This window comes from Ahaetulla prasina, chromosome 4, assembly GCF_028640845.1.
Source record: "Ahaetulla prasina isolate Xishuangbanna chromosome 4, ASM2864084v1, whole genome shotgun sequence".
Lineage (NCBI taxonomy): Eukaryota > Metazoa > Chordata > Lepidosauria > Squamata > Colubridae > Ahaetulla > Ahaetulla prasina.
Genome location: NC_080542.1, coordinates 20,933,834 through 21,078,012, shown reverse-complemented (window position 1 = coordinate 21,078,012; position 144,179 = coordinate 20,933,834). Strand labels below are relative to the sequence as shown.

The following is a 144,179-nucleotide window of genomic DNA, read 5'->3' as shown; positions in this document are numbered from 1 at the left end:
TCAAACTGTGCGTGCATGCGCAGTACACACCAAATTCACGCTGCATGCGCATGCGGAGTGCGTCCCAAACACTTGCTGCACATGCATGCGGAGTGCGTGCCAAACATGCACTTCACACGGAAAAAGGAGGCTTAAAAGTTAATAGAACAGCGGGGGGATGGGACAGCTGTGCCGCACAATTTAGATTCGCTGGATTTTCTGCTTTCTAGTGAATATAAATCGCACGGCACAGCTGATCATTGGAAATACTGGTTGGGACAAAGCGGTAGCTTTTTTTTACTACTGGTTCACTGGAACCGATAGCTTTTATCACCACTGGTTCACCTGAACCACTGCAAACTGGTAGCATTTCACCCCTGGCTTAACTTCTGATCATGTGACCATTGGAAAGTCATAAGTGAAAAAACAGTTTGTAAATCACTTTATTCAATGCCGTTGTAATTTTGATTGATCCCTAAATGAAAGGTTGTAAGTCAAAGTGTACCTCTACCACTTCTTATGTTTTCTAACAGTCCTCTGAAATTCTTTGTAACGTTCCTTCCTGATTTCTTTGCCTTATTTTGTTGGGTGTCTCTTGTCTTCTTCACAATTTTCACCATTTCTCTTATCCCCTTGGCAATTCCCACAATTTGCTTTGTTGTTTCTTGGTCTTCAGCAGTCTGCAACATCACATTCATCTGCAGGAATATTGCAGCTCCTCTGGTTCTCTGTGAATGATGCTTGGGATTTCAAATGGTCTCCTTGAAAATGGTGGGCATATGCTCAAGATCAAATCATAGAAATTGATTCCTTTTGTCTTCCATTTTAGCTTCCTGTGAAACTTGCACATCCATCAAAATCATGACCAGTTCCTCAATCAGGCTCTGGCCACAACTTTGCTATTGTAACTTTGACTTCCATCTTATAACAATCATATGGGTAATTTGATTTTTGTGCGCTCTGCCTGATGACATCTGTGCCTGTAGGCATCATTTTGGTTGACTCCAACCACATGCTATACATCATGCTTGTGTGTTCCGTGATTTCTAATCGAACTTGACCATCACGTTTGTCATCAGCCTTCTGCGTCAGAGGATGAGCGCGGACAGCTGTCCTATTAAAGGACTGTCTGCTAAAGGAGTCTAATTGATATTATTGGTCATTAATTGCAATGTACTGCAAAGTACTGTCTTTGCTATATCCTTCCTGTCTTTGGAAGTAATACTGTAATTCCTTCTTCGTTGTTCATGCCCAAAGGAGCACATAGCATGATCTTCTAAGAGGGTCCAACTCCAATCCATTTAAATTCACTAATGACATGCTCAAAATAAAGAAAATTCATTCCATCTTTCATTGGGCTAAGCTTTCCTGTGCCTACTGATTTATTTATTACATTTATATGTTGCCCATTTCACCTTAGGTGATTTTGGATGGTTTACAATCACTCGTTAAAAATGCTCACATAAAACATTAAAACAACAAAGTGAGAAATTTATCTAGTAAATTACGCAATTAAAATTGACCAAGAGGGAAAGGAAGGGAGCAGAATGTGCAGGGGGAAGAGATGGGGTCTTATCATTAGACTCCTCCACTGTTGCACACTTCCACTGGGGCACCAGGCCAATTGGCAGAGAAGGCGAATCGGGTGGGTGCAGATCTCACCTTTGGAGGATATGATATTCCAGGGGGCGGGAGTCATGGCAGAAAAGGCTCTTCTTCTGGGCCCTGCTAGCCAGAATTCCTTGACCATTGGGGTCCACAGCAGTTTCCTTCTGCTGGCACATGTTTGTACTCCTTATGGGTGTTGTGGCACAGTGATTAGAATGCAGTATTGCAGACTAACTCACTGCCCACTGCCAGGAATTTGATTCTGATCAGGCTCAAGGTTGACTCAGCCTTCTTTTCTTCCAGGGTCAGTAAACAAGAACCCAGATTGTTGGGGGCAATATGATGACTCTGTAAACTGCTCAGAGACAGCTTTAAAGCACTATGAAGTGGTATATAAGTTTAAGTGCTATTGTTCTTATGTTCCATGTTCTCACTGTAGTTTTGTCTTTGCAATTTTGGATTTTGTTTTCCTCCATGGCAACCCCAGCAATTAGACATCCCAAAGGCTTTAATCTAGCTGTGTCATAAACAACATTACAACTGCAAAAAATCCTCAGCTCTGTCTCTGTAACATTCTGAGTGCCATCCGCCCAAGAGACCCATCATCCAGCATAATATCAATCACTAACTATAGTCTAAACATGTAGTTTTATTGGTAAAAATGGTTTATTACTGACTTCCTGCATGCAGTATGAAATGATTCCCTACCATTCTCTCCAAAGTTATTATTTGCATCACTGATCTCCCAATAGAATAGAATAGAATAGAATAGAATAGAATAGAGCAGAATAAAGTAGAACAGAACAGAACAGAATAGAGTAGAGCAGAGTAAAGTAGAATAGAATAGAATAGAATAGAAAAGAAAATTCTTTATTTGCTAAGTGTGATTGGATACACAAGTAATTTGTTTCCAGTGCATAAGCTCTCAATGTACATACAAACAACAAAGTAATATAATCATAAGATACCAATAGGAGTAGGTAATAGGAATGATGAGAAGGATAACACTCACCCCTAGATAAAAGACAGTATTGTGAGAAATAGGTGTCCAGAAGAGTGATGGCCCAAGGGAAAAAGCTGTCTTTGTGCCTGAATATTTTGTCATCCAATGCCCTATAACAGCATCCTGAGGAGAGGAGTTGTAACAGCTTATATCCATGATATGAGACGTCTTTTGCTACAATATAGATGTTTGTCTGCTTTAATTAAGTATCTGAGATGACCTTCACACCTTGTGTAACCCTAGTGGAAGTAAACGTATTCCCAGAATTCTTTACTCTTCCCTTCCAGGAAACCTCCCCCCACCACCACATTCACTACCACATGATGGGGCAGCATAGCAGAGGGTGCTGATGGAGGAGGGGAAATTAAGCAATGGTTCTAAGCAAGGAAATAGATACCAAATCTAAAAAACAATATGGAAGTGCAATCAAGCATCCCCATCAGAGCATCTCAGGTTATGCAGAGTATTTCAAATGGAGGCAAGTATGATTGATGGCTTTCTTTGAAGGATCTATGACAGGGGTGTCAAATTCAATTTCATTGAGGGCTGCATCAGGGTTGTGTTTGACCTTGGGGGCCCGGTGGACGTGTTGAGAATGGGCATGTCCAGATTGACGTCACTCATGTCAGGGGTGCCTGTGGTGGCCTGAGCACTCTGCCAGCGAAAACAGGTTCCTGAGATCCATTTTCAGCTGCAAAGGCCTCCTGCAACCCTCTGCCAGTAAAAATGGAGCTCCAGATGCCCTTATGAGCTCCATTTTCACTGGCAGAGGCACCGCGGACTAGTCCTTCACTGTTTCCAGGCCAACCCCACGGTCCGGATCTAAGCACCCCGTGGTCCGGATCTGGCCCCCCGGGCCTTGAGTTTGACACTCCTGGTCTATGACAATTTGCAACCGCCAAGTTGCCACAGTCAACTCAGCATGGTCAATTCACCATGCTCAACTTGCCACAGCCAACTTGCCATGGTCAACTCACTACGCCCATTCGCTGCAGCCAACTCGCCATGGTCACCTTGCCACAGCCAACTCACCACGACCAATTTGCTGCATCCAACTCATCACAGGACAACTCGCCATGGCCAACTTGCCATGAGGCAACTCCCTGCAGGACAAGAATTACACTAATATCAAAGAAATGGTGGGATAGAATAATCAATGCTATTGATTGTTTCCTGATTGCTTACGTGTAGCCTATGACTATCATGAAGTGTTGTATCATTAAGTGTTAAATTTGTACCCTATGACTATCATTAAGTGTTGTAAGTGTTGTACCTTGATGAAGGTACCTTTTCTTTTATGTACACTGAGAGCGCATGCACCAAGACAAATTCCTTGTATGTCTAATCACACTTGGCCAATAAAAAATGCTATTCTATTCTATTAAAGAACGCATGCAAAAAGAGGGACAAAATGAAACGTGAATGACAAAAATTAAAATAATTTTTATTTATTTTAAATAATTAAATCAAATTGTTAAATTGTTCTGTGGTGAGTCGTCCCACAGCGAGTTGGCCGTGGTGAGTTGGGTGCAGGGAGTTGGCCATGGAGAATTGTCCCATTCCATTCCTTAAAACCTTTGTCAGCAGAAAACTTCAAAAAAGCAAACAAAACCCACACCACATTGGATATGCTGGATTCACTTAACCATGTGGTTTGCATAAGGACCATGTGGTTCACTTTACCACCATCATAAACATGGTTATAAAATCAGGTCCAGTCACATAGTACCTCAATATATGGCTACAATGACTTAAAACTGAAATTCTGAGCTCCGCTGTGGTCATAAACCGAGGAATACTAGTAACACAAGTCCAAACTTTTGAAAACTGGATCAATGGATTGGATAGTTATGCCTGATGTCAATGGAGATTCTCAGTCATCCAGGCCATGGTTGTCCCAAAGGTGTTTTTTCAAGAGGCAACTGGAGTTTCTGTTTTTTCTTTGAAGACATTTCGCTTCTCATCCAAGAAGCTTCTTCACCTCTGACTGGGTGGTGGGAAATGGAAGGATTTATACTTCTTGCAGACAGTTGGTTATTTGCATTCTTGTAGAGAATCATTGAGGCCACTTAGAGGTTTATCTGTGTCCTCGGGGTCACCTGAATAGTGCAAATGGTTCCTCTAGTCTGCAATTTTTTTTGGGAAATCCATTCATTCACACTATTCAATGGGTGTTCATCCAAATGTTCATCTAGACTTTTAGCCATGAACACCCATTGAATGGTGTGGGAATATGAATGGATTTCCAAAAAAATTGCAGACTACAGAAACCATTTGCATTACTCAGGTGACCCTGAAGATACAGATAAACCTCCAAGTGGCCTCAATGACTCTCTAAAAAGACTCTTTAAAAAGGATGCAAATAACCAGCTGTCTGCAAGGAATATAAATCCATTCCCCACCATCCAATCAGAGCTGAAGAAGCTTCTTGGATGAGAAGCAAAACATCTTCAAAGAAAAAACAAGGAAGTCCAGGTGCCTCCTGAAAGAGCACCTTTGGGATTTGGTTCTAAGATATTACATTTGAGGGGATAATAAACCAAATATTAAGCTGTTAATAGCTTTTGAATATAGCTTTTAAAAATAAGCTTTTTAACAAAAATGTTAAAAAGTTATATTTATGTGGCTACTTACCAAGCACATGTAAATTATAATAAAGTAACCAAAATATCTTTACAATCCTCAAGGCATGTCACAACTTTTGAGCACCCCTGATGTTTGAAAATTGAAAGTTAAAAAAATGTGACATGCCTTAGCAGTGCACATTTATTCAGCATACGTCACCAAAAAATTATGAAGGAGGAGAGGTGACAGTCTAATGCAGGGGTCTCCAACCTTGGCAACTTTAAGACTTGTGGACTTCAACTCCTAGAATCCCTCAGCCAGCAAAGCTGAGACCCCTGGTCTAATGAATGAAAAGGGCAGGAATGAATCAAAGTGACATTCAGATATCCTTCATGCATAAAAAGAGGCTAAAGGATAAACTTTATCACCTGAAAGCAAGCCAGTCAATTTGGATATTGGAATTTGTATATTATTTATTTATTTATTTATTTATTTATTTATTTATTTATTTATTTATTTATTTATTTATTTATTTATTTATTTATTTATTTATTTATTTTGTCACAACAATATATATAAGTGTCATACAAAAAATTTATATAGTATATAAACATATATATGAGTAAATATTAGGAGGTATAAGCATATTTATATATAGGAAGAAGAAAAGAAAAACAATAGGACAGGAATGGTAGGCATGTTTGTGCGCTTATGCACACCCCTTATGGTCCTCTTAGGAATGGGGTGAGGTCAATAGTAGAAAGTTTTTGGTTAAAGCTTTTAGGATTATGGGAAGAGACCACAGAGTCAGGTAAAGTGTTCCAAGCACTGATGATTCTGTTACAGAAGTCATATTTTCTGCAATCTAGATTAAAGCGGTTAACATTAAGTTTAAATCTATTGGTTGCTCTTGTATTATTGCAATTAAAGCTGAAGTAGTCTTTAACAGGAAGGACATTACAGTAGATGATTCTATGAATTAAACTTAGGTCTTGTCGATGGCGACAGAGTTCCAAGTTTTCTAAGCCTAGGATTTCAAGTCTGGTGGGATAAGGTATTTTGTTGTTTTCAGAGGAATGGAGAACTCTTCTTGTAAAATATTTCTGGACACTTTCAATTGTATTGAGTCAGAGATGTGGTGAGGGTTCCAAACAGGCGAGCTGTATTCTAGAATTGGTCTAGCAAACGTTTTATATGCTCTGGTTAGTAGTATATATATATAATAATATATAGTAGTTATATATCCAACTCTTGCCTCCTTAGAAACGAGTAATAGCAAAGTCTATTTGGAAATGTATCTCTGGAAAATGACTGCGATTTCATTAAATATTGGTTATTTGGGCATGCCCTATAATTATGATCATGAACTGAATTTGTTTTAACCTGTAGTACTTCTACTGTACTACATCTACTTCAGTGTAGTACAGTAGTACTTCTATTTCTACCGCAATGTAAGGTGTTTTTTTTATTTATTTGCATTTATATCCTGCCCTTCTCCGAAGATTCAGGGCGGCTTACACTATGTTAGCAATAGTCTTCATTCTATTTGTATATTTATATACAAAGTCAACTTATTGCCCCCAACAATCTGGGTCCTCATTTTACCTACCTTATAAAGGATGGAAGGCTGAGTCAACCTTGGGCCTGGTGGGACTAGAATCTGCAATAATTGCAGGCAGCTGCTGTTAATAACAGACTGCATTAGCAGTCTGAGCCACAGAGGTAATCTACAAAATCAACTGTAACCATTACAACTAATTCTACATGGGACAAACATCCTGTCAATTAAAAACCAGGATCCACAAACACCAACTGGCAGTCAATCGCCACGATCCCAAATCCTTAATCTCTACCCACACTGACACTAAACACCACCAGTTTGTTTGGAGCAGAACAAAAATCACCGGCCACGCTACCACCTGCCATGCTCGTGAGTTCATTGAAGCCTGGCACTCCAAAAGCAATTCCATCAACAGACACATCAATGTACAACCAGCCTACGAAACCCTCAGAATCCAAATCAACCGCACAGTAAACCAGAGACAGTACCGATCCTCAACCATCCCAGCAAACTCACCTCCCACCAGCAGTTCACCTCCCAATAACCCTCATGTAACCTCCTTATCTCAAGACCCATCACAAGACTCACCGATAATTTACAGCTGACCCATCCCAAGACCCTCACTTGACACACCTGAAGCTTTCATAAACAGTAGAACACAAATACTGACATCCCCTAAACCAGGAGTCTCCAACCTTGGCAACTTTAAGACTTGTGGACTTCAACTCCCAGAATTCCTCAACCAGCAAAGTTGAAGTCCACAAGTCTTAAAGTTGCCAAGGATGGAGACCTCTGTCCTAAACTCTGCAGAAGATGTTACTTAGCCTGATAACGAAACATTCAGAAACTAACCCACAAGCTTCTACATTCGAGCTACAGATATTCGCCACTATTGCAAAACATCTACTGTATATTTCTGTAAAAACATATCAGCATTTAAAAAAAATTATTTAACACACATTTGCGGTATTTTTAAGGCTCCAGGAAATTTCTGAGCTTTAAAAACTGTGCAACATTCAATTGCTTGTCCAGATTGGACAAAAGACCATATAGAAATCATTTTTAATATTGAATAGGGGCCTGAAAAATCCACATGGGCTTTTGTAGGAGTAGAGCAAACCAGTGAGGAGCGACATTGTGGGCATCACTACGTTATTGTGCTATTTGTGGAACTTAAGTAATTTGCACCATGTCATCACCACACACAATGACATCACGATGCCAATGACATCACAAAAGGCAATGACATCTTATCAATAGGGGTTGTACTAGATCACGGGTGTCCAACTTGCTGTGTCACATTGCTGTCACATGAACTATTGCGATGTGTTCCCCCTTTGCGGAGCTGGGGTGGGCGTGGCCTGCACGTGACATCCAGTTTGACCTCCCTGTATTAGATGCCTATTTTTTGCAGTATAATCACTTTTCACACAGGACCTTTATAATAGGTGAAGATCCCTCCATCTTTCCCTGCTGCTTCTGAAAACATATTTTCCATCTCGTATCATGCTCACCTGAATAGGAAGGGTTCCAAAGTAGCTGGGGAGAGAGGGCGGGAGGGAGAGAGAGAGAGAGTAATTTAATCTTCCCTCCCTGGGGCACAGCGACCCCTGCTGGGCTTTACCTACACTACTAGTGAGACTGCCAGAGAGTCAAGTTATGAAACGGCAGATCTAATAAACAAACCTGAGTGAATTACCCAGAATTTGGTAAAAGTGAGGGAGTGGGGGGGGGGGTTTGGATAACAATACACAAATCCATTACTTATCACTATGGGGGCATTTATTTATTTATTTATTTATTTATTTATTGTTTAAATTTATATACCGCCCTATCTCCCAAAGGACTCAGGGCGGTTTACAGGCATTTAAAAAACAGGTAAATACAATCTAAAAACAGTTAAAAAACTTATTCTAAAAGCCTAAATTAAAAATATGAAAATAAAACCCAATTTAAAAAACCATAAATTAAAATCTAGCTCAGTCCTGCGCAATTAAATAAGTATGTTTTAAGCTCGCGGCGGAAGGTCCGAAGGTCCGGAAGCTGACGAAGTCCTGGGGGTAGTTCGTTCCAGAGGTGGGAGCCCCACAGAGAAGGCCCTTCCTGGGCGCCGCCAGACGACATTGCCTCGCTGACGGCACCCTGAGGAGTCCCTCTATGAGAGCGCACGGTCGGTGAGAGGTATTCGGTAGCAGTAGGCGGTCCCAGATAACCCAGCCCTATGCCATGGAGCGCTTTAAAGGTGGTCACCAAAACCTTGAAGCGCACCCGGAAGGCCACAGGTAGCCAGTGCAGTCTGCGCAGGATGGGTGTTATGCGGGAGCCACGAGGGGCTCCCTCTATCACCCGCGCAGCCGCATTCTGGACTAACTGTAGCCTCCGGATGCCCTTCAAGGGGAGCCCCATGTAGAAAGCATTGCAGTAATCCAGGCGAGACATCACGAGTGCGTGGTGACCGTGCATAGGGCATCTCGGTCCAGAAAGGCGCAACTGGCGCACCAGGCAAACCTGGTAGAACGCTCTCCTGGAGCGGCCGTCAAATGATCTTCTAGAGACAGCCGCTCATCCAGGAGGACGCCTGTTGCGCACCCTCTCCATCGGGGCCAATGACTCGCCACGATGGTCAGCCGCGGATTTAGCTGACTGTACCGGGATGCCGGCATCCACAGCCACTCTGTCTTGGAGGATTGAGCTTGAGCCTGTTTCTCCCCATCCAGACCCATACGGCCTCCAGACACCGGGACAGCACTTGATGGCCGTTGGGGTGGTCCGGTGTGGAAAAGTACAGCTGGGTGTCATCCGCATACAGCTGGTACCTCACCGAAACCACTGATGATCTCACCCAGCGGCTTCATATAGATGTTGAACAGAAGGCGAGAGGATCGACCCCGCGGCACCCACAAGTGAGGCGCCCGGGCCGACCTCTGCCCCTGTCAACACCGACTGTGACGGTCGGAGAGATAGGAGGAGAACCACCGATGAGCGGTGCCTCCCTCCCAATCCTCCAACCGGCGCAGCAGGATACCATGGTCGATGGTATCGAAAGCTGCTGAGAGGTCTAATAGGACCAGGGCAGAGGAACAACCTCATCCCTGGCCCTCCAGAGATCATCCACCAACGCGACCAAAGCCGTCTCCGTGCTGTAACCGGCCGAAACCGGACTGGAACGGGTCTAGATAGACGGTTTCATCCAGGTGTAAGGAAACTGATATGCCACCATACTCTCTACAACCTTCGCGCGGCGGGTTGGAGACCGGACGGTAATTACCTAAAACAGCCGGGTCCAGGGAAGGCTTCTTAAGGAGGGGCCTCACCACCACCTCTTTCAAGGCGGCCGGAAAGACACCCTCCACCAAAGAAGCGGTCGTAATCGCCTGGAGCCAGCCTCGTGTCACCTCCTGGGTGGCCAGCACCAGCCAGGAGGGGCACGGGTCCAGTAAACACGTGGTGGCATTCAACCTACCCAACAACCTGTCCATGTCCTCGGGAGCCACAGGGTCAAACTCATCCCAGACAATGTCACCAAGACCACCCTCGGGCGCCTCACCTGAGTCACCGCAATTTTGGTCCAACCCATCCCGAAGCTGAACGATTTTATCGTATAGATAACCGTTAAACTCCTCAGCACGTCCCTGCAGCGGGTCATCTCGCTCCCCCTGGTGAAGGAGGGAACAAGTCACCCGAAACAGGGCGGCTGGGCGGTTATCTGCCGACGCAATGAGGGAGGAGGCGTAGCAACGCCTCGCTTCCCTCAATGCCACTAGGTAAGTCCTAGTATAGGACTTCACTAGTGTCCGATCAGCCTCTGACTTGAAGATTGCCACGTGTATTAAAATGTATTTCTATTAAGATGAAAATAGATGAAATCAACAATGGTAATCTGTTGAAATGACATAAAGATCATTCAGTGATATTGTTTCTATAACACAGGTAGTCCTCCAGTTATGACCATTCATTCAACAACCATTTGGAGTTATGGCAGCACTGAAAGAAGGGTTTTACAACCGCTCTTCAAAGTTCAATAAGATTCTTGGATAAGTGATTTTGGGTAATGAAGGAAAAGACTTGGGAAGCACTGCTCTTTGACAGGGGTCTCCAACCTTGGTCCCTTTAAGACTTGTGGACTTCAATTCCCAGAGTTCCTCAGCCAGCTTTCCACAAAGAGACCAAGGTTGGAGACCCCTGCTCTATGATATTCCTTCAAGATCTGGAGTCCTTATTGCAACTATAAAAAGGGCTTTTTAGGCCTGAGCACATACTGTTTGATTATCTCACCATCTCAGAAAGACGGAGAGCTGCTTTTATACGTCATCAGCAGATTCTGCATTGATATTCTTGCATACTCTGAAAGTCCTTCGGGGAATTAAAATCAAAACTTTGTGGAACTGATTTTTCCTCCAAAGCACCAGAGGGCAGGACAAGAAGTAATAGATGGAAGCTTGTCAATGAGAGATACAACCTAGAAGTATGGAGAAATTTTCTGACAGGGAGAGCAATTAATTGATAAAATAGCTTGCCTCCTGGAATTGTAGGTGCTCCATCACTGGAGGTTCAGTAGAGGGTTGGACTAGAAGGCCTCTGAGGTCCCTTCCAGTCTTATGATTCTATATTCTATGTTCTACTCAATGTCAGACTTTCAAAGTACAATAGGGAAGGAAACAAATTCACAAGGGCTACTGAAACTCTATTTATTATACTCTGCAACAATAGACTTTGTTTCTTCCCTTTCTTACACCAAAGAGAACAAAGGTGAGTAAATTAGAGCTTCTCTTTCATTTCTTCCTCTTTTTTCAGGACTAAGCTGGTATTTATGTATCCGCTGTTGCACGTTTTCTTCAAGGTTATCTCCGTGCTCCTCAATGAATTCTATTCTAAAGAACTCATGATTGTATTATCTTCTCTGTGAAAGCTTGACCTGTGGGATCATCTCACGCCTTCAGACCTCTTATATTAGGCAGCCCAGTATAAGCACACAGCAAACGATGGACAACTCAATCCCACACTTTCATGAATGGACACCTCCAAAAGTGCAGACAATCTCTCTCAGAAATAACAACAGATGTGTTAAGATCTGCATGGAATGAAAATAAAAATTTAGCTCGGGGGGGGGGGGGGAAACCCTCCTATTTTCTTCTTTCTGTGGTCTTTGACAAAAAGATCCCATACCATCCTGAACTTCTTTTACAGTCTTAACCATGATATAGCTAATTTTTATCCAGGGCTTAGAGCTCAAAGTATTGTTAGAGACCCTGCACAGCCATTTTACAGTCCGTTTCTGTTGCTCCCCTCTGGGAAGAGGCTTCGAAGTATTTCTAAAAGGACTACCAGATTCTGTAACGGCTTCATTACATTTCGTAAACTCGCAAGATTCGTCTCTCTCACTGTGTACATGTATACATCCAAACTAGACTGTGTTGTTTCGCCATGTCACATAACATATGTGGGTATACGCATAATTTTGTATTTATTTATTTTGTCATGTTTATGTGGTGTATATTGGAGGTGTGACCCTTTGAGAGTTGAATGCAATGAAATTTCATTTTAAAGTATGCTGATTCGTGTGCATTTAAAGTACCAATAAAGTTAGTCTAAGGTTCTGCAATACCATCTACTGTAGAATCCAGTAGTTATGGTCATATAGTTCAACTTTGTCTGGATGAAGATTATATGCCAACAATTTTGGTGTCAACTCTTAATGAACCGCTAGGGAACCGCAAGGAAAAGCAAAACAACATAAGATGAAGAAAATAACACAGAAGTAGAACAATTTAAGGAGAAATGAATTGTGCAGAAAGAATGTAGGACATGAGACTAATAAGACCACTCGATATAAGCTCTTCAGGAGAAGCCAATCTTCTCCAATTTGAGACTGTAATTTCATAATTTCCAGCCATTGCCCTGCTGGCTATGAATTTAGAAATGTTTTTCTGAGGCCCTAAATGTAATTTATTTATTTAAGTTTATTTATAGTTGCAATACATTTTTTAATTCTTTTAAGACCTTCACAATCAGCATTCATTTTATTTTCCCTCCTGCAGATACTAACCCATTTTTAAAAATTATTTGCAAAACTACAGAGGAGAAAATAAGATGAACACTAAAGAATTTTTTATTTAAAGAACAAACAAAAAAAATATCTACAAATGTACCTACAGTATATATGAAAAGAAAAAAATCTCTGAGAATATAAAACTGGTTATTATTTTCATTCACTTATTTTCTTGACGGAAGGACAACAACAAAAAAATCAGATTTTTGTTGTTCTTCCTTCAAGAAAATAAGTGAATGAAAATAATAACCAGTTTTATATTCTCAGAGATTTTTTTCTTTTCATATATAAAATCTTTTCATATATAAAATATAAAAATCTGATTTTTTTTGCCATCTATTGGTTTTCTGAATGTTTGCTGTTCAAGTCCACAGCATTAATCCAATATAGCTATTCATGCCCAGCATGTTAATTTCTCAAAATTCTCCTCAGATTTAGATAAAAGAAGGAAAGGGTTGTTTCGCTCCCAAGAGGCATTCTGCAGAGCATAGGGCCAACTCATTAATAGGCTAGATCAGGGAAAACAAGCTAAAATTAAATCCAAACATAATTTGGTTGATATGGAGAAAGCTGGATTCTGGAGCTGAGGTGAGGCCTGCTTTGAGTGGGGTTGCACATCCACCAGTAGTTTTACACTTGACCCTCAGCTCATATTGACCTTGCAGGTTACAGTCAGAATAACAGAATAACAGAACACAGGTTGTCCTCAGTTCATTTAGTGACAAAGTTACAATGTTCAAAGTTAAAATGGCACTGAAAAATGTGACCTATGACCGTTTTTCACAGTTACAACCTTTACAGTATCCCTATAATCGTATGATTAAAATTCAGATGCTTGACAACTGGTTCATATTTACGACCATTGCTCAGTGGTGAAATCTTAATTTTTTTACTACTGGTTCTGTGGATGTGCTTTGGTTGGTGTGGTGTGGCTTGGTGGGTGTGGCAGGAGAAGGTTACTGCAAAATCCCCATTCCCTCCCCACTCCTGGGGGAAGGATATTGCAAAATCTCCATTTCCATCTCACTCTGGGGCCGGCCAGAGGTGGTTTTTGCCGGTTCTCCGAACTGCTCAAGATTTCCACTATCGGTTCTCTAGAACCTGTCAGAACCTGCTGGATTTCACCCCCGCCATTGCTGTGCCCCAGGGTCATGCGATCCCCTTTTGTGACCTACTGACAAGCAAAGTCAATGGGGAAACCAGATTAACAACTGCACTTAACAACTGTGTTACTAACTTAACAAATGCAGTGATTAACAACTGTGGCAATAAAAGTCATAAAATGGGGCAAATGTGTCACTTAACAACATAAATTTTGGGCTCCACTGTGGTCATTGAGGACTATTGACAGGACTACTGTTGTGGCCTGCAAGCCGCCAGCTCTGCTCGGATGATGGGTAGGTTGGGGAGGACCTTGGGCCAGTGCTGGAGTCTGGGGAAGGCTCTGATGGATGATCTGTGTTGGACGCAGAGATAGAGCCAGGCCCATCCGACATTTCCCAGCCACTGGAGAGGCAGCTGCCTTTGGAGGCTGATATGAATGAGGAGGAAGAACAGCTGGGGCCTCTTCCAGATGCACGTATGCACAAAGCAGTTAGAAGAGATGAGCCATGGAGGACAAGCAGTTGACATGGGAGACAAAGCACAAGTGAACGCTGAATGGCCCTCTCTGGCTGGGGAATAAATAGATGGAAAGGGGAGTGGTTGCTGTAGAAGACAACCGTTCATATTTCTGAAGATTTTGCTTATTGTGTTTTGTGCCACAAAGACTGCTTGCCAGAACTTAATTTGCAGCCTTTCGGATGGGAGCTCACGCAATAATCGCAAGGAAATGATAAGATCTGTATTGCAGTTAACTCCTTGAAGGACTATCGCCTGGAATTTTCGGTGGGTGAATGCAATTAATTCACAAGAGGTAAATAAAGAGGGTTTTTTCATGACAAGGAGTCTGTTTCTTGTTTCTGCTAAGGCTGGGTCAGAGCAACTACCTGTAACAGAATTGACAGGATCCTTGGAGGTCTTCTAGTCCAACCTCCAACTCAGGAAGGAAACCCAATACCATTTCAGACAAATGGTCCAATCTCTTCTTAAAAACCTCCAGTGTTGGAGCACCTACAACTTCTAGAGGCAAGTCATTCCACTGATCAATTGTTCTAAATGTCAGGAAATTTCTCCTTAGTTCTAGGTTGCTTCTCTCCTGGATTAGATTCTATTCATTGCTTCTTGTCATGTCTTCAGGTGCTTTGGAGAATAGGTTGACTCCCTCTTCTTTGTGGCAAACCCCAAGCTATTGGAACATTGCTATCATGTCCTTCTTTTCACTAGACTAAACATACCCAATTCCTACAATGGTTCTTCATATGTTTTAGCCTCCAGTCTCCTAATCATCATTGGCGCTCTTCTCTCCACTCTATATTTTTTTATCTTGTGATAACCAGAACTGGATGCAATAAATTGAATGCATTATAAAGTGGTACATGTAAGGAAACTTCAGTTGGTCCATCAATTCCTTGGTAAGGCCACACTTGGAATACTGCATTCAGTTTTGGTTGCCACAATGTAAAAAAGATGTTGAGACTCGAGTCTAGAAAGAGTGCAGAGAAGAGGAACAAAGATGATTAGGGGACTGGAGGCTAAAACATATGAAGAACGATTGTAGGAACTTGGTATGTCTAGTTTAATGAAAGGAAGAACTAGGGGAGACATGATAGAAATGTTCCAATATCTCAGGGGCTGCCACAAAGAAGAGGGAGTCGGACTGTTCTCCAAAGCACCTGAGGGTAGAACAAGAAGCAATGGGTGGAAACTAATCAAGGAGAGAAGCAACTTAGAACTAAGGAGAAATTTTCTGACAGAACAATCAATAAATGGAACAACTTGCCTGCAGAAGTTGTGAATGCTCCAACACTGGAAATTTTTAAGAAAATGTTGGATAACCATTTGTCTGAAATGGTGTAGCGTTTCCTGCCTGGGCAGGGGGTTGGACTAGAAGACCTCCAAGGTCCCTTCCAACTCTTTTATTATGTTAAGATTCAACCCTTCTTAAGCTAGTTGGGTTTAGCAATTGCTATAACTGTTATCCACCTTTGATTACATCCCATCTTGACTAGTACAACATGGTTTACTGGGCCAGGGTGTGATGGGATAACTGGGCAAGTGTTTTTGAAAAGCGTCCGGAAGTCTATTTCTTTCTTTCTTTCTTTCTTTCTTTCTTTCTTTCTTTCTTTCTTTCTTTCTTTCTTTCTTTCTTTCTTTCTTTCTTTCTTTGTCACAACATCATAATGGGGTGAGGTCAATAGTAGAAAGTTTTTGGTTAAAGCTTTTAGGATTATGGGAAGAGACAACAGAGTCAGGTAAAGTATTCCAAGCACTGATGATTCTGTTACAGAAGTCGTATTTTCTGCAATCTAGATTAAAGCGGTTAACATTAAGTTTAAATCTGTTGGTTGCTCTTATATTATTGCAATTAAAGCTGAAGCAGTCTTTAATAGGAAGGACATTACAATAGATGATTCTATGAGTTAAACTTAGGTCTTGTTGAAGGCGACGAGTTCCAAGTTTTCTAAGCCTAGGATTTCAAGTCTGGTGGGATAAGGTATTTTGTTGTTTTCAGAGGAATGGAGAACTCTTCTTGTAAAATATTTCTGGACACGTTCAATTGTATTGATGTCAGAGATGTGGTGAGGATTCCAAACAGGTGAGCTGTATTCTAGAATTGGTCTAGCAAATGTTTTATATGCTCTGGTTAGTAGTGTAGTGTTTTTGGAAAAGAAGCTATGCAAGATTAGGTTTACAATCAAATAGTTTACAATCAAATAGTTTACAATCAAACAGGCTGCTAATTGATGCAAGGATCGGGAATCATACGATGCTTGTACTGAAAAGTCTTTACTGGTTCCCAACTGTTTATCAGACAAAAGTGCTTAAAGCTATAAGTGACTTAGGCAAGGGGTGGGGAACTATGTCTCTTTTATGACCTGTGAACCTTAACTCCCAGAATTCCTGAGCCAGCAATCACCCCATTTGTTTTATTGTTTCTTTTAGGACTGCCCCATTTGTTTAATGACCGCCACATAAAAAGATCATTAAATCAGTTCAGTCAGGTGACTGACCTGTTTTACAACCATCACAACTTACAACCATTATAGGTAGGCTTCATTAAAGTCATATGTCGAGGACTAACTACGTGGTCCTAACTCTAAATCACTGTTTCTCTGCCTTGGCAATTTTAAGATGGGTGAACTTCAACTCCCAGAATTCCCCAGCCAGAATGGCTAACTGGAGAATTCTGGGAATTATTAAGTTCACCCATCTTAATATTGCCAAGGTTCAGAAACACAGCTCTAAATGTTTCAGAGCTAAAACTTCAGTGAACATGAAGTGAAGTGTTTTGCAGCGAGGGATTTGGCTCAAAAAGTGAAATTAATGTTTAATTCAACCATGCCAGCGGCAACACTGGATGCTCAGTTCTGAAAGTAAGCTGAGCTCTTCATCAATAGGAAAAGTAATTTGCCTTCTAAGTAATTCTGAGGCTATTTTTCTTTCTCTTCTAAAATGAGAAAAAATGGCATCATCTGTAAACATTTAGGTCCATCTTATAATAAAGACAAAGGGTGGAAATGTTTAACTATTAGAAAGCAAAAGGAACTGCTGAAATGATTTAAATATATTATAGAAATAATTTGAAGCTTCTTAGTGCCGTTCAAATAAGCTCATGGAGAAAAGTAAAATAGCAAATGTGATATTTTTTCCTCTTCATGCTGAGGGAAAGGAATCAGGCAGAACCGGCTCAAAACCTTCTGTTTCAAATTTAAATACAATTACAATTAAATTAAATCTATACAATTAATTTCCTGGAGACCTAATTATTTGCTCTTTTGTCATGCTAAGAATTTCAGTTGGATAATAACTTTCTCCAGTGCTTAAGGTAATAAACATCAAGATTTTTCAGACTGACTGGGGAACTCAAGCCAACCATTGCTGTTCATAGAAATTCATCCCCAGAGTCCGGTACTGAGAGAGTTGTTGAGTGGCAGGGCACTTTGTCAGAGATTGACCTAATTTGTGGTAATTTGTCCTATACCCAGCTGCCTTGCACTATATTTAGAGTCAGTAATTTAGAGCCTAGCCTAACTTTTATTTCCTTATTAATTTTTCTTTAAGGGTGATGAGAAAAATCCAGGCTTGATCTGTCTAGTGAATTTACGGATGAGGAAAGGAGGAAACTCTACGTAATGCAATTATTTTGATATTCTAAGTTGCTTTTCTGAAGCAAACATATTGGGGGCCCTTTATCCATATTCGGTTGACTTCCTCCCTCCCCACCTCCTCAGGAAACATAGCAGTCTGTGAAGCAAGTGGATGCATTAAATGATGTCATACCACTTAAGTAGCGTTAAGTTCTACTGGGATGGGCAGCTATAACACAATGACTGCAGCTTTTCCACATACAGCAGGGGTGTCAAACTTGATTTCATTGACGGCCACATCAGGGCTGTGTTTGACCTCGGTGGGCCAGGGTGGGCGTGACTGGTATGGGCATAGCTAACTCGACATCACCCATTTTGGGGCGGCTGTGGTTGCCCAAGTGCTCTGCCAGCGAAAACAGGCTCCCGAGCTCCATTTTTGGCTGCGACGGCCTCCTGCAATCCTCTGCCAGTGAAAACAGAGCTCGGGAGGGCCACCAGCTGTTTTTGCTGGCAGAAGGTTGCAGGAGGCTATCACAGCCAATAATGGAGCTCAGGAGCCCGTTTTTGCTGGGAGAGGCACCGTGGGCTGGTCCTTTGCTGTTTTTCCATGGCGGCCCTGTGGGTCAGTTCTAAGCGCCTTGAGTTTGATACCCCTGACAGACAGGAAAAGATCTTGACTTAAAACAATTCATTTAATGACCATTTGAAGTTTCAATGGTCCTAAATAAGTGACTTATGATAGTTTTTCACACTTACAACTATTGCAGCATCTCCATGGTCACATGATCAAAATTCAGATGCTAGGCAACTGACTCATATTTTCCATGGTTGCAGTCTCCCGGGGTCATGTGATCCCCTTTTGTGACCTTCTGACCAGCAAAGTCAATGGTGAAACCAGATTCACTTAATGATCATGTTACTAATTTCCCAGCTAAAGTGATTCTCTTAACAGCTAGGCTGGCAAGGAAAGTCGTAAAATGGGACAAAACTCACTTAACGAATGTTTAGCAACATAAATTTTGGGCTCAACTGCAATCATAGCTTGAAGACTACCTGTACTTTCTGCTAATTAGCCTTTCTGGTAATTAACCAACAACCCAGTCCCATAATATTTCTTGTAAATTTGCCTTCCTGCTATACAGGTGGTCTTCAACTTATTACCACAATTGAGCCCAAAATTTAAGTTGCTAAGCAAAGCAGTTTTTACTTGAGTTTTATCCCATTTTATGACTTTTTTTTACCATTGTAAGCGAATCACTGGAGTTGTTAAGTGAATTGTGCAGTCATTAAGCAAATCTGTCTTCCCCCATTGATTTTGCTTATTGGATGCTGCCTGGGAAGTCACAAATGGAGATCACACGATCCAGTGATAGAGCAACAGGCACAAATACTGTACATGCCAGTTGCTAAGTGCCCGAATTTTGATCACATGACTTGAAGTTGATACAATGGTCGTAAGTGTGAAAATCAGTCATAAGTCAGTTTCTGTGGTGCCCCAGTAAATTTGAATGACCACTAAATGAACGATTGTAAGTTGAATGCCAAGTCTTTTGGGGCCATTACTGCTGACTAATTTTAAAAATGCAGAGCTGAACCAAGGGCTCAATTCACTTCTGACCCTGCAGAATTGAAATATCCAGAAGTTGTGACTGATTTGTGTCTTCCCTATTGTTGGAATGTTTATTGTAGCCCTACCTGGAATCCTCAAGTTGGGTCAGACTACAGGTAGTTTAGTTACCATTCAAAATTACAGTGGCACTGAAAAAAAAGACTTGCAGTGGATCTTCATACTTATAACCATTGTACAACCATTGTAACATCCCCAAAACCATGTGATCAAAATTATGGTACTCTAGGAAGTCGGCACCCCCCCTCCCCCCGAAAGAAGGCTTTCCTAGGATCAAATCATTCACTTCTCTCCACTACCAGAAAAACACTCCAGGCAGTCCCTCCAAAAGTTAAGATTTATGAATGAGATACTTTTTGGATCTATTGAGAAAACTGGAGCATTCCATTAGGAACCATTTATAGAAATCCTGGCCAGCCTATTCACACAAAAAAACAACACCTTCAGCCCAGCTCCCACAGAAGGCTGGAGCTGATGAGATTAAGGATTTATATCCCCCCATCCAAATTTTAAGGACAGGACATGACCTTTAGGACATAATAGGATTTACCCACCACCATTAGGATAGCAAAAGACACAAGGCTTACTACATCGCACAACCCCCTGGAGTATCTCAAACACAAAACCCCAGAAACCTATAAAGATCCATCCACTCATTCAGCCATTTTGTCAGCCACCCAAGAAATATTGTTAAATTTCTGGTATCCTAATAATCACAGACCTTCTTTCCAACCAGCCAGCCTCCATTTTATTTCTAGCGTCTTTCTCCCAGGTTGGAACCAGACCAGATTTTTCTTCCCACAGTGCTTAACTGACAGGCTTTTACAATAGCCTGTCCCAGGGTCATGTGATCACCATTTGTGATATTCCTAGCCAGCTTCTGACAAGCAAAGTCAATGGGGGAAGCCAGATTTGCTTCACATTTGCATGATTGATTTAACAACTGGAGTGGTTCCGATCGAATAAAGGGAATTAGAGTTAAACATCAAGATTATAGATTAAGAGCTTTTGCAGATGACCTGGTTGTTACTGTATCTCAACCAATATACTCAGTAACTGGTTTAAAAGATATAATTGGTCAGTATGGTAAAGTATCTGGATTTAAGGTGAATCAGCAAAAGACAAAGATGATAACTAAAAATATGAATATACAACAAAAAGAAGAGTTAGAAAGAACTTCAGGTTTTGAAATCGTTAAAAAGGTTAAATATTTAGGAATATATATTACAGCTTCAAATGTTAAATTATACAAAAATAATTATGAGGTATTGTGGCAGAAGGTATGGAAAGAAATGGAGAGTTGGAAGAAGTTACAACTATCTTTGCTGGGGAGAATAGCGGCTATAAAATGAATGTTTTGCCCAGGTTTTTGTTTTGTTTCAAATGATACGGTGTTTAAGAATGATATTAAATTACAGGAATGGCAAAAGGGATTAGTAAATTTGTATGGATGGGCAAAAACCAAGAATAAAATTAAAAGTAATGCAGGATATAAGGGAAGGGGGGTTTTAAAATGCCTAATTTAAAATTGTATTATGAAGCAGTTGTTTTATCATTAATTACTGATTGGATTAATTTAACTGAGGAAAGAGTTCTGAATATAGAAGGTTATGGTTTGTTATATGGGTGGCATGCCTATTTATTATATGATAAGAAAGTTGATAAAATATTTAAAAATAATATAATTAGAAATGCATTATTGAGGGTTTGGAGGAAATATCAATACAAATTAGATGGAAAGATTCCAATATGGGCAAACCCGAGACACATGATAGAAAATATAAATATATATCAAAAGATGGAGGTAGTTACTTATAAAGAACTTCTTTGTATGGAAAAGGGGGAGTTACAATTAAAATCTAGAGAAAAGATGGGGGAAGAAGGGAAAAATTATACATGGTTCCAATATGGACAACTACAAGCTAGATGGAAATTAGATCAAAAAATAGGTGTTAAGCAAATTGAGGATAATTTGTTAAAACAAATGAGAGATCAAGGTCAACAGCATATTAAGAGGTTGTATAATGTATTAGTAGAAATAGATTCAGAGACTGATTTGGTTAAGGATTGTATGATTAAGTGGGCACAAAATTTTCAGCAACCAATAATGTTGGAAACTTGGGAAAGAATTTGGGTGAGGAATGTTAAATTTACACAAGCGCAAAATATGAGAGAAAATTTTTATAAGATGTTTTATAGATGGCATTTAGACCCCAAAAAATTGTCATGTATGTATCCTAATGTACAGGCTAAATGCTGGAGATGTGATTGTGAAGATGCTACTTATTATCATATATGGTGGACTTGCAAAAAAGTTAAAGCATTTTGGATTAAAGTATGGTGGATCATGCAGAATATTTTGAAAAAGAAGATTAAGTTTACCCCGCAGTTCTTTTTACTAGGAATAATTATGGATTGTACAGCTATAGAGACTAAATTGATTCTGAACTTAATAACAGCCGCAAGACTTTTGATTGCTCAATATTGGAAGAAAGAAGAATTACCTACAATTGAAGAATGGACTCTTAAAGTATCAAATCTGGCAGAAATGGCAAAAATTTCTGCTTACTTGAAAGACTATACACAAGAAAAATATATTTTAGAATGGAAAATGTGGATTGATTATATTCAAAATAAGTATCAGATAAAAAAATATCAAATAGCATATGAGTAAATTTAGGAAATAATTTGTATTAGATATATTTTTGAAGGAGAGGGGAATTGAGAGTGTGAATAAGCGTGGAGAGACTAGAGATTATAATTTAGGAATTATTTTAGATTATGATTGTTAGTTTTGATACCCTGCATTTTGTTCTGGGAAGTCGGGGTGGGGGGTGGGGGGTAAAGGGGAAGGGAATTGGGGGGTTGAGGTTAGTGATGGAGTGATGGTTAATGTACAGGGATTATTGAAGATGTATAAATATAATTAATGTAGGGTCGGGTCTGACCAGTTGCCATTTTAGAACGGTGGGGAGGGAAAAAAGAGAGAGTAGGAGGTAGGAAAGAGGAGAAGAGGAAGGAAGAGGGGTAGAAGAGGGAGAAGAGTGTAGGGTGGAGGGAGGAGAGGAGGTAGATAAGAGAAGGAGAGGAAGGTTTGGAAAGTAAAAGAAGGTAGAAGAGGGAAGAAGGTTAAAAAGGGGGGTGGTGACTGGGCAGGCCCGACTAATTGTATATAACTGTACATTGGATGAATTATTTGATAAGATTGTAAAAATAAAACTTTTTTATAAAAAAAAAAAAAAAACAACTGGAGTGATTCACTTAATAAATTGGATGTTACTCATTTACCAACTGTCTTGCTTTGCCATGGAAATTCTGGTCCTAATTGTGGTCATAAGTCAAGGACTATCTGTACACTGATTTTAAGCAACTAGAAAATGTCAGATTGGAGAAGAATGATGTGCTATTTGCTGCTTATTTCTAGATCAGCCCCATGATATTGTTACATGTAAAAGACAAGCTTACTGTGGGTTTTTTCCTCAACCTGGCACTCAGGGGATGGTGAATAAAGAACAGGAAAATATTCCTATTAGCAGAAGCTCTTGACTCAGATTTCCTGCCTGGAGTCTCTGCTTTCAACTTTATTGACAAACCCCTCTCAATCCTTCCAGTCAGCCCTGCAAAAGATTTGATTTTCCCAGGTTATGTAAGCATTCTTTATCACAAAAAATACTCTATTTAGTTGCCGGCTAGTGAAACCAATCTTCTCCTTCAATTTTCCTGCTTGTACAAAATGTGCAGAGTGCATCATTACTTTTGCACAGGGATTTCAGCTGCTAGGAGGTTAACATCTCGATAGCCACAGGATGGAATCCAGCAGTCTTTAAAGAAAGAAAAAATTAATTCAGTCTACAAAGATTATGATTATTAATATTTGTAGACCAAATTAATTAAATATCAAAATCATATATTTTATAGTTTAATTTTTAAAGTTGCATGGTTTCAAGTTAGAATCTTTCCAATTCAAGGGATTGTTCTATTGCAACCAACACCAGGTAGTCCTTGACTTACGATGATAATTGAGTCCAACATTTATGTTGTTAAGTGAGACATTTGTTAAGTCAGTTTTGCTCCATTTTATGACCTTACTTGCCACAGTTGTTATGTAAATCACTGCAGTTGTTAAGTTAGTAACATGGCTATTAAGTGAAACTGACTTTCCCATTGACTATGCTTGTCAGAGGGACGCGGTGGCTCAGTGGCTAAGACACTGAGCTTGTTGATCAAAAAGTCGGCAGTTTAGCGGTTCGAATCCCTAGTGCCGCATAATGGGGTGAGCTCCCGTTACTTGTTCCAGCTTCTACCAACCTAGCAGTTCGAAAGCACCTAAGAAATACAAGTAGAAAAATAGGGACCACCTTTGGTGGGAAGGTAACAGCATTCCGTGTGCCTTTAGCATTTAGTCATGCCAGCCACATGACCACAGAGATGTCTTCGGACAGCGCTGGCTCTTTGGCTTTGAAATGGAGATGAGCACCGCCCCCTAGAGTCGGGAACGATTAGCACATATGTGCGAGGGTAACCTTTACCTTTACCTTTACTTATGCTTATCAGAAGGTTGCAAAAGGAGACCACAAGATCTTGGGTCACAGCAACGCTCATAAATATGATCCACTTGCCAAGCATCTGAATTTTCATTACATGACCAAGGGGATGCTGCAATGGTCATGGGAGTGAAAAATGGTCATAAGTCACTTTTTTCAATGCTGTTGTAACTTTGAACAGTCACTAAATGAATTGCTGTAAGCCAAGGACTACCTTTAATATTTTCTGCTCAAAAGTATTTTTGAAATTATTTACCAGAAACAATTAGCCAAAATAATGATTAATGGGGAATTGACAGATTTGATTCAAATCCAAAAAAGGCACAAGACAAGGCTGTCCGCTGTCACCTTTACTGTTTGTCTTAACACTGGAAGTTTTAAATAAAAAGATAAGAGAGGATAAAGAAATAAAAGGCATGGAAATTCAAAAAGAAGAGTATAAACCAGTGGTGGGATTCAGCCAGTTCGCACCACTTCAGGAGAACCGGTTGTTAACTTTCTGAGCAGTTTGGCAAACTGGTTGTTGGAAGAAATCATTAGGGCAGAGAACCGGTTGTTAAATTACCTGAATCCCATCACTGGTATAAACTACAAGCCTTAGCTGATGACTTAGTGTTTTATCATGGAGGATATATTAGATTCTATAATCAGGTTGATAGATAAGATAGGAGAACATGGTAAAGTGGCAGGACTGAAAATAAATAAAGAAAAAATGAAGATTTTAACAAAAAATATGTTAACAAAACAAAAAATTGAATTGGCAGAACCTTGGAGATGCAGATTGCAAACAAGGTTAAATACCTTGGAATATATTTGACAGCAAGATGTAGTACACTTAAAGAGAATAACTATAATAAATTAAAACAACAAATTATATTTGATTTGGCAAGATGGGAGAATTTGCAATTATCATTGATTGGAAGAATTTCAACAATTAAGATGAACATATTGCCCAGAATATTAAATCTGTTTCAGACTATTCCAATTAAGTTGGGTAAAGGTTATTTTGAAGAATTGAATAAGATAATATTGAAATACATTTGGCAGGGCAGGAAAGCAAGGATAAAATTAAAATTGTTGCAAGATGTAAGGTTAAGAGATGGTTTTGGTCTGCCAAACTGGGAGTTATACTATCAAGCTGCAAGCTTAATGTGGATAAAAGAATGGATAAACTTAGGAAAAACTAGAATTCTTACATTGGAAGGTCATGATTTACTATTGGGTTGCATGCAGAAAACGAAAATACAAGGGTACTTTAGAAGACACTTTATAAGAGAGACTTTATTATTAAATTATGAAAGAATCAAGAAAGATCACTATCTAAAAATTCCACTTTGGGTATCAACGATTGAGGCATTCTCATATTCATTAATATTTAGAAAGGAACAAATTGTTAGATATAATGAATTGTTGAATGAAAAGGATGAATTAAAAACAATTCAGGATCTGGAAACACAAGGTACAAAATTGAATTGGTTCTCATATTTGCAAATACGTTCTAGATTTGACAAAGACGCTAAAATAGAAGGTTTCTATAATAATCTGACCTACCTAGATAAAATTTTAACAGATACGGATGACAATTTAATTAGAAAGTTATATAGCTATTTATTAGAGATTAAATTAGAAGAACAAGTGAAAGAGACTATGATTGCTTGGGGGAAAATTTTGGGGCATGGTATTGACTAAGAAATATGGCAGAAACTGTGGACACAAAATTATAAGATTATAATGTCTAATGCATATAAAGAAAATTTGAATAAGATGTTTTACAGGTGGCACTTACCCCCGGCAAGAACAGCCAGGATGTTCAAGAATAAATCCGGAAAATGTTGGAAATGTCAACAGATATCTGGATCCTACTATCATATGTGGTGGACTTGCGTGGAAGCTAAAAGATGTTGGACTAAAATATACAAATGGTTGGAGAAAATGATAAAGAAACATACAGACTTTAAACCAGAAGTCTTTTTATTGGGAATTATACCTGAAACCTACAGTAGAGAACTGAGATATTTGATTGTGAATGTAATTACAGCAGCTAGAATTGTATTTGCAAGGAATTGGAAAAATGAGAAATTGCCATTGCAGGATGAAATTATAAAGAAAATTATGGACTGTGCAGAAATGAGTAAATTGATGTTTGAAATTAGAGAACAGGAAGATAAACAATTTTATAAAGTATGGGACTTATTTTATCAATGGTTAGAAGGGAAATTATGATAAAGAAATGTGTAGTCTTTAACAGGTTAAAAATTATTAACAATATAATTCTTTTAAAATGATGGATAAAATAGGATAATAAGATAAAATATTGTTCCAGAAGGATTATTAGAGACTGATTAATCAAAATATTTGATTACAATTTGATGATAAAATGGAGGAATAAATAAATTAATGATAGTTAATTCTTGTTTACACAAAAATGTAATATACACACACCGACACATTGTATTTGGAATTTGAATGGATGATGTTTTTATGTTTGGAATGTTTTTTTTTTAAAAAAACTTTTTATCAAAAAAAAGTATTTTTGAAATTTTTTTTTAAAAAAATATGTTGATAATTTCAATTTTTAAAAAAATTCAGAGAGGCACTCTTTTCATGGGCTACTGTTGATTGTTGGTGCCAAAAATCTTCTAACCTGGAAAGTGTGGATAAGCACTGTTCAGTTTAACAGACTTTTTGTTAAGTTCGGGAAGTAACGAGGCTGGAGACCAAGGTAGTGACAACAGCTCTTTAATATAGGGTGAACCCAGCAAGCTGTCTGGGGAAAAACCTCTCCTTATATACTGTTCAACCGGCGGCCTCAACCAATCAGCAACGTGCTTGTTTCCCGCCAAAACATTTAAAGATACATAACACTCCTCCCCTCCCAGAAAACACTTTACCTATTATTTACATATTATTTACATGTTATTTTTCGACGTAGTCACGCAAATAACCTGGGCGTCTCCTGATTCTTTCGGACCTGCGCGGTTCAGTCCTTGGGAGTGGGTTGAGCTGGTCGGAGGGGCTTTTTTCTCCTCCCAGCTCTTTCTCTAGGCCATCCGGCCCTGGATTATTTTCCGGCTCTTTTGCTAGGCCATCCGGCCTTGGATTACTTGCAGAGTCGTCCCTGCTGTTTCCAAGGGGAACCTGATGGCGTCGCTGGACCTCCGGGAACTCAGCTAAGTCTTGCGCCTCTCCCGGGTTAGGGTCAGCTGTGGGTCCAAATAATGTGTGGTCAGGGTCTGTTTCGTTGAGCTCGGATTGCTCGGTTATTCTCTTTCTGATTTGATCTATGTGGCGCCTCCATACTCGGTTGTCTTTTAACTCAACTAAGTATGACTTTGGACCGGTTGTTTTCACGATTTGCCCTGCTAGCCAACTTGGGCCGTCCCCATAGTTGCGGGCCCATACTGGGTCGCCTATGCCCATTTCTCTCGTTTTTTCCAGTTCCCCCTTGTAACCCTCTGGTGTGTAATGGGGATTTAAACGGTCGAGTGGGCACCGGAGCTTCCGTCCCATCAATAATTCGGCTGGGCTTCTGCCTGTAGCAGTGCTGGGGGTTCTATGCTGAACGGCCAGAAAGAAATCTATCTTTGTTTGCCAGTCGCCTGGCTTGAGTCTGGACAATGCCTCTTTAGCGCTCCGGACGGAACGCTCTGCAAGGCCATTCGACGCAGGGTGGAAAGGCGCAGAGAGGGCATGTCGGATGCCCTCATCTGCCAAGTATTCCTCAAACTGCTGCCGTGAATTGCGGGCTGATAACGGATACTAGCGTGTCGGGCAACCCGTGGGTTGCAAATAGATGCCGCAGGGCTGCGATTACTGCCTCGGCTGTCATGGATCTCATGAGAATGATCTCCAACCATTTAGAGAAAGCGTCGACTACCACTAGGAAGGTTTGGCCGTGGAAAGGGCCAGCAAAATCAATGTGGATTCTCGACCAGGGCCCTTGGGGTTTTTCCCATTCCTGACTGGGGCCGTTGGGGTAGAGGTCTGACTCTTGGCAAGGCTGGCATTTTCCTACCCTCTCAGCAATTTCTGAGTCCATTAGTGGCCACCACATAGCTTCTTGCTAGCCCTTCATCCTTACGATCCCTGGGTGACCTCGTGGAGGAGGTCCAATACCTTTCCTCAATTTCTCCGGGATCACCACTCGATCGCCCCACAGCAGGCACCCCCCTTGAGCCGAGAGTTCCCCACGTTTTTTTACAAATTCCTTAAAACGCTCGCCCGGCGCAGCGGGCCACCCTCTTTGTACCCAACCGAGTACAGTCCTCAAAGTAATGTCCCGGTATGATGCCCGAGCCACCTCCTTAGATGTGACTGGGCCAGAGTCCAAAGAGTCAATTAGCAGGATGGGCGTCCCCGGAGTGGGGTCTTCGATCGCCCCTGGTAGTGGGCATCTGCTTAAAGCGTCCGCATGCCCCACTTCTTTTCCCGGTCGATGCTGCAGCTTGTAGGAATAAGCGGCTAAGAAGATAGTCCATCGGGTCAATCGTGGCGAAAGTGCCACAGGCGTTGGGCGGTCACCAGCCAGTATCCCTAACAGCGGTCTATGGTCAGTAACAATTTCAAAGTCTCTCCCGAAAACGTATTCGTGAAACTTTTTTACCCCTGACACAATTGCTAGCGCTTCCTTATCCAACTGGCTATAGTTCCTCTCTGTTGAGGACATCGTTCTGGAGTAGAAGGCTATAGGGGCTTCTGTGCCGTTTGGGAGTCTGTGGCTGAGCACAGCCCCCACCCCGTAAGGGGAGGCATCGCAAACCAGTAATAATGGCAATGAGCTATGATACTGTATCAGTAGGCTATCGCTCGAGAGTAGGTTTTTTACTGCTTCGAAAGCCCTAGCTTCCGACTTTCCCCAAGACCAAACAGTATTCTTTCCCAAGAGCTTATGTAGCGGCTCAGCAACGGTCGCTTTGTTTTTTAAAAAGACCGCGTAAAAATTCACTAGCCCCAGGAATGCCTGTAGCTCTGTTTTGTTTTTGGGCGCTGGAGCCTTTCTGATTGCCTTGACCTTGCTCTCAGTGGGGTGAATTCCTTTCTTGTCTATTCGGTAGCCCAAGAACTCGACGGATTCTACCCCTATCTGGCATTTGTTCTCTTTAACCTTTAGTCCGGCTGACCGGAAAATGCCCAGAACTTTTCTCAAGCGCTCCCCCAATTCCTCTAAATTTTCGGCTGATATCAATACATCATCGAAGTAGGGGACTACCCCTGGGAGCCCTTGCAGAAGTCGTTCCATTAAATTTTGGAACAGCCCCGGTGCCACACTCACTCCAAATTGTAATCGGGTACACTTGAAAGCACCTCTGTGAGTTACAATCGTTTGGGCTTCGGCTGTGTTGGCGTCTACGGGCAGCTGTTGATAGGCTTGAGCCAAGTCTAACTTTGCAAAGACTTGCCCTTGCCCCAACGAGTGCAGCAAGTGTTGCACCACGGGAACCGGGTAAGCGCTTTTCTGTAAGGCTTTGTTTAACGTCGCCTTGTAGTCAGCGCAGATTCTAACTGACCCGTCTGGTTTTACTGGGGTGACGATTGGTGTCTCCCACTTTGCGTGATCGACTGGCACCAGAATTCCCTGATTTATGAGCTTATCTATCTCCTTGTCAATTTTAGGTTTAAGGGCAAAAGGGACTCTCCTTGCCTTTAACCTAATGGGGGCTACCTGGGGGTCTACGTTGAAGGAAATAGGGGTCCCCTTGTATTTGCCCAGGCAGTCCTTGAAGACATCTTCGAACTCGTTCATGAGTATGTCTTTTAGGTTACAGTCACTTCTGTAGATGCCAGTCACTCCCATGCCCAATGCACGGAACCAGTCTAGTCCCAACAAACTAGGCAGGGTCCCTTCGACGATCGTGATGGGCAGGGTCTTCTTGTGTGGTCCGTACTCGACTCGGACAGAGGTGGTCCCTCGAACAGGGATGCGATTCCCTTGGTAGTCGTGGACTCGTAGCCGTTGTGTTTGCAGGTGGCGCTTTGCGACTGATGGCAACGCCGCCAAAGTGTCCCAGGACATGATGGTGATCGCTGACCCGGTGTCCACTTCTAGTCGGCACGGCACTCCTTCTATTTTGGCTTGGTGAAGATCTTCTTCTCCACCGGGTTGTGGCGCGGCCTATGATCACCGTTGTTTGATTCGAGTTCGCGCCTTTTTTGTTTGAGCCAATCACGGGTCGCCTTGCCGATCCCGCGCTCTGATTGGCCGATTTGAATTTTCGGCGGGAAGGTTGGGGAGCTCGACAGACTTGAGCTAGGTGCCCTTCTTCTCGCACCGACATGTAGCGCCTTGAACTTGCAGTTTTGGCGCTGGTGTTGACCTCCGCAACTTCCGCATTCGTCCGGTCTTCTTTGCCGCATTTCGGTTCGACAAACCCTTCCTCATCCTCACTGTCGGATTCGGTCTGGATCTCTTCTTGGTGCACCGGGTTGATTTTGTGCTCGCCTTCGGTGTGAGTGGCTGTTGCAGGGTCTCCGCCGCTTGGGTGGACATTTCATGTGCTCTGGCTTCGTCCAGGGCGTTTGCCAGCGTTAGATTGCTTTTCGATAGCAGTCGCCTCCGCAAACGCATGTCTCTGACCCCATGGATGAGTTGCTCCGGCAGCGCCTCGTCTAGGTCTCGGTACCCACAGTCTTTGGAGGCTTTCCATGAGGCGGCCATGTAGTCGCCGATGGTTTCGCCCTCTCGCTGTCGGCGCTCTCCAAATTCAAAACGCCGCACGTATTTGGACGGCGTTGGCGCGAAATGGTTTTTTAGCAGTGTTTGCAGAGTTTGCCACGATACTGATTGTACCGGCGTTGGCTCTGCCAGGGCTTCCGCGATGTCGATGACCTCGGGACCGCAGTGGCTCAAGAAGTATGCCCTTTTGCGGTTGTCTGGAACTCCTTGCAGTTCATTTGCTTCTAGGAAGCTTTCGAAACGGGTCATGTACGTTCCCCATTTCTCTCTGGCTGGGTCAAACGGCGCGGGCGGAGTGTAACTGGCCATCTCCGCGTTTCTGCCCTGGGTTTGCTGGGTTCGGTTCTTCCGTGCTTCAGCTCGGTTCTGGTGCTCCTTAGCCTCGAAATCCCACCTTCGTCGCCAGTGTTAAGTTCGGGAAGTAACGAGGCTGGAGACCAAGGTAGTGACAACAGCTCTTTAATATAGGGTGAACCCAGCAAGCTGTCTGGGGAAAAACCTCTCCTTATATACTGTTCAACCGGCGGCCTCAACCAATCAGCAACGTGCTTGTTTCCCGCCAAAACATTTAAAGATACATAACACTTTTGTTAATAGGAGATGTTAGATTCGGGCAATAACGAGGCAGGAGACCAGGATAGTGACAACAGCTCTTTACTATATGGTGAACCCAGCGACTCGGGCTGGGAAAACCCTCTCTTTAAATACAGTTTAGCCGGAGGCTTCAACCAATCAGCAACGTGCTTTTTTCCCGCCAAAACATTTAAAGATACATTACACTCCTTCCCTCCCAGAAAACACTTTACCATTATTTACATGAAATTTACATATTATTTTTCGACGTAATCACGCAAGTAGACTGGGCGTCTCCTGACTCTTTCGGACCTGCGCAATTCATTCTCTGGGAGTGAGTCGAGCTGACCGGAGGGACTGTCTGTTCCTCTCAGCTCCTCCTCTAGGCCATCCGGCCCTGGATTATTTGCAGAGTCGTCCCTGCTGTTTTTTGACGGAACCTGTTGGCGTCGCTGGACCTCCTAGGAGTCAGATAAGTCCCGCGTTTGCCCCGGGTTTGAGTCAGCTGTGGATTCAAACATTGTATAGTCAGGGCCTGTTTCGTCTAATTCGGGTTGTTCGGTTATGCGTTTTCTTATTTGGTCTATGTGGCGCTTCCATACCCGGCCATCCTTTATCTCCACTAAGTATGATTTGGGACCTGTTATTTCTAGGATTTTTCCTGCTAACCAGGTCGGGCCTTCGCTATAGTTGTGTGCCCACACTAGGTCGCCTATTTCCATCCCTCTTGTTTTACCGAGTGCCCCCTTGTAACCGTTTGGTGTGTAGTTCGGGTTTAAACGGTCTAGTGGGCACCTGAGCTTCCGACCCATTAATAACTCTGCTGGGCTTCTGCCAGTTGTGACACAGGGGGTTCTGTGTTGGACGGCCAGGAAGGTATCGATTTTTGTTTGCCAGTCGCCTGGCCTGATCCTTGACAATGCCTCTTTTGCGCTCCGAACGGAACGTTCTGCAAGGCCATTCGTCGCAGGGTGGAAAGGCGCCGAGAGGACATGCCGGATGCCCTCTTCTGCCAAGTACCCCTCAAACTGGGTTGCCGTGAATTGCGGGCCGTTATCGGAGACTAACGTGTCGGGCAACCCATGGGTTACAAATAGGTGCCGTAGGACTGAGATCACAGCCTCGGCTGTCATGGATCTCATGAGAATGATTTCCAGCCATTTGGAGTAGGCATCAACTACCACCAGAAAGGTTTGGCCGTGGAAGGGGCCGGCAAAATCGATGTGGATCCTCGACCAGGGCCCTTGGGGTCTCTCCCATTCCCGAATCGGGGCCGTTGGGGGTAGCGGTCTGGACTCCTGGCAGGCCTGGCATTTCCCTACCCTCTCAGCAATTTCTGAGTCCATTAAGGGCCACCACACATAGCTTCTCGCTAGACCCTTCATCCTCACTATCCCTGGGTGACCTTCGTGAAGGAGATCCAACACCCTTGTTTTCAATCTCTCTGGGATCACTACTCGATCCCCCCATAGCAGGCACCCCCCTTGAGCCGAAAGTTCCCCCCGTTTTTTTACAAACTCTTTAAAACGCTCGCCCGGCGCAGCGGGCCACCCTCTTTGTACCCAACCAAGTACAGTTCGTATTGTAATGTCCTTATACGAAGCCCGAGCCACCTCTTTGGATGTGACTGGGCCAGAGTCCAAAGAGTCAATTAGCAGAACTGGTATCCCTGGAGTGGGGTCTTCAATAGTCTCTGGTAACGGGCATCTGCTCAGTGCGTCTGCGTGCCCTAATTCCTTTCCTGGCCGGTGTAGCAATTTGTAAGAATACGCTGCCAGGAAGATAGTCCATTGGGTCAGTCTTGGCGAAAGTGCCACGGGCGTTGGGCGGTCGCCTGCCAGCAGACCTAGCAAGGGTCTATGGTCCGTGATGATTTCAAAATCACGACCGAATACATACTCATGGAATTTCTTTACCCCTGCGACTATAGCCAAGGCTTCCTTATCAAGCTGGCTATAATTCCTTTCAGTTGATGACATGGTTCGGGAGTAGTATGCAATAGGGGCTTCTGTGCCATTAGGCAACCTGTGGCTGAGTACAGCCCCCACCCCATAGGGAGATGCATCGCAGCTTAACACTAGTGGCAGCGTGCCATTGTATTGGATAAGAAGGCTATCACTTGTTAGGAGATTCTTTACCCCTTCGAATGCTCTAGCTTCCGCCTTTCCCCAGGACCATGCAGCCGTCTTAGCTAACAATTTGTGCAGCGGCTCTGCTACTGTTGCCTTATTCCTTAAGAATACTGCGTAGAAGTTGACCAGACCCAAGAATGCCTGTAACTCCGTTTTGTTCTTTGGAACCGGGGCCTTCCTGATGGCCCGTACCTTGCTCTCAGTGGGGTGAATCCCTTCCCTGTCTATCCGGTAGCCCAGGAATTCCACAGACTCAACCCCGATCTGGCATTTGTTTAGTTTAACCGTGAGACCGGCAGACCGGAAAATGCCCAAAACTTTTCGCAGCCTCGCCCCTAATTCCTCTAGGTTTTCAGCGGATACCAGTACATCGTCAAAGTATGGTACCACCCCTGGTAGGCCCTGCAATAGCCGCTCCATCAGGTTCTGAAATAACCCTGGAGCCACACTAACCCCAAACTGTAGTCGGGTACACTTGAACGCCCCTCTGTGAGTCACAATTGTCTGCGCTTCGGCTGTGCTGCTGTCTACGGGCAGCTGTTGATATGCTTGGGCCAGGTCTAGCTTGGCAAAAACTTGCCCTTGCCCCATTGAGTGCAGTAAGTGCTGTACCACCGGAACGGGGTAAGCACTCTTTTGCAACGCTTTGTTAAGCGTTGCCTTGTAGTCAGCGCAAATCCGGACCGATCCGTCCGGTTTGACTGGTGTGACTATAGGGGTCTCCCACTTAGCATGGTCAACTGGCACTAGAATTCCCTGGTTTACTAGTTTGTCCAGTTCCCGGTCAATCCTGGGCTTTAGGGCGAACGGGACCCTTCTAGCCTTTAGGCGGATAGGGGCAACTTGGGGATCTAAGTTAAAGGATATAGGGGTCCCCTTGTACTTGCCCAGGCAGTCTTTGAAAACGTCCCCAAACTCCTTCATGAGTGCGTCTTTGAGGTCGACTTCGTTTCTGAAGATTCCGGTGAGACGACTTCCGGTGTCCAGTGGCAACGGTCGTCTGGAGGCGCTTCTCCTGCCTCCAGTGCCCGAATCCGGCCGCCGCCGAGGCCCCTAGGGGCCAGGTGTTCCGAAAAGGACACCTGCCGCACGGACGGCTCGCCAGGGGTCTCCCAGCCGACATACAGGACTGGGGGGACCGATGCTGGCGCGTCCTAGGCTCGGCGGGGTTCGGAGGCCACAGGCCACGGCCATTACTTTGGTCGTCGCCTGGGCCGCTGTGCCCGGTGACACCGGGGCTTTGGATTTATAACTGCAGCAGCCTGGTGGTGAACAGGGAACGGAGAAGAATTGAGGAATGGAGAAGGGAAGGGGATATCGGTAAACGCGAGTGGAGTGCTCCGGAGTGCGGGGGGGTTTTTCTCCCCTGCGGCTGGAAGGAGCACGAGTCATTCTGGAGAGAGGAGAACTTAAAATAAGAAGATTACCGGTTTTGTGGAGCTCTGGAGAGAAGAGGTGATGGAGAAATTTAGGAGGGAGGTTTGAGGCCCCTCCTCTGGGGAACAATGGTGCCGTCCAGCTTCCGCCTTCACTATGAGAATCTTGATGACATCACTTCCCTTCGGCCTCCTGGTTGACTAACTGTACTCTGGACTCGTTGCTCCTGTGAGTGCCCCCTGGTGGATCCGGAGGAAATTACAAGGATACTGTGCTTGCCTGAGGATTTTGAAATTTTTTTTTTAAATGGCAAAAGGTCAGAGACCAACTGCTGGAGAGATGGAGAGAATTCTGGAAAAGTTATCCAATATGGACACGAAACTGGATGATTTGCAAAGAGGCCAACGGAAATAAGAGCAGAAATTGTGACTATCCAAAAGGATTTAAAGGATACTCAACAAGTCTCAGCAGAAAACAAGCAGAAAGTGGAAGGTCTGAGGGTGAGATGCGGCAGTGCAGAAAAGAGAGGAGACGACAGGCAATGCTGTGCTTGGACTACAGATGGATAAAATGTCTTATTTCCTTAGGTTTCAAAATTTGGAAGAAGTGGACCAAGAAGATTTGAGAGATGTTGTGACTAAATTGTTGGGAGAATTTCTTGGGAGAGGTGTTGACTTTATGAATTGGGATGTGGATCGAGTTTATAGAGTTAATTCACAATATGCACGCACGCATGCAGTTCCCAGAGAGGTTCATGTCAAATTTGTGAGAAGAGAGACGAGAGATGAAATTCTTAGAAAACATAGGAGTGGGGCACTGACTTATAGGGGCAGGGAGATAGCCATTCTGAGGCAGATTCCCAGACAGGTACGTGAAATGAGAAAGAAATATTACTTTTTGTCAAGCAAATTGTACCAGAAGGGAGTAGGCTTCAGATGGCTGATGCCAGAGGGATTGATGATTTTCCGGGAGGCAATTACCAAACAAATTAGTACAATTGCGGAGGCTGCGGCCTACGTGGAGGAACACAAAGCCCTCCTGGAATTAGATGACCCAGGAATTGAAGAAGGGGAGGTTATAGACCATGGGGCGGAGGCGGCTGGCGCTGTTGCGGCCCTGGAGGTGGGTCAGGCTGGACCCAGAGTTCTGAGATCCAAAACTAGGAAGTGACAAAGATATTTGGTATTGTGTTGGTTTTCCTTATTCTCTTCTGTATGATATTCTGTTTATTCTTGACCCTTCTTTATTGCGTATGTAAGATTTGTAAACTTAGCTACTTCGTGTCACCTGCTTGCCATATGGCTGTTGTATGTGTTTAAAATTTGAGCAAAATTCTTATCTTGTATAAGAAAAATGAAAATTTACCATACCTGATATGTATTTGTATAAACCTTTTTTGACCAATAAAAACTTTTTTGAAAAAAAAAAAAAAAAAAAAAAAAGATTCCGGTCACTCCCATGCCCAACGCTCGGAACCAGTCCAGTCCTAACAAGCTTGGCAGGGTCCCATCGACGATGGTGATGGGCAGAGTTTTCTTGTAGTGTCCATACTCGACGTGGACGGACGTTACCCCTCGAACAGGGATGCGATTCCCCTGGTAGTCCTGTACTTTTAGTCTTTGTGGTTGCAGCTTGCGCTTTGCGATGGCGGGTAAGGCTCTCACGAGGTTGTCCCAGGACATGATCGTGATAGATGAGCCGGTGTCCACCTCCAATCGGCACGACACCCCCTCAATCTTTGCTTTTGTGAAGATTTTCTTTTCTATGCGTGTTGATGCGTGACCCACTCTCACGACAGTTTGATTCAATTTCGCGCCTTTTTTAAACTGACCATTCGCGGGCCGCTTCGTCGTTCCCGCGCTCTATTGGCCGGTTTGAATTTTTGGCGGGAAGGTTGGGTAGCTCGACAGACCTGTGCTAGGTGCCCCTTCCTTTCACATCGCCGACAGGTTGCATCTTTAAATCTGCATTGCTGTCGTTGGTGTTGCCCTCCGCAACTCGCGCAGTCACCCCGGTCGTCTTTCTCCGGCCTCCTGGTGTGGAAGACTCCTTCCTCGTCCTCCCCCTCCGATTCGGCCTGGACCTCTTCATTGTGGACCAGGGTTGATTTCGCACCAGCCGTTGGTGTGACCTGCTTTTGTAAGGTTTCCGCTGCTTGGGTGGACATCTCGTGAGCCCTGGCTTCGTCCAGGGCATTTGTCAGCGTTAGGTTGCTTTTAGCCAGCAGCCGCCTCCGCAAACGGATGTCCCTGACCCCGCGGATGAGTTGCTCCAGCAATGCCTCGTCCAAGTCTCGATACTCGCAGTGTTTTGAGGCTTTTCTTAGGGCGGCCATGTATGCACTGATGGACTCGCCTTCTTGCTGTCTGCGCTCCCCGAATTCAAACCGTTGCACATACTTGGATGGCATCGGTGCAAAATGTGCTTTCAGCAGAGTCTGTAGAGTTTGCCACGGTACCGACTGTACCGGCGTTGGCTCAGCCAGGGATTCTGCGGTGTCGAAAACTTCTGGACCGCAGTGGCTCAGGAAATAGGCTCGTTTCCTGTTGTCGGAAACTCCTTGAAGTTCGTTTGCTTCGAGGAAACACTCGAAGCGAGCCATGTATGACCCCCATTTCTCCTTAGCTGGGTCGTATGGCGCTGGCGGTCTGTAGCCGGACATCGCTGCTTTCCGCCCTTGTTTGCTGGGTTCGCGTCTTCCTGGTGAGTTCAGCTCTTTTCCTGGCGCTCTTAGCCTCGAGATCCCACCTTCGTCGCCAGTGTTAGATTCGGGCAATAACGAGGCAGGAGACCAGGATAGTGACAACAGCTCTTTACTATATGGTGAACCCAGCGACTCGGGCTGGGAAAACCCTCTCTTTAAATACAGTTTAGCCGGAGGCTTCAACCAATCAGCAACGTGCTTTTTTCCCGCCAAAACATTTAAAGATACATTACAGGAGACATGCCTCCCTGCCCATCTGTCTGTTAAAATAAAGTTTTGCTGCACTATTCACATCCATTCCCAGTAAAGATGTAATATTGCGGTTACTCCCCACCAGATTCACTCTCAAGAAATTTCCCATTTTTTGAGGGGTTTTTTTTTTGCAGGATAGGTGAACAACCTTCCTAGAAAAGTTCTGGATTGCAACTATCTGATGTTTAATTGTCAAGACTGTGCATGGAGAACATGTGAAGTCCAGAGGCATTCTTGCAAAGAGAGAACATTGCTCGCAGGGGCTGTTTGTTTCACACCATGAAAGCTTCCAATTTGTTGATTGATGTTGGTATCAAAGGAATCAATTTAAAAAAGCAGGAGGGCAGGAATTCAAGGTGGGCATCAAAATATTATACTACATTTTCTCTCTCTTGGTAACCTGCTGAAGCAAAAAACGTCTACCTTAACATCTAATTAACCCTGTCCTGGTAGGAATTTCTCCTATCAAAAGTTGGCACCATTAAGCAATAAAAAAGAGATTGAAGAGCAGTCAGATATCTGATTTCCATTTTGCAGGCATGGAGGTGCAGTTTTATGGCCCTCTGATTTACTTTTGGGAGAAGCCAAAGTTGTTTCCTCCTCCTCCTCCTCCTCCTCTTCCTCCGTCTCCTCCTCCTCCTCCCCCTTCTCTTCTTCTCCTTCTTCTTCCCAAAATGGAATGGATAGTGAATAGTAGTACCAGAATTTGCTTTCCATTAGAAATTCAGGATAGTTCCTGCCTTTGGGGATCAGCTATTCGAAAGAACCAGCACTCACAGACTAATGCTTGGTAGGGCAGTCATGAAAGTCTTGGAAATGACATTCAGATGCTGTGTTGGGTCTACAGCTGTAGACCAGTGGTGAACTCCAATTTTTTTAACTACCTGTTCTATGGGCGTGGCTTGGTGGGCATGGCAGGGGAAGTATACTGCAAAATCCCCATTCCCACCCCACTCCTAGGGGAAAGATATTGCAAAATCTCCATTCCCACCCCACTCTGGGACCAGCCGGAGGTGGTATTTGCTGATTCTCCAAACTGCTCAAAATTTCTGCTACCGGTTCTCCAGAACCTGTCAGAACCTGCTGGATTTCACCCCCACTGTAGACTCACTTTGGTTAGTGGTTAAGGAACCAGGGTAGAAACCAGAAGATAAGTTCTAGTCTCGCCTTTGGCATGAAAGCCAGCTGGGTGACCTTGAGCCAATCACCAGGAGACTGTGAGATCTGTGAATCTTGCTTTAGGTATGAAAGCTGATGGGTTACTTTGGGTCAGTCATTACAGGATTGTTGTGGGAGAAATAGGAGGGGGAAGGAGTATTAGACGTTCACTGTTTTGAGTTATATAATAAAGGTGGGATGCAAAAAATAAATAAAAATGTTATAAATAAAAATAAATAAAGACCAGAATCATTCAGGCAATACTTTTCCCCATGCCTCTCTACAGAAGTGAAAATTGAGCTTTAGAGAAGCAAGATAGATACAGTATGGAAGAGCGATAGGGGTGCTTTTGAAATTTGGTGCTGGAGAAGATTCTTGACAGTGCCACAAATGGTTAAGGAAATGAACAAACAGATCATTGAACAAATCAACCCCAAGTTCTCACTCAAAGAACAAATGACTAGGCTCAAATTACCATGCTGTATTTTGGAGATATTATGCAAAGACCTAATTCTCTGGAGAAGCCCGTCATGCTGGGAGCGTTGGATGGAAAGAGAAGGTTTTAGTGGCCTGCAGTAAATTATATGGGCTGTTATAGTGGTGATTGGAACCCTGTTGGAAGATATACAGATCTGCATTCTGGAGAATATCTATGTGAACACTAAAAGTCAACACTGAATTGATGGTTTATAATAAAGTCAAAGCTTTCATTGTCTCTTCTTGCTGAGCTGAGACATACATAAGGGAAGAAGGATTTTCTGCTTCTCCTGCTGTTTTAAAATGTCTCATATGACTAACTGTCAGGGCTGTGGTTTCAAGCAGAGAACTTGGATCAGGTCCTCCTGGGTCATGGAAGTCACTTAATGATGTTGGGCTAGCTTCTGTTTTTTTCACATAGCTTAGCTCATCAAATTGCTCTCAAAATAAAAGAGCTAAAAGTGATATGGAGGATAAGGAGGCGTAGAAATAAATGCTTAGGTGCTCAGACAGAAAAAAAAAATCAAGGCTGTTAATTGATAGAAAAAGAAGTGATAGTCCAGACCAGGAGTGTCCAACCTGGGCAACCTTAAGATCAATGGATTTCAACTCCAGGAATTCCCCAGCCAACATGGTTGGCTGGTGAATTCTGAGAGTTGAAGTCCATTGGTATTAAGGTTGCTGACATTGGATACCATGATCTAGACACAAACTAGCTTAAATGAAGGTACAACCAAGGGAAGGGAAGAAGAATGTACATATTCTGGTTTGGTTTTGTGCAACCAAACATTCCCATCTATAGATATAGATCTGATTCTAGTCTAATGTACATTGCAATTAGGGCTCCACAACAAGGCCCAATGCGGGTGTCATAACACTGATGGGTCAACTATCACCAGATGTTCCTGGAGCCACCCATTAGAGATAAATAGTAAAAACTGAAAATATTTATTTTGAAAGTGGTCAGCACCTCACAAAATGACCCTTATCGCATGACATTTCCACATTGTCAATTTCTCTTGTGATTTCAGACAAAAATACCAAAATCTTGGGAGGCCTTCAACTATTGCAGAAAATGACACAATGGTGCCTAGCAACTGATGTTACCAATTCTAAATAGCTCACTTGGTCTTCCATATACAGAGACGATGCTTGGAATTTGTAATGCAAGAGATTGTTTGCAACCCTACAGGAGCTTCCATATGGATCTTCACCTCATTCTTTCTTCTGGCTGTAACCCAAAAACGCTTTGCTAACCATTTTTAAAGGCCATACTCTCACACAATTGCCTTTATCTCATTCTTGGCTAACCACTAAGAGGATCTAAATGTATCTTCTATTGTTCCTATGTTACAGAAGTGTTTGCTGACCATGTGCAACTCTTCATTGGTGATATAAGTGATAACAAATTTGGGGTGGGTGGGTTTGCCAAGTTTTCACTTATTTATTTAACTCCTGGCTTCATTATTTGTATAAATAAATCAAGGCAGTGAACATATCCAATACAGCTTCCTTCTCCTATTTTCCCCACAACAACAACTCTTGTGAGGTGGGTTGGGCTGAGAGTCACTGGCCCTAAGTCACCCAGTCAGTGTTTTATGCCCAAAGTGGGACTGGAACTCAGAGTCACCTTGTGAATGTCTAATGAAAAGCAAAATCTTGTACTAATATTCAGTATCTGTTCCCTTTTGGCTATTCACCCCATCCTAAAAAACAAACCCAAGGAAAGCCAACAAATTTGGCTCTTCCTAAAGGGCCATCAAATTTACATTTCCAAGCCCTGCAAAATGGAAAACAGATATCTGACTACTTTCCAATCTGCCTAATGTGGGACTAGAACTCACTCTCTCCTGGTGATTGGACCAAAGTCATCCATCCGATTTATATGCCTGAGGTGGAACTAGAACTTACTGTCTCCTGGCCTCTAGCCTAGCTTGGTGCCTTAGGCTTGATTTAGACTTCTGCATCACTGCATGTCAGGGAAATTGTGTGTCAGTTGTTTGGGGATGGTTGCATAGCTGTTGCAATTATACTTCTGTGAATGTTAACGTTCTGGCAGGGGGATTCTCAAAGAACAAAGCACACAAAATGTAGAAGATACAAACCAATGAACATGCAGGACATGCATCTCACACAATGCATAGTTGAGATTTGGAAGATGTGTGGATCGGCCCATCTCCAACCACCTGCAATCTACACTTACCCATTAATCCTTTGGCAGGATAAATATGCACTGAAGCCTATGCACAGCTGTGGATAAAGGCTCCTACTGAGAGTGCTGCAGATGTGTCCTCTTCTATCCACTGGCTGGCCACTGCCCTAAATTGGCCATTTGATCTGGGCTGCTGGAGTGCCTAGACACTTGCCTTCTGTAAGGCCATCTTCCTTCATAATACATGACCTGTCCTTTGCAAAATGCTGCATCAGCATTTATGTAGGCTTCTTCTTAAACATATGAGGAACTGTTGCAGGGATTGGGTATGTCTAGTTTAATGAAAAGAAGGACTAGGGGAGACATGATAGCAGTGTTCCAATATCTCAGGGGCTTCCACAAAGAAGAGGTCGGTCAACCTATTCTCCAAAACAAGGGTCTCCAACCTTGCCAACTTTAAGATTTGTGGACTTCAACTCCCAGAGTTCCTCAGCCAGCTTTGCTGACTCTGACTCTGGGAGTTGAAGTCCACAAGTCTTAAAGTTTCCAAGGTTGGAGACCCCTGCTCCAAAACAGGGGTCTGAAGGTAGGACAAGAAGTAATGTAGGGAAATTAATCAGGAGAGAAACAATCTAGAACCAGGGAGAAATTTCCTGACTATTAGAACAATTAATCAGTGGAACAACTTACCTCCAGAAGTTGTGGGTTATCCAACACTGGAGGTTTTTAAGAAGAGATTAGAGAACCATTTGTCTGAAATGGTATGCTGTAGGCTTTGCTGTTTGAGCAGGGGGTTAGGCTAGAAGACCTCCAAGGTTCCTTCCAACTCTGTTATTCTATTCTGTTCTAAGAGTGAATGGATCTACTGGCTGGTGATCCTGTGGGATGGGAGAATCCACCACTTGCAGACCTTAACAGCACTATTTGCTAGTCTTATGTTTCAGACTAATCTCTGTTCACATGAGCCATGCATTTTATGCATGTAAAGAAAAAGGGAAGAGGCTTCATCCAGAAAGCTATGGACATCCTTTCAACTTTTTTGACGGTCCCTCGTACCAGGGGTGTTATAACCGGTTCTGTGGGCGTGGCTTGGTGGGAGGGTAATGTGACTGGGTGGGCGTGGCCAACTTTTTTTTTTTAACTTTTAAAAGCGTTTTTTCTACAACCTCTTTGGCCAAAGAGGTTGTTAAAAAATGCTTTTAAAAGGCTCTGATGATCCCAGCTGAGCCAAGCTATCATCAGAAGCTTTTTTTTTACTTTTAAAAGCATCTTTTTGGCCAAAGAAAAAATGCTTTTAAAAGTAAAAAAACAACAACCTCTGATGATCGTGCGGCTCAGCTGGGCATGGGGGGGTGGGCAAGGATTTTTGCTACTGGTTCTCTGAATCACCCGCCGCCATCGCTACTGGATTGGGCGATAAGGTCCGAACCAGGAGCATTTCACCCCTGCTCCAAATTCTTCATTCCATGCAGAATCATTTTTTTTAAAAAAGGGTGGGTTTGTACATCACACCAATGCAGAACATGATATTTTGGTTTTGGCTCATGTACAGGTAGTCCTCGACTTACAACTATTAATTTAGTAACCATTTGAAATTACAGCGGCACTGAAAAGGTGACTTATAATTGGTCCTCGCACTTTCGACTGTCATATCATCCCAACACATGATAAAAATTTGGGCAATTGGCAACTGGAACCTATAATAATTCCAGGGCCATATGATCACCATCTGTGACATTCCCAGCTGGCTACCGGCAAGCAAAGTCAACAGGAAAAAGTAGATTTCCTTAACAACCATGTGATTTGTTGAACAACTATATGATTCACTTAACAACCAAGGGGAAAAAAGATCATAAGATTGAACTTGACTTAACAACCACCCTGCTTAGCAATGCAAATTCTGGCGTGGTCATAAGTCAAGCACTACCTATATGTCAACACAACCATTGTTGCTTAGTCAAAAAAATCGGCTGAAGTAAGCCAAGGCTTGGGTGCAGTGCATAAACTCATTCATCTTCTCACTAGTTTTAGAAAAACAGCATCATTTTTATCCTTAAGACCTCCAAAGCAAAGTCTAGGCCAGATCAGATGGTGGTAGCTTTTCTTTCCCTTCCTTTTCATGATAAAAGAAGGGTGGGAAATATGTCGGAATAAAAAGTTGTTTGGGTTTAGAATGGTTTATTGGTTTAGTATGTATCCGTAGAGAGAGCGAGAGCAGGGGAGCAACAGGGCAGAGGAGGCTAGTAGCCTTGGATGCTGAAGGAACTTACTACACTGATCTCACTGATAGCAGAAAAGGCTTTCTGCTGCCTTCTACTCTACTCTTTCTTTGTCCTCTTGTTCCTGGACCTCCTCTTTACAGAGGCTGCAACCACCAGAATATTTATCCCAGTGGAATCCAATGGCGTTAATTACAGAACTGGAACGGCCACTGATGTAACGCAGAACGGTGTTTGGGAAGAGCGGTGCCCCACTGAAACTGATTCCATCATCCCTGCCGAAAGAAAAGTAGCGCCCCTCGTCAGTGACGAAGACCACTTTGTTAAGATAACGGTTGTATTTCCCAGATACTTGGATGATGGACTCCCTTGGGTACAGGAAGATTTCCTCCAGATCTCCTGAAGTGCCACCGACGTAGTTACTCCACTCCTTTCCATAACGGACCTGAAGTCTGGAATAAATAAATAGGATCTTGGTTCTCTTGGACCAGTTTCAATCTGTGTAGTATGAGTTTCCAGATTAGAATCATATTATTACTGATAAAAAGGCACCTTAGTTTTCTTAATATATTTTCTCTGAGAAGAACAATGAGGAAAAACAGGGAGGTTAAAAATTGAGGATACCTTGGTAATAACTCCTCTTAAAATTCTGTGAATAATGTGAAGACAACTGCACAATGAAGCTTTTGTTTGGACTTAATTACACCTACACTGATTAAAGAGTGAACTGGCTTAATGATGACTAAACCTACACTGGGAACAGTGTTTATTTCCAAGAAGTGTAGAAATTATCCCTGCACTGTTAGAAACCTTTCTCTGAAAGTGTGTTTGCTCACAAATTAAACCACACAGGTTATTCATTTCATCTGGCACTGTACATCAAAGTCTGGCTGAGTAATCCTAGAGTTACTCTGCCATGTGAAAAAACATGGATTGGAAGAACAGCCACTAACAATTCAAAATGAAACCACAAAATAATCTAGATGTGTGTTTTTCAAGCTTGGCAACTTGAAGACGAGTGAACTTCAATTCTCAAAATTCTGGGAGTTAAAGTCCACGCATCTTCAGGTTGTCAAGCTTGAGAAACACTCATCTACACCTTAGTAACTTTGGGATAAAGTTAGATCAAATCTAACATAAGGAATAATAATAATGGCTTGGAAGTTGGGACTATTTGAAGGACTCTCTTTTCCCAGTCAGATTTATCCAACCCATCAGAGCAGGGAAGTATGGAATGCTTCAGGTCTCCTCCCCTAAGGAGATCCCTCAAGCAAGACCAAGAAGAAAGGCCTTCTTCATGGTGGCTCTAACAATGTGGAACATCATCCCTGTGAGGACAAGATCAACTCACACTTTACCATTCTTTCAGTAGGCCCTGAAGTCAAGGTTTTGCCAACAGACCCGGGCCCCCCAAATTGGGATGGAGTCTATCAGTGTCTTATTTGATTGTGGTCATCTGTGGGTGGGGGTAGGAGCTTTTTATTATTTTTATATTGGCCTTTTATCTTTGAAAGCTCCTCGGAATCACTGAGACTGAGTTGGATAGCCATATAGATTTTCTTAAATAACCAAGACTGAGTATCCCACTTCAAAGTTGAATTTGATAACAGAGTAATTCAGTTTCAGATCCAGCACCAAGTTCTCAGAACCAAAGTTTTAATATGACATAGCCTGTTATCTTTCTGGACTCACCAATAATCAACAAGCAAAAAAAAAAGGATATTAATATAGTAACTGTGGAAGGAAAAAGAAGAAAAGGATAACCAGCAGCAAGGTAGATCACTCAATTACAGCCAAGATGGGTCCACTGTTGGAAGACCTGAACAATGGATTAGGGACAGAACATCATGAAGAAAACCTACTTATGGCGTTGCTAGGTATCACACCAATGTAATGGCACATAATCAAGTCAAGTAATCGACAGGCAATATTTTCATAATCAAGGTTTAATCACTATTCTGCTATGTACAAAATTGATTCCAGGGCTATTAACATGGACATCCAAAAATTGGAATACTGACAAATGCAATTTTTAACAATTGTCCATGCAACTGATTCAGAAAATTTCTAAAGCCTGAAAAGGAGTCACAATCAAACTGAAGGAAAACAAAAGTTACCCTAAAACTCTTCTCTCTTCTATATGAACAGAGAAGATCTGTAGAAAGCATAACATAACATAACAACAGAGTTGGAAGGGACCTTGGAGGCCTTCTAGTCCAACCCCCTGCCCAGGCAGGAAACCCTACACCATCTCAGTCACATGGTTATCCAACATTTTCTTAAAAAATTCCAGTATTGGAGCATTCACAACTTCTGCAGGCAAGTCATTCCACTTATTAATTGTTCTAACTGTCAGGAAATTTCTCCTTAGTTCTAAGTTGCTTCTTTCTTTGATCAGTTTCCACCCATTGCTTCTTGTTCTACCCTCAGGTGCTTTGGAGAACAGCCCGACTCCCTCTTCTTTGTGGCAACCCCTGAGATATTGGAACACAGCTATCATGTCTCCCCTAGTCCATTCTTTCATTAAACTAGACACACCCAGTTCCTGCAACCGTTCTTCATATGTTTTAGCCTCCAGTCCCCTAATCATCTTTGTTGCTCTTCTCTGCACTCTTTCTAGAGTCTCAACATCTTTTTTACATCGTGGCGACCAAAACTGGATGCAATATTCCAAGTGTGGCCTTACCAAGGCATTATAAAGTGGTACTAACACTTCACGTGATCTTGATTCTATCCCTCTGTTTATACAGCCCAGAACTGTGTTGGCTTTTTTAACAGCTGCTGCACACTGCTGGCTCATATCTAAATGGTTATCCACTAGGACTCCAAGATCCCTCTCACAGGTACTACTATTGAGCAAGGTACCACATATACGGTACTGGTGCATTTCGTTTTTTTGGCCTAAATGTAGAACCTTACTTTTTTCACTGTTGAATTTCATTTTGTTAGATAGCGCCCAATGTTCAAGTCTGTCAAGATCTTTCTGTAACTTGAGCCTATCTTCTGGAGTGTTGGCTATTCCTGCCAGCTTGGTGTCATCTGCAAATTTGATGAGTTCCCCATCTATCCCCTCGTCCAAGTCATTGATGAAGATGTTGAAGAGTACTGGGCCTAAAACAGAGCCTTGGGGTACTCCACTGCATACTTCCCTCCATGTGGATGTAATTCCGTTGAGGACTACACGTTGAGTGCGGTTGGTCAGCCAGTTACGAATCCATCTGGTGGTGGTGCTGTCTAACCCACATTTTTCTACTTTATCTAGTAGTAGGTTATGGTCTACTTTATCAAATGCTTTACTGAAGTCCAAGTAAATTATATCGACAGCATTCCTCTGGTCTACTAATTTTGTCATTTTGTCAAAGAATGCGATAAGATTAGTCTGGCATGATCTGTTTTTGACAAACCCATGTTGGCTTTTGGTTATTACTTTGTTTGCTTCTAGGTATTCGGTGATTCGTTGCTTGATTATCTTTTCCAGAATCTTCCCCGGTAAGCAAATATCCTTATGTTGACATTTGTTTGTGCACACATCCTATATGCAATGGTGTAACTGAAACCCTTCCTCTTTTTATATGTGTTGTGTATACAGCACATGTAAAAAGGGGTGGGACTCTGGTCACATTCTGTCATTCCTGTCATCTTAACCTCTTTGACCCCTTTCTTGAGCTATCCCTACATATACAGTACACTTTAGATTTTATAGACTGATTGTTTAATTATTTTTATAGTTTTGGAAATGTAAGCTTCTCAGTGTCATTGATTGAGGTACTGTTGAAATGGAATAAGTCAAGAAATAGACTTCTGTTTATAGTTATGTTGGATGTTTGGATTGCAAAATGCTTTTTGTTGTTTTAATTGTTTTATTAATTCTGGAATTGTTAAGTCAACCAGAATCACTGAGATGGGCAGCTATAGAAATTAAATAAACAAATCTGATCTGCTTCCCCACAAAATTGTGTTGACACAATAACTTTTAATTTCCATCAACCCAAGCACATCTTCCTTTCTCGGCATACATAATCCTGAACTACAGCCCTCTCAGCCATTCATGTACTTACCCCACAATGTAATTACGGCTAACCCGGATCCTTAAAGCTGTCATGGCCCCCTCAAGTTGGTTCCCAGAATGAGAAAAGCGGCTTCCACCTTTGCCCCCATACTCGCCAGAAAAGGAGGAAGTCCGCGGATACTCTGAAATAAGATGGAGGGGAGGAGAAAGGGTTGAGCTGTGGTAGGGCAGTGGTAATAGACCCACTCATTGTGGAACAGCCTTTCCTTGAATTTACCTGCATGGAGGGTGATGCTACATGACAGGAGGAAGATGATGATGAAACAAGGCTTCCTAGAAAGACAGTTGTGCATAAAATCAATAAATTACATTATTTTTATTATTACAGGTGGTCCTCAACTTAGAGCCATTCATTTAGTGGTTCATCAAATAGCACTAGCACTTAAGACTTATATACCGCTTCACAATGCTTTTACAGCCCTCTTTAAGTTGTTTACGGAGTCAGCACATTGGCCCCAACAATCTGGGTCCTCATTTTACTGATATGGGAAGGATGGAAGGCTGAGTTAACTTTGAGCCAGTCAGGATCTAACTCCTGGCAGTGGGCAGAATTAGCTTACAATGCTGCATTCTTTTGTTTTTAAGTTTTTTTATTCTGAACACATTAAAACACAAGAGAAACATACAACATTTATATACATATCACTGTTTCTTATCAGCTATTTCTTACTATTTATACATATTTTAATTCTGTCTTATTTTACTTTTATATTATCTATCTTCCTTTATTTCATCTACATTTTACCCTGTTGTTCAATTTTCTTATCTTTCCTATTTTCCAACCATTCATACCATATACACCAGACCATCCTCTTTTACTTTGATTTCTTTTGTGAGTTTATCCATCTCTGCACATTCTAGGATTTTCTTAATTATATCTTCTTCTGTTGGTGAGTTCTCCTTCTTTCAATTTTGCACGTAAGCTATATGTGCTGCTGTTAATATGTGTAGTATTAAGTACTGTGTATCATTTGTATAGTTTTCTGTTGGGATCCCTAATAAGAATTGTTCTGGCTCTCCCTTTATTGATTCCTGTATTATCTCCTCTAACCACTTTTTGATTTTAGCCCAGAATTGTTTTGCTACCAGACAGGTCCACCAGAGATGATAGTATGTGCCATAGTTACTCTTACATTTCCAACACTTTGGTGAGTTACTAGGGAACATCTTTGCTATTCTAGCTGGCGGAAGATGCCATTTGTGAAACATTTTCATCTGGTTTTCCTTGTATTCTGTCGATATTGTCAATTTCATGTTTGTTCTCCACATTCTAACCAATGCGCCCTCACAGCTTAAAGTTATAGCAGCACTGAATAAAGTCCTCGCACTTACAACCCTCACAGCATCCCCGTGGTCACGTAATCAAAATCTGGAATCTTGGCAACCGACATTTATTTATCACATGGTCACATAATCACCATTTGCAACCTTCCCAGGAAAGTCAGTAGGGGAAGCCAGATTTGCTTAATGACCATGTGATTCTCTTTACAACTTCATTGATTCATTTAGCTGTGGCAAAAAAGCATAAATTGGGTGTGACTCACTTAACTGCCTTGCTTAGCAGTGGAAATTCTGGTCCCGGTTGTAGTCGTAAGTCAAGGATGACCTGTATATTGTGAAACTGCCCTTCTTCCCATAGTAGCAGCCATACTTCCGATCTGCTCGTTGTATTTCTTACAATACCTCCATGGGGTGACCCAATGTTAAAAATTGGATACAGAAGCCTTAATATTCCTCATGCCCCAATTTTCGCAGAGGAACGGAGCTTAATGGCAGGGCCTTGAAATCCAATTCTAACATTGTCTCTGCAAATCCCAGATTGACCTTCTCTTTCCAAAAGGCTGCTGTTATAAAGAACTCTAAAGCCACTGGGTTATAAAAAGCGTGACTCCTTAAGGGTCACCTGCATCAGCACAACTTTCAAGATTTAGGAAGTTTCTCCCCTATTAAATATTTTATTAAATTTAGAAACCATCCAGCTCCCTCTACCATCGAAGTAACCCTTAGAAACTTAGACTAGGGACAGTGTATAAACTTTTCACCTAGATTGGTAAAAAGACATTGTCGATTTCCTTTTGTTATATTAAGTAGGAAAAAAACCTAACCCTTGTCCCATTTCTTACTTACATTGTGGCCAACCCAGTCCCAGGTTTGGAGATCTTTGGCTATCTCCTGCAAAGTCCCCTAAGGGGACCTTCAAACTGTTTTATACTGTTTCCAAGGTATGAATCATCTTATCTTGGGAACATGCCTGCTGGTTCAATATCATATTTTTTTATGGATTTCTTGGGTTGACATTTTCCTGGAAGTCACCCAAGGAAACCACTCTCTCTCTTTCCTGGCTGCCTGATCTGGTGGCCCCTTCTAGGATAAGGATGTCCTTGTGACCAACTTTGATAAGGATTTTCCAGCTGAAGGGCTTATGAACTGGTTTGATGGAAGCAATGCTTTGAAATTGCATATAAATTATTAATAAACTGAGAAGACCCGCAGATTACCCGAGGAGGTCCCTATTGGACCTGAACGGGTGACTTAGCTGGTCTTCTTTGATCAAATGTTTCATATATATATTTAAAACTTTCGTGAATTTTTTAAAACGAGAAAGAGTAAGAGAAACAAAAATAAACAGTTTAATTCAGAATTTATTCAGGGAAGGTCTGGAAGAAAGATAAAATGACGGATACCTTACAAATTAGAGGTAAGAGAATACTCTAGAGCAGTGATGGCGAACCTTTAAGAGACTGAGTGCCCAAACTGCAGGTCTCTTATCTCATCTGCGCGCACATGCGCACGCGCACAGCAGCGACCCAAAGACCAGCTGGCCGGTGGGAGGCAGGGCATCACAACACCGGCAGCTCTGCAGGAGGCGAGATCTTTTTCTTTTGCGAGTTTCTTTTACAAGCAACGGTGAGAAATGCCACGGAGAAACACAGTGCAGCTGAGCTGAGGCGACAGCACACATGCCCACAGAGAAGGTTCTGAGTGCCACCTCTGGCAGGCGTGCCATAGGTTCACCACCACTGCTCTAGAGCAATGTTTTGCAAACTTAGCAATTTCAGCTCCCAGAATTCATTGCTGGCTGGGCAATTCTAGAACTTGAGGTCCACCTATCTTAAAGTTGCTAAGGTTAAGAGGCACTGCTCTAGAGCACAAAAAACCACTCCACAGAAACTTTTCCATACAAAGATTGCACTCTACCAATCTACACACATGAAGCCAAAATCCTAGAAATTCCCCCCGCCCCCCTACACACATGAAGCCAGATTCCCCCTAATGTAGCAATTCTCCTATCCTTAGTGGTGAAGGCAGTATCTGACTGGTCTTGATCTTTTTGTATGTCAGATGCTGTCAAGGGACAGGGCAAAATAAACTCAGGTGCTGGCCATTTTGTAGGCAGGTTGTCCTGTCGTATCTTTTTTGGATATCACAGTAATACCACTACTTTGTCATGGGTTCTTTTAAGCATTCTCAAGTTACCGGGCTCCAAAACATCAGGTTACTAGCTAATGCATACACAAAGACTAGTACTCATTGGTCTCTCTTCTACTCTTTCCTTTTTCTGTTGTTCTTGTTCTTGTTGTTAGTTGCGAAATCGTGTTCGACCCATCGCAACCCCATGGACAACTTTCCTCCAGGTCTTCCTGTCCTCTAACATCCCCCCCCGGAGACCATGTAGGCTCACACTGACTGCTTCATAGTGATTCCATCCAGCCACCTCATTCTCTGTCGTCCCCTTCTTCTTTTGCCCTCAATCTTTCCCAGCATTAGGCTCTTCTCCAGTGAGTCCTTCTTTCTCATTAGGTGGCCAAAGTATTTCAGTTTCATCTTCAGGATCTGGCCTTCTAGAGAGCAGTCAGGGTTGATCTCCTCTAGGACTGATTTGTTTGTTCGCCTTGCAGTCCAAGGGACTCGCAGGAGTCTTCTCCAGCACCAGAGTTCAAAGGCCTCAATTCTTTGGCACTCAGCCTTCCTTATGGTCCAACTTTCACAGCCATACATTGCAACTGGGAAAACCACAGCCTTGACTATATGCATTTATACTATCCAGGGTGAAATGCTCCCGGTTCAGACCAGATCAGCCGATCCGGTAGCGATGGCAGCCGGTGATTCAGAGAACTGGTAGCAAACTGTCCCCCTTGTCCATGCTCACCCAATCACCTGGTCGTCCCCTTGCCTACTTTTTTCTGGCTTGTTCACTTTTCCTGCCCAAATGGTAGGAATAGGTTGTAAAAAATGCTTTTAAAAGTAAAAAAAAAAAAAAAAAGGCTCTGACGATCACAGCTGAGTCACACAATCATCAGAACCTATTTTTAACTTTTAAAAGCGTTTTATAGGCTGAATAGGTTGTAAAAAATGCTTTTAAAAGGTAAAAAAAAAGATCGCGCACCACAGCTGATCATCCCCCCCACGCGCTGTTCTACTTATCCCATGCCTCCTTTTGGCGTGCACTGCGCACACGCCCCTCGCATTTGGTGCATAGTGCGCATGCGCAGCCACTGAACCGGTAGTAAACCAGTTCAGATTTCACCACTGATATTATCAGCATTTGACTATACACTATTCCTATTTCTACTATACCTTTATTCTTCCAACCAGTATTCCTTATAAACCCTACTACTGGAGAAGAGTATCTTTTACTTCCACAGATCAACACACCTCTTCCCCTGCCCTTCCCCCCAGTTGCCTCTCTGTTCAGCTTTTATAGCCAACAGTGACTATGCTGGTTAGGGTTTTGGACAGGTAAGGACAGGTGTTGGCCACTTTGTAGGCAACCTGTCATCTCAAATATGCAAACTTTTGAATCTAGTTTGGAAGTTAAGGGGCAGTCCGTGAATATACACACACCGAAAGACCTGGGCACAGCATTCTGCACCTGCCGAATAAATACATCACAGTACTCTGAATATAAGGTCACCAACAGATTATGTCCAGGAAAAGTCACAGCTGACATGACAAGTGATGATGATAACAGGTGCTACTGGCCTCCAATGGTACGGATGAGATTGTGACCTTCTCCTGTTCAAGCATTGGTGGTGGTTTTCTGAAAGAACAGTTAGAACTCCTGCTCCCAATTTTCATACCTGAGAACTATCCATCCACATGGTATTAGTGGGATATCCAAAAAAGATGGCAGGATGGATTGTCTACAAAATGGCCAGCACCTGTGCTTCTTTTGCCCTGTTAACAACCACTCAACAATACCACCACAGTTGCCGGACATTACAGGTAGTCCTTGACTTACAACAGTTCATGTAGTGACCATTCAAAGTTACAACGGCACTGAAAAAAGTGACGCGTGGCCATTTTTCACACATATGACCGTTGCAACATCCCCATGGTCATGTGATTTACAGTCGGATGCTTGACAACTGACTCACATTTACGACGTGTGCAGTGTCCCGGAGTCATGTGATCCCCTTTTGCGACCTACTAACAAGCAAGGTCAATGGGGAAAACCAGATTCACTTAACAACTGTGGTACTAATTTAAAAACTGCAGTGATTCACTTAACAAATGTGGCTTGAAAAATTTGCCCCATTTTACAACAAAAGACGTTGTGAAATGGGACAAACTCACTTAACAAATTTCTCACTTAACACCATAAATTTGGGGCTCAATTGTGGTCGTAAGTCAAGGACTACCTGTAGTTCAAAACATAAAAGCAGTCCTCAACTTACAACCACAATTGGGATCAGAATTTCTGCTGCTAAGCAAGGCAGTTTTTAAGTGAGTTGCCCCTGATTTTATGAACATTTTTTTGCCACAGTTATTAAGCAAATTGCTGCAGTTGTTAAGTGAACCATGTGGTCATTAATTTTATTTATTTATTTTATTTATTTGTCAAACACAACAATATATATAAGTATAAGCATGAAATAGCCATACAAATTGGATACAACCAAAGGGAACATTAGGACAGGAACGGAGTCTGGCTTCCTCCATTCTTTTGCTTGTCAGAAGAACTCTGGGACGGTTGCAAATGGCAATCACATCACCTGGGGATGCTAAAACCATTGTGACTACATGCCAATTGCCCAGTGCCCCAATTCCGATCACCTGACGGTAAAGATGCTGTGATGGTCGTAAGTGTAAGGACCACTCGTAAGTCATTATTTCCCCCAATGCTGTTGCAACTTTCCTCACTAAACAAATGGCTGCAAGATGAAGACCACCTTGTAGAACTTTTCCTATATTAAATGTTTACTGAAAAGTAAAACTGAGTGTCATCAGTGCATTGATACCGAATGGATTCAAAACATCTGACGACTAACTCAGTAGCTTCATAAAGATGCTAAATAGCTTTTGGACCAAAACTAATAACTTGTGGCTCCAGGTAGCACGGCTGTCATTCACAGTGAAGAGGAATGATTACTCCAGTGCTACTCCTTGAACATAACCTTAAGTGCCCAGCCTCTAAATCACGGGTGTCAAACTTGCAGTGTCACATTGTCATCGTGTGATAAATCATGACATTTTCCTCCTTTGGGGAGCTGGGGTGGGCATGGCTTGCGTGTGACGCATCTGGTCCGCGGGCTGCCAGTTTTATACACCTGCTTAAACCATGGAGTTCATTCAGGAGAATAGGGTTATTGATCTCATCAAAGGCTGCTGAAGTATCAAACAGGATCAGCTGAGTCAATACTCTCTTTTAGTCCTAGAAGGAGATTTCCAAGCAGAGCCACCCTGGTTAATTCAGTCCCAAACTCAGTTCTAGTTGGCTTTTAAATGTCCTCCAAGAACATCTGGGGCTGTACAAAAAGCATCTGTTCAAGCACTTTGCTCAAATGATGGGAGATGGACCCTGAGCCAGGAAAGGTTCTTTAGAAATGGGTGGACTGCAGGTAGTCCATGACTTATGACCATGGGGACCAGAATTTCCACTGCTAAGGAAGGAGGTTGTTGTATGACTCACACCTGATTTTATGAACTTTTCTATCACAATTGCTAAACAAAGCACTACAAATGTTATATGAATCACATGGCTGTTGAATGTATTTGTGAATTCCCCCGTTGACTTTGCTCGTCAGAAGTTGGCTGGGAAGGCTGCAAATCTGGGATGCACAATGGCCAATAAATACATGCCAGTGGTCAGATTTTGATCAAGTGACCAATGGGATACCGCAATGGTCAGATGAGGCTTGTTAAGTCACTTTTTCAGTACTGTTGCAACTTTGAGTGGTCACTAAACAAATGGCTGTAAGCCAAGGACTAGCTGTATTGTCTTCTTTAAAGCTAGCAGCATCCTTCCATCGTGCAAAAGGCTGCTTGGTTTCTCTCCCAAATGACTAAGTCAATTTCTTCTGCTTAACTCAAATAAAAGAGGATTTGCAGATGTTAAGAAAACACGTGGTAGACTTTACAGCTATTATGCATCTTGTTTATGTCTCCAGGATTCAAAGATTTGAAAACTACCCCAAACAAATTAGACCAAATGGCACACTGGAGTCCTCCATATGTATCATATCAAAATGCTGCTTTTAATATAAACTAGAGTGAGCCTGTACAGCATTTCGGTATGATTTATACCTCTACATTTGCAATGACGCATATAGATGAATATATGCAAAGTTAATGCAGATCAGCATCCTTTCTTGTCCTTCTTTAGTGATGGATTTCCTCCGTTATGGAGATGTATAAACAGAACTGATGAAGATGGAAGATAAAGTGAAGATGAACTTCATGTAAATATTCACTACAAAGTTTAAGCCCTGGTGGATTCAATGAAACAGAAGGTGGATTTCTCGTTTTAGCAAAACGAACTGTTAACGTCTGCTATGACAGAACAGGCTGTACGATTTCTCACCAGAGACGGTAAGAAAGTTGTGGCTTCTACAGGTATAGTCCTCGACTAAAGACCACAATCGAGCCCAACATTCCTGTTGTTAAGATAGACATTTATTGAGTTTTGTCCCATTTTACGACTGTTCTTGCCACAGTTGTTAAGTGAATCACTGCAATTAGTAAGTTGGTAACCCAGTTGTTAAGTGAATCTGGCTTCCCCATTGACTTTGCTTGTCAGAAGGTTGCAAAAGGTGATCACATGACCCCACAGACACTGCAACCATTGTAAGTATGGCTTTTTTTTAAATTAAAATTTTATTAGTTTTTAATATGGCATACAAAGAGAATACAAAAGTAAATAATAGGGAAGTTAGGGGAGGGAAAAGGGAAGTCAAAAGTGGGAGAAAGCAAGGGGGGGGAAAATGGGCATCGACTTCCGACTCCCTTTGATGCAGTGAAATAAGGCATTAACATCAGACCTCAACTTTTTACTTTTACATAATGAGCCATTTCTATAACAACAAACCTATCTAATTGGCAAAACCCAAAATCAGTTTTCTTTTTTTCCCACTTCAAGCACAAAGTCCAGAAGCGGTTTTCAGGAAGGTATTTGTAGTTTTTTCTTCTTTAATCAGAATTTAGCCATCTCTACTAACTCCATCAGTCTTTGCAGCCATTCATCCATTGTGGGGATTGAGGCGACCTTCCTTTTCTGTGCATAAAGTGGTCATAAGTCACTTTGTCCAGTGCCATTGTAACTTTGAACGGTCACTAAATGAAACATTGTAAGTCGAGGACTACTTGTATACATCACTCTGTATTAACACTGCTATGGTCAGAATAGCCCACTCAGTCCATAGAAATCAGGTACCTTTCCCCATTTTGAGCTGGTGTGGTGGCTCACTGGTTAAGACACTGGGCTTATAGGGTGGAGAGCTGGCAGCAGAGATTCAACACCCGACTGCCACATGACGGGGTGAGCTCCCGCTCTTGCCCAGCTCCTGCCAACAGGAGTTTGGAAGCATGTGAGTAGATAAATAGGTACCACTTTGGTGGGAAGATAACATAAAATCGCTCAGATCCGGGATGGGTTGGACACGGATTGGGTAGATCCGGACGGGATGATGCGGGCACGTCTTGAGAACATTGTTTGGGCTGAGTTTGATCCTGTGACTCCCGATGACATGGACAGGATACTGGGGAGGTTGAATGCCACCACATGTTTATTGGACCCGTGTCCCTCCTGGTTAGTACTGGCTACCCAGGAGGTTACACGAGGCTGGCTCCAGGGAATTATCAGCACTTCTCTGAGGGAGGGAGTCTTCCCAGCCTCCTTGAAAGAGGTGGTGGTGAGGCCCTTCCTTAAGAAGCCTTCCCTGGACCCAGCTATTTTAGCTAATTATCGTCCAGTCTCCAACCTTCGCTTTCTGAGAGTGTGGTGGCTTGGCAACTCCCCCAGTACCTGGAGGAAACTGTTTATCTAGACCCGTGCCAGTCTGGCTTCAGGCCTGGGTACAGCACAGAGACGGCTTTGGTCGCGTTGGTTGATGATCTCTGGAGGGCACGGGACAGAGGTTGTTCCTCTGTTCTTGTCCTGTTAGATTTATCAGCGGCGTTCGATTACATCGACCATGGTATCCTGCTGCGGCGGTTGGAGGGCTTGGGGGTGGGAGGTACCATTTTACGGTGGTTCTCCTCCCACCCCGAACCACCCCAATGAAGCCGTTGATGTGATGACTCAGTGTCTTGAGGCCGTTCGGGTCTGGATGGGGATGAACAGGCTCCGACTCAACCCATCCAAGACGGAGTGGCTGTGGATGCCGGTGTCCCGGCACAGTCAGCTTACTCCATCGCTGACTGTGGGGGGCGAATGGTTAGCTCCCAGGGAATCGGTGCGCAATTTAGGCGTTCTCCTGGATGTACGGCTGTCTTTAGAAGACCATCTGACAGCCGTCGCCAGGGGAGCTTTTCATCAGGTTCGCCTGATTTGCCAATTGCGCTCTTTCCTGGACCGGGACGCGTTATGCACAGTCACTCATGCCCTCGTCACTTCCCGTCTGGATTACTGCAATGCTCTCTACATGGGGCTCCCCTTGAGGAGCACCTAGAGGCTCCAACTGGTGCAGAATGCGGCCACGCAGGGGATTGAGGGAGCTCCTCGTAGCTCCCATGTAACACCTCTCCTGCGTAGGCTGCATTGGTTGCCAGTGGTCTTCCGGGTGCGCTTCAAGGTGTTGGTTATCACCTTTAAAGCGCTCCATGGCATTGGACCGGGATATTTACGGGACTACCTGCTGCCGACAGTTACCTCCCATTGTCCGATACGTCCAGTGCGCGCCCACAGGGAGGGTCTTCTTAGGATGCCGTCGGCTAGTCAATGTCGGCTGGCGGCCCCCAGGGGAAGGGCATTCTCTGTGGGGGCCCCAGCTTTATGGAATGAGCTGCCGGTGGGACTCCGTCTCCTCCCTGATCTCCGGACCTTTAAGCGCGAGCTCAAGACTTTCTTTTTTCACCAAGCGGGGCTGGCCTGATTGATTTTAGTATGGGGACTTTAGTGGGTTTTTTATAGGGTTTTACCTAGGTTTTAGTTTTGATAAATTTTAGCTAATATTTTAATGTTACAGCGATTGAATCAAATTTTTAAATTTGATAGTGTATTTTAAATTTTTGGGGATTCTTGTCATTTTATTGGCTGTACACCGCCCTGAGTCTTCGGAGAAGGGCGGTATAAAAATATGAATAAATAAATAAATAAACTATGCTCTGTGATGTCATGCTGGTCACGTGACCACAGAAATGTCTTTGGATAGCACTGGCTTAATGGGTAAAAAGGTAAAGATAAAGGTTTCCCTCGCACATATGTGCTAGTCGTTGCCGACTCTAGGGGGCGGTGCTCATCTCCATTTCAAAGCTGAAGAGCTAGCGCTGTCCAAAGACGTCTCAGTGGTCATGTGGCCGGCATGACTCAACACCAAAGGCGCACGGAACACTGTTACCTTCCCATCAAAGGTGGTCCCTATTTTTTCTACTTGCATTTTTACGTGCTTTTGAAACTGCTAGGTTGGCAGAAGCTGGGACAAGTAACGGGAGCTCACCCTGTTACACGGCAGCACTAGGGATTCAAACCACTGAGCTGCCGACTTTTCGATCGACAAGCTCAACGTCCTAGCCCCTGAGCCACCGTGTCCCTTCTTAATGGCTTAATGGGTACGGCAACAACTAGTGGAGTAAATTCCGCAGGGGGCTCCCTTTTACCGTTATCTCGCTCCTCAGTTAACTTCCTGCACTTGAACTGGCAGAAAACTATCCAGTCATAACATTTGCTATTTTTTTTTTATCTCCAATTCCTATCTTTGATCTTCAGGTTGTCCTTGACCACAAGTGGAGCTGGAACTTCTCTTGTTCAGCAAGGTAGTAATTAAATTAGCTGTGCAAGATTTCTTGACTTTTTCCCTGCAGTCATTAAACAAATCACTACAATTGTTAAACAAAGCATGCTCTTGGTTAAGGAACTCGTTTCCCCATTAACTTTATGGTTGAAACCTGGCTGGGAAGTTGCAAATGCCAATCACATCATCCTAGGATGCTACAGCCATCATAAATAATGCCAGTTGACTGTGGGGACGGTGATACGGTTGTAAATATGTGGACCAGGTGTAACTCAAGTTTTTTCAGTGCCACTGTAACTTTCAACAGTCACTAAGTGAATGGTTGTAAGCTGAAGACTACCTGTACAGGTAATCCTTGACTTAAGACCACAATTGAGCCCAAAATTGTTACCAAGTGAAACATTTGTTAATTTTGCCCCGTTTTACAACCTTTCGTGACTCAGTTGTTTAAGTGAATCACTGCTGCTATTAAGTTAGTAACATGGTTGTTTAAATAAATCTGGCTTCCCCATTGATTTTGTTTGTAGGAAGGTCACAAGTTCACATGAAACCATCATAAATACGAGTCAATTGCCAAGCCTCTGGTGGCTCAGCAGACTAAGTCTGTCTGTTATTAACACAGCTGCCTGCAATTACTGCAGGTTCAAGCCCCACCAGGCCCAAGGTTGACTCAGCCTTCCATCCTTTATAAGATAGGTAAAATGAGGAGCCAGACTGTTGGGGGCAATAAGTTGACTTTGTATATAATATACAAATGGATGAAGACTATTGCTTGACATAGTGTAAGCCGCCCTGAGTCTTCGGAGAAAGGCGGGATATAAATTCAAATAAAATAAATAAAATAAATAAATAAATAAATAAGCATCTGAATTTTGATCACGTGACTATGTGGATACTGCAATGGTCCTAAGAGTGGAAAATGGTCCTAACCGTTAGTGCCATTGTGATTTTGAACAGTCACTAAATGAACTTGTTGTGCTCTGCCAGCAGCCTACATAGCTGGCAATGGAATCAGACAGCAATGAGGCTGAGTTGAGACCAGGGCCATCGGGAAGTGAGGTGCAGACTCCAGAGCTCCAGAGCCTGACAATAGTGAGGCAGAGGAACAGGAGGAGCCTGTTCCTAATGCACACATGAGAAGAGCTGCCAGAAGGCAAGAGCAGCTCAAGCAGAGAGGACAACTCAGGAGTAGGACCAAGAGATGATTGCCCCCCTCCGTAAGGCTTAAAACAGACCAGCTTTGTTTCAGCTTTGCCGGAAAACAACGTTGTAGCCAAGTCTTCTGCTTTGTCTACGTCTTTGTTTTTGTGGCTTCTGGATGTTTGCCAGGAAGGGCCTTTGACAGTTTGCCTAATTGGACTAAGGTTTGTGAGATAACTGAAGAATTTGTGTTGGGAGGCATTTGTTTTACTTTGAGTTGAACGATGCTGGAAATCAAGTAATTCCCAGCTATACGAATAAAGTTTGTTTTTCCACGGACTAAGTTTATTACTACCTACTTGGGCCTGGGTCACAACAGAACTGTTGTGAGTAGAGGACTACCTCTACATTATAGCCTCTGTTTTAGTTTGCTATTGAATGGCATTATCTTCTTTTGTATGTGGAAAAATCGCAGAGAAAATCTACCCATGTAAGTTGCTAAGCATTGACAATGACTTGATGGCACAAATTCAATCAATCAATGCCACCAGCCACTGCCCACCATCTGCCAATAGAATGATGAAAGGGAGACAGGGCGGGAGCAGAGCTTGGGCAAGCGATGAGTTTTGACAGACGATCACAGTGCCTGTCCAACTGAGCCATCCAACAGGAGACCAAACCTGTCAATCAAGGAAAAAAACTGCTGGAAAAAAAGGGATGGAAGCGCCCATAAAGCCTGAAAAATCTCACCAAATAGCTGATCATTGGCCTGAGGTTGTTGCATAATAAAATGGGACAGCTGGCTCTCGCTAGACCTGGCAACACCACCTCTCTCTTTTTACCATCCAATACAAGCCAGCTTGGTTTGATATCAACTTCAGAGCTTTTTCAAATATCTAGTTTCTCCTAGGCGTAGAAGCAATCCACAGCTGTGTCTTTCAGAATAGCTTTTTTCATCCTCTGCAAATCCTCATATTGCAATGAAAGAACAGGGAAATGCACCAGGTTTTCCACATCCTAAAACTACTTAAGGGAGAAATATTGATTGATTGATGCTTTAAAATCAGCACTGATGCCTGGCAATTGGCTGGAGAAGTCTGCCTTAACCACTATACCAAACTGGCTCTTTAAGGCAGGGTTTTGCAACCTTGCCAAGATGCATGGACTTCAATTCCCATGCTGGCTGGGGAATTCTGGGAATTGGAAGTTTACCCATCTCAAAGTTGCCAAGGTTGGGAAACCCTGCTCTAAGTGGGGAAAAAAGTGACTTTAAAATAAAACAATTTAAGATCATTTAAGCCTGGCACATCAGTGGGCCGAGGATGAGATACAGCCATGGCACATTAGTGTTGCATTTATGTGCAAGTGACGTTTCAGCTCTGGATTCAGCTCTCTGGATTCCCTTTGTCCAGCCTCCACCTGGTGCAAATTTTATATGTGGGTGAAAAGACAGAATTTTTGTAGGGGTGAAGAAGTTTGTGAAGAATGGTTGGCTACTCTTCTAACTTGTAAACATGAATATTGAGAAATAAATCTATTCTTTTTTAAACCTTGCAATAGAAATTTCACATAAGGAAAAGGGTGGGTCTAGATTTTGGGAGTTTTTTGTTGTTGAAGGAACTGGTTTTACAAGACAGAACATCCGCAAAGAGCACTATTTGTGAACACATTGGTAACCACTGATGGCCAACCCCTATTGCTTAACTTTCTGAACTACTGGTAATCCTTGACTTATAGACCACATTGGGGCAAGAACTTCTGTTGCTAAACAAGCCAGTTGTTAAGTGAATCACACTCAATTTCTTTTGACAAGATTGTTAAGCAAATCATTCAGTTCTTAAATGAACCCTGTGGTTGTTAAGCAAATCCAGCTTCCTACGACTGTGTCTGTCACAAGTAGCTGGCAGCAGAGGTGGAATTTGGACTGGTTCGGGAGAACCGGTAGTCGTGACCTGCAGGTGGGTGTTGGTCCACCCATCTGCCCGGGCACAATCCCATCCTAATCGCTGTGTTTTTGACACTGCACGCATGTGTGGATGGCGCATGAGAGTGAATTGCCATGTTTTGTGACGGTGCACACATGCACGCATGGTACATGCTTACATCTCTGGCGCTGGGCAAATCGGTTGCTACAGCATGCGAAGCCCACCTCTGGCTGGTAAGGATGCAAATGGTAATTATATGATCCTGGGATACTGTAGGCATTTAAATTCATACTGGTTGCCAAGTGCCTGAATTTTGAGAACAGTGGAGTAGGGGTTGCTGCAACGGCCCTTAAGTGTAAGGACTGGTTGTAAGTCACCTTTTTCAGTGCTGTTTTAACTTCAAATGGTCACTAAACAAATGGTTATAAGTTGAGGACTACCTGTAGAGAGATGCTGCTGGGACTAGTTCATCAAACTGTGGTTTAAATCCAAGCCTGGAATTTACTTCCGGCAACTTTATTCTGTTCCTTTGTTCTGTGCTGAAACCAAAGACAAATAAACAGATTTCTCAAACTTGTCAACTTTTAAGACCTGTGGATTTTAACCTACCTCTTCTCCACCCCCCAAGCAAGATCCCTACCACTGTTACAAAACCATAAATAAATAATAAAACTCCCTGCTCTCCTTTCCTCTCCTTAAAAACATTTCTCCCTTTGCATCCATTTTTCCTCCCTTCTCTTTCTCCCTCTTCCCTTGCTTATCAGGCCTGGTGGATTTTTGTTTGTTGGTTTGGTTTGGCAGAATTTTTATTAAATTTCCACTTACCCAAAAACTGATATAAAACATATCAAAAAAAAACACCAAAAAAACCTAAAATAAGGGCAAATGCAGGAAGCAAAATAGGAAAAAAAAGGGGGGTAGAAAAAGACTAACTTTTATTAAAGAATTATTCATCAGAAATAAAAAAACAAGCTCCTGTGCTCACGACCTCCTTTTCAACAATTACCAGCAAACACCTTTCTCTCTCTTCAGCACCGCAAAAACCCAGGCCCTCCTTCCATCCCCAAATCTAGCAATCGTGGTTTCCCTTTCCCACCCCACTCCCTCTTTTCAACCCCAAATCCAGACGGCGCAAAAGGGTTTCCCCAGCTCTAAAGGCACGCATTGTTCAGCCACGTGGGTTTTGCAAAGCCGCTTGGCTTTTCCTTTCCGGAGCCGTTTTAATCCCTCGGCGCCCCGGGCTTGGCTTCCTCCCGCCCGCCCGCCCGCCCGCTCCCCTGCACAGCAGCCCATGGCCCGCCTGCCTCTCTCCCCGCGGCCAGTAGATGGGGTCCGCCGGCGTCGCTTGGCCTCGCACGCAGCTTTTTGCCTTTTCCTTCCTGCCTGGTTCCTGCCTGGTTCCTGCCTTCCTTCCTTCCTCCAGCCCTTAAAGATGGACCCGCGGTGCCTCTAACAAAAGACCCCGCCAGGCACCCAGCTTTCTCCGCTGCTGCTGCTGCCGCCACTGTCGCCGCTGCTGCTCCTCTTTCAGCTCCTGCTCGCCGGGGTTTGCACGTCTGCCGGGGAAGTGGGGTGCTTGGCGCGTCTGCGTCCCGGGGATCCCCTTTTGTCTCCGACCGCAGCGCCCCCACCCTCGCCCCCATGCCTTGCTGAGACGCTGCGAAGCCCACCCGGGGGGGCGGGTGGGGGAAGGACCCCCTTCCGCACTATGGGCGCCCCCACCTTCCCCCCCGCTCGTGGCTAGGACCTTTCTTGGGCTGAGGATTGGATCTCTTTCCCTGCCGGGGGAAAAAAAGTTGAGAGTACCCCAAAATTTGCCTCTCAAAGCACCTTGGGCTTCCCTTTGCACCGTCTTTATTCCCCACACCTTGCAGATCCTGAACCCCTAAACTTTACCTCCATAGTTAAACGGGCATCCTTCTTCCAATCTGTTGCCCCTTTTGCTGTGGGTGTAAAAGGGGTCCTTTTGATACCTCCAGATTTGATCATAGCTTCCTGAAACCTAACAGGGCTGGTTGCCAAGATAGCTGCTTTCTCTGCGCCCCTCTTTTTTATTGGGGCTGCCCCCCCCCTTTTGATTGTTGAGAAACTTTCCCCAAAGTGCACGGGTGAGTTAAGGCTGTGTGGTTCAGATGGCAGCTCTTCTTGCATAGTTACACCATATCCTCATTCGAGGTTTTCCATCCTGTTGGAAGGGGATATTTTTGCAACTTTGGGCCTTTTGGATCAAAGAACCCCTTCTAATATTTTGTGGGGAGCGCCTCCCCACCCCTTCAGCATTTTCACACCTCACTAGAAAGGCAATAGACCTCATTCTCCAATTTGTGAAGTGCTCTTCCCAATTTTCTCTTGTTCTAGAGAGTGCCTCCCTTGTGTTTCGGCCTCTAATTGTAGCTTGTATTTCCTAACGTGCAGATAAGATTCCCCAATTTTTTAGGCCTCTTGATATTTCAGTACGGCCTGGGATTTACATCCTTATCCTGGTTTATGGTGAGATAAAATCTCAGTGCTCTGTTCTCTATTCACTATTTTTTCAAATTAATATAATCCTAGAAACCTTGTTTAAATGTCTTGTGGTTCCACAAAGCTCACCTATTAAAAGAAGGATGTTATACAACATTTCTGCTCTTTTCCTATAGATCGTTGAGCCTTCACGTCTATTCTTTAGTCATTCTCCTCTTTTTTGTTTAATGTAAGTACAATATTCCAAAATTTTCTGTCGAAAACGCACCTTCTTAGAAACTTCCCTGATGTCCCCCGCATCAGAGAGTTGGCTAGAGAACTGATTTTCATTGGTTGCTCTGTCACCCCTACTTTCAGCCAGGGTGTATATAGTCCCTAAAAAAACATATCGCAAAATATAATTTACCCTTTACTGTAAATTTAAAATAATCCAAGATACCTCTTTTCTTTTTAAGTTTTATTTAAAACCTTAAGGGGGAAAAAACTACTGTACTCGTATAAAAACACTCCTTTCCGGAGCACAGAATTTTGCATGCATTTATTTTGCTTATGAGATTTGCCCTAATAAACCAGGTATTTTCTGCTGAATATTTCCCAAATCTCCCTTTTGCAAACCACAATTGATTTGAATTCCAGTGGTCTGTTTTGCTCTTCTTCCAGTCTTCTTATCCAAAATCAGTGTCTCTTTCACACACCTCTGTCCTAATTTTCTGATGGCTTTCCAAGACCCAAACCAGCCACTTCAAGCTCAGCTTTGTAGCAATGTTTTTGGGGCATTGACGGGGTTAATCCAGCCACCTTTAGCTGCTGGGCTAGGTGGGGGCCAGAAATATTATTGCAATAATGGGGTACAGATAGCTCCCCCCCAGCAACAGCAGACCACGCTTGGCAATGCGATGATGGTGGACCCAGAACCAGATCGACCCATCGGTTATGGTGCTTTTGGTGTGGTATGGTGAGTGAGGAATTATTTACTGCTATATGATGGTAGAGAAGAATGAAGGTGGAGGCAGGAAAAGGATTGGAAGTACAGGTAGTTACGATCCTAATTCAGACCAGGATTTCCACTGCTAAGCAAGATGGTTGTTAAGTGAGTCACACCTGATTTCACAAGCTTTTTTGTCCTGGGTGTTAAGCGAATTGCTGCAGTTGTTAAGTAAATCTGTTTTCCCGCATTGACTTTGCTTATCCGAAGTCAGCATAGGAAGGTTGCATAGGATGATCACATGGCCCTGGGACACTGCAACCCTTGTAAATGCAAATTGGTCACCAAGTGCCTGAAGTTTGATCACTCATCAACACTCATAAGCATGAGGATTGGTCATAAGTAATATTTTTCAACCTTTTCCCTAAACAAATGGTTCTAAACCTTGATGAACGTATCTTTTCTTTTATGTACACTGAGAGCATATGCACCAAGACAAATTCCTTGTGTGTCCATTCACACTTGGCCAATAAAATTCTATTCTATTCTATTCTATTCTAAATCAAGGGCTACCTCTTAATCATAATAATAGAATAGAATTAGAATAGAATTCTTTGTTGGCCAAGTGTGATTGGACACACAAGGAATTTGTCTTTGGTGCATATGCTCTCAGTGTATATAAAAGAAAAAAAAACAACATAAGATACAACACTTAGTGATAGTCAAAGGTGACTAATAAACAATCAAATTGTATTAGGAAACAAATAAAACAATATAAATATAAATGTTTTTAATTTTTGTGAAATCTATTTTTTATTTGGCTATAAACCGCCAAATAAATAAATAAATAAATAAATAAATAGTAAAGATACAAGCAACATGGTTATAGTCATAACCATGGAGATAGGTATTAGGAAGGATGAGAAGAATAATAGTAATAAAGTCTTAGTAAATAGTTTGACAGTGTTGTGGGAATTAGTTATTTAGCAAAGTGATGGCATTCTAGAAGAAACTGTGGTGTGAAGTGCCCTATAGCATCGTTTTGAGGGTAGAAGTTGAAACAATTTATGTCCAGGATGTGAGGGGTCTGTAGATATTTTCACAGCCCTCTTTTTGACTTGTGCAGGTCTCCAGTGGAAGGTAGATTGGTAGCCATTGTTTTTTCTGCAGTTCTAATTACCCATTGAAGTCTGTATCTGTCTTGTGTGGTTGCAGAGCCAAACCAGACAGTTATAGAGGTGCAGATGACAGACTCAATAATTCTTCTTAGAACTGAGTCAGCAGCTCTTTGAGCAGTTTGAGATTCCTGAGTTGGTGCAGAAAGAACATTCTTTGTTATCCTTTTTTGATGACTTTTTGATGATAGGTGTCCATTTTAGGTCTTGAGATATGATAGAACCTAGAAATTTGAAGGTCTCTACTGTTGATACTGTGTTGTCTAGTATTGTAAGAGATGGTAGTATAGGAGGGTTTCTCTTGAAATCTATTATCATTTCTACAGTTTTGAGTGTGTTTAATTCAAGATTGTTCCAGTTGTTTAAAAATAGTTTTATTAAAGAGATTTTTTTAGGGTAAAAACAATACAGGTTTTAGAGAAGAAATAGAGAAAAATAGGGCATCATAAAAGAAATAGGAAAAAAAGGAAAGAAAATAGAAAAAAAAAGTAAAATTGTTTTCCAATCTTCTTAACAGCAGATCTTAAAATGTATTTATCTTTTGCCCTCTCTCTCTTTCTAAAATTACATTGTAAGTGCCTCCTTTCTCTAGTCCACCCTTTCTAATCACCAAAAAGTAAATTATAAATGGAAAGACATTTTTCTTCCTGCAGGTCTGTGACAGATCCTCGAGATGGGTCGCGAGTTGCACTCAAAAAGATGCCCAATGTTTTCCAGAACTTGGTCTCTTGCAAACGGGTTTTCAGAGAATTGAGGATGCTCTGTTACTTCAAGCATGATAATGTGAGTATGGAACAGTGTGCAGAGCTGCTTCTGGGCCATAGCACCTTGGATTTGGTTTCCTCAGATTTAGGAATGCGTATTGTGGAAATGTGTAGGCGTATATTGATTTTTCAATCATTCTTGCTTCTTTTTAAATTTTAACTTTTTATATATTGTTTTTACGTTCCAATAATTCATATCCTGCCCAGAGTCCCTCTGTGAGGAAAATAGGCAGTTTCAAAATTGTGGGGTTCTTGGTGCTCTCTGAGCTCGATTGTTTCCTTGCAGACACTTCCTTCTAAGATGGTATAAGGTCTCCTGTCTTGAGCAGGGGTGGTGGCGGTTGGGACTAAATGATTTCCAAGGCCCTTTCAGCCTTATGATTGATTCTAAGACTACTCAACTAGGTAACATCATCAGAATGATCTGAAAACATCCGATGATGTTACCTAGATGGGTAATGAAACATCTGCAAGAAAGCAACCAAGTTCAGAGAATACCAAGGACCCCACAGTTCAAGAGTGAGCTACAAATATTTTCTAGTGGTTTCAACATTTGATTAAATAAATATACAATGGTGACTCCAGACAGATTATAGTGGAGAGGCAACAACAAGAGCAGTTGATCACATATGTAGTAACTCTGATCCAGAATATGGTTCCCTGCTGGCATGATCAGATGGATGGATACGTTTTTTATTCAAGTCAGTGAAACCATGTGGCTCAACTCTTAAGAGCGACCACAGGCTTCTTTATTGGGAAATTGACAGAAACGGAGAAGAAGGGACAAGAAGAAAAGCATTAGAGTGATATAATTCGGTGAGAAGTAGTAGAATGAGATGGTCTCTCATGGCCCTCTTGCTCCAGGCGGGGCCTTGTAACCCAGACTCCGGAGTAGGCCGGAGTTAATGGCGGCCTTGTTCCCTGGCACTAAGAAGCTGGTGAAGGGCAGTTTCACCTCAGGGACATTTTGAGAAGATGGGTACAAAATGATGATGTGTAGGACAGAAGGAAGTTTGATGAAAGGTCCCTTGCATTGACAGAGTTATTGCAGGGTGGGAGGCAGGGCCAACCCTACTATTAGACAAACTATGCAAGCTGCTCCTACCAAGTAAGTTTCACTCCTGTTTCTGAGTAGGTACGTTATTAGTCGCTGTTGTCCTATTTTTATTACTAGGAGAGGACGAGTGGTACATGAGGCTCGATAGGCCTTTCACGCCAAAACGCCATATTACAGTATAGCTGTTGGGTTCCGTCGCTGGTTTCTTATCTGTGATGTTACACAGGTAGTCTTCAGTTTACGGCCACAATTGAGCTCAACATTTATGTTGTTAAATGAGTTTTGCCCCATTTTACTTTGCTTGCCACATTTTTTTTTTTTCATTTATATCCCGCCCTTCTCCGAAGACTCAGGGCGGCTTACACTATGTCAAGCAATAGTCTTCATCCATTTGTATACTATATACAAAGTCAACTTATTGCCAACAATTTGTTAAGTGAATCATACAGATGCTAAATTAAAACCTCGGCTGTTAAGTGAATCTGGCTTCCCTGTTGACTTTGTTTGTTAGAAGGTTGCAAAAGGCGATCACATGATTCCACTGCAACTGTCATAACTATGAGTCAATTGTTAAGTATCGAAATGTAAATTACTTAACCACGGTGATGTTACAAAGGTCGTAAGTGAAAAATGGTCATAAGTCACTTTTTTCAGTGATGTAGCTTTGAATGGTCACTAAACAAACTGTTTAGTGATATCCTCGACTAAACAAAGTCGAGGATATCCTGTATTTTCAGAATTTGGTTTCTTTTTCTCCTCAGGTCCTCTCAGCACTGGATATCCTCCAACCTCCACAGATTGACTGTTTTGAGGAAATGTATCCTTCATTCCACCTGTAGCTAAGTTATTTTCTTATTATTATTTTCCCTACTCTTCTGATGCTCCATTTTTGTTGCTTTTTTTCCTCTGCATGTTACATATGAGGAAGTGAAATATTTATTGATTATTCTTGCTTTTCTTGGTTTGATTCTTTTTTTTTTTTCTTTGATTTTTCTCTTCTCGACTTTTTAAAATTTCCTTCATTTATGGTACTGTTTTGGGTTATTTTCTCATGCAGTTGTTTAATGTAGTTCTTTGAGGTTATCCTTTCCACCGTTCCTTGCCAAGTTTCTCAGCCTGAGTCAGCTATTTTTAGGCAATCCAAGTTTACATGAAATCCTCTCCCTCTTGCCCAATTTGTATGCAAAATTTACTCACCTGAAAATGATTGAATGATTACTAGCTTTGCTCCAATCTTTGGGTTTCGACTGCAGCACAGTATTCAAGATAGGTTCTCTATAAGATTGAGAATGCCAGGGAATCTGAATGCTCAATCCTCTAATCCAAACGAACTTCCCCCTGGCCTACGCCAAGTGCCTGATCTTCGGACCTTTCGCCTTGAGCTAAAAACATACTTATTTATTCAAGCGGGACTGGCTTAATAGTTTTATTAAATTTTAATTGGGGTTTTATTGTTTTAGGGTTTTAAATTTTTAAATTTTAATGTTGGCCTTTTTGTAATATGCTCTGTTTTAAATTTTTGTTTTAATTGTATATATATTGGGTTTTTATCTTTTGGCTGTACACCGTCCTGAGTCTTTCGTGAGAAGGGCGGTATAAAAATCTAATAAATAAATAAATAAAATAAATAAAAATAAATGTCCACAGCCTTTGGACACCGATAGGAACAGTTGCTGTTTTAAGTCTTTCAACAGCTGGCATAGATGGGCCTCATTTACCCAAAGGTAAACTGGGGAAGTTGCTCTCCAACTTCAAAACTCTGAAGAAGTTCTGTACCAGCCTGTTTTGTTTCAGGGTAGCTGAACAATCTTCCCATAAAGCATTAGATTGAAGTCTTCCTCCACTATGAGTTTCTTGGGGTCTGGTGGGACCCAGAAGCTTTTTTAGAAATTATGGTAGGACTTCGTTCTGGAGCCTGCTAGCTTCTAGTTTAAATTCTTTGGACGGTAAGTACATGAATCTAACAGAATATGAGGAGGGCATGGAACCTGATGGACATCAAGGTCTGTGGGGTGCGGATACCATACTGGAGACTGAGATGCTAGAGTCCTTGCTGGAGAAAATGGCTTTCTATAATGAAGAGTAATGAGAATGGATGGTCAGGAATGGTCTGACAGTGGAATCCTTGGTGTTGGTTGAGCGTGGTTATTAGCTCAGAGAGCACCAAGCTCTGTTTTCAAGCTCAAAGAGCATCAATGATTCCATGATTGAATTCTGAGCTACATATACAGTATTCTCTTCTAATGGTCTAATTGTTCCTGCCTCTTCTCTTTATATGTCAATGTTGCAGCGCCTAGATAGGGCTATCATTATCTTATGTGTAATATTTCCAACTTCACCTCCTCTCTCCTTTGCTATTTATTACTAAAAGCTATGATTCTATTCTTTTAACCTCAGCGATCAACAACACAATTTTATTTATTAAGTTTGTTAATTTAATTTATATGCTGCTCATCTCATTAACAAACAACTCTGGGTGGTTTACAAACATCAATCCTCACGGAAGCCACTGCATCAGATATCACTGCTTGGGTTTTTTTAATTGTTAAGAATACTCTAATCTTTTGACAATCCCCCATTAGAATATGTGGTGAGATTGTCAAAATTTCATAAAATTTGAATGGTGTTTGTGGGCAGGAAATAACTCATTTTGAGATTGTGCAGTGGTGTCTCATACTAGAAAAGATTTCTTATGCTTATTATATCTTCATGTTTCTGTTCTTTTATTTTTCTTGCAACTAAGATAAAGAGTTTCCATACTGATTTTTAAAAATTCTTAATAATAGTTACTGTTGGTCCATTCTCACATGCATTTCTTATCTCGGTTACCTTAACTGCATCGTTCTGTTTTGGAGATGCTCTTCATGTTCTATAGTTCTTTTTGATTTATGCCAGTCTTTCCTTAGTTTTGTGTCCTCCAAAATTGATGAAAGTTGGCATCCCAGCCCGTCAGGTTAGGGATGGCTGATCTCTATAATATTTTTATTTCTAAGTTTTCTTGTTTTTTTTTAATCTTACTTTGTCCGTGCCCTTTGATATTTGTGCCTCCTAATTCTGTTGGAACCTGTTAGTTTTACAAAATGGTGGAAAAGTAATTTTTCTTTTTTACTTACAATGGGAAGAGCTGGGTATTCAGTTGACCTCCATTATTTGCTCCATTCCCCGTCACCCTCCTTGACAATAACCATCAGTTATGTTATCACTGAATTGATGCAAAGTGACCTTCACAAAGTCATAGTTTCTCCACAACCGCTCAGTTCCGATCATATCAAGGTCTTTTTGTATCAGATCCTCAGGGGTAAGTCTGACACGCAAATGCCATAAATTGGGAACTATTCACTTGGGCAAAGTTATTTACTTAGATTCAGTATGAATTGTAGAAGAGAGGAGCTATCTGGCTTGACAACCATATAACATGACAGGGTTTGTAATCATTCAGAAGAAGAATGTGAACAAGTAAGACAGTGTCTATACAGAGTTGACAGGTTGATGCATAGCCTGTAATTGTAGAATCACCAATTCCAGGTTAGAAGATTCCATAGCTCCACTGATGATAAAGTTGTGGGTGCCAGAATTTAATCAAGACTAGGAATAATAGAAGGGGATGAGAAGTGAGGATGAGAATAATCTGTATGGAAGATAAGTCTTATGAAGAATCAAAAAGAGTAAAGGGTATTCTACATTGTTTCAAAGGGGAGACTGGATCTCAGGGACTTCAAGTCCCATGAAGAAGAAGCTCCAATTCATTAATAGGTTGCTATCTGTCTAATGCTTTGACAGTTGAGTGGTTGGCCAAATGAAATGCTTGGAAGACTGTTGATATCTTCTTTGCTGCATGTCTTTGGATCGGGATGGAGAGCCGTGGGGGTGGAGATCCAGCGGGGGTTTGATGAGATGACCAAAGAAGTTGTATTTCTGTTGTCCCTCCTGAAGGATCTCTTCCACATGTTCTCTAACATTTTCTCCTCTAACGTGGATCCAATTTCTTAAGCCCTTTTCTCCTGCCCCTTTCCTTTGCTGCCATCCTTCTTAACTGTGTCCTATTGTACTTTATTCACTTAATAGTTTTCCTCTCCTTTCCCCTTCTTTTCTGACATTTCTGGCACAGTTGCAATTCCATAAAATAAATCTGAAAAACTTGATCATTGAAATTCACTGTTGTTACATAATTGGCAACAACAGTTCTGAAGCAAAGAGCTTCTTTTCGGGTTTTCAGAATAATGCATACATATGATTTAGCAGGCTATTCTCTTAGAAGAGATAAGGAGGGTTACTTTTAAAAATTAATTAGTTATCAAATGTTAAGGAAATGTATTTAGAGTCAAGCTTAACCCCAAGCTCACCACTTTGGCAATAGAACAGAACTTACATAAAAGTTTATTTTTGAAAACTATGTTGATAATCATAGCTAGATGTCTATGGAGATTTTCAGCCATCCAGATCATGGTTGTCCCAAAGATGCTTTTTCAAGAGGTAACTGGACTTTCTTTGTTTTTCCTTGAAGTCGTTTCACTTCTCATCCCAGAAGCTTCCATTCTTTCATTCCACATCCTTCCATTCTCCACCATTCATTCAGAACTGAAGAAGCTTCTTGGATGAGAAGCAAAACGTCTTCAAAGAAAAACACACAAAGTCCAGTTGCCTCTCGAAAAAGCACCTTTGGGATATGTTGATAAAGGAAAGAAAGGTTTAATTTCAGTTTTAATTTTTGTTGCAACTGTAGACTTCAATTAAGTTTGGGAACACCCAATGTGTTTTCTCTCTCCTCACTTCTGCAGGGCTAAAATATTTGCACTCTGCTGGTGTCCTTCATCGGGACATCAAGCCTGGGAATCTGCTGGTCAACAGCAACTGTGTCCTCAAGGTAATTCATTCATTAATCCACCTCTTGAAAGGAGAGTCTGACGTGCAGCAGTTTTAACTGTGACGGCCAAAGATTAAACGTTTTCTCACCCACCCTTCTACTCCAGTCACTGTAAATCATATTGCTCTGCTAAGAATAGGGATGTCGGGTGGATAAATATGTATATGGGTGTGACAAATCTATAAGATGTCAGGTGGGATGCGGTGCTCAAAGCCATTATTGGTGACACTGCCCACCATGCTGCAGATTTTAACACATATCTCCAATTATTCCCTGTCTCGTAGCCTCGCAGCTGATACAGTCATAGCCACCAAATTGCTATTTTTGATGTGACAAAAGAAGGAAGTTATTAACCATGCAAGAAGAGGGCAAACGGGTTGTATTTAATTTAATGTGATGTGCTAGAATTTCAGATATAAAAACATGTATTTGTGTATAGGTAGTAGTTGACCTAAGACCGCCTGTCCATTACAATCCTAAATTGTGACGGTCAATTAAGTGAGACAGCCTTGTGATCTTGCTTAACGATCTCACCTCTGCTGTCCTTCACGTAGTCGTTAAATGGGTCACTGGGAGCCTCGGGTTGGGGAGACCTTGGGAAACCTAGTGCAGGCCCAGGCCCACCTACCCCAGCCTTGTAGGGTCTCCCTCATCTTCTAAGACATCCTATTCTCTGCTTCCCACCCCTTGGTGGCCTCCTAGGTTCTGGGCCCCACCGCTACCTGGGCCCTAGAGGTCTCCCCTCCCAGGTTCCTCACAAGTGACGTGAGGCTTCCTATTGCTGGCCAGAGAATTTTGGGAGTTGAATTCCACACATCTTAAAAGTTGCCAGGGTTGAGAAACACTAGCCTAGAGCCACCCACCTAGCTCTCATTTTAGACTGCACCTGAATTAATATCATTCAGTGGCATTGAAAGAATATTGATTCCCAGAAGGAGCAGCAGATAGTAGAAAAAGCTAGGTCTGGAAGTTTTATTTCTCTAGAAGCTTCCCCAGGTTGACCACACCATTTAATCTTCCCTTCAGATCTGCGATTTTGGTTTGGCCCGGGTAGAGGAGCCGGATGAGTCCCAGCACATGACTCAAGAGGTGGTTACTCAATATTACCGGGCCCCCGAAATCCTGATGGGCAGCAGGCATTATGGACGTCCAATTGATATTTGGTCCGTGGGCTGCATTTTCGCCGAACTCCTTGGCAGGCGCATCCTCTTTCAGTCCCAGAGCCCAATTCAGCAGGTACCTCAGCAGGCTTTGAAGAAAGACTTGCGAGAGTGTGCGGTTGCAGAAGGCATGAAAGAACGTTTCAGCTTGTGGTTCCACAAAATGTCTACTACTTGATACCGAAGAAGCAACTTACCTTTCTTCTTTTCTCTCTCTCTCTCTCTCTCTCTCTCTCCCTCTCCGTTTCTTTTTCCTTCAATCTATGGGTGGCAGTTGGACCTGATTACGGATCTCCTAGGGACTCCTCCCGTGGCTGCCCTCCGTTCGGCCTGCGAGGGGGCGCGTGCCCACATCCTGCGTGGCAGTCACAAGCCGGTGAGTACCATCAGGGCTGGCAAGGTAAGAGCCGTGGGAGCAAAGGAGCCTCTTAACCATTTTGCATCTTTTTTTTTCCCTAGCCATCGTTGTCTGTCCTTTATATGCTCTCTGGAGAAGCAACCCACGAAGCTGTGCATTTGCTCTGCCGGATGTTGGTCTTTGATCCAGTGAGTTGGCAATGTAGTCCAAGGAAAACTTTAGACCCCAGTCAGATTGTCTCTTTTTTCCCTATCTCTTCTTTCTCTCTCTCACACACACATTCACCCCGCTATTGTTGTTCCGGTTGTTTAGGGCATAAATTGAAGACATGGAAATATGCTAGATGGTAGAAACAGTATACAGGTAATCCTTGATTTACAGCAGTTCATTTACTGACTGTTTGAAGTTGGCTGTCGGGGGCGAGTTATTGGCCCCAATGGAAAGGGTGCGCAACTTGGGCGTCCTCCTGGACGGGCGGCTGTCATTTGACGATCACTTGGCGGCCGTCTCCAGGAGGGCTTTTCACCAAGTACGCTTGGTCCGCCAGTTGCGCCCCTTCCTTGACCGGGATGCCTTATGCACGGTCACTCACGCTCTTGTCACTTCCCGTTTGGATTATTGCAATGCTCTCTACATGGGGCTGCCCTTGAAGTGCACCCGGAGGCTGCAGCTAGTCCAGAATGCAGCTGCGCGGGTAATAGTGGGAGCAACTCGTTGCTCCCATGTAACACCGATCTTGCGCGGCTTGCACTGGCTCCCTGTGGTCTTTCGAGTGCGCTTTAAGATTTTAGTTACCACCTTTAAAGCGCTCCATGGCTTAGGGCCCGGGTACTTACGGGACCGCCTGCTGTTACCTCATGCCTCCCACCGACCCGTACGCTCACACAGAGAGGGACTTCTCAGGGTGCCATCCGCCAAACAATGTTGGCTGGCGGCCCCCAGGGGTAGGGCCTTCTCTGTGGGAGCTCCTACGCTCTGGAACGAACTTCCCCCTGGATTGCGTCAATTGCCTGATCTTCGGACCTTTCGCCGTGAGCTGAAAACGCATTTATTTATTCAAGCGGGACTGACTTAATATTTTTAATATTTTTAAATACTTTTAAATCTTTTAACCGGGGTTTTATCATTTTAGGGTTTGTAATTTTAAATTTTAAATCTTTTAATTGGCCATTTTTCTAATATGCTCGGTTTTAAATTGTTGTTTTATTGTATTTTTTCTATGTTTTTTATCTTTTGGCTGTACACCGCCCTGAGTCCCTTGGGAGAAGGGCGGTATAAAAATTTAATAAATAATAATAAATAATAATAATAAGTTACAACAACACTGAAAAAAAGGGGACATGACTGTTTTTCATATTTAGGACCATTGCGTTGTCATATGATCAAAATTCAGACGCTTGGCAACTGACTCATACCTATGACGATCACAGTGTCCTCGGGTTATGTCAGGGGTATTCTGGGAGTTGAAGTCCTCCAGGCTTAAAATTGCCAAGGTTGGAGACCCCTGGGTTATGTGATCTCCTTTTGCAACCTTCTGAGAAGCAAAGTCAATGGGGAAATCACATTCACTTAAAAAAACTGCCTTAACAACTTCAGTGATTCACTTAACAAATGTGACAAGAAAGGTCATAAAACGGGCCAAAAGTCACTCAACAAATGTCTTACTTAGCCACAGAAATGTTGGGTTCAATTGTGGTCGTAAGTGCAGAACTACCTGTACATTTACTCCTCATTTAATGGCATTTTCAGTTAGCAACCATTTGCCAATACGATAGTATTAAAAATCTCAGACCATCTCATGCATTTATGATCAAATTTTGCGTGCCTTAGGATAGCATACACTGAAATGAGAGTAATGCCGGCTGTCTCTCTCTTTATAAACCTAAAAAAATACTTTGTTTTGATCCTTTCAGTTCCTTTCTGCTTTGCCCCTTTTTCAGATTTGTTATTTACATTTTTCCAAGAAAACATGGTCATTGTCCTTACAGGCTGCTTCTATCTGCCAACTCTGAGCAACATACTAATCTCAAATAAGTGATTAGGTTAAAAACATTTAATCAAACTTGGATTTATTATAAAGTTATAATCAAATGTGATTATTACATGATGGAAGTCAGCCATATGCCTGGTTCCATAATAATAATAAAAATATTTGTTTATTAATTAAATTTACATGCCAGCCTCTCGCTATTCAAAGCGACTCTTGGTGGTACATAAATAAAAAATAAATAAAATTTATTAAAATAGGATTTATATAAGGGAGTGAATAGAGTTATAATCAGTGTCTTGTTGGAGGAATGTTTTGTCTCATCTTGCTCTGCTGTAAGGCAGAAGCCAAAAAGACATCATGGCTTAAGAGAATAAGTCAAGAGCTCTTCTTTATACATGTTGCTAGCAAATCATGGATGGAGCCACCTGCATGTTTTTGGTACCCTCACAGACAAGAATAGGGGGCAATGAAAAAGACACCTTTCTGTGCAAAACCAGGCATTGAATTGAGATTTGATAACTGGTTGACCCTGTTATATTCCTTGCAGACAGCTGCTCATTTGCATTCTTTTAGAGAGTCATTGAGGCAACTTGGAAGTTTACCGGTATCATCAGGGTCACCTAGTAGTGCTAATGGTTCCTATAGTCTGCAATTTTTCTGGAAATCCGTTTATACTCCCACACCATTTGTTTACTCAGGTGACCCTGAGGACATGGATAAACCTCCAAGTGCTTCAGTGACCCACAAAAAGGATGCAAATGACCAGCTGACTGCAAGGAATATAAACCCTTTCATTCCCCACCATCCAGTCAGAGCTGAAGAAGCTTCTTGGATGAGAAGCAAAACGTCTTCAAAGAAAAACAAAAAAGTCCAGTTGCCTGTTAAAAAAGGACCTTTAGGGCAACCATGACCTGCATGACTGAGAATCTCTATGAACTTTTAGGACCAGTCGCTTAGCAACCATTCAAATCTATCACCTACCAGAAAAAGAGGATTTATGATCTGGATCTTACGAACCGGCAGTGACGGTTCCTCACTGCCACCACAGTCATGTGGCTGCACTTTGGGCTCTCAGCAACATGGCCACATTTACCGCTGTTTGCATTGTCCCATGATCACATGACGGCATGTTAATGGTGGTTTGGTCCACACTTAATTTCAGTTTTTGGCACAGCCATGCCATAGCGAACAATGGATTCACTCAACAATCGTGGTATTCCCCTAATAACCGCCACAAAAAGTCGTAAAGGCAGGCTGATCACGTGATTGGCCCATTTTACAAACACTTATGTTATTAACATGCTGTAATAGGAAGGCTCCAATAGCAGTCATAACTCAAGGACTACTCGAGTATACAAGAGTTCTCTCAGCGGGACTTTTTAGGTGATGCTCGCTGTCCTTCCTTCCGCAGGCCAAGCGGATCTCTGCCAAGGATGCCCTTTCTCATCCTTACTTAGATGAGGGGCGACTGAGATACCACACCTGTATGTGCACTTGCTGCTTTTCGGTCTCTTCCGGCCGCATTTATACCAGTGACTTTGAACCCCGGGCTGACCCCAAATTTGACGGCTCTTACGAAAAGAACCTCGCTTCTGTCTGGCAGGTCAAAGGTAATAGATCAAGTCCAAACCTCCTCACAAATCCTGGGGTTTTCAGAAAGCTCCATTCTTAACATAGTGGTGGCGCAGTGGTTAGAATGCAACATTGCAGGCTAATTCTGCCGACTGTCAGCAGTTCAATCCTGACCAGCTCAGCTTCCATCCTTCTGAGGTGGGTAAAATGAGGACCCAGATTGTTGGGGGCAATATGCTGATTCTGTAAATTCTTAAAAAGGGCTGTAAAGCACTTTAAAGCGGTATATAAGTCTAAATGCTGTTGTTATCCCCAGTTGCTAATTTAGGAGCTAAATATTGATCTTAACAGTCCTATGCTAAGTACATGAGGGCAATTAATGCACATAATTCTTCCATGAATTCCACCAGACTTTGGAATTTAAACCTTTGGTCTGATTTGTATTGGATTGTCTCAGTTCTTCTCCATCCTTTGTGTTTTTGGTATCATCTTATATAATTCTGGAGAAGTCGAAAGGTTAATCCATTGTTTTGTGTCACTTCATCCTAAAAAGCACATCCCATTTGGGTTGCTAAATCCTCCAATTCCCCTATAGTGCAACCACGTAGCATTATTGGCATCTATTGATTTTGGAGTTGGAAGAGCTCTCTAAAGAGGTGATGAAGATTTTGCAGTAGTAGGGATTTATCCGAATCGGCAGGTGAAGTTATAAGTGTACATGGGGCAAGTCCCTTGAGTAGCAAGCTGTCCGAATGGCCAGTACTGTTGTGATTCACTGCTGCTATTATCCCAAATAGTTGTGATAGCCGTGGCTTGCCTGAGTTAGGACAGGCAGAATGAAAATGCATAGAAAAATAGAGGAGAAGAAAAGAGAGACATATATTATGTAAATACAGAGCTACACATTTGGGCCGTAAAAATTGGGGGAATTTTTGTGGCCCTCATGGTGACCAAATAAAAATGATCTCTTTGTTTTTCAGAACTGGTGCACAGGTTTATCTTGGAACAGCAGCATGGGAAACGGGTCCCCCTTTGTATCAACCCCCAGTCAGCTGCCTTCAAAACTTTCATCCGGTAAGTCTCTGAAATTGGTGGCTCCCCTAACCACCAAGTTTGGGGCTCTGTCTTTACAGAAGGAAAAAGAGGAGATAATATGGACAGTCCTCGACTTACAACAGTTTGTTTAGTGACCGTTCAAAGTTACAACGGCACTGAAAAATAGACTTGTGGCCATTTTTCACAGTTATGACCTTTGCAGCTTCCCCTGATCATGTGATCAAAATTCAGATGCTTGGCAACTGGCTCATATTTATGACCGTTGCTCTGTCCCAAGGTCACGTGATCACCGTTTGTGACTTTTTAACTAACGGGAAAACCAGATGCACTCAACAACTGGCTTTAGTAACTTATCATCTGCAACGATTCACTTAAACAACCGCGGCAAGAAAGGTCGTAAAATGGGGCAAAAATCACTTAACATCTGAAATTTGGGGCTCAATTGTGGCCATAAATCGAGGACTGCCTGTCATTTTTTAAAATTTTATTTTTCCTCCCACTTGGCAGCTCCACAGCATGGCATTCTTCCAAGGTGTCCAAAAAGGAAGAGAGATGAAGCTGCTCCTTGGATGGCCATGACGGAAAAAGAAAAGAAAGACAGAAGAAGTGGGACGGAAGACACAAGGGGTTGGCATTGCTGCTGGCAGCGGAGAGATGAAAAAGAGGCGCTGCTCTTCATCCTGCACTCTTGAATTTTTTGACTCATGGACAGATGTATTTGGAAAAGATGGGGGGGAGGAGAAATGTCTGGGTCATTATTATATTACTGATATTTGGAAGTGGACAAGTTGGGGAAGGGAATTTTTTTTTAACTGATGGATGTTTTTTCCTTTCCTCCATTCCTGTACTGCACTGGAAAACTCTGGGTTGTAGGCACTGTCTTTGTGAATTCTCTCCCTTCTTCCCCCGGGTCTGCACCGATATTTTCCCCTCCTTATACATATGGTCTCTTTCCTGATTTCCTTCGAAAAGGGATGACCAGGTTGGAATGAAGAGAAATTTGTTCTTGAAGTGAGGGGTGTCTGTTCTTTCTGTTTCAAGAATCTCCCTCTACATAAAGACTCTGACTGGTGTTTTTCAGCATTATCCACTTTAAGATGTCTGGATTTCAATTCCCAGAATTCCCCAGCTAGCATGGCTTGCTATGGAATTCTGGGAGTTGAAATCTGGACATTTTAAAGTGGACAACTGCCTTAGACTAAGGATAGACGTGTTCCTCCCCCCCACCCCAAATCCCCTTCCCCTTAAAAGGTTTTCCAAACAGGGATAGGTGGGAGAAATAAATAAGGCTCAATTTTCTGAATCTACCACGGGGTTCAGACATTTCTTGCAACCAGCAATTGCATTTTGAATCCTTGTCTTCGGTCTCCTCCAGGAGCTTCTGAGAAACTTTGTGGCTTCCTTAAACCTGTCTTATACAGCTGGGGGAAAAAAAACCCCACACAACTTATTTTGGGATAAGATGCTAAATACTTCTTTGGTGTGTACCTTTGGCCTACCTGCGTTCCAGGTTTCCCTTGTTCCCAGCATGGACATCTCCTAAGCGGTTGGAGGCCCTGACGCATTTCTGCTGTATTTTCAGAAAGTGCTTCTTTTCTTTAAAAATATGTGGTGTTTTCTGAAAAATTGAGGTTTTAGCCTTGATGCTGGATGTGGAATGCCTATTAAGTTCTCCCCTGGTCCCTCCACCTTTCCTGCCTGCAGCCAGCTCGAACTCCTTCCTTGATTCTATGTATTCCTCCATTAATTTCACCCCCCCTTCAAAAATCTACCTCTTTTCTCCTAGTGGGTTTCATGTGTGCATGTGTTTGGGACACTTGTGTTATTAATTTTTATTTTGTTGGTGGTTGATGATTTCTTCACTTGGCTGGTGTTTCATCTCTTTTTGTCAATGATCTGTTATTAATTTATGATCAGAGCAGTTTATATACTAGTTTAAATCCCGAATGTGTGTTTATATTTCTTCCTTGTGTCTGGAAAAAAACAAAACGCATGAGGGGGGGAGAAACACACCAATAACATAGAACCAATAACCTGGAAACTTGAACTGTCTTTGGCTGTAATAATCCCCCTCCTTAATTTAATTGTGCTCCATAGTAGCTGAATTAAATTTATGCTGTATATTTTTCTCCCGTAGTGGGTTTGGTTTGTCTCCTAGTCTTTTTTTTCTCCTTTGGACGGGGCCAGTTGTTCTCATATCTGAGCAGTGGACAAGCTGCCACCTGAGTTAAAAGATAAGTCTGATAGGAGGAAGTTCGTTGCTCTCAGCCGACAGCTCCGAATGGGTGCGCCCAGGAAGTGATGTGACTCGCCATATATCCCACATCCTTCTCTCCACTGTTGTCAAAGGCAAGTCAAGGGTATGACACTCTTTGGAGGCCAATATGCTTCAACACTGAAGACAGAGAAATCCAGCACAATTTCCAATATCTGAGGTTAGAATTTTTTTTTTACCTCCCCTTCTTCCAACTTCTCCTTTTGCCTCCCTTTCTTCCACCCCTTAAGTGTAGCCCCTTCTCCCGTGCCTCTGAGCTGAAAGCAAACTTCACATTTCTTCCCTGGTATCCGATGGGTGGGCTGGGATTATGGCTTCTTACTTTTCAGATATCATCTAAAGGGAAAGTAGCATAACTTTACAGAGAAGAAAACAGAGAGGGCTAGCTTAGAGCCTGTTTTAATGTTGCTCTTTTGGATTTGTATTATCATGGTGATTAATTCCACCTTTCCTTTGAAAAACTCCATTTAGCCTTGTTTGATAAGTTAAGGACAATCAGCTTTATCCAAGGCTATTTGAGGATGGACCTTCCTAACCATTCTTCAGGTTTTTTTAATGCTATCATGGCAAGTTTGAACCTAAAATAATATGGAAAAAGATACAACAGCTTTCTTCAATCTTGTGTTGTTCAGATATTTTGGCCTACATATTCCTCGTGTACAGTACAGCTATACAGCAACTTGGAGCTGATTTCAAAAAGTACTTTGGAGAACATTAGTGGGCACAAATATGGTGCTTGTCTGCAACTTTTTAAAAGAGCCATGTCCTCTCCTAAGATCTTATAACTGCCCACTGCAGCTGGTACAACATCCCAGGAAAAGATACGGCTCTTTAAAGAGTTGCAGACGTGCTATATTTAATATATACTGTACATCCAAAGTAATACACGGCCCTAGTATTGAAATAGTACAAACTGGAGCAAACTGTCCTGGGAGAAGATACAATCAGGACTTAGAAAAACTAAAAATGGTTGGAATTTGCAAGGCAGAGTTCCTGTTGAATTGTAGCTTTTTTTAGTCATGTCTCTTTCAAATACCTTTAGGCTGCAATTCACAAATTTCTTGCTGATGATAATTATAAAAACTAAGTATTTGGAGGTCTCATCCTACACATCCGGAGAGCACCAAGTTAGTAGTGGTATAAGCCATTGCACTTAAGAGAGTTTTGTTGGGCTGTTTTGCTGTGAGCTGTTTTTGAGTTGTTAGGCTAAGTTTGCACAACTCTGACACATCCTTCAGTTGTGACACAGTTGCTAACTCTTACATACAGTTCTCTGACCCGTCTCCTCCCATTTTCTTCTCCATCCAGATTTCCCGCCCCCACCCCCACCCCAACAAAAATAATATTGGCTCCAGATGCAGCCACTTTGATCTGACTTGGTTCTTGTCCATTCGCTGTCATGTTGGGTCCCCCAACAAGTGTTGAGGTGCTGCCTCCTTCCACTGCCTCCCCACTAAGTGATTGTGGCAACTGCTTGCTGATCATGGTAAGCCTGGCGACCGTCGCAGCTGTGTTCATCGTGGTGTCAGCCGTCCTGTGTGAACGGGTTTTCCGGGGGTCCCTGCCCCAAGAAACAGAAGCTGTGCCGACCGTGTGGAGGCAAGGAGGGACGCTCTGGATTGAGCCTCCACACAATAATAGACAACCAGATGTCCTCTCAAGGCCGTCAGCTACAGTCCCACTTTGGATTCAGCGTTCGAATGACTGGTTTCTGGATGTTTCTCCTGCAGGACCGGAGAGCTACAGTTCCACTGAGGACCTCCAGAGAGAGAGTCCCAGTCCCAGCAGCACAAGCCCGCTCTGGAGCCCCAGCGACCCATCCTGGGCCATCCAGCCGCATGTAACTCTGCCAGACATAGATAATTTCTTCCGAAATAGTAGCCATGTTACTTACAGTTCTCAGAACTTGGTTTAATTGAGGGCAAAAAGGCCCCGATGTTCTTCTCTCTCAAATCCAAGATTCAAAGATCTGAGAGTAGCTTACCTGATGGCTGATCAATAATATCTTCTACTTCAAAACATACAAAAAAAATGCTTTGATGTGTATGAGTGAGAAAACACGAACTTTGTTCCAGGAAACTCCCCTATTTAGGAGCAAGGGAGGAGAACGGAAAACGGGTCTTGGAAAAAGATCCGGGGGTGTTAAGCTAGCGGCCCACAGGCTGGATGCGTCACACAGACCACGCCCACCCCAGCCCTGCGAAGGGGAAAAACGTCGCGATACGTCACGTGACAACAACATGATGTGGCAAGTTTGACACCCGTGTTCTAGATCAGGGGTCTCCAACCTTGACAATTTTAAGCCTGGCAGACTTCAACTCCCAGAATTCCCCAGCCAGCTTTCCTGGGAGTTGAAATCCGCCAGGCTTAAAGTTGCCAAGATCGGAGACCTGTGTTCTAGATCATTTGTCAACCTGGTGACTGGGGCAAGTATTTAAAGGCTGGGATGAAAGGAGACCAAAACTGGAGTATTGGAACTAGAGGTGTGTTCCTTGGAAAAAGATGGTGAATCATAAAGACAAGGAAAAACAAGGAAACTGATACAATAGTCCTCGACTTATGACCACTACTGAGCCCAAAATTTCCGTCACTAAGCGAGATAGTTAAGTGTGTTTTGCTCCATTTTACAACTTCTCTTGCCACTTGTTAACTAAGTCACTTCAGTTGTCAAGTTAGTAACAGGGCTGCTAAATAACTTCCCATGGAGTTTGCTTGTCAGAAGGACCCAAAAAGTGATCGCATGACACCAGGACACGGTTGCCAAGCATCTGAATTTTGAACCCATAAACAAAGAGAGGCTGCAACGGTCGTAAGTGTGAAAAATAGTCATCATTCACTTTTTTCAGTGCCGTTGTAACTTTAAACGCTCACTGAATAAATGGTTGTATGAGCCTTGGTGGCACAGTGGTTAGAGTGCAATAGTGCAGGCTACTTCTGCTGACTGCCGGCTGACTGCAATTTGGCAGTTCGAATCTCACCAGGATCAAAGTTGACTCAGCCTTCCATCCTTCCAAGGTTTGTAAAACAAGGACCCAGATTGTTGGAGGCACTAGGCTGACTCTAAAACCTCTTAGAGCGGGCTGTAAAGCACTACAAAGCGGTATATAAGTCTAAGTGCTATTGTTGTAAGTCGAGGACTACCTGTAACTGTTTATATTAACTATAGGTACTTCTCTACTTATGAACAGTCACTTAGTGACTATGCAAAGTCATGACAGACCTATGGAGGAACTTCTGACTTGATTCCAAAATTCTGACAGCCCCTTCTTCCTCCCCTCCATGATTTGCGTCACCACAGCTAGCCCATCCCATGGCCATTTGCACTATCCCAGGGCCACCTGAATGCGTTTTAAAATGTTTCTGCTAAAAACCAAAATATACCAAACAGCCGCCACTTACCCACTTCTGCATTTGCTTTACAACTGCGACAAAAAAGTGTCCTAAAATCAAGTCCATTACGGTCATAAGTCTAGTACTACAGGTAGTCCTTTACTTACAACAGTTCGCTTAGTGATTGTTCGAAGTTACAGGGGCACTCAGAAAAGTGACTTATGACCATTGTTCACATTTACGACCGTTGCAGCATCCCCATGGTCACATGATCAAAATTCAGCCGCTTGGCAACTGACTCATATTTATGACGGTCACAGTGTCCCGGGGTCACATGATCACCTTTTGCAACCTTCTGCCAAGCAAAGTCAATGGGGAAGCCAGTTTCACTGAACAACAGTACTACTAAGTTAACAACTGTAGTCATTCACCTAACAAATATGGCAAGATAAGTCTTAAAACGGGGCAAAAACTCATTTTACAAATTTTTCACTTAGCAACATAAATTTTGGGCTCAGTTATGGTCGTAAATTGAGGATTACATGTACCTGTATCCCTTTAAAAGAAAAAAGATGCATTCTCAATGTTTATGTACTACTCATCTCTCTTCCATTATTTTTCTACACTTTCAATTCCTAAATTCCCTTAGACCAATGGTTTCCCTTTTTTTTTGGCTATGCTCCACCTAAGCATCTCTAAAATCCTGATGCCCCCCCCCCCACACCCCATGGCATGTAATTCTTACTATTCAAGAAGTGAACTCCTAGTCATGTGGAGGAAGTCTAAAAGGCCATTAAGTTGGTTTAAACAAGGTTCCAAAGAACATGGCATCCATGAAAGAGAAAAATAAAAGAAAGAAAGACTGAGGAACTTAAAAAATAATAGTATGAAGGGATATGAAAAAACAGCAAATAAAGTTTCAAAACATATAATAGAGAACTGAAATGCATAAATATAAAATAGTTTTAGTGAAAGCTTTTCTGTAATACTTTGATCATATTAATTACTATACATATTACAATAAAAGTACCTAACAAATTCAAAATACAATTTGAGCTCGCCTCAAGATCATATAAAGATCTTGAAGAAAACGTATGAAGAAAACATGAAAAATGGTTGCAGGAACTGGGTATGTCTAGTTTAATGAAAAGAAGGACTAAGGGAGACATGATAGCAGAGCTCCAATATCTCAGTGGCTGCCACAAAGAAGAGGGAGTCAAGCTATTCTCCAAAGCACCTGAGGGTAGAACAAGAAGCAATGGGTAGAAACTAATCAAGGAGAGAAGCCACTTAGAAATAAAGAGAAATTTCCTGGCAGAACAATTAATCAGTACAACAACTTACCTCCAGAAGTTGTAAATGCTCCAACACTGGAAGTTTTTAAGGAGAGATTGGATAACCATTTGTCTGAAGTGGTGCAGGGTTTCCTGCCTAAGCAGGGGGTTGGACTAGAAGACCTCCAAGGTCCCTTCCAACTCTGTTATTCTATTCTATTCATATTTACAACGCAATCCTATGCATGTCTACTCAGAAGTCAGTACCATTGTCTTCAATGGGGCTTACTCCTGGGAAAGTGTAGGATTGCAGCTTTAGTCTATTTAAGTTAGTGAGATCCTTGTGCTTGATGCCTGGTGCAGAGAGATTTTACATTAGGCTCCAATTTAGTCAGCTTCATTCTCAAGTCTTCTTGTTTAGTGATACCCAGTCCATTTCTTTTCTTCAGTAGCAAATCATTTACAGCACTAAAGCCACATTCTGCTAAATATGAAGAACGGAACGATAACAGCAGTTTTCTTGCAAAGCAGGTTGAATTTGGGTATTTAGTTTCTGTCTCATCACAAAGCCATGCCATCACTCCTTTTATATTGAATAAAGTTTTAAGTGACTCATCATTTTGCATTTCTGAGAGTTCTTCTTGGTACTGCATTGAAACATCAGATAGAATAAGATATAGATAGATGATAGATAGATAGATAGATAGATAGATAGATAGATAGATAGATAGATAGATAGATAGATAGATAGATAGATAGATAGATAGATAGATAGATAAATAGATAGATAATCAGTCTGCTGGCATAAAAGGAAGAGACTGGTAGCCTTGAGAGGAGGGGTTGTGCTGTTCAGCATAAGGCTGGTGATGACCATGAAATTTTCATTTTCTTCTGTAGTGCCGTGGTTACAGATTGTTCTCCACAGGGATTGTTCAGGTCCAACTCCCTAATTAAGACCTTATATTTTCCTGGTCTAAAGTAAAATAGGAATATTTTAGAACTGCCTGTTCCTAAGGACAGAGAGTATGAACGTTAATAGAATAGAATATTTTTTTTATTGGCCAAGTGTTATTGGACACACAAGGAATTTGTCTTGGTGCATATGCTCTCAGTGTACATAGAAGAGAAGATACGTTAAGATAAGGTACAACACTTAATGATAGTCATAGGGTACAAATAAGCAATCAGGAAACAATATCAATATAAATCATAAGGATACAAGCAAGAAAGTTACAGTCATACAGTCATAAGTGGAAGGAGATGGCTGATGGGAATGATGAGAAGATTAATAGTAGTGCAGATTTAGTAAATAGTTTGACAGTGTTGAGGGAATTATTTGCTTAGCAGAGCAATGGCATTCAGGAAGAAACTGTTCTTGTGTCTAGTTGTTCTGGTGTGCAGTGCTCTATAGCATTGTTTTGAGGTTAGAAGTTGAAACATTTTATGTCCAGAATGTCCGGGCTCTGTAAATATTTTCACAGCCCTCTATTTATCTAATTTTGCATTTCTGGAGCAAGGCACCAGAACTATGTTCCAAATTTCCAATCCTTTAACCCTTATAGTTCAAAGGAGTGAACTGCAATTCTTAAAAGGATGAATGTTGCAGAAATATCTACCTGAAAAGGCAAACACGATTAAAAACAACAACAGTAAAAAGTGAGCCAAATGCATCATACTGGTAAAAATTATACACAAAAACTATTCACCCAAAACAGTTGGCACCGTTTGAAGGAAAAAGGATGTATGTTCTTGATTCCTCTAACTTTCTACTTTTGGCCCTCATGGCTGATTTGTGTGATTGGCCCACATCACACACGAAGGGACACGTATGAAGAGCTCTGTTTAATGGAAGATGGCAATATCCCTCCGATGTCCTTTGAAGGATGCCAAGGGCATCGTTCCTTTGGTTGCACTGCCAAGGTTTTAATCGTGTTTGTTTTTGTGGGTTTGTGTTTTACTGTTAGAATAATGTTAGTATGGTTACTTGTTCTGAACACCTTGCAGTAACAGTAAAGAATAACGACAGTTGCCTGTAACAAAGACATTGATAAACTACCTCCCCAAAACTTCCCTTGCATTCTTTTGTGGTCTTGAGTCATGATTAGCTCTGGAGAGCAGAGGGAAACCATACAGAAAGGCCTGCACCATTTTCAGACAAATCGGAAATGTGAAACCAGCCTGGAGATCTGAGTCAGTAACCATTAAAAAGCTTTTTGCATCACTCTCGTTGCTTTTCTGCATGAACTGAATTAGACCTACTGTGGCCAAAACAGCGGCCCAAATGCAGAAGAACACTACAAACTCAAATGTTAACACTGCCAAACGTGGCACTCCAGAGGCTCCTGAGGCAGACCTCCCCATAATCTGAGCTATCCTCGGAGTTGGGCAGGTAATCCTTGATTTATAACAGTTCGTTTAGTGACCGTTCAAAGTTACAACGGTACTGAAAAAGGTGAATTACGAGCGTTTTTCGTAGTTACAACCGTTACAGCATCCCCATGGGTTGCGTGATCAAAATTCAGATGCTTGGCAACTGATTCATATTTATGGCGGCTGCAGTGTCCCAGGGTCAAGTGACCATCATTTGCGACCTTCTGACAAGTAAAATCAGTGGGGAAGCCAGGTGCACTTAACAATCAGGCTACTAATTTATGAACTGCAAGTGATTCACTTAACAACCGTGGCAAGAAAACTTGTGAAATCGGGCAAAACTCAGTTAACATATATCTCACTTAACAATAGAAATGTTGCGCTCAATTGTAGTCATAAGTCGATGATTGTCTGTATAGACTACCTGTATACTATCTGCAAGCAGTATAAATCCTTTCCCTACCCTCCTGTCACATCATCTTCAAAGAAAAAACAGAAAGTCCAGTTGCCTCTTGAAAAAGCAGGGACTTTGGGACTACCTATATATCATCTTATCTATATTTAAGAATTTTGTTTCATTAGCTCAGGGCATCAGTTTCTTATTTTGCCACATTTGCTCTTTACCAGTTAAATTGGCCTGTAGATGTTTGCTTATTTATTTAATAGGCTAAAATGCCCCCAACACCATCAGCTCTGAGCCATTAATGGTACATACACAACCTCCATATGTAAGATCAAAAGTATACAGGTAGTTCTCACTTAACAATCAGTTTCAATTAGTGACCAAAGTTACAACGGATCCTGGTTCCAGAGCTCTTGGCAATCAGCTCATCTTTATAGTTACCCTGTTTCCCCCAAAATAAGACACTTGAGCACATGGCAATAAGGCCAAGCGCTTATTTCAGGGTTCAAAAAAATATAAGAAAGATATATAAGACTTATTTTTAGGGAAACAAGGTACTTGCAGAGTTCCACGGTTATGTGACCATTTATGGTACTTTTTTGCCAGTTTCTGGTGGCTCAGACTGGTAAGACAGTCTGTTACTAACAGCAGCTGCTTGCAGTTATTGCAGGTTCAAGTCCCACCAGGCCCAAGGTTGACTCAGCCTTCCATCCTTTATAAGGTAGGTAAAATGAGGACCCAGATTGTTGGGGGCAATAAGTTGACTTTGTATATAATATACAAATGGATGAAGACTATTGCTTGACATAGTGTAAGCCGCCCTGAGTCTTCAGAGAAGGGCGGGATATAAATGCAAAAAAAAAAAAAAAAAGCATCCAAAGGAATACATTGATTCAGTTAACAACCACAATGTTCACTTAATGGCCTGGCATCCACTTAATGACCGCTGCAAAAAAAGTCATAAACTTAGGTCCAGTCATGTGAATGCCTTGATTTGTGATGGTCATGAGTTCTGGACTCATGGACTTCTGAGCTCCATTACAGTTGTGAGTTGTGGATTACCTGTATGAAACATGAGAAATTATCAGAATGATAAATACAGTTCATCTCTTCAGAAGAAGCGAGAGATGCAGATGTTACCATTGTCATGTGTACAAATGGGGTTTACAAGTCTTCTTTCATCCACCCGCCATATCCCCTATTTTTACATCCTATGTGGTGGTTTCAAAGAGGCAGGCACTCTTATGACTGGTTTCAGCCTATAGAGGATTTATCAGATAGAGTAGACAGATGTTAGTCAATGGGGTTCAAACCTCTATGGAGAATTGAATTCCTGGACCTTGGCACTTTAGAGGACCAGGACTTATCTCCTGAGATTATAGTTACTTGATAGTTACCGTGTTTCCCTGAAAATAAGACCTCCCTCCAAAATGAAACCTCCCCTGAAAATAAAACCTCTCCCTAAAATAAGACCTGCGCTGAAAAAAGCCCTCCCTGAAAATATTTAAACGCATGTGCAGCCGGTCCCCACCATTTAATCTGGTTAGGGTTAAGGAGACAGAGCTGGAAATCAGGTAAAATGACAAGAGGAGCCCCCATCTTGCTCCATGCACCCCAAAATAATGAGCCCTCACCGAAAATAAGGCCAAGTGCTTATTTCGGGATTAAAAAAATATATAAGACAGGGTCTTATTTTTGGGGAAACACGGTACTTAAAGTTATGCTAGTGGACACTCACTGAAATATGAGTCAGCAGCGTGCAGCCACCGCCAAAAAAGCTAACACAATCCTTAGTTGTATTAGCAGAGGCACAGAATCAAAATCGTGAAGTATTAGCACTGTTTCATAAAACCTTAGTAAGACTACACCTGGAATTCTGCATCCACTTTTGGTCACTACAGTACAAAAAAGATGTTGAGACTTTGGAAAAAGTGCAGAGAAGACCAATTAGGATGATTAAAAGCCTTGAGACTAAAACATATGAAGAATGGTGGCCAGCCTAGAGAAAATAAGGACTAGAGGTGACATGATAGCAGTATTCCAGTATTTGAAGGGCTGCCGCAAAGAAGAGGGTGTCAACCTATTTTCCAAAGCACCGGAAGGCAAGACAAGAAACGATGGATGGAAACTAATCAAGAAGAAAAGTATCCAGGACCTGTAGGTTGTAAAAAGTGCACCTTGAATTTCACTTGGAGCCACAATGAAGTAGAGATGATCTGTGATTTAACAGTTCAGACCTGACCCAGGACTCATTAACTGTCACCAACTGATACAGGTGGAAAGACTCCTCCACTTCTCTAGATAGAAGCCCCTCATAATGCAAGTGGAAATTGTTGCAAGAATCTCCTGTGAAACAAGATGAAATGAAAATTTCCAACTCAGGCTATAGCGATGAGACAGCAATCTTTAGATTAACTTATTACCCCAGCTGCTCATTCCTACCTCGACTAAAACACAGTTATCTAGATAGCCACTAAGAATCCAGAAGGAAAAAGAAGATTAACTCACACAACCTTTGCAGTTTCGTTTCTGAATCCTGATCTTGTTTTGTCCTCTACAGTTGAGTATCTTCAAAAAGCCGTTACACAAGGGCTGTTATCAAGCCCTCCCAGATTGTTTCCTTTCCTGTTTTTTTTTTTTTATAAATTCCTTCACTGGTTTCATTTCCTTGCTTCTTTCCTTTTTCTTTGTGGTCTTCAACCTGTGGCACCCAAATGTATGACAAATTGAAGCACTTCTCCAGCCTATTATCTTCATAGCTGACAATATGGCAACTAATTCTCAATAGTGGTATAATGGTGGTAGACTTTAGGAAAAACCCTTCCATACTTCCACCTCTCACAATACTTGACAACACAGTATCAACAGTAGAAACCTTCAAATTTCTGGGTTCTATCATATCGCAAGATCTCAAATGGACAGCTAACATCAAAAACATCATTAAAAAAGGACAACAAAGAATGTTCTTTCTGCACCAACTCAGTAAGCTCAAACTGCCCAAGGAGCTGCTGATCCAATTCTACAGAGGAATTATTGAGTCTGTCATTTGCACCTCTATAACTGTCTGGTTCGGTTCTGCAACCCAACAAGAAAAACACAGACTTCAGAGGATAATTAGAACTGCAGAAAAAATAATTGCTATCAACTTGCCTTCCATTGAGGACCTGTATACTGCACGAATCAAGAAGAGGGCCGTGAAAATATTTGCAGATCCCTCGCATCCTGGACATAAACTGTTTCAACTCCTACCCTGAAAACGACGCTATAGAGCACTGCACACCAGAACAACTAGACACAAGAACAGTTTTTTCCCGAAGGCCATCACTCTGCTAAACAAATAATTCCCTCAACACTGTCAGACTATTTACTGAATCTGCACTACTATTAATCGTTTCATAGTTCCCACCACCAATCTCTTTCCACTTATGACTGTATGACTATAACTTGTTGCTGGCAATCCTTATGATTTACATTGATATATTGATCATCAATTGTGTTGTAAATGTTGTACCTTGATGAACGTATCTTTTCTTTTATGTACACTGAGAGCATATGCACCAAGACAAATTCCTTGTGTGTCCAATCACACTTGGCCAATAAAAATTCTATTCTATTCTATTCTAATTCTCAATAGTGGTTAGGGAGCATCTTCGTCTCCAAAAAACTCCATGGTCAGGAGGGCACTAACTTGACTTGCAGAAGGTGCTAGGTCCAGTTTCAAAATAGGCAGAGACTGGGAGGGGGGGGGAGGGGAAGCTTCTTAAAGGCGGCCTTGTTACTTTTGTAAGGAAGTTAAGTCATGGCAACTGGGCTTCTTTTCTTTTTGGTTTGAAACATTTTGCTGCTTATCCAAGTATCCCAAAGGTGCTTTTTCAAGAAGCAACTGGACCTTCTTTGTTTTTCCTTGAACATGTTTCGCTTCTTGTTCAAAAAGCTACTTCAATTCACTTTTTTTGAGTACTGAAGAAATTTGTTGGATGAGAAGAGAAATATATTCAAGAAAGTCCAGTTGCCTCTTGAAAAAAGCACCTTTGGGACAAACATGATCTGGATGACTGAGAATCTCTACAGACATTTATTCAAGTAGCTTCCTCAGTCTGAGCATGATGGTTAGGAGGAACCCCTCCAGGCTAATTTCATTTTTCACCTAATCTGAAGAGGCTCTTTAGGCAGAGAGTCGTTAAGGGCCCTTGTTCCTAAAGCCTTCTCTTAGGTGGGTCATTAAGTGTGACCTCCCTGGTGAATCTCTGAAGCGGTCTTAATGGTCTTGGGGACTGAAGCAAGAGCAGCATAAAAAAATGGAGGACAGGTTCTATCTGAGGCCTCCACTCCTATTGAGGGAAGGATTTTCCACTGTGACTTAAATGGATTCCCTCATGACTCTTTCAAAACCATCTATCTTCCCTGTCCAAAATCTGAACATTATTATTTGCAAAAGAGTGCCCTTTTAAGTGAAGATATAATGCTGATTCTGGTCCTGTAGTCATCTAGTCCAACCCACTCCACCCAAGCAGGAGACCATACACCATTTCTGACAGATGGCAGTCCAGTCTCTTCTTGAAAGCTTCTGGTGATGAAGCTCCCACAACTTCTGAAGGCAAGCTATTTCATTGGTTAATTGTTCTCACTGTCAGAAAATTTCTCCTTATTTCCAGGTTGAATCTCTCCTTGTTCAGTTTCCACCCATTATTCCTTGTCTGGCCTTCAAGTGCTTTTGAAAATAGGTTGACCCCCTCCTCTCTGTGGCAGCCCCTCAGATATTAGAACACTACTATGATGTCTTCCTTGGTCCTTCTCTTCACTAGACTAGCCATACCCAGTTTCTGCAAACATTCTTTGTATGTTTTAGCCTCCGCTCCCTTAATCATTTATGTTGCTCTTCTCTGCACTTTTTCTAGAATCTCAACATCTTTTTATAGTGTGGTGATCAAAACTGGATGCAGTACTTTAGGTGTTGTCTTACTAAGGTTTTATAGAGTGGCATTAGTATTCTTCACAGATAAGAAGAAAAGAGGTCTAGTTGCCATGACTCAACCTCCAGACAACTCTATCTGTATGACTGAGAATCATCATTGATATTATAGTTGTAAGTTGAGGGCTACTTTTACTTACGAGAACTTCTAGTACTAGAATATGAAGCACTCTGGTCACTATTAAGGCTACAGAATTGATGCAGTAACTACTGAAATATGGAAAGGAACAGAAGAGTCAAGCTTCCTACCATCAAAAAAAGCAAACTTAACAGAGTGTGCAAACTATTGTACAATATCTTTAATTTCACATTCTAGCATAACCTGTCTGGGGTATTCTGAGAGTTGAAGTCTACACATCTTAAAATGGCAAAGGTTGAGAAATATTAGTTTAAATAAGCATGCTTTTAAAACTGGAGGAAGAAGCATTAATAGTCTTTGGTATGCTGATGATACTGTTTCGATAATTAAACATGCAAATAATTAGGTCTTGTAAGGAAAATCAGAGAACACTGTAAAAAAAAAGGGACTAAATATAAAGAAGACCAAACCAATAACAATTATAGCAACCTGTCTTAGAACAAATAGTGAAGATACCGAAGGAGTAGAAAGTCACTGCCTTTTAGGATTAGTTATCAACAATAAAGGAACCAGTAGCCAAGAAATACATCAGAGACTAGTATTTGGTAGAATTAAGGATTAAAACCTTAGAAAATAAATTCAGATGCTCTAATGCAATATTTCTCAACCTTGGCAACTTGAAGATGTATGGATTTCAACTCCTAGAATTCCCCAACAAGCCACACTTGTTTCATGATCTGAACTCCACATATCTTCAAATTGCCAAGGTTGAGAAACACTGAATAATGAATCTATATCTAAAAGAAGAATCATGCAAATCAGCTTTTCTTGTGATATTCTATGAAAGTGAAAATTGAATAGTAGGATACAATAGAAAGAACACTGATACTTTAGTCAAAAGTTGGAGAAGACTCCTGTGCCTACAGTGGACAGCCAAGAAAACAAACATCACTGAACAAATCAACCAAAGTTTTCACTCAAGACACAAATGACCAAGTTCTAAGTATCCTACTTTAGATACATTATGCCAAGACCTAGCTCTCTGGAGAAGCCTCAAATGCTGAGAATGTTTGTGCGCTTATCTAACATCTACCAGCTAGGATCAATACTCAATAAATCTTACATCAAGCTCCAAATTTAATTCCTCACCTCCCAATCCATTTTCAGGTTACTGCCTTACTGCCTGCAAGTTGACATGATTGCCCAACAGAGTTGACCCAGATTGCAATTATGTGTTGAAAAACTGAGTTTGATTGCTTCTGGTTTCAAGAAAGTAATCTCTCCACTGACTGAAAGATAAAAATGTAATGCAGTAATAAATGGGAAGAAAATGGGAAGGAAGATCCATAAAAATCCAAATATTCCCACTTCTGTTGACAATAAAGTATTAAATAACTGGCACAGAGAAAGAATGAATTACATATGAGCTAACAAAAGGTCAAGGATTACTTGCATTCAAGAACTTGCAAAATTCAAAAGATGGAGGTGCCCCTAAACTTCAAATTCTACTTTCATGCCAGTTGCCCAATCTGAATTCCAGAATGGATCATATTTGCTTATCGTTCTATCACCTCAGTGGAAGAGACAGAAGCTTTCCAGGGGCTACTTAATTAAATTTGGGTCATATTCATAGAAGTAAGCTATTTTCAACAGGCAATGTTTCTGCGCATGACAAAGATGGAGGTCTGACCGATTCTCGGAGCGGCAGGCGGAGTTGTTTCCGGGCCGGGGATGCAGCCAGCGGACGACCTGGGCTGCCTGGGCAGCCTGGCCAGAAGGATGATCTTCTTGGCAGCTGCGAGAGGGGTTTTTCACCCCTGAAAGTCTCGCAGCTGCCGAGTGCCGAGCCAGGGCCGAACGGCAGCGAATGGCAGCGAAATGGCGGTGGCCATCTTGGTGAGGGGCGGGGCGGCATCCTGCCTACTCCCGGTGGCGTTTTGGCGGCGTCCGGCTCATTCCCCTGCAGCATTGTCGAACTTATGCTGCAGGGAGGGCGACGGCAGTGGTGAGAGCCCCGAAAATCTTTTGCTCCTGACGGAAGAGCCCCGACGAGGCCCCCCACGGAACGGCAGCGAAGTGGCGGTGGCCATCTTGGTGCGGGGCGGGGCGGCGTCCGGCCTACTCCTGGCGGCATTTTGGCGGCGTCCGGCCTATTCCCCTGCAGCATTGTCGAACTTGTGCTGCAGGGAGGGCGACGGCAGTGGTGAGAGCCCCAAAAGTCTTCTGATCCTGACGGGAGAGCCCCGACGAGGTCCCCCACGGAACGGGGGTTGTTGAGGGGAGGGGCATGTCCGTGGCTGCGGTGGGGGGCTGCGGTGGGGACGGCAAGGACGTCTGTCTTGGATAAAGGCGACGTTTGGAACCCTCCTAGCTCCCTTTTCTCCCTCCTTTCCCTTGGATTTTTTTTCATCTGGACCTGATAAGATCTGAGGAGGCTGTTTTAGAGCTGGTCGTTTTCGCTTTGAATGGACATGGACATGGACCTAGGCATAGAGGTTTCCTTTTCTTCCCCTAGACTTCAGGGTTGTAATGGGGAGTTTAGACTCTGGAGCTTAGACTCCCCCCCCTGGACTCTGGAGCATTGGATGGGGGCCAGCTAGGACTACCTATCAGGATCGCTATATGACCACGCGTGGGCTTGGGTTAGCGTTTGTATGCTGCCCGGGTTTTCCCTTGGGCTAACCAGGTTAAGATCAGCCCATCCTGGATTACGTTTACCCTCCCCCCTCTTCCCACTTACCCTGTTGGGGGAGTGAGGTGTTTACAGGGGGAGGAGGTTGGCAGCGACATTTTTAACATCTGTATGGCTGCTATTACTTTTACCATCTTGAACGGGATCTCCTTGCGAGAATGTCCATTGTCTTTTATCATCTGTGGGACCTATATCATCGGTTCTTAATATGACTGCTTTATCATCATCTACGGTTACGGACAAACTCATTTTTGTGCCAATTATGCCTGATACGAGATATGATTTATTCTTCGTTAGAACTTCATCGTCTGCGAGGATCCTCCGCCTCGCAGAAATGGCCCTCTACGTTATCGAGGGCCTATCTCAATGATGGGTTTTGGGACCCAGAGAGATGGCATGCATCAAGAAAGAATCTTTGGGGTTTTTTAGATAAACAATTTTTAAGGGGTGGGAGGGTAAAGGCGGGTATTGGGGGAAACCCGTCGGGGAGGGAGCCAGTCCTTGCGTTTGCTCGCGGCGATACTTTATTAGGTTCGGAGGTCAAGGGGAAGCCTTATTCTCCAATTCCAGAGGATCATTCCATCAGTACGGTAAGTGGGAGAGGCAGATATGGCAGAAGTGGGGGGCCATATCATGTTCAGGGGTGCGCACTCGCTGTTTGAGAGAGATTGCGCGCTCCGGCCCCTCAGACTTTTCCCGTTCCCTGAGTGGCCAGTATCCCCAGGGCTTGGACCTTCGGCTGATGTTGTGCAATGCTAGGTCCGTAGTGAATAAAGCCCCCCTGATTTACGATCTTATACGGGGGAGGGGCTGCGGACCTTGTGGGCATTTCGGAGACTTGGTTGGGCATTGAAGGGGGGGTTCCCCTGGTGGAGATGTGCCCACCAGGTTTCCAGGCATTTCATCAGCCGAGGGCCCAAGGTAGGGGTGGAGGGGTAGCGGTGGTTATTAGAGAGAGTCTGGAGCCGATGGAGGCCACTGTTCCTCAGATAGCTGGTTGTGAATCCCTTTACATGAAGTGGGGGTGTAGGATGCAGGTGGGCTTGTTGATCACGTACCTGGCTCCTTGCTACGTGGCAACAGCCCTGCCCGAGTTGCTGGAGTTGATAGTCGGGATGGCAGTTGATACCCCTAGGCTTATGGTCATGGGGGATTTCAACTTGCCATCAGCCGGTGTGTCGTCGACGGCGGCTCGGGAGTTCATGGCCTCCATGATGGCCATGGACCTGACCCAATTAATTGACGGCCCCACCCACGTCGGGGGAAGCACACTGGATCTGATTTTTGTCTCTGGACAGTGGTTGAGTGATCTGGAAGTACGAGAATTAGTCATTGAACCTTTGTCATGGTCAGACCACTCTCTCCTTCGTCTGGACTTTCGGACCGCCGCTCCACACCGCAGGGAGACGGGACCAATACGTTGGTTCCGTCCCAGGCGACTGATGGACCCGGAGAGGTTCCTGATGGAGCTTAGGCCGCTCCCTGGCGATCTGGCCCATGGCTCGGCCGAGGAGCTTGTTGCGGCCTGGGAACAGGCCGCGGTGGGCGCTTTGGACTGTGTCGTGCCTTTGCGGCTTCTGACCCGGCGTAGGTCTCAACCAGCTCCTTGGTTTTCTGAAGAGCTGAGGGAGATGAAACGCCGGAGAAGACGCCTAGAGAGCGCGTGGAGGTCCAGCCGTTCTGAAGCCGACCGAACACTAGTTAGGTCTTTTACTCAGACCTATCTAGTGGCATTGAGGGAGGCCAAGCGGGCCTATGTCTCTACCCTCATTGCGTCAGCAGAGAACCACCCAGCCGCCCTGTTTAGGGTGACTGCCTCCCTCCTTCACCAGGAGGGTGGCGATGACCCCTTACAGGGTTGTGCTGAGGATTTCAGCAGGTATCTGTTTGACAAAATCGCTCAGCTTCGGGACGGTCTGGACCAAAACTGGGTAGTTTCGGGCAAGGTGACGGAGGCTAGTCTTGTTGAGACCATCTGGGAGGAGTTTGACCCTGTGGCTCCCGAGGACATGGACAGGTTGCTGGGGCGGCTGAATGCCACCACATGTTTATTGGACCCGTGTCCCTCCTGGTTGGTGCTGGCCACCCGGGAGGTTACACGAGGCTGGCTCCAGGGGATTGTTAACGCTTCTCTGAGGGAGGGTGTTGTTCCCACCGCCTTGAAAGAGGCGGTGGTGAGACCCCTCCTCAAGAAGCCTTCCCTGGACCCAGCTGTTTTGAGTAACTATCGTCCAGTCTCCAACTTCGCTTTGTGGCGAAGGTTGTTGAGAGTGTGGTGACACACCAGTTACCCCAGTACCTGGATGAATCTGTCTATCTAGACCCGTTCCAGTCCGGTTTCCGACCCGGGTACAGCACGGAGACAGCTTTGGTCGCATTGGTGGATGACCTCTGGAGGGCCCGGGATAGGGGTTATTCCTCTGTCCTGGTTCTCCTTGATCTGTCAGCGGCTTTTTATACCATCGACCATGGTATCCTGCTACGGCGATTGGGGGATTGGGTGTGGGAGGCACCGTGTTTTGGTGGTTCTCATCCTATCTCTCCGACCGATCGCAGACGGTGTTGGCAGGGGGGCAGAGGTCGACCTCGAGGCGCCTCCTTTGTGGGGTGCCACAGGGGTCGGTTCTCTTGCCTCTCCTGTTCAACATCTATATGAAGCCGCTGGGCGAGGTCATCAGTGGTTTTGGGGTGAGTTATCAACTGTACGCGGATGACACCCAGCTGTACATTTCCACCCCTGACCACCCCAATGTAGCTGTTGAAGTGTTGTCTCAGTGTGTGGAGGCCGTACGGGTCTGGATGGGGAGAAACAGGCTCAAGCTCAACCCCTCCAAGACTGAGTGGCTGTGGATGCCGGCATCCCGGTACAGTCAGCTGCAACCGCGGCTGACTGTTGGAGGCGAATCATTGGCCCCAATGGAGAGGGTGAGCAATCTGGGGGTTCTCCTGGATGGACGGTTGTCTTTTGAAGATCACTTGGCGACCGTCTCCAGGAGAGCTTTTTATCAGATCCGCCTGGTCCGCCAGTTGCGCCCCTTTCTAGACCAGGATGCCTTATGCACGGTCACTCACGCCCTCGTCACTTCTCGCCTGGACTACTGTAACGCTCTCTACATGGGGCTCCCCTTGAAGTGCACCCGGAGACTTCAGTTAGTTCAGAATGCAGCCGCGCGGGTGATAGAGGGAGCCACTCGTGGCTCCCATATAACACCGATCCTGCGCAGGCTGCACTGGCTACCTGTGGTTTTCTGAGTGCACTTCAAGGTGTTGGTTACCACCTTTAAAGCGCTCCATGGCATAGGACCGGGATATCTTCGGGACCGCCTTCTGTTACCACATGCCTCCCACCGGCCGGTACGCTCCCATAGAGAGGAGTGTAGGCTGGCGACCCACAGGGGGAGAGCCTTCTCTGTGGGGGCACCTACCCTCTGGAATGAGCTTCCCCCAGGACTTCGACAACTTCCTGACCTCCGGACCTTTCGCCGCGAGCTTAAAACATATCTATTCTTCCGAGCAGGACTGGCTTAATAGGGTTTTTAAACATGGATTTTATTGGGGTTTATTTTATATTTTGTATTGTATTTTAAATTTAGGCTTTTAGAATAAGTTTTTTAAATAGTGTTTTTATTGAAATGTATTGTATTATTTTATCTGCCTGTTCACCGCCCTGAGTCCTTCGGGAGAAGGGCGGTATAAAAATTAAATTATTATTATTATTATTATTATTATTATTATTATTATTATTATTATTATTATTATTATTATTATTATTATTATAATGCATTGTATCCATTCCTCAACATATGATCACAATCAAGCCCAAAATTTCCGTTGCTCAGCAAGACAGTTGTTCAGTGAATTTTGGCCCATTTTACAACCTCTTTTGCCAGTTGTTAAATAAATCTAATTTTCCCATTGAATTTGTCAGGTCACAAAAGCTGATCACATGACCCTGGGACACAGCAACTATCATAAATACACATTAAGTGCCAAATGTCCAAATTTTGATCACTTGACCATCCATGAGGATGCTGCCACTTCATGTGAAAAACGCTCATAAGACTCTTTTTTTTCAGTGCGGTTGTAAGTTTGAATGGTCACTAAACAAATGGTTGCAAGTCGAGGTCTGTCCAATTGACTCTGGGGAGCTTACAACATAGAATGCTAAATTAAAAAAATAAAAAACATAAACAAAAGCAACTTATTGAAGGTTTGAGATACTTAAAGGAAAAGAATAAGCCCAGATCTTTCCCCTCTTTGAATTATGGTGTTGGAGAAGACTCCTGCAAGTCCCTTAGACTGCAAGGCGATCAAATCAGTGGTAGGTTGCCCGCTGTTCCAATAGTAAAACTGGCGAGAGGCTCCGTCAAGTGACCCAGATGTCATCAGGAAGCTTCTGCACATGCCCCATTGCAAACCGGTGGTAAAGGTAAGTAGAACCCACCCCTGGATCAAACCGGTCAGTCCTAGAGGAGATCAACCCTGACTGCTCTTTAGAAGGCCAGATCCTGAAGATGAAACATAATCTGTAAAGATTTTATCATTAGGAGGACAAAATCAAAATCAGTCTTTTGCTATTTAATACTCTCAGAAAAACCACAGAGCCACCAGAGAATTATGGAGAACAAAGGGGAAATTTGTCTGAATTTGAAAATCGCTTAACTCATCATAGTGAACTGTTCCACAGCATGATTTATAACATATCAGTGAAACATAATTCAGAACTTCAATGAGTCAGATATTGTTGTGGTGGTGGAGAAAATAAATGTCATGAATAAAATGGATGTTGCACTCTTTTCCCTCCCTGTGTTTTGGACATGCCTGGGGTAAATCCCTGCTTCTTTATTTCCCTAACCCTTCCCTGCCCTAGACAAACTCTCACCCCAGCCACATCATCTAGATCCGTGATGGCGAACGTATGGCACGCGTGTCACATCATTGGGCACGCGAGCTCAGCTCCACCTTTTGGGCCCACCAGAAGTAGCCTTTCTAGGAGTCTCTCGAGGCTGGGGACAGTAAAAAACATCACTTCCTGTCCAACCGGAAGTTGGAAAATGGACCGTTTTTGGCCTCTGGAGGGCCTCAGAGGTGGGTGGGGAAGGCTTTTTTCGCCCTCCCCAGACTCATAGAGTGGCTCTGGAGCCAGTTGAGAGACATAAATGGGCCTACCGGGACATTGCATGCCAGGAATGTGTGTGTGTGGGGGAAACGGGGGTCACACACACATGTGTGGGGGCAGGGCGCATAGAATTTTGGGTGTGGGCACATGCGCGCGCGACCCCGCCCCCTTCTGGCACACGATGGCAAAAAGCTTAACCATCACTGATCTAGACCAAAAAATAGAAACCTCCTCACCAGGACACAGCACAGCCCAAAAGTAACTCTTACAAAGGTTGGGATATCTCTAGGAAATTGCAACCTAGAGATACCCCAATCTTTTGTCCTCAACCAGGAACTTGCTCCTGATTATTATTATTATTTATATATTTAATTTATTAAAAATATTACCTCCATATTCTATCTTCTTAATATTCCCCCAACTCTGCTGCCCTCTGAAGGGGCTGTTTTGCCTAACTACAGAAATAAACCCAGGTGCATGGACAACGACCTATCTAATTTCTCCAAAAGTTGCCAGCCCATCAAATTTTAGCATTCTTGCCTTGTGACTTCCAGCATCTATAAAAATCTTCACTTTGTCAATGTTCCAGGTGTCTCTTTCTTACAAAGCAGGGACCCCTCCCTTTGCAATAAACGTGATTCTTTCTCTGCGTGTGCTCTGCATTTCTGAATTTTCCATGACATTGCATGATTACATGGATGCAAAATTAGAATGCAGTATCTTTATAATGCCTTGGTAAGTTCGCACGTGGAATGCTGCATCCAGTTTTGGTCACCACAATGTAAAAAAAAGATGTTGGGGCTCTGGAAAGAGTACAGTGAAGAGCAACAAAGATTATTAAGGGACTGGAGGCTAAAACATATAAAGAACAGTTGCAGGAACTGGATATGGCTAGTCTAGAGAAAAGAAGGACTGGGGTGACATGATAGCTGTGTTCAATATGTGAGGGACTGCCACAAAAAAGAGGGAGTCAGCCTATTCTCCAAAGTACCTGAGGGAGTGTTATATGCTTTTTATTGGAAAAAGATTTCTGATTCTCCTCTATGGAATAATGATTAATTAAATTATGGGATTATAGACTGATATCTAGAATAGCTTCATATCAGAAAAGTAAATCTGATGTAGAAGTTAGTCTTATTTGGAAACCATTTCAGGATTCCAATTTATATATATTGTTATATATTGTACCAAAGTCCAAATTTGGCTTCTAGAATTTATATTTTAATCTGATATATAGTTTATACATTATTTAAAGTATTCTTTCAATGTATTGTTATTATTTATAATTTTTCTTCTGCCTTTATCGATTTCAACTGTGCTAACCAAATACTTTTTTCAGGCCAGTGGAGACATGGCTTGACTGAAAACTGAGTATGAAATATTTTATAATATGCTAAATCATTAATGGCACATTAGACTATATTAAACATATGACATCTTAGATCTGCAAAATTGGTGGCAGTCCGCCTCTATGTTTATATTGTCTTATTCCCCCCTTTCCCGCTATATTTCCTATTTTCTTTTAAAGTAGTGTTTATATTAGCATTATTTCTTTTCCTCTGTTGTTTGGAATTATAATAAAGGTTAATAAATCGAACAAAGTCCAACTACAGCTAGTCCTCAACTTGCAACAGCTCATTTAGTGACCGTTTGAGATTATAACAGCACTGAAAAAAAAATGACTTAGGACTGTTTTTCACACTTAAGACTGTTGCTGAATCCAGAGAACCAGAAGCGTTACAGCGATACTGGCTGGAAAATAGTCAAAAAAGCTTTGACGAGCTTCACGAAAATCCAGCCAGACAAACTGTTGTCGGGGGATCTTCGGACCGGAACCGTCTTGGAGGGATGGGGAAGAAAGAGAGGTACCTCGGAAGACCAAGAGGAACAGGTAAGTTCCTCGAACGTCAAAGGCAGCTCTTTGATCTGGCAGCAGGGGTGGCAGCCATTGAAATGACCGCTACAGGCTGGGGCAACTGGACTAAGATTTGTGCAGGAGTGGTGATTGAATGGATATTGTTACAGGTGAGTGATTGGCCAACTCACAGGTGAAGAAAAACTCTAAAGCTTAAAAGAGGTCCCAAACTGAAATAAGCGGCTAATTGGCACTGGGGAATTCAAAGTGAAGGAAAAAAAAACAAAAAACAAAAAAAACTTTAAAATTAAAACCCTAAAAGGAAAACTTTCTATCTGGATTTAAAATTGGATTTGGAGGGAATTGAAAACAATATAAGAAAAAGAAAACTGAGGGAAAACATTCTTTAACAATAAAAGAAATTAATAGAAGAAAAGAAAAACTGTCTTTGTGGATTTACAATTGATATTTTGTTGCCTGGGCATTTGTGGATTGGAGAGAGACATCTGCTAGTGGAAAAAACGTATTGCAGCAAGTGTTTTAAAGACTGAAAGAACAAAGGGAATTATTGTGGGGAGCTTTTTAAGGAGTATTTGTTTAAACAGCTGGAGCACGACTTCAAAAAGAAGTGGAAAGAATAAAGTTTTAAACGGGAATGATCTAAATCAGGGGTAGTCAACCTTTTTATACCTACTGCCCACTTTTGTATCTCTGTTAGTAGAAAAATTTTCTAACCGTCTACCGGTTCGGGGGGAGATGCACGAGCTATTCTGGGATGAGGCTCTTTTGTTTGCAGCCACATTATAGCACCATTTAGTTTCACTTACGTAAACATGAACTAAACTTATGTGCAGGTGATACAAATAGTATATTTTCAGAAATTTAAATTGTCATGGGGAATTTTATGAAAACCTAATGAAAATGTTTTTAAATAATGCTATGAATTTTTTTTAAAAAGTCAATTAAATTAAAAAAAAGGAAAATGCTTATCGGACAAAACCCCTATCGCCCACCAGGAAAGCTGGAACGCCCACGTGGGCAGTAGGGACCAGGTTGATTACCACTGGTTTAAATGAATATCTGAATTGGACACTATTTAGAAATAAAAAAGAAAAAAGTGACATTATATGGACTTGAATTTGAACCATATATAAGCTAAAATACCAATAAACTAAAAAATCTTTTCTCCTTGAATTGACAACATGGAAAATTGGGAATATGAGTATGAAGAACTAAGGGAGATGTTTCAAAAGGTGCGAGAAGCGCTTAAGGGAAATAAAGAAGCAGAGGATTGGCTAGAATACAAAAAAAAGGAAAAAGAAAATACAAGTGAGAAGCAAGAACACAATGTTGGAAAGAAAATAATTGAAGATTAAAAAATAGATGATTACACTGGGATTGACAGTGACAAAATAAAAATGGAGAGGGATGAATATTTCTCAAAAAAGAAGAGAAAAGGAGGAAATGGGAAAAGATTGAAGGGGAGAATTAAGAGGGTAATAATCTTTAAAACTAGAGAAAGGATCTAGGAGAGAAGATAGAATAAATACAAAAAGAAAAAGAAGGAAATAAGAGAATGGGAGAAAGGGAGGAAAATATTAAGAAATGGAATTCTGGAGAGACCAAAAGAAAATGGGTAAAAGGGGAAGAATAATGGATAGTAGAAAAGGAATTAAAGCATTAATATGTTGATTTAAGGGAATGGTATTAATAGTAGAAATTGTATGTAAGAAGTAAAATAGAAGAAATATACAAATTACTGTAAAATGGAATAATTAATTGAAATTAAGATACAGAATTGAAATGTCAGTGAATGATGTAAGGATGAAATGAAATATATGTAAGAAGCAAAAAAGAAGTATATTGCTTAATGTAAAATAGATCAACAGATGCAATGTGAAAGATGAGTGGTTTATATGTGAAAATAATTGAAAGTGAGATAAAATTGAAATGCTAGTTAAAGAGAAAAAAAATTCATTGATATGGGAATAAGAAATTAGAAACTAAAGAAAATAAGAGGTGGAAGGTTAATTAAGCCAAAAGGTTTTAAGGTAAAAATGGAATAAATTGAAATACATTGTTAATAATTAAAAATGTGATGGGAATTCTGAGAAATATATTCAATAAATGGAGGAAAAATCGGGGTTGCCTGGACACGCTAGTGGAAAATACTGAATTGAAAATCAACACAGCAATAGAGAGAGATGGAAGAAGGAGTAGGAGTAGGGAGACAAAAGGAATGGAGAAGGAGAGAAAGGAATAGAAGAAAGGGGAAAGGGGAGGAAGAAAGGGAGGGGAAATAAGAGTAGGAGAGAAGGTTAGATAGGGAGGAAAAAAGGAGAAGGGGGAGGAAGGAAGGGGAAGTAGAGAAGGAGTAGGAGAGGAGGAAAGAAGAAAGTTGGAAGGATAAAAGGAGAGGAAAGAGAGGAGAGAGAGAAGAAAACAAGAAGATGAAATGGAAGAAAGGCAACTCTGAACACATTTAAGTATCAGGATAAAGAATGAATTATTATGAAAGTTAAAAGAGAATATATTTGATTAAAAATGGAGAAATTAGAATTTTCTAATTTCTAATTAGGTGGAAGGTGAGGGTGGAAGAAGATGTTGTTTATATAATAAACATAGAAATATTAAGATATGATTAAAAATATGGAAAAATAATATTTTGGCAGAATTTGTAACTATGTAAAATGTATTTGGATATGACTAGTTGTATAAGATATGATATGGTCAATACTCTGTTCATAAATTATGTGGATGTGTGTGGAAGAAAAAAATAAAAATTGAAAATTTAATTTAAAAAAAAAAGACTGTTGCAGAATCCTCATGGTCACATGATCAAAATTTGGACGCTTGGCAACTGGCATGTACTTATGACAGTTTCAGTGTCTTAGATCATGTAATTGACTTTTGCAAACTTCTGACAAGCAAAGTCAGTGGGGAAACCAGATTCCCATACCCATTGTGTTACTAATTTAATAACTGCAGGGATTCACTTAACAACACTGGCAAGAAATATCATGAAATGGAGCAAAACTCACTTAATGGTGGTCTTGCTTAGAAATGGAAACTTTGTACTCAGTTGTGGTCATAAGTCAAGGACTACCTGTACTTGGGCAAGTTGCGCTGTCCTGGAGTCATATCTATCCTGGGATCTTGTCATATGAGCACCATTTATAACCTTCTCAGCCAGCTTCCGACAAGCAAAGTAAATCAGGGAGGCCAGATTTGCTTAATGATTGAACAATTCGTATAACAACTCCAGCAATTCATTTAATGACTTTGGTAAAAGATCATAAAATAGGCAAGACTCACTTAACAACTATCTTGCTTGGCATTGGAAATTTGTGGTCGTACGTTGAGGGCTACCTTATGAGTTGTGGTGGCACAGTGGTTAGAATGCAGTTCTGCAGGCTACTTCTGGCTGCCGGCTGGTTATAGTTCAAGTCTCACCATCTCAAAGTTGACTCAGCCTTCCATCCTTCCAAGATTGGTAAAATGAAGACCCAGATTATTGGGGGCAAAAGGCTGACTGTGTAAACTACTTAGAGAAGGCTGTAAAGCACTGTGAAGTTGTATATAAGTCTGAGTGCTATTGCTACCTATTAGTGGGCAAGTTTTAACTTTAACCTCACAGTCCATCCACTCCAGAGTTGCTTAGTTTTTAGGCATCAGTAAGGGAAGACTACATATTAATGGGGAAATAATGCCCTGATGACCACACAAGCAATAATTTGTTAGTGGTGCCCTACCAAATATCAAGGCCTGGCTAAAGAGTAGAACCTCTTTAGCAAAATCACTGAACTGATATTTCATTTGATAACAGCTGCAAGGATTGTCCCAAAGGTGGTTTTTCCTCTGGAAATCCATTCCTACTCCCACACCATTCAAAGGGTATTCATCCCAAATTGTATAGCTAAAAGTCTGTAGAGATTTCTCAGTCATCCAGGTCATGGTTGTCCCAAAGGTGCTTTTTCAAGAGGCAACTGGACATTTTTGTTTTTTCTTTTGAAGTTGTTTCGTTTCTCATCCAAGAAGCTTCTTCAGCTCTGACAGGATAGTGGGGAAGGGAAGGATTTATATTCCTTGCACACAGTGGTAATTGAGCTAAAGAAGCTTCTTGGATGAGATGCAAAACATCTTCAAAACAAAAAACCGTTCCTGTCCTATTGTTTTTTTTTCTTTTCTGCTTCCTATATATATGCTTATACCTCCTTATATTTACTCATATATGTGTTTATATACTATATAATCTTTTTGTATGATACCTATATATATTGTTGTGACAAAATAAAATAAATAAATAAAATAAAAATAAAAAGTCCAGTTGCCTCCTGAAAAAGCACCTTTGGGACATCCATGACCTGGATGACTGAGAATCTCTAAGACTTTTAGCTATATAATTTGGAATGAACACTCTTTGAACGGTGTGGGAGTAGGAATGGATTTCCAGGGGAAAAATTGCAGACTGAAGGAACCAGGAACACTACTCAGATGACCCCGAGGACACAGATAAACCTCCAAGTGTTTCAACGACCCTCTAAAAGGATGCAAATGACCAGCTGTCTGCAAGGAATATAAATCCTTCCATTCCCTACCATCCAGTCAGAGCTGAAGAAGCTTCTTGGGTGAGAAACAAAACATCTTCAAAGTCCAGTTGCCTCCAGAAAAAGCACCTTTGGGACAACCACGACCTGCATGACTGAGAATCTCTACAGACTTCTACTTGCAAAGATTATATGCTTTTTTATTGGAAAAGATCTTGGATTGCCTCTATGGAACAATGATTGATCATTTTGAATCTTGCTGGGGTTTCACATCTTTGGCCAGCCTCAGCAGGCACAGAGTGTTGATATTTGGGGGGCCTCCACTAAAATATTCTCTCTCTTGTAGTCACCAGGACATTTGGGAGAGTCTCTAAGCTGCTAGCCTTGCTTGGAGGAACTCAGAAGGAGGAGGACCCGCCCTTGAGCCATGATAAAAGGAAGACATGCAAGAGATGATAACAGCTTTTTGAGACGTAATACTTATGTTTCCTTGACACGCTTCAGACGTACAGACACAGAGCTGCTGTTGGGCGAGCAATCAAGACTGTCGCGTGGTAAGATGGAAATCTCTTCCCTCTGCTAATTGCTTACCCCTGCCGGTTTGGGTCTCACACCTGGAAACTAGGGATTGGTTCCCTGGGTGCTGTTGTTGCTCAAATATTCAGCTCCATCTGCAAAATGCAATTTTGTTTGCCCATTTCTGGTCCCTCTGCTCAATCTCTTCCCTATTTATACGAAGGTGCACATTCCTGCATACTTGTGAATGACTCACCTTCTGAATTTGCGGCTCTGAAAAAACACAGGAAGTTGGGCAAAATGAACAAATGGCTTGGGTGACGTGTCCCTTTTATGTACTTCTCTAACTTTGTAGTTTTGGTCAGAAAAGGTGACCAAAGGCACATCTGCTTCTGGGGCCTCTGTCTTTGGAAAATGCGCTTTGTATCTGCTCAGAGGTACTCTTTCGTCCCTTGTCTATCCTGGGGATAAATCAAGAAAGGGCAAAATAAGAAAAGAAAAAGAAAAAGATGGAATCTATTTTTTCAACCCAGAATATCTTATCCAAGTCTTCAGATTGGTCCTACAGACCTGATGCTATAGAAATGGGTGGAATTAGCATGATTGCCGCCACTCAAAGCCACTTCCTCTATGAATATAACGGTTCTTCTTTTTGTACATTTTCCAGTAGCGCCACCTGCTCGGTTTCATTCACTCCTTCCTGCCCAGTCAAGCGAGAACGGGGGAAACGGAGGCAGCTGATGGTTAGCAGACAAGAACCGTCCCTTGAAAGCCCCAGGACCCATCCTGGCCTTATCTGAAGAAACCTAGAAGAAGGTATAGCAGGGTAGGTTGGTGGGCCAGCAGGTGGGGCTGGGATGCAGCTTATTTATTCAGTCCCTACAAAATGGTGTGTGTGGGGGGAAATATCAATAGGAAATTCCTTCAGGGAGTCAAGGTAAAGGAGTCAGGCGTATTAGACTGGAGAGAGGGGTAGGTTTCATTTGTTGTACTTCAACCAAATGCTTGATTGCCAAACGTAGTTGGATATTTATGCCAGAGCAGAACCCTCAATAACCCTGCAAGGTGGATGAGGGTCCTGATCTGGCGGAGTGGATGATGTGGCATGTAAGGATCAACCAAGGGAGGTCTTCTTCAATCAAGGCCTTCTCCAATTAACCGGGCTCTGAGTCCCATCATCCAGTCCAGGCTAACACAGTCTGGAGAACACTAGTTTGGGGACAGAGTTTCCTTACATCATATTGAAAAGAGAAGATGTTAATGGGCTGAGAAAAATTTGAAAAGGAAGCCGGCATGTAGATCAGAAGCCGCTCTTCTGATCTTCTCTCGGTCTTCCAGAAATCAGCTTCATTAGAAGGGAAGTTGAGTCAAGGCAGAAGTGATTGTGGTGGCCAGAACAGATGTAGGGAGGTGGAAATGGAGATGAGATTTGACTTCATGAAGTAAAATATTTTGGACTGATAAGCATTGTCATGCAGACATCTTACAGATCTCACTGGTCTTCATCTGGGAGTGATCTTGAGTCTTTGGCAGATATATCCTGTGCCCAAATCCTAGCACTAAAACTCACTAATGGTTGTGCAGTGAATAAGATGCCGCATCTGATGGGGTTTGGGTTTCCATGCAGCAAAGAGCAGAGCTGCCACCAAGAAGGCGTCAACCCACGATAGTGTTTGTACCGATTTCCTCACATCGAGTCTTACAGCAAGACTAGATTTTTACTTGAATCATTTCCGGCCAGCCATGCCACAGCAGCACCACTAGATTCTCACTGCCAAGATAGAGAACTAAGCACATAGCCTGTTGCCTGTTGAATGTGAAAAAATTGAACAGTTGAGACTGAAATAGAAATGATCGACGGCTTTCCTTAAAAATTGACAGCTGAGCTCAGTTACTTTAGTGAGACTGATTATTCAGGGGTTGAGAAACACTATCCTAATTGCCTGCATTTTCTTACAAGCCTCTTACTTTTCAACCTTCAAATTCAGATGACTCTGGATCCCAGCTTTTATTGATGCAACAACTCCAGTTGTGCCACCTAGCATCTTCCTTGTTGATCAAGAACCCTGCCACGATGTGATGTCCTAGCCTGTCACCCTGTCCCAAAATCCAAGTTGCAGAAATGACAATGCTTCTGGTGCTTGTAGGATGTCCCTTCTGCTTTGCAACTCAGCCTAACTCTTAAACCTGACATTTAAAAAACAACTGACGATGTGTAGATAAAGGCAAGCCACTTCAGGGCAAAATGGAGTAGTTGTCTCTTGCTGGTGGAAGAGACCATATATCAGCTGCTTCATCTGGTTTAGAACATACCTGCGTGTGATAATTCCTATAGGGCAGGGGTCTCCACACCTGGCAACTTTAAGACTTGTGAACTTCAACTCCCAGAATTCCTTAGCCAGCATAGCATAGAATTGTGGGAGTTGATGTCTACAAGTCTTAAAATTGCCAAGTTTGGAGACCCTTTTTGCTATAGGGACTTCTTTGCCTCCTGGTCTCCTGATGGAATTACCAAGAAGAAATGGTAGTGGATTTATACGAAAAAGTAGTATACAGGAGTTATCAAAGGCCTTTATTTTCAAAACTCTCTACATGCTCCAGTTATGTTGTTCTGTTCCAGATTTGTCTTTCATTAATCAAATATACTTGGTTTTTTAACTTTAATGATCTACTGCTAGCAAAACAGTTTCAGCACCCTGGCATGGTGTGTATTGCGAGATGCACTGATGGAGTTTTAATGACCTTTATAATAGTCATTGGGGGGAGGGGGGAAGAGGCTGCCCTAAGGCCAAAAATACAGCATCAGTAGCCATCCAGGTTGAAATATAAGGAGGGAGGAGGGGACTCCAATTTGATGGTGAGCAAATTTTAAGTATAATATTTAATATTTCTTTTTTTAAAAAAATTAAACCCTCACTTCCTAAGCAAAGAGAAATAGACATGTTTTTTCAACATACTAGGAGCAGGTGAAGAGGACAGTGTCTTGAGAAAGATAAACAGTTGCAACACCAGAAAGCTGTTTCTTTAGTTTCTGTTTCCTTGCAATCTTGCCAAACATCTTCATTAAGTGTATGAGCAGTTGAAAGTTTGCACTCTCCTAGTTTTTAATTGTAGTTGAAGAGTTCCTGTGGATTGTTTGGGACTTACTTTTCTGTCCACTTTTCTATTGTACTTTCTTAAAATAAACATCTCCCTCTCTTTCTCCTTCTCTTCCTTCTCTCCCTCTCCCTCTCCCCTCTTCTTCTCTCTCTCCTTCTCTCCCTCCCCTCTCCCCTCTCCCCTCTTCCTTTCCTCCCCTCCCCTCCCCTCCCCTCCTCTCCTCTCCTAATGCATGAAGAAAAGTCCCTGAATTCTCATTCAGTTGTGTTGAGTGTGGTGCTGGTAGGAAATTTTCCATCCTATGAAACCGCAAGAAGAGCTGCAGGTGTGCCTTCAGGTTGACAAGCACATGGTGCTATCATCTCTCTTTTCCTCTTGCAACTTTGCCTCCAACCTGAAACTCTACTGGGAGGGTGAAGGAGATGCTGATTCAAATGGGTGAGAAACACAAACGACCTTGTATTTTTTGCTGGGTTTGGTTTCATGGAAGCTAGTAGCACCAAGAAAGTTCCAGAGGACCTCCAGTCTCTCTATACGTTGGTGGCAGTCACTTATGAGAGATTCTCTGCCATTTATATTCATTGACCTCCATCTTCTTTACTAGACTTCCTTTCCATGGCTCTGTCACAAAGCCAAGTTCCTCCATGTAGCTAAGAGAATCATTACACAATACACAGAGAACTCTACACTCACTTTGCAGCAATGGATTCCTTCCAAGTCTTGTTTGTCAAGACGTGAATAAGCACGTCTTGGTTTTTTTCAGACTTGTCATTATCATTGTCAGCCATTCACCTGTGTCGAACTCTTGGCCACCCTATGGATCAGCATTCTCCCTGCCCCTCTGTCTTGTACCGCCTCCTTCAGAGCGGCCATGGTCATCCTGGTGTCATCCTTTATGGTGTCCAGCCAGTGGTACTAGGACAGCTCCTTTTCCTTTTTCTGCTGGTCACTCTCAGCATGGTTGACTTTTTGAGTGAGTCAGCTCTACCAAAATACGATAGCCTCTGTTTGGTGATCTTGGCTTCAAGTGATCTTTTTGGTGAAGTTTGGGCTAGGACTTCTTTGTTTGTTATTTTTGCACTCCATGGGATGCATAATAGTTGCTTCCTATAGAGCAGGAGTATATATATATATGTATGTATGTATATATCCCGTTACTTGTCCGAGCTTCTGCCAACCTAGCAGTTCGAAAGCACATAAAAATGCAAGTAGAAAAATAGAGACCACCTTTGGTGGGAAGGTAGCAGCGTTCTATACGTCTTTGGCATTTAGTCATGCCAGCCACATGACCACGGAGACGTCTTCAGACAGTGTTGGCTCTTCGGCTTTGGAACGGAGATGAGCACCGCCCTCTAGAGTTGGGAACGACTAGCACATATATGTGACAGGAACCTTTACCTTTAAGAGCATAAAAAAAGACTTCAAACCACAGAGTCAATTGTCTACAGATATTCTCAATCTTCCAGGTCATGGTTGTCCCAAAGTGCTATTTTTTTTCAAAAGGCAACTGGACTTTCTTGCTTTTTTCCCTTTGAAAACATTTCGCTTCTCATCCAAGAAGCTTCTTCAGTTCTAATTGAGATTAATTCTCTCAGTGGAGAATGGAAGGGTCAATTTTCTGAAGTTATTCTGTTCTCTTTGTTCATTCATTAATGAAAGTAAGTAGTCACCACTTTCATCTTCCGTAAATCAGTTGGAGATAATAACAACATTTAAAAACACACACATACACACACACACACACATTCTCCTTCGAGGGAAACAACTGGAAAGTTACAGAGGATCTGTGGTGGGATGTAGTCTGGAATTGCAGGAGGGAGAGAGCAAAGAGACAGAGAAGCTTGGAGTCTTTGCAGAAAGAAGGTGAAGGCGGACCCTCCCTAGCAATTCACAGAGAATACCTAGTCGTTATGCAGATAGTTGCTTCAGCCTGCCAAGGTTTTGGTCAATATCTAAGGAGATTCTCAGTCATCCAGATCATGGTTTGAGACAAACATGTTTATTTATTTATTTATTTATTTATTTATTTATTTATTTATTTATTTATTTAGATTTTTATACCGCCCTTCTCCCGAAGGATTCAGGGCAGTGTACAGCCAAATTATAAAAAACAACACAATGTACAATTAAAACAAAAACTTAAAACAAGCATAATCCATAAATGGCCGAAATTTAAAACAAACAAATTTAAAACCCTTAAAATTGGTAAATAATAATCCCGATTAAAATTGTTTAGAATTAAAAATTTAAGCCAGTCCCGCTTGAATAAACAAATGCGTTTTCAGCTCACGGCGAAAGGTCCGAAGGTCGGGTAATTGGCGCAAACCAGGGGGAAGTTTGTTCCAAAGGGTAGGAGCTCCTACAGAGAAGGCCCTTCCCCTGGGGGCCGCCAGCTGACATTGCTTGGCGGACGGCACCCTGAGAAGACCCTCTCTGTGTGAGCGTACAGGTCGGTGGGAGGCATAAGGTAACAGCAGGCGGTCCCGTAAGTACCCAGGCCCTAAGCCATGGAGCGCTTTAAAGGTGGTAACCAAAACCTTAAAGCGCACCCGAAAGACCACAGGAAGCCAGTGCAGACTGTGCAGGAGTGGTGTTACGTGGGAGCAACGTGGGGCTCCCTCAATCATCCGCGCAGCTGCATTCTGAACTAACTGAAGCCTCCGGGTGCACTTCAGGGGAAGCCCCATGTAGAGAGCATTGCAATAATCCAAACGAGAAGTGACAAGAGCGTGAGTGACCGTGCATAAGGCATCCCGGTCAAAGAAGGAGCGCAACTGGCGGACCAGGCACACCTGGTAAAAAGCTCTCCTGGAGACGGCTGCCAAATGGTCTTCAAACGACAGCCGTCCATCCAGGAGAACACCCAAGTTGCGCACCCTTTCCATTGGGGCCAATGACTCGCCCCCAACAGTCAGCTGCAGTTGACTGCAGCTGACTGTACCGGGGTGCCGGCATCCACAGCCACTCCGTCTTGGAGGGATTGAGCTTGAGCCTGTTTCTCCCCATCCAGACCCGTACGGCTTCCAGACACCGGGACAGCACTTCGACAGCTTCGTTGCTTGTATCTTTACAATTTATATTGTTTTATTGTTTCCTAGTATGATTTGATTGCTTATTAGTATTCTAATAAGTGTTATATCTTATGATTTTTGATGATTGTATTTTATTTTTTCTTTATGTACACTGAGAGCATATGCACCAAAGACAAAATTCTTTTGTGTCCATTCACACTTGGCCAATAAAGAATCCTATTCTATTCTATTCTATTCTATTCTATTCTATTCTATTCTATTCTATTCTATTCTATTCTATTCTTTCCAAAAGGCAACTTGACTGTGTGTGTTTTTTCTTGGGGAAGAAATGCTTTTCCCTTGAAGAAAGAAACTTCTTCCTTTGTCTTCTTCTTCAAGGAAAAAACATTCCTTCCTCAAAAAGAAACATAGTCCAATTGCCTTTTGTGTGTGTTGGGGGGAAGCACATTTGAGTCATTTCTATCAATAGGCAAATACTATAAAGCAGGGGTGTCAAACTCAATTTTATTGAGGGCAGCATCAGGGTTGTGTTTGACTTGGGTGGGGGGACGTGGCCAGGGTGGGTTTGGCCAGGGAAGCCTGGACTGCGTTTTCACTGGCAGAGGGCTTCAGGAGGCCATTGCAGCTGAAAATGGAGCCTGGGCGGGCTATGCACAGCTTCCCCAACCTGTCTTCACTGGCAATGGGTTGCAGGAGGCCATCACGGCTGAACATTTTCGCTGGCATAGGCACCGTGGGCTGGTCCTTCACTGTTTCCAGGGTGGGCCGGATGTAAGCACCCTGCAGGCCAGATCCAGCCTGCGGGCCTTGAGTTTGACAGCCCTGCAATAAAGAAATAACTCCACATGTTGTTCTTGGTTCCTTGGGCCTTGCAGCAGTGGTGGTATTCTGCTGGTTCTAACTGGTTTTGGGCGAACTGGTGGCGCCAGCACCGGGAGGCTCTGCCCATCTGCCTGGACGTCATCACTCTTGCTTTGCACATGCGCAGAAGGTCCTGTGTATGGTCACATTTGCAAACCGATAGCGAAGGTAAGTGAATACCACCACTGCCTTTCAGGTACTCATTTTGTGCGCACTCCTGAGGCAAAGGAACTAAAGTTTATTTTTTTAAAATCTCTTTCTTTCAGAAGAAAACTTATTTTTTCCTGTTTACCATGTGTGTTAGCCCTGGCTTCCAGTCGATGTCATCTCTGGATGAAGAATAGTTTCTTGCCAAACTTCATTATTTCCTCATATTTTACATAGGGCAAATGTAAACTATATCTGCTATTGCCACCTAGTGGTCAAAAGGCAAAATATTCTTTTAGGAAAGGGGCCTGTCGCATCTCTGGACTCTTAGCCACGTGGTTGCAGGTTGGCTATCAGGTTGAGAGTGACATGAAAAGGGACTAAACTCCAAGAAGTGTTCCATTTTACAGGTGTAACCACTGGTGAATAAATTATATTGGCTTTATAAAGCTGAGCTCTGCACCAGGGGTGGGTTAAATTTTTTTACTACCAGTTCTGTGGGCGTGGCTTGTTTGGTGGGCATGGCTTGGTGGGCATGTGACTAAGTGGGAGTGGTTTGGTGGTCATGTGACTGAAGGGGCGTGGTCAACTCAAAGTCACTCATGGCAAGGCAGGGCAACACCTCGCTGTGAGTGACATCCAGTTGGCCATGCCCACTCAGTCACATGACCGATGCTGCAGAGACAGGGCGGTTTCCTACATACCTCCCCCTCTTGGGCTGACAAAATAAAAGCCTGCCTGCCGAGCAGCCTCGACTGGAAAATGGGGGCAACAGGGTCGTGTGCGTGTGTGTGTGTCCCTCCGCAAGGACTTGGAGGCAGACACCGCACCTCTGAGGAAAAGAGGCGGCGGTGAAGCCCTGTCCCCCGGAAGAGGACTTAGGAGGGATATGCCACATGTCAGTTGCTCTTGCTGCTGCTACTTTTGCTCTCAGCTTCTCGGCGCTCTTAAAATCGATCCTGAAGAGCTGGAAGACATTTCCTTAGATCGCCACCAAACTCATTGTTGGGAGCGTCAGACTAGCCCTTGAATATATGAGAAGTCTTGGGCAAAGTTCTTCCAAAGAATGTGCGTGTTTGCTCTCTGATGTGAGGCCAAGAAGAAGACTTTGCCCAAGACTTCTCGTATATTCTTTTTTTTTGGTCAATTTTTATTGATTTCGGGGGGCCCCACACACACATGTTATGAACAGAGGATTGGCCATATCATATCATATACAACTTAATATATCCAGATAGATTTTCGTTACAATTTCTGCCAAAATATTATTTTTCCATAATTTGATCATATCTTAATATGTCTATGCTCATTTATATAAACCACATCTTCTTTCGCCCTCGAGTTCTAATTTCTCCATTATTACTAATATATATTCTATTTTATTGTTTTTTAATTAATTCAATTTTTATCCTGCCATGTTCAAACATGTTTGGGGTTGTCTTTCTTCCATTTTATCTTTTTTATTTTACAGCACTCTTTTCTTCTCTTCTCTTCTCTTCTCTTCTCTTCTCTTCTCTTCTCTTCTCTTCTCTTCTCCTTCCTTTCTTTTATCCTTCCTGCTTTCTTCTCTCCTCTTCTATTTCTTCTCTAATTCCGCTTCCTTTCTCCCTCTCCTCAATTCTTCCTCCCTCTCTAACCTTCTCTCCTACTCTTGTTTCCCCTCCTTTCTTCCTCTCCTCTTCCCTTTCTTCTTTCCCTCTCCTTCTTCCTTTCTTCCATCTCTCTCCTCCTCCTTCTCTCTCTCTATTGCAGTATTCATTTTCATTTCAATATTTTCCACTATGGTATCCAGACAACCCCGATTTTCCCATTTATTAAATATGTTTCTCAGAATTCCTCTTATACATTTTACTTATTAATATTATCTTTCATCTTATTCCATTTTTACCTTATAACAATATAACCTTCCACCTCTTGTTTTTTTTTTTTAAAAATTTCTTGTTCCCAGTTCAATAATTATTTTTCTCTTTCATTTGGATACATCATTTACTAACGTTTCAATTTTGTTCCATTTTACATCTCACTTTCAATTATTTTCACTTATAAACCATTCTATCTTTCACATTTCATCTGCTGGACTATTTTTCTTAAATAATATATTTCTTCCTTTTTTACTTCTTTTCAATTTTATATCTTAATTTCAATTAATTTCTTTATTTTTTTCTATATTTAAAATATATTTCTTTACCATCCACTATGATTCTCTCCAATTCCATGCATCCTCAGACCGTAAAGCATATATCTCAATATATCTTTCACATTTCATCTACTTCTCCATTTTACATTAAACAATATATTTCTTCTTTTTTGCTTCTCACCTATACTTCATTTCATCCTTTCTTACTTCCCTTTTACTATATATCTATATATTTCTTCTAATTTATTCTTACATAAAATTTCTACAACTATTTTAATTTCTTTTCTACTATTCATTTATCTTCCTCTTTTAACCATTTTCTTTCAATCTCTCCAAAATTCCATTTCTTGATATTTTCCTTCCTTTCTCCCATTCTCTTATCTTCTTTTTCTTTTTCTCTTTCTTGTATCTTTATTTCCATCTCTTTTCTCTAATTTTTACTTTTTTAATTTTCTCCTTCAATCTTTCCCCATTTCCTCCTCTTCTCTTCTTTTTTGAGAGATATTTTCCCCTATCTTTTTTTGCTCTGTCACTGTTTATCCCAGTGTAATCATTTATTTATTTTACTCTTTTAATCTTCCCTCTCAATCTTTTCCCATTTCCTTCTATTCTCTTCTTTTTTAAAGTATACATCCCCCTATCCATTTTTATTCTATCACTGTTAATCCCAGTGTAATCATCTATATTTCTATCTTCAATTATTTCCTTTTCAGCATTGTATTCTTGTTCCTCTTGCTTTTCCTTCTTAATTTCTTCATCCTTTTTTTCCTTACATTTCAACCACTCCTCCACGTCTTTATTACCCTTAAATGATTCTCGCGCCGTTTGAAGCATCTCCCTTAGTTCCTCATCCTCATCCTCCCAACTCTGCATATTCTCAATTTAAGGAGAAAATATTTTTAAGTTTGTTATTTTCACTTATAAAATTCAAATTCAAGTCCATAAAATATAACCATATCATGCCTCTGTTTTTTGTTCGCCTTCTTTTTTATTTCCAAATAATGTCCAATTCAAATGTTCCTTTAAGCCGTTCCAATTCAAATCTTTGCTCTTTTTACTCCTATCTTGAAGTCATACTGCAGCTGTCCAAACAAACACTCCTCCTGTCACTTCCCACGGTTTAGGAAATGCTATACTTTCTTTCTTCCAGCAGATATCTCTATCCAATTCACAAAGCACTTGGCTACAAAATGTCACTTATTAATTCACAGAGATGATTGCTTCCTCTTCCTCAATCCTTTTGTTGGCAAAAGATATTTTCCTCAATTTTCTTTTCCCTTTATTTATTTTTAATTTCTTCCAGGTCCAATTTCAAATCCAGATGGATTTCCTTTTAGGGCTTTGATCTTAAAGTTCCTCTTTACTTTTTTCTCCCCTTCACTTTAACTTTCCGTGTACCAATTAGTCGCTAATTTCCAGTTGGAACTTCTTTTAAGCTTTAAAATATTTTCTTCTTACCTGTGAGTTGGCCAATCACTCACCCGGTAACAATACTCCATTCAATCACCGCTCCTGCTCAATTCTTTTGTGTGGCTGCCCCAGCTTTTGACAGCTCCTAATAGCTGTTTTCCCTCTCTGGTGGGTCGGAGGCTAATACCGGCGCTCCAGGGAATTTGCAACTTCCCTGTTCGCACCGGCCAGTGCCTCCCTTCTTCGCTGTCTCTACAGGACAGCTATGATCCATAAAGGATCCCCAAATCAGCTGAGATATCAGCGTTTTCCCCAGAGCACCAGTATTCATGCTGTACACCAGCTAGCTGGCTGGCCACCGACTTCTCGTATATTCAGGGGCTAGCCTGACACTCCCAACAATGAGTTTGCGTGAACTGGTGCAAAGTGGTAGCAACCCACGACTGTTCTGCACCCCTTGCCACATTCGGAATAACAGAATTCAGAAGCTTTCCTGCAGAACTCACAATTCACACAGATCTGTTGATGACTCGGTTCTCATCTGCAGTGATGAAATATGGCTTAAAGCAGGGGTGAAATGCTACCGGATCGGACTGGATTGGGCGAGTAGGTAGCGAAGACTGGGGCTAGTTCGCTGAACCAGGAGCAATGGCTGGCTGGCCATGCCCCCAAACCGATCCACAACCCGCAGTCCTGCACCGCTTGCCTGCCTTCTACGCTGCCTTCCCGGCATTCCAGTGGCCAGATTGCAAAGGCAGGAAAGCAGAAGCCCCCGTGGAAGGCAGTCAAGCATGGCAGGGCTTCAGGGAAGGGAGTAAGCTGCCTCCCCACCACTTTACCACTCCCTCTCTTCCTCCTCACCAGCAGCATCCACTCGGCCAATCTCTCTGCAAACTCGGCCGACACTTCCACACCTCCGCATGCTTTCTTTCCTTCGTCCCCCTCCATGACCTCCCCACGCCTGCACAGCATCTGATTCTGCAATAAGGCAGCCGTGGGAATTGCCAGCCCATCGGTGGGCATTGGGACCCCAAGAGGGGAAAGCCACACTTAGGAGAAGGGGGACGGTCCTCTCTTCTTTATGGAGCTCGACTTTGCTGGACTCTTCTCTTTTCTGCCCACTCTTAACTCCGCCAACGCCGATGCTGCTGGGAAACCGGCTGGACGCGGCCGAATGAGGCTTGCTGTCCTGTTACTTTTACTAGAAAGTGCCTAGGATCAAGGCTATGGTCAGGATTGCAATGGCATTAGCCTGGATCCACCTCATTGCAGGGCCTTCGGGCTGCCTGGGAGCTCTGAGTCAGCTTAAAAAAGTTTAGTTCTTGGGGAGACGAGAAAAGAAACACTCTCTTTTCTCATCTCCCCAAGAACTGAACATTTTTTCAGCTGACTCAGAGCTCCTAGGCAGCCCATGACGGGGGACACTTTCTTCCTTCTCCCGCAGCAGCTGCTGCTCAAACCAGGTGTATATGTGTTTGTGTGTGTGAGAGAGACAGAAAGGAAGGAAGGAAGGAAGGAAGGAAGGAAGGAAGGAAGGAAGGAAGGAAGGAAGGAAAGAGAGAAAGAAAGAAAGAAAGAAAGAAAGAAAGAAAGAAAGAAAGAAAGACAGACAGACAGACAGACAGACATGAGTAATGTCATGTTGGCCACGCCCACCCAGTCTCACGCCCACCAGGCCACGCCCACCAGGCCACGCCCACAGAACCAGTGGCAAAAAAATTTAGATTTCACCCCTTTAAGATTACAGTTCCACTCTTGAACTGCCTGTTCACATATCTATTTTTATTGTGAGATTTTGGAATGCATTTTCTCAGGCTGAATTGTGAGTTGTGAATCAGCCATTGGTAAGGTGTCTCTTCTTCAGTAAACACAAATGACATGAAACTAAGGAGAGAGAAATATACCTTTGGACCACCAGGGGCATGGGTGGGAGAGTGGAGGGGTCTCAAAAAATTCAAGAGAGAGTGAGGTGGTGCTTCCTCAGCTCTATCCAAACTATCATGTGTAAGAGTTATATGGTATTCTTTCCATCAACGTAGGCATTGTGGTGCAGGTTGCAATGCAGATGGAAATCCCTATCTTTGGATATGGATCTCCACATATTCCAGGCATAAAAAGAATCCTTTTGTAAGGACTGCCAATTTAGGCCATTCTCTTTCTCAGATTGAACCTTTCAAGTCATTCTAAAGTTTTGCTCCTCTGTCTTAAGCATACAATTTTCTGGAAATTTCTCTTACAAACTTGTCATGTTTTTGTTCCCAAGTTCTTCTTAGCCTATTGACGTATTCCACACCAAGAGGCCCGGGGCTCTGAAATTCCGCTCCCATGGAAAAATCAAGATCCTTGTTCCAGCAAGTAATTGGCCACACAATGCTCTTTGTTGCCTTCCTACTTTTTGCCACAGATATTCTTGCAGAGGATGTTGCCACAACAGATGTGACCACCCAGGTAAATAAAACAGCAGGTGTAAATATAAGCACCTCACCTTTTCCAGCATCTTCTAAGATGGCTGCGGAGATTTCTATGACATCACTTCCTGATGCCACAACGCCTGGCACTCTCAGCAGAAGTTTGAGCACTTCAGGGCAACCATCACTGTCCTTGAACGCAGCACCTCCAGTTTCAAAACAGGAACTACAATCTGCCACTGCCGTGAACACTGCTGTCCCAGAAGACACTTCCTCCCCTATGCCAAGTAAAGTCACCGTCTCTATCAAAGCAAAACATCCTCGTACGGAAGCAACAGAGGTACAAGAATCCATAACAGCTCCTGTTCAGAAGGAAGTTCCCTCTAAAATGGCTGTCACACCACACTTTGATAATGAGACGGTATCTTCTCCAACAAAGGATTTGGGAACCAGATCCCAAGGGAGCTTCTCTGAGCAAACATCAAGTGCAATTGCCTCGCTTGAAACAACAAAGAGCACAAAACCAAAAGAGGACAGAAAAGAGCCAATGCCACCAAGTCAAGCTGTTCCAGAATTAACTCAGAGTCCTGAGACTGGCAGCCACTATATGTCTAGTCCTTCCAGCACATCAGTGACAAGTATCAACAGTTCAGCAATATTTGACTCTCTTGATAAAGGCAACTCAGAGAAGAAACACTCTGTCATCATTTTGGCCGTTGTTTTCACCATCCTGCTGCTTGTAGGTTTCCTAGCCTTCCTGTGCCTTAGGCGCCGCCGTCACTCTGGCTCTACCAGCTTCAATTCCCCAGAATGGGCTGGACAAGCCACGTTGCCAGATGATACGGGCTTGGATAAGGACGTGGAGCAACAGGCGGGGTCTGGAGGGGAAGGGGAAACCCGGCGTGGGACTCTTGTGACTTTCTTTGGGAAGCGTCAGTCTAGGGTACCTTCCATAGCTATGGAAGATGTCAATGGGAAAGGAGGCAAGGAGGAAACAGAGCAGCTGCTTTGTGGAGAGGCTGAGACAGGGTCCCCTTCAGAGGCGATTGGGGATGCCAATGGCAAAGTACCAGAGCCCCTTAAGGAGTCTTCTCAGGGGTCCTCAGCCTCCAATAAGTTAGGTGAAAGTTCCTCCTAAATAGGGCTTCCTTTGTTTTTCCCTGAAGACATTTTGCTTCTCAGCCAAGAAGCTTCTTCAGTTCAGTTTAGATAAGAAGCGAAATGAAAGGAAAAACAAAGTCCAGTTGCCTTTTGAAAAAGCACCTTTGGGATAACCATGACTCAGATGACTGAGAATCTCCATAGACATTTCCCTTAAATCAGAATCCCTCCTAAATCAGAATTTCTGGCTTTGAGGGATCGTGGGTGAGCCGGGGGGGGGGGGGAGGGGATAGTTGAGAGCACAAATGCAGCGCACATGCCACCATTGCTCACATGTGTGGGGATGCGCACATGTGCACGCACTCACCTGCCACTTCCATGGCCCGGTTCTGAATGGCTCAAGGCCCAGTAGCAGAGGTGGTATTCAGCAGGTTCTGACCAGTTCTGGAGAACCGGTAGCAGAAATTTTGAGTAGTTCAGAGAACCGGTAAATACCACCTCTGACTGGCCCCGCCCCATCTATTCTCTGCCTCCCAAGTCCCAGCTGATTGGGAGGAAATGGGGATTTTTCAGTAACTTTCCCCTGGAATGGAGATTTTACAGTATCCTTCCCCTGCCATGCCCACAAGCAAAGCCACGCCCACCAAGCCATGCCACACCCACAGAACCGATAGTAAAAAATTTTGAATCCCACCATTGCCCAGTAGTGAGTTATGGCCCTGGGGTTGGGGACCCCTGTCTTAAATAGTGACCAAGAGATAGATTCACCTCTTAAGGTTCTTCTGGAGCAGACCATTTTTATGATTCACATAGACATCATTTGGTATACCTTATTATCCTACAGCACGGGTGTCAAACTCGCCGCATCACGCTGCCATCATGTGACATATCGCGACATTTTTTCCCCTTCATGGAGTGGGGGTGGGCGTGGCCTGGACGTGACTCGTCCAGCCCGCAGGCCGCCAGTTTGACACCCCTGTCCTACAGGATAGATGTATATCCTATATCCTCTATACCCTGAGCCTTAGGTTAAGATGTGCCTTGTTCATGTGTGAAGGATGAGTGAAGATGGAGGAGTTTCTGTCCCTCAACTTCTCTTCTGAAAATCCTCTGCATCTCCATTTCTCCTGCTTTATTATAAGCCATAGGTAGGTATAGCAGACCCAAAAGCAGAGACATCTTAAAACATTGGCCCAGCCCAGTTTTACCAAGTACTCCCCCCTCCCCACATTTTTCCTCTTCTTTTAGAGGAAAAAAAGGTCGGTGGGAGGTTGGGTAGTTAACAAATTTCCAGGTAATGGCAGTGAGGGGTTGTGCCTGAAGAATAATGAGCATTGATCAGGCTTTGAGTCTGCATTGTAGAAGGAAGTCTTGATCACCATCGCTGGAAAGAAAGTATATTAACAAAAATTATGTTTGCTAAAAAATTTTATGATGCTGCAAATTGCTTGGCTGATTCGTGCTCAGAAGTGAATGGCTTTTATGCATACGGATTAGGAATATCCTAACTAGATTGTTTTTATTAACTCAGATTTTAATGAATCAGATTTTTTTTTCATTGTGTTCGCTCTCTGGGAATATCTACAAAGGAAAGGATTTATCTGGGCATCCCCCAAAGAGCTGATATAGTTAGCAGTAAGACATAGGTAGGTTTAAACGCCTTTATTTAATTCAGAGGCCTATCCAATTATTCTTCTGTGCTTTGTCCTTCAAATGTACTAAGTTTAAAAGAGTCAGAGAAGAGAGAGGAAGTCTTTTTAGAAAGACTTCCTTTCTAAAGTCTTTGGATGAACATAAAGACAAAATGGAAATATCTAGTAGGCACAATGTACAAAATGTATAAATACAAGAGTTTAAATTTTGAATTATGTGAACATATATTAAGTAGGAAATAGCATTATGCTTTGCCTGGCCTTGCTCATATATCAAAGGTTTGTTTCTGTAGGCTCCAGTGGATTTCAGAAAATTTAGCAAGTTAAACTAATTCATCTTATTATATAACTTTTTCTTAATTTTTCCTACGCTAGTAACATTTAATCCTGAATAATTTTACTTTTGATGCTGAATAATTTCAGAGGAACTATTAACAAACAGCTAATTAATAAATACAAAGTCCTTGATTTATGACTATTCAATTAGCAATGGTTCAAAGTTATGACGGCCTTGGAAAAAGTTATTCAGATCATACTTACACTTATGACCATCATACCATTGTCATGTGATCACAATTTGAACATTTGCCAAATTTGCATTTATAACCGGTTCAGCATCCCGTAGTCACATGATTGCAATATGCTAGTTTGTTTCCAGCAAAAAGCACCCATTGGGAAAGGTAGATTTGCTTAATGACTGCATGTTTCAATGAATGATCATCATAAAAAATATTGCAAAGTTGGATCTGATTCGACTTACAACCGCAACATCTCAATGATAGAAATTGCAATGCAATTCTGTGGCTGATCTCTTGGGAATAAGTCCCATTAAATTGAATGAGATTTACTCTGCGTAAGAGTGTCTGAAATTTCTATCTGAAAAAGGCAATCTCTTTTCTCATTAACCAAGCCTTGAGCTAACATATTATAGAGCAGTGTTTCTTAAGCCTAGAAAGTTTAAGGTATGTGGACTTCAACTCCCAGAATACCCCCAGCCTGCCATGCTGGCTAGGGAATTCTAGGAGTTGAAGTCCACACATCCTACACTCACTGAGATTGAGAAATATTTCCTCAAGTGCTCATAGATTTAATGAAGATGTTTCGCAAGATTGCAAGAAAATGCTCCTTTTCCTCACTCTTCAATTATCTTTGCTCCTGTGAGGCACAAAATTAGAAGGCCAAGCATTTGTTTTCTGAAAATAGTAGGAAGGCATTCCTATTTGTTTTCGAAAACAAGGGGAACTTTGCACAGAGGTAGTTCGTGATGTGATGGGCTGGGCTAAGGAACCAAGCTTAGAGAACCGTTACAGACTAATAATTAACCCAGGTCTTGCGCAACTATGTTAAGATTCCCTCAAGTCAAAGTAGACTCTAGGTGACTTCCTAGATGTGTTCCTATAATTTTCTTGGTAGAAACACAGTCATGATTTGGCATTGTCTTTTTCCCAGGTTAACTTATAGCCCTGATGCTGCCTGTTTCTGATTTCATGCAAGTTTTTCATTTCAGGACAAAGCAGCTCAACCCTGCTTAGCAACACAAGGTTGACCAGAAATATTATCACCTGCCAAAACTTTCTGGAACTAATTTTTTCTAATATAGCTTCAGTCTTCAAATTAATCATGTCACACTCATTAAAAACAACCAAGTATGGAGTGTTTGCTGTCTCCTATTTAAAATAAAATGTGAGGGAGCATTTCCCACCACAGTTAAATGAAGAGAACATAATATTTGTGAAAGTTGACTTAATTTCTGAGCCTTTTGTGGCCTGGTACTTATTTGCTTTGTTGAATTGATATTCTCAGCTTTTTTTTTTAAACCCATCTCTCACTTCAAACAGGTCTTTAAAATCAATCCAGTGAACTACACTTTTATTCGTGGGGCCTTGGTGCTCTCTAAGCTTGATCGTTTTCTTGCAAATGTTTCATTACCAGGCTAGGTAACATCATCAGTGCTAGAGCACCAAGGAATCCATGGTTTAACCCAAAGCTGCAAATATTCTCTTCTATCGGTAAAACTCTCTGTGCTAGAGTCCCCCATTACACTAAGCTATGGCATGCTTAATTTTACTTACTGAATAAATTACTCATCCTAGTTCATGCTAAACTTGGTTTGCAATTCATATTTGCTGCATCTGGAGAATATTCTAAACCATAACCCGATCTTGTAGTTTGGCATAATCAATGTAGTCAGGTGATCTCCTTCAAATAATTGGGGTCTTTCTGTAGGGGTTTTTGGAAAATACAGTTAGACGTTTCTAATGAACAGGAGGCCAACTACACAATGGCAGAAGTTAAATATTTAAGCAAATGAAACAACTAATAAATTCAAATAATAAACTACGGGAAGGAAATGATTACCTCTTTTAATGTTTTCCAGCACTTAAGAGTTGATCAGAGGATCTGTAGATCCCATTCTATAATTATGTTTTTCCATTATTAGAAATGGAGAACCTGTAATCCTCCAGAGATTGATGAATTATACTCATGATGGCCAGACAATTATCAGTAATACTCAGCTTCCTCATCTATGCTGTGTACCTGATCAAAATTTTAAACCAATGTCTTCTCTAAGGGAGAACTTTCTGAGGAACATCTAGCATGCTCCACAAGATGCTGTTTGATGATGACTAAGATTCCTTAGAGGGGAACATATGACAGCAGGGGTGCCTGCTAGTGGGGGATGTCAAAAAAGTGAAGTTGGCAGCTACCACTGACTACTTGAAACCTCATCCATTTTTACATACATATGTAAAAAGAGGTGGGACTTCAATCACAGCCTTATTTTTGTACATTCCCCTACTAACACTGTGCCTGATAGTTGTTTTTTTGTTTGTTTCATTGAGTTCTATTCAGTTTTTTATATTACTTCTAGGACTTAATGAATTTGAATTTCTCTTGTGTAAAAAAAGTCACTGAAATAACAAGGAGCGAAGTAAGAACTTATGTGCCAGTTTCTGATTTACTTTTCTCTTCCATTCAGCTTCTGCAGAATTCTAAATCCTTTAGAATTTCTCTGTATTTTCTGTAATTGTTAGTTCAATATTTTTTATTCATTCATTTCAAAGGTGTATTTTATGTCTGTGGAGCTTCATTCAAGTCTACCCAATAAAGTCTTCACTTCCATTTAAATGTTTGCAGCATGGTTCTTGATGAAGTTGAAACCAGTTATTATGACCAGCTTGCCTTCATTTTAACTCTCTCTTCTCAGCACAGGTGGCCTGTAAGAGAAATCCTGAGACCTACCAAGAATGATTTAGTCCAATGTTTGTCAACCTGGGCAGCTTGAAGATGTAACTTGGGGAAGCTGGCTGGGGAATTTTGGGAGTTGAAGACCACACATCTTCAAGCTGCCCAAGTTGAGAAACACTAATTTCCAGTTCTATGGACTTCAGTTCCCAGTTCCCAGAATTCATAATTATGGCCCCATTGACTATGAGAGTTGTGGTTGACACATCTGGAGAGCAGCAACATTGGAAAATACTAGTTTTGAACATTCTTTGCAATTGGGTGAGCATTCTGAGTTCTGTATCTTGACAATCTGGAGGGCAGATCTACCTCATTTCCTGGAGTTAAGAATGAATATTCTTTTAGTTGTGAATATATAAGAAATTCAGAGACAAGAAATGTGTCTGCACACAGCAACTTGAGGACGCATAAAGGTACACTCCTATTTCTCGATTCACTGTCTCTCCATCCATATCTATCTACTGGTACCTCTCTCTCTCTCAGCACAGGTGGCCTGTAAGAGAAATCCTGAGACCTACCAAGAATGATTTAGTCCAATGTTTGTCAACCTGGGCAGCTTGAAGATGTAACTTGGGGAAGCTGGCTGGGGAATTTTGGGAGTTGAAGACCACACATCTTCAAGCTGCCCAAGTTGAGAAACACTAATTTCCAGTTCTATGGACTTCAGTTCCCAGTTCCCAGAATTCATAATTATGGCCCCATTGACTATGAGAGTTGTGGTTGACACATCTGGAGAGCAGCAACATTGGAAAATACTAGTTTTGAACATTCTTTGCAATTGGGTGAGCATTCTGAGTTCTGTATCTTGACAATCTGGAGGGCAGATCTACCTCATTTCCTGGAGTTAAGAATGAATATTCTTTTAGTTGTGAATATATAAGAAATTCAGAGACAAGAAATGTGTCTGCACACAGCAACTTGAGGACGCATAAAGGTACACTCCTATTTCTCGATTCACTGTCTCTCTCCATCCATATCTATCTACTGGTACCTCTCTCTCTCTCTCTCTCTCTCTCTCTCTCTCTCTCTCTCTCTCTCTCTCTCTCCATCCATCATATCCCTCCCTCCCTCCCTCCCTCCCTCTCATTTATCTAGAATCTTCTATTATCTATCTGTCTAGCATATTGCTAGCTAGTCATTTGAATTTATCCAAGGAAGTAGAATGGGTTTTGGAAGGAAGGAATCTGCCACTACATCTCCAAGAAGGTCACCTTGCCACCAATTTTCCTTCTTTCTCTCAAAGTTTCTAACTACCGGTATGGTTCCGAAGAGCATTCTGCAACATGGTCCACCTTTTCTGCTCCTCCGTGCTCTTCAGCCAGGGTAGAAGTTACTCCAATCTGCTCTATTTCCAGGGAAAGCTTTAGAAATACATCCTGTCCAGTCTCTCCATGGCCAACAATTCTCCATTGTGTCTCTCCACATATGTACCAAATACCATTGTTAAGCATATATGAAACATTCATTCAGTCTAGAATGATCTGAGAAATAGCTATAGCTCACTCGGATGCTGTTTTGGAGAAACAGTTGATATTTTTAGCCTAGCTTCCTGCAAAGCTTTGCCTGCTGATGTGCAGAATTATAACAATGTAACAATTATACATGCCAGGATGAAGATAATGAGACTCATAGTTCAACCTGTCAAAAGACAGCTGTTGGAGGAAGGTTGAGTAGATTGCTAACCTCCAGCATTCTCAAAATTTCTAACCCACAAGCCAAACGTGATCTTGACAGGGAAGGGAACTGTTGTCTAATATTTGAAGGCTACTGTAGAGGTAAAGACAAAAGAGGAGACAATGATTTGCATAAATGTTGCAGAAGCTGATGTTTAATGTACTGTTACCTAAAGAGAGATACAATATGCAAACCAGCATTGACCAGGCTATCATGGAGCATTTATGCTCATTGATCTCACTTTCAGCTCAGAAGACTAATCGTAGCTCACTTGGCTGCTGTCTTGTAGAAATGGTGGATCTTTTTCCAAAGGTCCACTTCTGAAGTGGTCTTCCAAGAACAAGAGCAGCTGAGCATCAGCAGACCCAAATGTGCCCAGTGAGAAGTCCTCCTGATCCAGATGCTCTTTCGTGTACTGTACTCCCAGTCATATAAACACAGGGAAAAGGTATCAGAAATACTTTGACTTGCATGGAGAAAATTAATCATATATAGGGGTGGGGGTGGCTTCAGCCCAGAAGGCAAGTGTTTTCTCCCCTTAAACCCCAAGGCTGTGAGGTCCCATCTGTAACTTAAAGCTACCTTTTCATATTTTCCTGTATTCATAAAAGTAAGGAACATTTTTGTAGACTCCTCTGTTGGGAAGCATCCAGCCGGGCAGGGAAGAGGTAAGTGCAGAGTCATCACACAATCAAAAAGATCTAGTTTTGACCCTTTCCCTCATGTTCCTTGAGGCCTTATCTATTTAGTCCCAAGGGAAGACTGCCAGTCTGGGGACAATCCTGAATTATAGTCAGAACATAATAAAATAGTTAACTTGACCTCTGCATGTGTGGGCCTCGTTGTTTACACCTGACATCCCTCTCCCTATCTCCAAGTCATCTCTGACCATAGTTGCATGGTTTCTTGGCATTTTGAGATGGAAAATGCTTACAATGTAAGCCTGAAATGAGGCTTAATCTATCTATCTGTCTGTCTGTCTATCTATCTATCTATCTATCTATCTATCTATCTATCTATCTATCTATCTATCTATCTATCTATCATCTGTCTCTATTTTCTTTTATCTATGATCTATCTATTATCTAGCTATCTCTATTTTCTTTATCTATATCATCTATCTAATATATCATCTATCTATCTATCTATCTATCTATCTATCTATCTATCTATCTATCTATCTATCAATCATCAAATTACCATTATCATCATTTATCCATTCTCTCTCTCTCTCTCTCCCTGCCTCCCTCCTTCCCTTCCTCCCTCTCTCTCTCTCTCTCTCTGTAATCCCTAGGAGCTCTCATAAAGTTCTCCAATAGATGGAACTCTTGCTAGCTAATCCTCAAGCCTTTAAACAGTTTCCCAATCGAGGTGCTCTCCAGATGGATGGACTTCACTTCCCAGAATTCCCCGGACCGTGTGGCCAGTGCTGAGAATCCTGGGAGTAGAAGTTCACCCATCTGAAAAATATTAAATGTTGGGAAACACACTCTACAGGAGATCTCAAATGTGAATCCTGTCTCTCCTCATCTTTCAAAGCCATTTGAGAAGCCAGCAGTTGGGATATATTTAGGATATTAATGCTAAGGCTCACAGGCTTGCTGAGGGGATGATGTCAGTATTTTGTATAATCAGTCAAGTACTTTGAAATACCCTTAGAAGATGATCAGCTTTGATGAGATGTCCCGGTGATGCCAGAAGACCACTGGGGGGCATTGTTTTTCTGACATTACATTACCTGGCATTACATTACCTGCCTGGGCATAATTACTTGTCAAATTTCTTCTTTTGTTTCCCTTGCCAATATTTTGGAAGTAAATGTAATGTAATGCCTGCTTGCACAGTAAATGGGCAATGTTCTTTGTTGTCATTAGGCACTGATGAAGCAGCAAACATTTTTTAATAACAGGCTTCCCTCTCCAAGAAAATTAAGAAGATATTTAGGACACCAGAATTATTTGATCTAATCTCTCTCCATGGTGATTATTTTGTAGAGAATAAACTTCCTGGAGTCTTGTGTCACAGCTGGCAGGCCATTTGAATCCAGAAACTTCCCCCCCCTCCCCCAGTTGAAATTTTCTGTATGTGCTGGATATCGGGTCCTTTAAATTTCAACCAACATGCAAGATGGATGTTGAAAACCAACATATTTGGGAACATTGTCCAAGTATAAGGCTTTAGGCCAAGGGTGTGGAATTATGGCCCCTTTATGATCTGTGGACTTCAACTCCCAGAATTCCTGAGCCAGCATGGCTGGCTCAGGAATTCTGGGAGTTGAAGTCTACAGGTCATAAAGGGGCCATAGTTCCACACCCCGCTTTAGGGGGGAAAAGCTTAGATCTGGATTATGGATCTGAAACCAGGTATAAATCACCTGAGACCTTTGGACTTTATAGAACCAATTTTATTCCCCAGACTTCAGAGACATAGTTACCTGACATTTTGAGGACTCCTCCAACTCCAGCCCAAACCCTTAGGAATAAGAGGCAATTGTAGCCTCCATGCATACATATCTCAGATCAGCTTTTCATGGTTCAGGATTTAAGCTGGCCCTGAAGAAGCTGGCCTAATGGAATGTCATCTTCAGGAGACACCAAGCCATGTATCATCTGAGACTGATCAAAGGCAGGTACCATGAGAAGAGCTGGCTAGTCAGCTGTTGGTGCATGACTGGCCTCCAAGCCTCTAGACTCAGTTAGCAGAGCGGAGAGCAGAGCAAAGATACTCAGTGACACTATATCTAGTTGGTTACAGCCAGGGGTGGGATTCAGCTGGTACAGACCGGTTCAAGAAAACCGGATGCTAATTTTATATCTGGTTCACCAAACTGGTAGTTGCAAGGACTGGCTGGCCCCTCCCACCCCTCCCCTCCCACTCCCTCCCAGGAGTCTCCATGCAGCCTGTTTTGGATGTCAGGTAAGTGCAGCACCCACACAGAGGATCTGGGAGGGTAAAAAACGGGCTTCCCGGAAGTTCTGGAAGTCCGGAAAAGGGCTCATTTCCAGCCTTCGGAGGATCTCTGGAGCCTGCATAAAGTCATTTTCACCCTCCCAGAGACTCAACGAAAGCCTATGGAGCCTGGGGAGGGCAAAAAATGGACACCCCCCCCCCAGAGGTTCCAGAAGTCTGGAAACAGGCCTGTTACTGACCTCCGGAGGGCCTCTGGAGCCTGGGGGAGGCCATTTTTGCCCTCCTGGAGACTTGAGGAACTTGGGGTGGTGCAGGAGGCTGAGTATGCCACGCCCACCCTGGCCACACCCACCAAGCAACTGGGCAGAGAACTGGTTGCTAAAATGTTTGAATCCCACCCCTGGTACCAGCCTGATTTAAGATATAGCCTGACCCAAGTTTCTTTCTTGGAAACAACAGTATGGTTTCCTGCTCTGATGCGTCATTCCTGTGTACAGGTAGCCCTCAATTTATAATTAGTCACTTAACATTCATTCAAAGTTATGACTCAAAAAAAGTTAGCTACAGTTCAACTTCAAATCTACAACTGCTTCAGCACTGCCATAGCCAAGGGATCACATTTTGGGTGTTTGGCATTTATGACCAATTGCAGTGGCCCACAGCCACATGCTTTTCTCTCTTTTCCGGCAAAAGATCCTCTTTGGATAAGGTAGATTTGGATTACAGCCAGGTGACTGTTTAAACAACCATTGTAAAAAATCGCAAAATCAAATACAGTCATGTGATAACTTGACTTACAACTGCAACAACTTACAACCAAAATTCTGGGCTCAAATGTGACCGTAAGTCGAGGACTACCTGTACTTATGTAAAAAAATTCTGAAACTCTGACCTTTGGATTGGCTGACAATCCTGGCTTAACTCTTTGAACTTTGAACTCTAGGTTTTGACATTTTTTTCCTGGTAGTTTCAATAGAAAGTGAAATTACTCAGGTAAGCTGTCTTTCCCAGAAACTTCATTTTGATTTACATTCCTTTCCTTGTCTGTTGTTTAGCTATTTAGCCTGGAGTAAATTTTGGCTCTCACCTAGAGCGCGCGTGCGTGCGTGCGTGTGTGTGTGTGTGTGTGTGCGTGTGTGAGAGAGAGAGAGAGAGAGAGAGAGAGAGAGCAGGAGAGGAGAGAAAGAGAGAGAGAGAGAGAGAGAGAGAAACCTGAAACAGAACATTATAATATTTTTGGAAATCTGATTATCACAATCGATAGAATAATAGGTAAAACTATTTTGCTTAGGTTTGGAGATATTTTTCAAATGGGTTTTCCATTTTTGTTGAACCTATTGTTGAATATGATGGGTCACTCAGCTCTACCCATAAAAACTGTAAGTGTGGTCTTACAAAAAGGTTAAAAAAAAGATAATTCATCTATCTCCTAATTATCACACTGGTTAGAAGTAGTCCTCCACTTATGACCACAAGTGGGATTGGATCTTCCATCTCTAAGTGATGCAGTCATTAAGTGAGTCGCACCAGATTTTATGGCCTCTTTTTCCATGGTCATTTAGCGAGTACTATGGTTGTTAGATGAATCACATGGTCTTAAGTGATTCCAGCTTCCTCCATTGACTTTGCTTGTTGGAAGCCTTGAGAAGATTGCAAAGGACGATCACGTGATTCCAACTGTCAAGCTCCTGAATTTTGATGGGCACTGTGATGGGCATCAATGTGAGGACAGGTCATTGGTCACTTTTTTCAGCAGTGTTGAACCATTGTTAAATGATCGTAAGTCGAGGAATAGCTATATAGAACCGTGGTGGTGAGGTGATTAAAATGCAGTATTGCTGGCTAATTCTGCCAACTGTCAACATTTGATTCTCACCGGCTCAAGGTTGACTCAGCCTTCCATCCTTCCAAGGTCAGTAAACTGCTTAGTGAGGGCTAAAAAACACTGTAAAATGGTATATAAATCTAAGTGCTATTGCTATACAACATAACTCGTCATGTGGCTGATTTTGTTTGGATTCTAGAAAACTGAGAAGCCAAAAAATGTCTCAAAGGAAGAGGATGAGAAAAAACCTTTCCTTTGCTGCTAATCAAACAGCGATGGAATTTGGAGTCTAACTCCAGAGGGAAATGTTGCCAAGAATTCTCTTCCTCCAAAATGGATCTGATAGCAGATATTCTTGGATAATTAAATGATGGTACATAAATCACTCCATCTTTTCCATCCTGTGCACATTCAATTATGTGGTTTCTTCTCAAACCTGATCCAAGTTATACTGGATCCACCCATACCTTTGGTTCCAGGTCATGGGAGTTGTGATAATTTGCTGAAAAAAAATAACCAAGGACACTCCTTGCTTTATAAAAAATGATTTCAAAACTAACCTTTATGGAGTTTGTTTTTAATAATTATCTAGGAGAACATCCTGGATGAACCTTGAGAATCTCTTTCAACTAATTAGGCACTCCCCATGGGCTGAAGACCCTGGAGCTATTTAAATATATTGCACCAAATGATAGCTTTTTAAAAAGAAAATAAAAAGAATAAAATAGCAAATATAGATTTTATCAAGAAGAGCTAAAGACATGCAAGCAAGATCCTTCTGGACTTCCAGATTTAAGAGTAGGGGGTGATCTAATACAAAGGTTTTTGGCCTGAAATATTCTACTTTTTTTCCTTAAGTCAAAGTTTTATCTGGGGCTTATCATTTGAACTTTTTTTTTTTTGAAAATTAAAAAAAAAGATGACTGGAACAAGACTTAGGAAAGTGTGACTCAGTTGCACACCTATCATGTTTCTCTGAAAATAAGACCCTGTCTTATATTTTTTTGAACCCCAAAATAAATGCTTGGCCTTATTTTCAGGGAGGTCTTATTATTTTGGGGCGCCTGGAGCAAGATGGGGCTCCTCTTGCCGTCTTACCTGATTTCCAGGTCTCTCTTCCTAACCCTAACCAGAGGAAATGGCAGGGACCAGCTGTACATGCGTTTAAATATTTTCAGGGAGGGCTTATTTTCAGGGGAGGGCTTATTTTGGCGGGAGGGTTTATTTTAGGGGGTGGGCTTATTATCAGGGAATATCTTATTTTCGGGAAAACATGGTACACAGGTACACTGATAATGTTACCTAGTTTGGTAATAAAACATCTGCAAGAAACCCCCCAAGGTTAAAGAACACCAAGGACTCCCACAGCCTTCCTTCTCTGGCTTGCTACTTTCCATATTTTATAGTCCCTAAGCTTTTAACTCCTTCCTTTCTCTCTTCTGCTCACCGGCTTGCCCTAACCATTGTCTCAGCTCATGGCGGAGGTAAGCTCCCTCGATCTTAAAAGCCAAGATCGGTCAAGTAAATGGCACAGAATGAGCACTTCTCCTCTATCATTCTGGCCAGTCAGAAGTATTGGGCCTTCTTTATTCATTTCATCCGCTCTCCAGTGCTGCTTTCCTAGCTAGCAATTGGACTCTATGGGAGTGAAGGGTCCTCCAATGGACCTGGGGGTCTTACCTGATTGTGGTGGTGTCCCAGACAGTGTTGACCAATTGGGTCTAATCACCTTTACTGCAAGACCCAAGAGCAGAGGAGCATTGTGGGGAAATTTAAATTAGGCTGAGCCACTTGAGCCTGGCTAGGTGGCTCAGTGGCTAAGACACTGAGCTTGTCTATCAGAAATTTCGGCAGTTTGGCGGTTCGAATCCCTAGTATAGGTCTCCTGCGTGAGCACGGGGTTGGACTAGATGACCTCCAAGGTCCCTTTCAACTCTGTTACTGTTGTTGTTGTTGTTGTTATTATTATGATTATTATCACAGCTGATAGGAAAGGAGGAGGGGCCCCAAAGGTGCTAAGGGTTGGCACTCATCCCCTTTGTGTGGGTTTACAGTCACAGCCTTTTAAAACGGCTCTTGCAAATAAACAACAGAGATGTCAGTCAGCAAAGCGACATGCGAGCTTTGACATCTAACTCTCAATAGGAAAAGAAATATTAAAAGGCAGGAAGAGTATTAAGGTGTTTGCTGTTCTTGAGTCTGATCCCATAATAAGAAATAAGGCTGGAAAGTTCAGAGCCATCCCTGTTCCCAAGATGAAGTGACAGATTTTGAATCATGTCTCTTCAGATGGCACCTAAGGACTCAAATGCTCCTCTCCCCTTTAATGATTTAAAAAAAAAAAAAATCTATAGGTGAGAAAACTAAAATTCCGAAGGGAATGAGGAACTGCTTGAATTTTTTCCACTTGAAAGCCTAGTGAAGAGGAAATTCTTCAAGCTTTCTAAACTATAGTTTTATGATATTGTTAAAATATATGTCCGTCCTATTATGGTTAACTCTTAGCTATGATTACTGATGATATAGCAATAGCACTTTGATTTATATACCGCTTCATAGTGCTTTTCAGTCCTCTCTAAGCAGTTTACAGAGTCTGCATATTGCCCTCCAACAATCTGGATCCTCATTTTACCCACCTTGGAAGGATGGAAGGCTGAGTCAACCTTGAGCCGGCGAGAATCGAACTGTTGACATTTGGCAGAATTAGCCTGCAATACTGCATTCTAACCACTGTGCCACTATGGCTATGAGATATTTTCTCCAAAAAAATCCGAGGACTCATTTAGCAAAATCTGTTTCAGTCTGGTTTGTGTGAACCAACTGGTAAATTGTTATACACACATTAAAGCTAAGTCAAAAAAATTCCATGTTTCCTATCTCAGTTTGGGTAAACTGACAGCCTTACTGGTTCATTGAGAACAGATTTTGCCTATATAGCCAAATCTAGATGTTGCACTAGGGATTTGGGCAAAACAACATTCAAAATTGGGGGGGGGGATGTAAAGTCTCGATTTAGCTCGAGTTTTATTGAAAATACCAGGATTTAAGCAATTAATGAATTATTTGATTTCTATCAATTTCTTTTTAATATATCTTGATGTTCATAACTCAGGCTAGCGGGTGAAAGTTTCTTCCAATATTTTGTGTGTACAAACGCCTGTTTAGTTCAGCAGGACTTGGTGCAAAAAAAATGTATTACATAAGCCCAGTTCTAAGCAGAAATGTTGTCAATACATTTTAGCTCACAATGCTCCTTAACAAGTTAGACCTTTAAAATAATCTATGTGCTATATTAGCAATATTAAAAAGGAGGGAGAAATTAAATAATGGGGGGAACCCTACCCAAGTATAATAAAATAGAACAGAATAACAAAGTTGGAAGGGACCTTGGAGGTCTTCTAGTCCAACCCCCTGCTTACTCAGGAAACCCTACACCTCTTCAGACGAATGGTTGTCTGATCTCTTCTTAAAAACTTCCAGTGTTGGAGCATTCACAATTTCTGGAGCAAGTTGTTCCACTGATTAATTGTTCTGACTGGCAGGATATTTCTCCTTAGTTCTAAGTTGCTTCTCTCCTCAATTATAAATCCTTATACGTTCACCACCCAGTCTCAAGAAAGATGGAAAGTTATTTTCTCTTATATTTTCAGCTTTCTGAGTAAAATAGAACTTTTTCCTCTCTTTTTTAATCAAGAAATGTCAATTGAGCTCAAAGGGAATTCTTTTATACGGATTATTTTTCCATCTACCACAATCCCTGCCGTTGTTAAGGGCTCCAGTTTAATTTCATTTAAATTGCTATTTAGAGCTGACTTCTGAATTTGTGATATCCAGGAAATGGAAAAAGTCAACCCTGTTTGGAACTTTAGACCGGGCAAAGCAACGTTGGAAAACTCTTATTTTAATGTGGTTTTGGACATGTTAGCAAATGCAATCCTTAATTGCATCAAAGAGCTAACACAATTAATTATCACTGTAATGGTTGTTGCCTCGTTTAGGTAATGCCCTTGGATAACTCTGATCAGTGGTATGAAATGGGTTGGTTGGACTCACCAACTATTCCTTTCGCTCTCCTGCCATCTTCTTATAACCCTTCTTCCTTCTCCTCACTGCCATTTTCTACATCTCCCCTACTCACATGGCCTTCCGGTGCTGTGTCCTCAGCACAAGCTCCTGGGCACCTCCCCTGAGGCTCACTGCACATGCGGCGGCACCTTTTGTTCCAGCAGAACCGTATGTGAAAGTAGCCACAACACGCTATTATGAAAAGGATGGAGGTGAACGCCATACCCCATAATGCCATCCGTTTTTCGGCTCTTCCTTTCACGGCGCATTCAAGTGCTTCAGGGCAACTGATGGCATTTGGAGAGCAGATCCAGGAACGCCCAATCAGTCTGGGCATCTGGAGGAGAAGTATAATACACAGGAAACAAGTCTCACTCGTTAGAAGAAGCGCCACCCAGATGTCAAAGAGGGGGATGCCACAGATTTTTGCAATGACCAACTTGGCATGATCCTGTGGACCAGGTACAGATTGTGTATTACCGGTGGGTGGAGCATTGGAACCTGGGTCTCTCTGGGGTTGAGATGAAGGGCCTGGGTGGCATGGATTATTCCCAGCACATGTACATGCTGCGCCACCAGGGCAAGGTGGAGTCGGTCCAGGGGCCATTGCTGTCCCGGTCACAGCTTTATTGTCATCAGTGGATCTGCAGTGGGAATCCACTGCCATCCATGGTTGGGGCCCCATCTTATTATCAAAGCCCATATCACTCCTACCAGGAGCATCAAAAGCTAACTGCTGCTTGGTTTTCATTTTACCTCCGGGAACTGGCCTTCGTTTGATGGCCATGTTCATGGCATCTGGCCTAGGATGGGCTGCAATTTGGTCCAGGTTGCTTTCAGAGATAGTTTTACATTTAGTTGCCATGCTATATTTGCTTTCTTCAGGGTATCTGGGGTTCGTCTTGCCTCTCCCTTGAGACTTTCTACCCATGGTGTATGCATAGTCAGCACCATCACCATATTCTTTAGGGCCTCTGTACCTCTGCTGGAGACCTTCATGATCTTTCTCCTCAGACCGATAATGAGGAGGCATTTTACTTTTATATACCATGGGAGCGGGTGCATAATTGGTAGGAGCATTGATTGATTCTTTAGAACTTTGAAGGGGAGGCATTTCATATTGATCTGTTTCAGGGCCATAGGTCGTCATCATGCCAGGTTGCATATCTGTTGGGTATGAAGTCATTGTGCGTTGAGACATATCATAGCAGTGATCAGGCATTTCTGAGGGGTCAAGGTATCCAGGGTAATAAGGCATGCCGTAGCCACCATATGGCCGCAAGCCAACATTGGGACCATGGCCTCCAGGCATGTGGGCCATAGGCATGCCACCCCGATCATGCCAAACATTGGGGTGAAAATATCGGTAATTGCGGGATCGGGAATCAGAGCTATCTAAGCGCGTTGGAAGACCACGAGGTCCAGCCATGTAAACAGTGGATGCCCCACTTGGTCCAGCAGCAACTACAGCCACACCTCTGTCACTGGTGCTACCAGTGATTTTGTCATTCTCATCCTCTTTCTTTTTCTTTTTCCTGGGGGTGGTGAGCCTCATAAGCCCCACCAGGAGGAGCACAACCATGAACGCCAACGCCGCTGTGGATGAAACTGCAAGTGGGAAATGTTGGTTTTGGCACAGGACTGTGCAGAATTCCTTCGATTTGTCTTGCCCTGGGGACACCCAACTGCAGATCACGTCCTGCTTCAAGGAATCCCAGGGCCCGCTGGAGAAGAAGATGGCCACAATGCGGAGACCTGTGAGGAAGTACCATGGTGCGACACCCTTGCACTCGAGTACGCCAGAGAGGGACGAAAGAAGTGGCCGAAAGAACTGGATAAGACCGGTGAGGATAACGGACATCTATTGGGGACAGGAAAAACACAAACAGAGAAGTTATTTTTAATTTAGGAATTAACCCAATGAGTTACTTAGATTGGCAGAAGTGCTCGGCTTAGCAAAGGCCTCTGCTGTCTAAGGAACCATCTCACCCAAAGTCCTTAAACTCGGTCAGTGACTTCCTCCAGACTGAAAGGAGGTCAGCCATATAAAGCTGAAGAAACTAGAAGGTAAAGTGTTCCTCAACTCAGCACCCTCCACATGGATTGGGACCATAATTCTAAGACTGGCATGGTGACTGAAAATTCTAGGTATTGTAGTTCAGAATCATCGAAGACAAATTCCTTATGTTTCCAGTCATACTTGGTCAATAAAGAATTCTTAATCTTTTTCAACCTCTGTTGCTTTGGTTCTACTTTGCCCCCAATTGGAGGAGTCCTGATTTGTTGAGAACAAAGCATGTTAAGCAGAAGTCCTCATAGATTTCTCCGTTTCTCTATCCAGTTCACCATTCGCCATCCTTCCCTGTTGAAATGTGGCCACCTGCCTGCAAAATATCCACCAATCATGATGATGATCAGTGGTGGAATGCTGCTAGTTTAACAACCGGTTTGGTGGTTGCCTGCTTTGCGCGCGCATGTGCACTTTGCATGCAGCACTGAAAATGGAGCATTTAGAAGCTCAGCTGCTTATCTTTCAAGTCAGCAAAGTAGAATAGCGGGGGGGGGGGGATCAGCTGTGCTGCGCGACTGAGATGAGTTACAAAGCAGGAAATAAAGGACAGGCTAGAGCAAGGGCAGGTGGGCGGGGCCAACTGATGGCTGGCGCTACCAGTTCATCCAAATTGGTCCAAACTGGCTGAATACCACCTCTGTGTTTAGCAGACCCCCAAGTGCAGTGTGGAGAAAGCAGGAACTCAAGCTCTCTCACAGCTCCATACATCTGCTAACAGCAGCCCTATAGCCAGTGGTGGTTTCAAAATTTTTTACTGCCGGTTCTGCGGCTGTGGCTTGTTGGGTGGGCATGGCAGGGGAAAGATACTGTAAAATCTCCATTCCCACCCCACTCCAGGGGAAGGTTACTGCAAAATTCCCATTTCCTCCCAATCAGCTGGGACTCGGGAGGCAGAGAATAGATGGGGGCAGGGCCAGTCAGAATTGTTACTACCAGTTCTCCGAACTATTCAAAATTTCTGCTACCGGTTTTCCAGAACTGGTCAGAACCTGCTGAAGCCCACTTCTGCCTATAGCACTGTCCTTTCAGCAGGAGGGGAAAACAGAACTCGAATATATTTGTATGAGCCTAAAGTGGTTAATAAGCATCAGACTGTTCTCACTCCCCCGCTTCCACTGGCTCCCCTGATTGTATCACCCCCAATTTGTATAGCAAAGCATGTCAAATTATACAGACCTTCAAAAAGCTGTTGGATGCAGTCAACTGAAGGAGAAAAACTCTAACACTGGATGTCCTCAAACAGTGGGGGCAACATAACACAATATCCACAAGACCCAGCAAAATAAAGTTATTGCCAGATTTATTTTCCAAGCAGGTCCAGAATCTAGGATGGAAACTAACCAAGGAGAGATGCAACCTAGAACTAAGGAGAAATTTCCTAACGGTGAGAGCAAGCAAACAATGGAATAGATTGCCTTCAGAAGTTGTGGGTGCTCCATCGCTAGAGGCTTCCTAAAAGAAACTGGACAACTATTTGGGCTCCTGCTCGAGCAGGAGGTTGGACTAGAAGACCTCTGTGATCCCTTTCAACTCTATTATTCTATGTTCCATCTCCTCCTGAAAAGGAATGAAACCAATACTTTCTAAGTCTTTCCACATTTTCATCACCTCTATCTCATCTACTCCATTGATGACACTATCTTGCGCCTACTGCATGGCAGAAGCAGAGTGATTCCTTCATTAATATTCTCAAAATAATCTAGTAATTCTATAACTACTTGAACACATCCTGATTGTGCCAGTATTTTCTTGGCAGCAATATGGATTGTAGGAGAGGAGAGGAGAGGAGAGGAGAGGAGAGGAGAGAAGAGAAGAGAAGAGAAGAGAAGAGAAGAGAAGAGAAGAGAAGAGAAGAGAAGAGAAGAGAAGAGAAGAGAAGAAATGGGAAGGAACCTTGGAGGTCTTCTAGTCCAGCCCCCTGCTCAAGCAGGAAAACTTATACCGTTTCAGATAAGTGAATATCTAGACCATGGGTGTCAAACTCACTGTGTGACATTGCGGTCACAGGACATTTCGCTATATTTTCCCCCTTCACAGAGCTGGGGTGGGCATGGCCTGTGTGTGACGTATCTGGCCCACAGGCCGCCAGTTTGATACCCCTGGTCTACACTTTTCTTAAAGACATCCAGTGATGGAGCACCCCCATTTCTGGAGGCAAGTTGTTCCATTGGTTAATTGTCCTCACTTTTAGGAAGTTTCTCCTTAATTTCAGGTTGCTTCTCTCATTGATTAATTTCTACCCATTGCTTCTTATTCTGCCCTCTGGTGCTTTGGAGAATAATTTGACTCCCTCTTTGTGGCATCCTCTCAAATACTGGAATACTGCTATCATGTCACCCCTATTTTTTTTTTTTATTAGGCAAATCCAAATCCCGCAGCCTTCTTCATGTTTTAATCTCTAGGACTTTGATCATCTTAATTGCTTTTCTCTAAACTTTTTCCAAAGTCTCAAAATCTTTTTTGTAGTATGGAAACCAAAACTGGATGCAGTATTCCAGGTATGGTCTTACTAGGGTTTTTTAAAGCAGTACTAATACTTCACATGATCTTGATTCTATGCCTCTGTTTATACAACCCAGGATTGTGTTAGCTTTTTTGGCTACTGCTACACACTGCTGGCTCATTTTTAAGTGATAGTCCGCTAGGACTCCAAGGTCTATCTCACAGTTACTGTTTTTGAGCCTCTCCTAATCTGTACTTATACCTTTTATTTTTCCTGCCTAAATGTAAAACTTTGCTTTTCTTCACATTGAAATGTTGTTGGACAGGGCCAGGGGTGAAATGCTCCCGGTTCGACCGGATCGCCCGATCCAGTAGCGACAGCAGCAGGTGGTTCGGAGAACTGGTAGCAAAAATCCCTGCCCCCCACCCCCACCCCAGCTGAGCCGCACAATCATCAGAGGGTTTTTTTAAATTTTAAAAGCATTTTTTTTCTTTGGCCAAAAAAATGCTTTTAAAAGTAAAAAAAAAAAACCTCTGGAAAAAAAAGCTTTTAAAAGGCTCCTCTGGCGATCCCAGCTGAGTTGCCTGATCATCGCAGGCTTTTAAAAGCATTTTTTTTACTACCTCTTTGGCCGAAGAGGTTGTAGAAAAATGCTTTTAAAAGGTTCTGGTGATCAGGCAACTCAGCCGGGATCGTCAGAACCCTTTAAAAGAATGTTCTCTATTAGCTCTTCGGCCAAAGAGGTTGTAGAAAAAATGCTTTTAAAAGTTAAAAAAAAAGTTGGCCATGCCCACCCAGCCACATCAACCCCTACACACCAAGCCACACCCACAGAACTGGTAGTAACAAATTTTACATTTCACCCCTGGATAGGGCCAACATTGTCTGCAGTCTGCCCAAATCTGCTTCTCCAAAATCCATTCCTTCCTAGCCAGTTCTTTCTTCCCTGGGGCAGGTATTGCAATCCTTCCTATTGGGACTGGGATTGGGCCAACATCCTAAAGGTATTGGTCAGAGGAGGACGAGTCTTTCTCTTCAAGGAAAGGCCTAATTTACTCAAGCAAAATCTTCCTCCTGTCCCAAAAATAGAACTTTAGGACCATGGATGGTGGTGGGGAGGAGTGGAAGGCATGAA

At 42.5% G+C, this 144,179-nt stretch overlaps 4 protein-coding genes across 6 annotated transcripts; 2 read left to right on the top strand and 2 right to left on the bottom strand.

The window, feature by feature from the left end:
* Positions 1-31,955: 31,955 nt before the first annotated feature.
* LOC131197645 (uncharacterized protein K02A2.6-like) lies at positions 31,956-36,490 on the bottom strand (the record flags this gene model as incomplete). The annotated part of the gene is made up of 3 exons (XM_058181972.1): positions 31,956-32,080; positions 32,696-34,435; positions 36,292-36,490. Coding segments are annotated over 3 exons (2,064 nt in total), but the record flags the coding sequence as incomplete, so codon positions are not given.
* Positions 36,491-43,936: 7,446 nt separating this feature from the next.
* Positions 43,937-64,049, bottom strand: ZG16 (zymogen granule protein 16). The gene is made up of 6 exons (XM_058182577.1): positions 64,044-64,049; positions 63,870-63,925; positions 63,602-63,703; positions 48,129-48,184; positions 47,901-48,033; positions 43,937-44,294 (listed from the first exon to the last, which is right to left on the bottom strand). Exons 1-6 carry the CDS (start codon positions 64,047-64,049, stop codon positions 43,937-43,939), a joined length of 711 nt encoding a protein of 236 aa, XP_058038560.1.
* LOC131197008 (serine/threonine-protein kinase NLK2-like) lies at positions 63,505-81,652 on the top strand. Its single transcript, XM_058180560.1, has 11 exons — positions 63,505-65,565; positions 67,364-67,493; positions 69,293-69,348; positions 71,723-71,829; positions 73,310-73,395; positions 74,422-74,631; positions 74,830-74,931; positions 75,015-75,101; positions 78,315-78,513; positions 79,456-79,549; positions 80,039-81,652. The coding sequence occupies exons 1-11, from the start codon at positions 65,324-65,326 to the stop codon at positions 80,085-80,087; spliced, it is 1,362 nt and encodes a 453-aa protein (XP_058036543.1). The 5' UTR covers positions 63,505-65,323; the 3' UTR covers positions 80,088-81,652.
* A 130-nt stretch (positions 81,653-81,782) lies between these two features.
* SPN (sialophorin) lies at positions 81,783-127,921 on the top strand. Of its 3 annotated transcripts, XM_058180562.1 has the most exons (5): positions 81,783-81,966; positions 108,794-109,001; positions 109,631-109,779; positions 112,301-112,500; positions 121,913-127,921. In XM_058180562.1, exon 5 carries the CDS (start codon positions 121,975-121,977, stop codon positions 123,193-123,195), a length of 1,221 nt encoding a protein of 406 aa, XP_058036545.1. In that variant the 5' UTR covers positions 81,783-81,966; positions 108,794-109,001; positions 109,631-109,779; positions 112,301-112,500; positions 121,913-121,974; the 3' UTR covers positions 123,196-127,921. The 3 variants fall into 3 exon arrangements, with proteins under 3 accessions (XP_058036545.1, XP_058036544.1, XP_058036546.1); XM_058180561.1 differs by lacking the exon at positions 112,301-112,500; XM_058180563.1 differs by lacking the exons at positions 81,783-81,966; positions 109,631-109,779; positions 112,301-112,500 and having other exon boundaries at positions 108,922-109,001.
* The last annotated feature ends 16,258 nt before the right edge of the window (positions 127,922-144,179 follow it).

Excerpts from the sequence above, each read along its gene's own strand:
- ZG16 (XM_058182577.1), bottom strand. Across the intron at positions 63,704-63,869 it reads AGCCACGAGCGGGGGGGAAG|ACGTGCAAACCCCGGCGAGC; the intron begins GTGGGGGCGCCC and ends CTTCCCCGGCAG. Across the intron at positions 48,185-63,601 it reads GGTGCCTGGCGGGGTCTTTT|GAAGCCTTGTTTCATCATCA; the intron begins GTTAGAGGCACC and ends CTGTCTTTCTAG.
- LOC131197008 (XM_058180560.1), top strand. The coding sequence starts at position 65,324 with ATGGCTTTCCAAGACCCAAACCAGCCACTTCAAGCTCAGCTTTGTAGC. Across the intron at positions 73,396-74,421 it reads ACAGCAACTGTGTCCTCAAG|ATCTGCGATTTTGGTTTGGC; the intron begins GTAATTCATTCA and ends TCTTCCCTTCAG. Across the intron at positions 79,550-80,038 it reads GCCTTCAAAACTTTCATCCG|CTCCACAGCATGGCATTCTT; the intron begins GTAAGTCTCTGA and ends CCCACTTGGCAG.
- SPN (XM_058180561.1), top strand. The coding sequence starts at position 121,975 with ATGGAAAAATCAAGATCCTTGTTCCAGCAAGTAATTGGCCACACAATG.